Source organism: Rhinolophus ferrumequinum, chromosome 22, assembly GCF_004115265.2.
Source record: "Rhinolophus ferrumequinum isolate MPI-CBG mRhiFer1 chromosome 22, mRhiFer1_v1.p, whole genome shotgun sequence".
In the NCBI taxonomy this organism is placed as follows: domain Eukaryota; kingdom Metazoa; phylum Chordata; class Mammalia; order Chiroptera; family Rhinolophidae; genus Rhinolophus; species Rhinolophus ferrumequinum.
In genome coordinates this window covers 23873028-24017206 of record NC_046305.1, presented here as the reverse complement: position 1 = coordinate 24017206, position 144179 = coordinate 23873028, and the positions used below count along the sequence as shown (strand labels likewise).

The window sequence follows — 144179 nt, the reverse complement described above, 5'->3', positions numbered from 1 at the left end:
AAATCTAGCTATATAACATAACCATACTAAAGAATGGGTGGATAATTAGTCTAAGGGACTTTTGAACAGATCAATGTTATTTTTATGTTCTCAGGCTAAAAACAAAACAAAAACTTTAAAAACTAGTAGTTTTGCTTTTCACTATGGGATGGAAATAGCAATTCCAAAACTTTTTTCTGTGTAATCCAGGATTAAGCAAAAAAGTTAATATCTTGTGGCTAATGAGAACTATGTATCTCACTGATGAAGAAATGAGTTACAAATATGACAAGAGGGAAGTTTGTGTCATCTATTGAATTGGACTGGAATGTGAGGAATTGACATGAAATTCATGACATACACATATATAAATATAGATAGAAATAAATTAAAATAGATATAGGAGTAGGCATATATACATATATTTCCTACGACTGCCTTTTAAAAGGGTGTAGAACCAATAATACCCCAATAGTAATGAACACACGTAGCATCCAGATCTTGGTTTTCAAATACCATTCTGTGCGAAAAGGAACCATCATTCTTTGGAGAAATGGTAAGTTCCAGTGCTGGGTGTGGAAAAATGCAAGGTGAGCTTGGGATATCTTGTCTTGTCAGAAAGGAAGAGCTCAAAGAATTCAGAGGAACTGGTCAATAGAACACAGAAGATAATTTAAGGGCTCCCATTGGCCAAACCAGAGGCAATCTGAGCAACAGAATAAATAATGATAGTAATAAATTGCAACCCATTGAATAAATGAAGTCTATAGATATTGAGCCATGTTGATATAAGTAAATAAAGAAACAAATAAATGGGAGAGAAAGGAAAGCTTTCTTTTACAGTAGAATGCCAATTAATGAATATAGAAATTATGATTAAATGAGAAAAAAAAATCACCATTTGGCTGCCATCATAGTAAACATTGATTCAGGCAACTGTTACCTAAAACACTAAATACTAAAATCAGTGGGTGAAAATTGGATGAAAAATGAGACATTTACATAGTTTTAAATTATCTCCTCACAAAAATGCTTATTAATTACAAAGGAAAAATAGTTACTTTACTCTAGAAAAACTTAGCAGACCATCTTAAATAAGTGATCAAAATTAACACAGTCAGCAACAGGATAAATAGACTACATATGCCTCCTGATATAATGTACTGAAAAGCACACAACATCCCTTCTGTGGTGTTTCTGCCAAAAAGGCATGACGTAAATCTAATCGTGAAGAAACATCAGACAAAACCAAATTGAGGCATGTGGCAGCCAACTTCCAAGATGTCCTCGGGCTATCCCCGCCTCCTGGTATTCACATTCTTGTATAGTGCCCCCTCACAATAAAAAGGGCTGCTCTGTGCATATTTATTACTCAAAGGTCTCTAGAGAAACAGGATTAATATGACCTATATTATATCTATCTATCTATAGATAGGTATCTACAGAGGATGCCAAAAAATGTATACACATTTTAAGAAAGGAAAAAAACTATTAAAATTGTAATACTCAATATATACCAATAACAAAAGATGAATACAAGTCACGTTTCACTTCTGCAATTACAAGAGGTGCTCAAAGTGGTTACCATCAGCATCCAGACACCTCTGATTATGGCGAATTACTGCTTGAGCAAGGTTGACAAAAGTGTCCACTTGTATACATTTTTTGGCACCCCTAGTATATCTATCTATATACCTATAGATATATATCTACATCTCTATCTTTCTATCTCTCTATCTATATCTATCTACATAGCTATATAACATATATATATATGAGAGAGAATTTTATTATAAGGAGTTAGCACATACAATTATGGAGGTTGACAAGTCCCAAGATCTGTAAGGTAAGCTGGCAAGCTGGAGACTTAAAAGAGCCAATGTGCAGTTCTTGTTTGAAGGCCAGCAGGCTTGAGACCCAGGAAGAGCTTACATATCAGTTAGAGTCTAAAAGTAAGAAAAAAAGTCCTTGTTTAAGGGCAGTCAGACAGGAAGAATTTTAGCCCACTCAGGTAATTATGAGCCTTTTCTTCTATTCAGGCTTTCAACTGATTGGATGAGGCCCTCCCACATTAGGCAGTGCAATCTTCTTTACTCATTCTACAGATTTAAATGTTAATCTCACAGGTACTAGTCCAATATGGTGACATAGGAGGCTCCTGAACTCACCTCCTCCCATAGACTGGCTGAATCTAAGCTACACATGGAACAATTCCCTTTGAAAGAAATCCAGAAACTAGCTGAATGACTCCTACACACTGGGGAAATAAGAAAAAACCCTCATAAAAATGAGTAGAAAAGGTTAAGACATAATCTTTCCATAAACCTCACCCCCAGCACAGACACATACAATTAGGAGTCAACTCAATTGCCAGCTTCTTCCTAAAGAGTGAAGGGTTTGGACCCAATATCTAGCACCCCAACTTTTAAGACTTGCACCTGAGGGATGGGTCCCCAAAACATCCAACTCTGAAAGCTTACATCCATGAGACCCACAAGGCTACAGTGAACTAAGAGGCAGTTCTTAGAATGCTCACATGGACTTTGGCTAGCCTCCCAGGGCTCAGCTGAGAAGCAGCAGACAGGAATGCCCACCTCCCTATATTTCCATGAAAGAAGCTGATTTGCGTATCTTAAAAGTAGTAACCAGAAAATCAAGCTTCTATTTTAATACTCATGTAGAGGTGGACTGCAATCCTCTCTGTAGACCAAGGAGACCTACAGGTGCATTTCCCCATTCTCCTTCTGGCCAGCTGCATGTCACTAGTGTCACCTTGGAAAGAGCTGTGTACACATCTAACACCCAGGCTTTTGCAGCTACCACCCAGGGGACAAACCCCTTGATCACTTGGCTCTGGTGGTCACTGCTGCTTGAGTTCCAGATCCCAAAAGACTGTAGCAAACAAAGAAATGGTTCTTAACCAGCTATCTCTCCAGGGCTCAACACAGAGAAAGCATACAGAAATGCACAGATCCATTCTTCCCGGAAAAAGGTCTACATGCATACTTTAAAAGCTGCTTCCTGAGGGTCTAGCTTCCAATTAACATGCATCTAGGTGCTCATTGAGGTCCTCTCTTTTGGGGCACTAAAAGATTTTGGCATACCCTCAACTCTTGGGACCCACTAAGAACAAAGAAGGTGGCTTGGGCAATCTCAAAGATTTGAGAGACAACCAAGAGCTAGGGCTGAGATGAATGATAAAGTTCATCTCCTACATAAGACCACTCTGTGAAGACTAGAAGAGGTGGCTGTTTTGTCTAATGCACCAATAGAGAATCAAGGGAAATGAAGAAACAGAAATATATTATATATAAAAGAATAAGATAAAATTCCAGAAATAGAACTTAATGAAATGAAGGCAAGTGACTTACCTGATAAAGAGTTCAAAATAATGGTCATAAAGATTCTCACTGAGATCAGGAGAACAATTCATGAACAAGGTGAGAATTTAAACAAAGATATAGAAAATATAAAAATTATAGAGCTGAAGAATACAATAACTAAACTAAAAAACTACCAATAGAGGGGTTCTATATCAGACTAAGTCAAGTAGAAGAAAGGATCAGTAAACTGATAAACAAGACAGTGAACTTAATCCAATAAAAGGAGGAAAAGGAGAAAAGGAATAAAAATGTCGAAGACAAATTAGGGGCTTGTGAGATACCATCAACTGGATCAATATTCACATTAGAGGGGATTATTATAGAAGGAAAAGCGAGAGAGAGGGACAAAAAAGCTTATTCAAGAAAATAATAGCTGAAAAGTTCCCTAACTTGGGGAAAGAAACAGACATCAGATCCAGGAATACCAGAGTTCCAATAAGTTTAATCCAAAGAGACCCACACCAGGATATATTATAATTAAATTGTCAAAAGTTAAAGACAAGGAGGTACTCTTTTTCTTTTCAAGTTTATTGGGGTGACAATTGTTAGTAAAGTTACATAGATTTCAGGTGTACAATTCATCTATATATTACATTGTGTGTTTACCAACCATAGTCAGTTCTCCTTCCATCACCATATGTTTGACCCCCTTTACCCTCTTCCACCATCTCCCTACCCCTCTTACCCTCTGGTAACCACTAAACTATTGTCTGTGTCTATGAGTTTTTGTTTCCTTCTTTGTTCTTTTGTTGCTTTCAGTTTTATATCCCACATATCAGTGAAGTCATATTGTTCTTTACTTTTTGTGTCTGACTTATTCCACTTAGCATAGTAATCTCAAGATCCATCCATGTGGTCACAAATGGCAGTATTTTATCTTATGGCAGAGTAGTATTCTATTGTGTATATATACTACATCTTCTTTATCCAGTCATCTATTGAAGGACACTTTCGTTGTTTCCATGTCTTGGCTACTGTAAATAAAACTGCAGTGAACATTTGAGAACATACATCTTTATGGACAAATGTTTTCAGCAATCCCAGGAGAGGGATTGCTGGGTCATATGGTAATTTTGTTCTTAATTTTTTGAGGAAAGGGAGGTATTCTTAAAAGCATCACATGAAAAACAACACATTACATACAAGGAACCCCCCCATAAGACTTTAGCAGATTTTTAAGTAGAAACTTATGGCCAGAAGGAATGTCATGATATATTCAAGTGCTGAAAAAACACACACAAAAAAACACCTGCCAACCAAGAATACTCCACCCAACAAAGCTGGGTGTTGAAAGGGAGTTTTCCAGACATGCACAAGCTGAAGTAATTCATAACCAGAAGACCAGTCTTACAAGAAATGTTAAAGGGACTTCTTTAAGCTGAAATAAAAAGATGCAAATTAGTAACAGAAAACGTGAAAGTATAAATCTCACTGGTAAAGGTAAATATATAGTTAAATTCAGAATACTCTAATGTTGTAATGGTGGTGGGTAAATCACTTATAAATTTAGTACGAAGGTTAAAAGACAAAAGTAGTAAAAATAACGATAACTACAATAATTTATTAATGGGTACATAGGTAAAAATGTAAATTGTGATATCAAAAACAAAACATTGGTGAGGAAGAATAAAAGTATAGAACTTTAGTATGAAAAAGAACTTTAGAAATTTAGTAAGGGTAAAAGTATAGAAATTAAAGTGGGGTGCTATAAACATAAGATGTTTTACATAAGCCTCATGGTAACCACAGAGCAAAAACCTATAATAGATACACAAAAAATAAAGAGAAAGGATTCTAAGCATACTACTACAGAAAATCATCAAACCACAAAGGAAGAGATAAAAAGAAAGAAAAACAGGAATTACAAAACAGCAGAAAACAAGGAAATGGCAATAGTAAGTCCATACCTATCAATAATTACTTTAAATGTAAATGGACTAAATTCTCTGATCAAAAGATAAGAGTGACTAAATGGATTAAAAAAATAAAGATCCAATCTCTATGCTGTCTACTAGAGACTTGCTTTAGCTTTAAGGACACACACACTGAAAGTGAAGGGATGGGGAAAAAATTCATACAAATGAAAACCAAAATAAACAGGAGTAGCTATACTTATAACAGACAAAATATATTTTTAAAAAAAGACTGTGAAAAGAGACAAATATGGTCATTACATAATTATGAAGGAGTCAACCCAAGAAAAGAATATAACATTTGTAAATATTTATGTACCCAACATAGGAATATGTAAATATATAAAGCAAATATTAACAGACTTGAAAGAGAAATAGACAGCAATATAATAATAATAGGGGACTTCAATACCCCACTTTTAGCAATGGATATATCATCCAGACAGAAATCAATAAACATTAGATTTAAACTACATGTTAGGCAAGATAGAAGAACATTGCATCTAACAGCAGCAGAATACACTTTCTTCTCAAGTGCACATAAAATGTCCTCCAGCATATGTTAAGCCACAAGCAAGTATTAACAAATTTAAGAAGATAAAAACCATATCAAACATCTTTTCTGACCACAATGTTATGAACTAGGATTCAATTACAAGAATAAAACCTGAAATTTTTATAGATATGTGGAGATTAAAGAACATGCCACTGAACAACCAATGGTTCAAAGAAAATCAAACAAGAAGTTAAAAAAAAATCTTGAGACAAATGAAAATGGAAATATCACATACCAAAACTTACAGGATACAGCAAAGGCAATTCTGAGAGGGAAGTTCATAGTGATAAATGCCTACATCAAGGAAAAAAAAAAAACTCAAATAAACAACCTAACTTCACTCCTCAAGAAACTTGAAAGAGAAGAACAAAGCCAAAGTTAGCATAAGAAAGGAAATAAAGATTAGAGTAGAAATAAAAGATAGAGACTAAAAATACAATAGAAAATAATCAACAAAACTAAAAGCTGGTTTGTTTAAAAGATAAACAAAATTGACAAAGCTTAGCTAGATTTACCAAGAAAAAAAGAACTCAAATAAAATTAGAAATAAAAGAGGGTACATTACTGATACCACATAAATACAAAAGATCATAAGAGACTACTATGAACAATTACATACCCCAAAATTTGGACAATCTCAAAGAAATGGATAAATTCCTAGAAATGTACAACCTTCCAAGATTGAATGACAAAGAAAAGAAAATCTAAACAGACCAATTACTAGTAAGGATATTGAACCAGTAATAAAAAAACTCCCAACCTAGAAAAGTCCAGGACCACATGGCTTCCTTGGTGAATTCTACCAATCATTTAAAGAAGAACTAATACAAATCCTTTTCAAACTCTTCCAAAAATAGAAAAGAAGGGAATACTTCCAAACTCATTTAACAAGGCCAGCATTACTCTCATAGTAAAACCAGAGGACACTAAAAGAAAAGAACATTACAGGCCATCATCTCTCATCAACATAGATGCAAAAATCCTTAACAAAATTTAGCAAATCAAATTTAACACATTGAAAGGATCATATACCATGAATAAGTGAGATTTATTTTAGGGATGCAAGAACGGTTCAGCATCCAAAAGTCAGTCAATGTGATACAGCACATTAACAAAATGATGGATAAAAACCATATGATCATCTCAATAGATGTAGAAACAGCATGTGACAAAATTCAACATCAATTCATGATAAAAACTCAACAAACTGGGTAGAGAGGAAATGTACCTCAATATAATAAAAGCCATATATGACAAACACACAGGTAACATCATACTCAATCATGAAAAGCTGAAAGCTTTACCTTTAAGATCAGGAACAAGACAAGGATGACCACTTTTACCACTTTATTCAAAATAGTACTGGAAGTCCAAGCCAGAGTGATTAGTCAAAAACATAAAAATTAAAAAACAAAAAAATAAGTGGCATTCAAATCAGTCAAGAAAAGAAGATAAGAGGCATTTAAATGAGAAAGGAAAAGTAAAACTGTCTCTATTTAAAGATGACATGCTATCATATAGACTCCACCAAAAATTGTTAGAACTAATCAATTCAGTAAAGTTTTAGGATACAAGATCAATATACAAAAAGAAAGAAATTGCATTTCTTTTTTTTAAATTAAAGTTTATTGGGGTGACAATTGTTAGTAAAGTTACATAGATTTCAGGTATACAATTCTGCATTACATCATCTATAAATCCCATTGTGTGTTCACAACCCAGAGTCAGATCTCCTTCCATCACCATGTATTTGATCCCCTTTACCTTGATCTACCACCCCCTCACCCTCTGGTAATCAACAAGACAAACAGTAACAAGTGTTGGAGAGGCTGTGGAGAAAAGGGAACCCTCATACACTGTTGGTGGGAATGCAGACTGGTGCAGCCACTATGGAAGGCAGTGTGGAGTTTCCTCAAAAGATTACGAATAGAATTACCATATGACCCAGCAATCCCTCTCCTGGGTATCTATCCAAAAAGTCTGAAAACATTTATCCATAAAGACAAGTGTGCTCCAATGTTCATTGCAGCTTTATTTACGGTGGCCAAGATATGGAAACAACCAAAATGTCCTTCGATAGATGATTGGATAAAGAAGTTGTGGTATATATACACAATGGAATACTATTCGGCGGTAAGAAAAGACAAAATATGAGCATTTGTGACAACATGGATGGACCTTGAGATTATAATGCTAAGCGAAATAAGTCAGACAGAAAAAGCAGAGAACCATATGATTTCACTGATATGTGGTATATGAACCAAAAACAACAAAAGAACAAGACAAACAAATGAGAAACAAAAGCTCATAGACACAGAAATAGTTTACAACAAAATATCAAAAGGAGAAATTAAGAAAACAATACTATTTAAAATTGCATAAAAAAGAATAAAATACCTAGGAAATGCTTTAACCAGAAAGTAAAAGATCTATACACTAAAAACTATAAGACACTCATGAAATTGAAGAAGACATAAATAAATGGAAAGATATTCTGTGCTCATGGCTTGGAAGAATTAGTATTGCTATAACATGCAGAGTACTCAAAGCAATCTACAGATCCAATGCAATCCCTATCAAAATTCTAATGAGATTTTTTCACATATATAGAAAAAACATCCTAAAATTTGTATGGAACCACAAAAGACTCCAAGTAGCCAAAGCAATCTTGAGAAAGAATAAAGTCATCATATTTTCTGATTTCAAACTATATTATAAAGCTATAAAAATCAAAACAGTATGTTATTGGCATAAAAACAGATACATAGATCAATCCAGAAATACACCCACACATATATGGTCAATTAATTTATGACAAAGGAGCCAAGAATGTACAATGAGATTATGAAGATAGTCTTTTCAAAGTGTTGGTTAAACTTGACAGCCACATGCAAAAGAATGAAACTGTACTTCTATCTTACACCATACAAAAAAAATCAACCGACAGTGGATTAAAGACTTGAATATAAGACCTGAAACCATAAAATTCCTAAAAGAAAACAGCGGGTAAGCTCCTTGACATTGGTCTCGGCAATTATATTTTGGATTTCACACCAAAAGCAAAGGCAACATAAGCAAAAATAAACAATTGTGACTACATCAAACTAAACCACGTCTGCACAGTAAACACGAAAAGGTGTTCAACATCACTTATCATCAGGGAAATGCAAATCAAAACCACAGTGAGACACTTCACACTTGTTAGAATGGCTATCATCAAAAAGACAAGTAACAAGTGTTGGAGAGGATGTGGATAAAAGTGAACCCTTGTAGTCTGCTGTTGGGAATGTAAATTGGAGCAGCCACTATGGAAATCAGTATGGCAATTCCTCAAACAAATTAAAAATAGAAAAAAAAGAAATAAAAATTGAAGACATAAATCCAAATACATGAAACATAACAATAAATGTTTACCAGATTAAACAGTCCAAACAAAATACACATGTTTTCTGAATGTACGAAAAACAAGAACTATATTCTGTCTGCAGGAGACATACATTCTCTTCAATATAGAGATAAAATATGGAAAGTTTTTAAAAATCGAAAAATGTTAGCATGCAAACATCAACCACACAAAAAAAAGAATTAAAAATAGAGCTATCATTGTGCACTGTTGGTGGGATTGCAGACTGGTGCAGCCGCTATGGAAAACAGTATGGAGGTATCTCAAAATTCTGAAAATGGAACTACCTTATGATCCAGTAATTCCACTCCTAGGTATCTATCCGGAGAAATCCAGAACTTCAATTCAAAAATCTCTATGCACTCCTATGTTTATTGCAGCACTATACACAATAGCTAAGACATGGAAACAACCAAAATGCCCATCGGTAGATGACTGGATTAAGAAACTGTGGTACATTTATACAATGGAGTATTATGCAGCCATAAAGAAGAAAGAAATCTTACCATTTGCAACAACATGGATGGATCTAGAGAACATTATGTTAAGTGAAATAAGTCAGACAGAGAAAGATAAGTACCATATGATCTCACTTATTTGCGGATTCTAAAGAAAAGAATAAGTGAATGAACTAATCAGAAACAGTTTGGGAGACAATGAGGAAAAACTGAGGGTTGCTAGATGGGCGGGGGGGGGTGGGGGGTGGGGGGGAGGGTGAGGGGATTGGAGGGCAGTCGGTGACCACAGGATGGCCACGGGGTTTGAAAATTAATCTGGGGAACGTAATTTGGTGGTTACCAGAGCGTAAGGGGGTTGGGGGGTGGGGGATGAGGGTGAGGGGGATCAAATGTATGGTGATGGAAGGGGAGCTGACTCTGGGTGGTGAACACACAGTGTGATTTATGGATGATGTGATACAGAATTGCACAACTGAAATCTATGTAATTCTACTAACAATTGTCACCCCAATAAATTAAAAGTAAATTAAAAAAATAAATAAATAAATAAAAAATAAAAAAAAATAAAAAAAAAATAGAGCTATCATATAGTCCAGCAATTCCACTTCTGGGTGTATGTCCGAAGGAAAAGAAATCACTATCTCAAAGAGATGGATAAATGCATAAAGAAATTGTGATACACATACACATACACACACACACACACACACACACACAATGGAATATTATTCAGCCATTAAAAAGAATAAAATCTTGCCATTTGTGACAACATAGACAGACACTGAGAGCGTTATGCTAAGTGAAACAAGTCAGACTGTGAAACACTGTATGATCTCACTTATATATGGAATCTAACAAAACCAAACTCATAGAAATAGAGAGCAGGTTGGTGGATGCCAGAGGTGGAGGGCAGGGAGTGGAGAAAATGGTGAAGGTGGTCGAAAAGCAAAACTTCCTGTTACAAGGTAAGTAAGTTTTGGAGCTGTAATATATAGCATGGTGACTATAGTTAACAATACTATACTGTACATTTGAAAGTTACTAAGAGAATAGATCCTAAGAAAAAAATTATCACTATGTAGGTGATGATAGTTAACTAACCTTACTACAATGATCATTTCACAATGTATACATACCTCAAATCAATATGTTGCATAAACTAATACAATATTATATGTCAATTATATCTCAACAAAACTGGGAAAAAACAAAATGGAAAGAATAAAAATAAATATATCAGTTACCACTATAAAAAATGTTAATCTCATCCATAAACATCCTTATTGAAAGACTCAGAATAATGTCTGACTATATATCTGAGCACCTATAGCCCAGTCACATTGACACATAAAATTAACCATCGTAGTATCCAATAGGATAATGTAGGAATTACACAGTGTGACTTCTGAGGATAGATTATAAAAGACATCATGGCTTCTGCCTTTCTCTCTTGCTCTGGGAGAAGAACCAGAACCAAGCTACAATGTCACAAGGACACTCAAATAGTCCTATGATGAGGTCCACATGGTGAGGATATGATGCCTCTAGCTAACAGGCAGGTGAGTGAGTCATCTTAGACATGGACCCTCCAGTCCCAGCCAAGCCTTAGAGTGACTGCAGTTCTGGCTGATTTCTTGACTGCGACCTCATGAGAGATCTCAAGCCAGAACCACCTAGCTAAGCTGCTCTTGAAATCCTGACACAGAAACTGTGAGGTAATAAATGTTTATCTTGCTTTAAATCAGTAAGTTTAGAATAATGTGTTCTATGCAATAGATAACTAATTTAAACGTCATTGTACCAAAATAATTGCTGTGTTCTCTTCAAACGTATTAAGATCATGAGAGACCAAAACAAACAAACAACAACAAAAAAACCCCTGAATACCTTTTTCAGATTAACGGAGAAAAAAAGACACATCAAATGCAATACGTGATCTTAGAATCATCCTGGACTAGGCAAAAAAAAAAGTGTGTGTGTGTGTATTTGCTATAATGAAGATTACTGAGATGATTGGAGAAATTTGAGTACAGTTTGTCATTTAGATAATAGTATTGTATTGATATTAAGTTCCTGTTTTTGCTCACTGCACTGTAGTTATGGAAGACAATGTTCTTGTTTTTAGAAAATACCCACGAAATAATTAAACAGTTCTAAAGTAACAATTATATAATTACATAATTATATGTATGTATCATATATATATTCACCCAAAGTGAGAGAGACAGAATGATAAAACAGTGAAATGTTAACATTTGAAGATTATATATATATATATATAATTTTATATATAAATTATTTGTACTATTTTTGCCACTTTTCCATAGAAATTATTTCAAAATATAAAGGATATAATAACAGAAGTTGTTGCTGTTCATAAGTTTCCTTTCTAAGTAAACTGTTCTTTCAAGCTGAGGGTTGAAATCATTAATAGCTTTTGAAATGAATTTAGTGGATCCAAGGAAGAGGACAGGAGAGGGGAGGGGAGGAGAGGGGAGGAGAGGACGGACTAGTTCCCTGTAGATCAGTAAGGGTGATTACTGTTTTGTGAAACTTGTTTCAGTTCTCTAGAGAGGCACAAATGGATGCACCGAGTTGCACGGTCAAAAAGTTGGAAAGCCACTGCACGGAGGGCTGGCGTTTGAGCCAATGACTGGATCAGAGTTTTCTCTGCTTACCCCACCTTCGCCGCCTGGGCCGTCCTTACACGCGTGGGCGTCCCGCCCCCAGACAGCCTGAAGGTGTGCGCTCAAAGCTAGCACGTGGTGCCAGACACTATTTAAGGGCCCACCTTCCCGTGCTTGCCGCCGCCTCTTACTCCAGCCCTGCCCTACCTGAGCTGCCGGAGGCTCCGGGTCTCGGAACTCGTACCGCCGTTGGGGCTGCCGCTGTGGCATGGGTACCGCCAGCCTGCTCTGGGTTTTCTTGGCTATCGTCACGCCAGGGGTCCTCGGTGAGCTAGGAGGGGGAGCACGGCGGTAGGGACGCGTTTGGGGCAGGGATGGCCTCTGTGCCGCCATACAAAGCACAGTCAAAAGCGAGAAGGTGGGGGCAGTGTCGGATGCTTGCCTTCCTCCCGCTTGCTTTGGGGGAAAACCCAAATCTCTCGGTCTTGAATGCCCTCACTTGCGCCTCCCCGGGCTGGGACCACCAAGAACTGGAGGCTGTACCACAGAGGGGCACTGTATGATCTACCCGGTGTGGCAGGTGGCGTGCTAGGTCTGTCCTTTCTGGGCTCTCCGCGCCTGGGTCTCACCAGGTGCTCCTCGCTCTCGCCCCCAGAGGTCTGCCAGCGCTAATGATGGCCACGTAACCAAAACCTACTCATGTGCAGAAAGTCTGCGGCAAGTTCCACTAGGCGCGGGAGTTTCTGCATCCTCTGAAGTCGTTCCTGGCCAGTAAGAGCAGCAGATCCTCCCGCTGTCTTCCCCGCTTAAGAATAATGTCTGGCTCCCAGGCGTGAGATTTATATATCTCATGGAAAAGAGATCCTAAATGACCAACTTCTGGAGTTACTTAGAAAAGTTAAGAAGTGAATTAAAATTACAGATGTTATTTACCATCTGTAATGGTGAGGGCTTCAGAAGGTCTCATTCGATGTTTATTATAACTCATTTTCCTCAAAATTGGGGTAATTTTAAAGAAATATTGTAATTTGCTATGATTAGCGTCTCCTGGTATTAAGATGTGCGTAACTTTCTAATTACTTCCAGGGTACAGTGAATCCCTAGTTCATTAAGAAGTTGCTGTATGCAGACCTCAATAACTGGGTGACTTTTGGCAAGTCATTTGTGAAATGAAGCTAGTGATAAACTTCCCTATCACCCTACTGAGCTGCCCTGAATGGCAGATGTAATTGGCAAACGAGAGTTAGCTGTTAGTTGTTAGTACTACATGTCAATAATAAGACCAACTGAAGGGGCTTGATTTTATGGAGCCAGCATTTAAGCTCAACCACCCCCAGCTGGTTAAGGGAAACTGCACACATTGGTTCTATTACAACTTATTTTGTCTGCTTCCTGACATTGAACTTTCTCCTGATCCTTAATCAGACATTTCTCTAAACCATTACCTTCATCTTTCTCTCTCTCCTATGTGTTAACTCCTTTTGAACAAACGCACATTCGCAGCTTTCTCTAACACCTCTGCATCACATAATTCCAGACCTGACTTCTCATAGGCCTTGAATTCCTATTTCTAAATTTCAGAGAGGCTATCATCAGTTGAAAATCAAATTCTTCACCAGCCCTGCCAATTCATCATCCCCTCCAAGTATGCCAGAGCATCCCCTCCTGGTACCAGAGCAGCGCCAGCCTCTAGGTCACTTAACTATAGACACATGAAAGACCATGTCTACCTATTTGCCAACTGTTATAGCTAATGTGCTTCTGTTTGTATTCTCATTCTCACACCAATATTTTACACCTAAGCGTTATGATTACCTGTGTAACAGCCTCCTCTCCTACAGGTCATTCTGATACCAGTCTTTATCCTTTCTAATGGTGAAAAACAAACTTTTAAAACTGTTTTTTTTTCATTACTTCACTCCCTTGCTCAAAAAAATTCAAAGGGTACTACTGCCTGTGGGATTTTTTTTTTTTTAAATCAAATGTCTTCAGCTTTTCGAGCCCTTTGTAATCAGATCTCACCTAAGCATGGCCCTCAGATTCCCCATTGCTTCCTGTCATGAATGTACTGTCCATCATCTCTCCTGACTGTCATTCCATGGTTCTTTGCTCATATTTTGCCCATGACCCCATCCTGAATTTTGCTCCTACTGTATACCCTCCCCAGACTGTCCCATGGCTCTTGGCTAGTACCTGCCCTTGAGTATGCTTAAGAAACTCTTCAGGTGCCTTTTTAAGTACAGGTTCCCACCTCACCCTCCAGAGATTCACAGGTTTGGGCTGTGGCCCAGGAAGCTGAAGTTTGACAAGCATTCTGGAAGATTCTGAAGCATGTGTCTATAGGCCATACTGCTATGAGCATAGTCATATGGGAAGCAAATTTCCAACTTAGAGTATTTCCCCAATATTTGTATAGAATATTTCCCCAGTATTTCCCTTCTTTTGTCTATTTGTATAAAGTGATTCAAATTTCCTGCACTGTTAAATTCTGCTCTTGCCAAAATCATCAAATAGGAATTTTCTTGTTTTCTAATCATCTACCTCCACCTAAGATCAGATCCTTTCTGTCTCCAGCTTAAAATGTGCTAAGGGTTTCCCATCACATTGAGACAAAAACAAAATCCGTGCCCCTTATCCTTGACTACAGGCCTCTGCCTCTCTGAAATTCTCTGTCTTACTCACCCTCATTCCCTCTGCTGCAGCCCCACTGGCTTTCTTGCCATTGAACACGCTCACATTTGTTTAGTCTTTGCACTAGGTGTTCCCTCTGTTGAAATGCTCTTCCTACAGATCATCCGTTGCCTGTCTTCTTTTGGAAATTCAGGTCTCGACTCTAATTTGGCTCTTCTCTCTTATCTGAAGCAGTTGGACCCGAGGTCACTCTCTATCACATAACCATGTTCTATTTTCCGAAGAGCACCTATCACCATATGAAACCTTCTTGTTTATTTACTTGTTTGTGTTTGATTCCTCCCTGGAATATAAGTTCCAGGGGAGCAAGACTTTTATCTGTCTCATTGCCTAATGAATCCTAGCATAAGCATATAACTAGGAGTTCAATAAGAATGTTCTTTTCCTCCTTTAACAATGGAAAAAGTATCCTTTCTGATGACAAAATTCAACTCCTCTTTTTGTATTCTTGATCACATTCCATCCCCTCTTGCATTTGCAAGGACTTTACTTCTGGAGATATACCATCTTGCATCACTGCATTTATATCACTTGTTAGATCAACCCCATAAAATATGCCCCAGAACATCCTTTATTAGGGAAAGAGGACTTCTCATGACCCAATGGAACTGCATTTTTCTGTCCTCCTTTTCATCCTCTTCTCAGCAAAACTTCTCATCAACTACTTGGTCACATTTCTTTATCTTCTTAACTCACTCCTGACAGGCTGCTTTCCTCACTATTCTCACTACTGACCTTCATGCTGGCAAACGCAATGATCATTTTTCTGTCTTTATCTTTCTCAGTCTTTCAGCAAAAGCTGACTACTTCCACCTTCTTGAAACAGTTTTTCTCATTTTCCAAGACAGGACACTCTCATTATCTATTTTTTTTCTGTACCTGTCTGTTTGCTCTAAGTCCCTTTTGCCCTGTCTCTAAATATTAAAGGTTTTGGGGCCTCAACACTGAGCCTATTCTGCTTTTCTGAATGCCTCCTTCCTAAGAGATCTCACCCAGTCTCATGGCTTTAAATACTTGTATTACTTATATGTATTACTCATATTTATTATCTATAGTCCATTAAATATTTATTACTCATTTTTATTATCTATAGTCCTGACATATCTCCTGAGTGGCAAATTTGTACATCCAACTGCTTTACCTGGCATCTCCATCTGGAGGCCCAGTAAGTGTGTTAAATATACCAAGTCTAAAGTGGAACGAATCCTGTTCCTACAACACCATACAACACACACACCCCCCAAAACAAAAAACTGTTCCTTTCCCAGGTTTTCTCTTCTTAGCACTTGGTATTCCCATCAACCAAATCGCTCAAGTCAAAAGCCTAGACGCTATTACTGAATCCTCCCATCTCCTTAGCCCCACATCTAATATAACAAAAAGCCATTTGTACTTCTAAAATATATTCCAAATTCATCCACTTCTCACTGTCTTGCTGTGGTGGCCCAAGCCTCATTTTTTTTGTGTGTCTGAACTACTACAGTAGCCTCTAGACTGCATTCTCTGCTTCTGAAACTAAAAATCCAGTCCATTCTCCACCCAGTTGCCAGACTATTCTTTTTAAAAAGTAAGTCAGCTGTGTGATTCTCCTGCTTGAACCTTCCAATGACTTCCACTCAGGATAATATGCAGCTACCGTACTGTTGAGCTGTCTTAACTTGATGTCATACCACTCTGTTTTGACCACTGCATTCCAATCACACTTGCCTTCTATCGAAATTTCCTTAAAGCATAGCAAAAGCGTCTCTGATGTTAGGCCTCTGCCTAAAATGCTTTTGTCCAGTGCTTTGACTGGCTGGCTCCTTCTTACCCTTCCATCAAAATTCAATGTCTCCTCTTCAGAGGTCTTCCTTACCCATCATAAGGAAGTGGTATGCCATCCTGTCCCCTCTTCCTTCCGGTGCATTACATTTGACACATCACTATTTATGTCCTTTACGTACCATCTATTTATTTATTGGTATTTATTTATGATGTATCTCCCTCTCTTGAAAGATAAATTTCATGAGAGTGGGAACCTTGTCTCTAATGCTCACTGATGCATCTTCTGTGCTTAAGACAGTAACTTGGTTAATACGCATGACCGTCATTCAAAAATGATCACATGACCAGGAATCACAGTGTTAAGGCATTTGATTATAACAATTCTCATTCTTAATAATAATTTCTCCTCCTAACTGCTTTCTGACCTAACTTTCAGTTTTATTTTTATTATACTATATATTTGTTCTTCATTCATTCAAGGTAAATCTAAATGAAGAGCTAAATGTAACTCTGTTCTCTAAAAGCTACTTGGCCCAGTTAGTTTCTAACAGGGTTTGGGCAATCTATATGTAAATATCTTGCCACTATCTTCTATTTTAGGCCTAGTCATGATCTACTCTGGATTTTTATTCCTGATTTTAGAAAGATGTGAAGAGGGTGCAGTAACCCTTAAAAAATTTCATGTTATTTAATTATTCATTCATTAACCTTCCCTTTTTTGATATGGAAGAGAACACGATTGCTGGAAATTCTATCTTGTGATTTGGGATTTTAGCAATTTGAATCCTAATTAGAGCTAGTATCCTTCAAAGAAGAGAGAGGCCCTAAGTCTCCTTATTAGGGATTAGAATTTCCCATTATTTCTCATCCCAAAAATGTGATTTTCACTTCCTTTCAGCTCAGGTCATATTATAAAGTACCTTCCTGCTTTTGCTGCGTCAAGATCTTGGTTCCATCTTAGTCCACTGCTGCTGATTAATTCTTGAGTATTTAAAGTGGTTTTCCAGCTTCTGGAGAATCATTTAGTATTGTCTTTATTTACACTGGATATTTGCAGGTTAAATCACTTGTTTAAGGTGAATTGGCACAAGGAATATCAGTGTCATGAATTGGTCTTCATTGAAGTCAAACCCTGACTCTCCCTATACAGTCTTGCTGTTCTGAACAGGTAGGCACTTGGAGACATTTCTAGGTATTAATGGAGGAAATCAAAGGAGTTTAGGTAAGAAATAGGGTATCTATAATGAGATCTGGGTCCCAAACAATGACGGCTATTCTTAGATCCAGTCTATATGACTTCTCCAACAGATGTGTTGGGTGACAGAAAGGCTGTATCTGGCTACAACCTTGGGAGCTCTGTATTTACCTGTGTCAGTTAGACCATGTGAGTTCTTTGGCTTTCACCTGTTCCTGTTTCATACTTATGTGAAAATAAGATTTATAAATTTGATATTCAAATATATTGCCATTCTGGAGTTAAAACTTGAGCTCTCTTTCATACCTAGAAAAATGACTTTTCTAGGTATATCTTCAAGTATCTGGGTGTTGTAGTTTCTTATCCATCTCCTGGGATAAGATTTGTTTCATTATTAATAAGAATAATATTATTATTATTTGAAGTCACTGGGAACTGTCTTTAAATAACTAGTTCCTTTTATCTAGTACCCATCAGAACGTATTTACTAAGTTCTCTTAGGAGGCATATTACACTACTAGGTTAATGGAATACAATAATGAAGAATAATAAATAAGCATATTTTCTTATTGCTATAGTCTAAAACTTTAATGACTAAGATAGTAATGTTAATTCATTAAAGTAATTTTAGGAGATCATACACATGCTGAGCTTATAAGGTCCCTGATGTACTTTAGTTTCCTGTGCCATCCAGAAAAGTTTTTATAAGGTTTTAGTTTTTATTTATGAGGTTGTAAGAAGATGGAACAACTCCAGGGTCTTTATGGACTTTGATGAAAAATGATTTTTTTCCAGCTCTTCCTCTGAAATCTATCCTAAAACGTCTGAACTTCTGAGCTTATTTCTCTGTATATGCACCCATACTGCAAGTTATATGGTAATTGATGGCAAAACAGAAGCAGAGTAGAAGTTTTAGCCTCTCTTACTTTTGATATTCCTGTGGTCTTTGTCTCTAGGTCAGTGTAAGTTCCTGCCAGTGTATGACTTTGCTAAGCCTAAAATTCAGAGTGATCAGTCTGAGTTTGCTGTTGGGACATCTTGGGAATATGAATGCCTTCCTGGGTATAGCAAGAAGTCATTCTTTACCACGTGCCTAGAGACCTCCAAGTGGTCAGATGCTAAGAAATACTGTAAACGTGAGTAATCTGTAGTAAAGGCATCTTTGGGTCTATTAGTGTATCTCTATGGGCTAACCTGTTATTTTTCAAGATAAAAGACCAGCGAATTAGTAACTCATCTCAAATTAAGGTGGGGCGGGGGAGGATTTCCTGGGTTCTCCATGTTTTCTTTTACTCCTAAGGGCATTGGATATTGAGGTTAAATCATCAGAGGTTAAATCATCACGGCTGGCCAGCCCTGGTTTTCTATAATCTCTATGACCTTGCTCTATGCTCTCTGTACTGTGTTAGAGTGAGGTTAGAAGTTAGTATACAAGGAATATTAGTTTAACTTTATTTCTACCCTATTTAATTCAAGAGATATTTTTGAGTAACTACTAGGTATGAAGCTTTAGGCTAAATGATGGGGCTGGGAAGAACCATAAAAACCTGCTAGTCCCTTCCTTTGAGGAACTCCTATATTAATTGTAAAGACTAACTTTTACACAAATACTGTACTATGATATACTTTCATTTATTCATAGCAATAAAGTTCTATGAGGTAATAGAGAAGTAAATAATAAATGCTATCCAGGAGAATTAGGGAAATCGAGGCATTACAGGCAAAGGAAACAGCATAGGCACAAGCATAGAGGTATGAAAGAACATGATGTCTTTGGAAAAAGAAAAATTCAGTGTGGTTGGAGGATAAGGTACATGATGAGGAATAGTAGTTGATTTAGTGGTTTGAAGCTTAATTGTGACAGGCCATGCATTTATTTCCCCAATCAACAATGGGAAGTCATATGTTTTTAAATGTGGGGAGTTGCACGTCCACATTTGTGCTTCTGAAAGATAATGTGTGCAGTGCAGTGGTAGATGTGCACAGAAGATGTACAGGGTGAATGGAGACCAGAGTTAGAAAGGTGAGTTTTGTTAACGATCCAATAAGAGATTACAGCAGTGGTAAAGTAGTTGGTCTGGAGAGAGATTTCTGGAATTCAGTCACTGAAATTTGGTGACTAATTGAATGAAAGTCAGGGGGTAAGGAGTGAGTTGTAGAACGGAAATGATGGCAGTGACTTTGTTTTTTTAAGCCACTTTATAGATGATGTCATCAAATGACAAAATATAAAAAGGGGAAATAGAGATTATAAATTATGGATGACCACCAATATTTGCATGCACACTCAGAAATATAGACTATAAACTTTAAACAAATACTGTTATGGAGTTGACTGATCCTTTGGAAGATAGAAGTTTTGTAAATGTCAAAAAATTTTTTGAATAAACATAAATAGGATAGTCAACAAGTCCAGTTAAATTGGGATTTAATATAAAACACAAAAGTTACCCCCAAATCCCAATCCCAAATCCTGTTTTGTTTTGTTTTTCCTTGTAGGTAAATCATGTGTGAGTCCTAGAGAACTCCTCCATGGCTCTGTCCTCATACCCATGGGTATCGTGTTTGGGTCAACAATTACATATTCTTGTGATGAAGGGTGAGTTGGCAGGAGACATCTCCAGTGTACATGGGTATTAGAATAGTAGTTTCAACAAGAAACTACCAGTCTTCCAAAAGAGATCTGAGTAATTCCCACTTATCCTTAAAAATAGATAAGCAAAAAGAGAATCACCTTCCTGAATTGCTCTAGAGATTACAAACTAGAGAGGATTCCTAGAAGAGAAAGAAGCTTGGGCTACTCTTCTTCCAATTTTATATCTCCAGGAGATCAAATTTAATTTGGGTTTAGATTGTTGAATTTTTCATATGATTCTTTAGTCTATCACCATTACTTATAATACATGATATTCCATTCTTTGCCATTCTTTCAGTGGACAAAAAACTAAGAATTCCTATAATGTACATCTAGCTGGGAGATGATCACTCATCTCTTTGTCTTTAGATACCGACTCATTGGTGACTCATCTGCTACATGTATTATCTCAGACAATACTGTAATCTGGGATAAGGACATGCCTTTTTGTGAATGTGAGTAAAATGATCCCTTTATTGCACCCTATGTAATTCCTTTTATCCACTTCTAATTCACCTTTCTAACTCTGGTCTCCACTGGCCCAGCACATCTTCTATACACATCTCCTACTGCACAAATTATCTTTCAGAAGCACAAATGTGGACATGCAACTCCCCACATCTACACATCAAAATGAGTAACTCAGGAAGGTTACACTTGGTTTGGGAAGTTCTGGGCACAGAGCTGTGGTTTGTATATCTTCTTCTAATCCACTCCCCTCCCCGCAATCCCACAACACTTTCCTTTGATTACTCTCCTTTGATGATAAGTTATTTCATAGCGAATAGTGCTTAAATCTGAAATATGCCATGAGATTGCACATTACCAACTTTATTCCATGCAAAATAGGCCACCCTAGGTGCCTCCTACAACAGTTTATTTATATTCTGGGGATGGGAACTAGTAACCAGATCATAATTTTTTGAGTTTTCATCAGAGAAGTTTCATGTACCTTTCCATCTTGCTACTTCCTATTTAGAGCCATCTTAGAGATAAAGATACACAATTTCAACAATATGGGTTAATGGTAGACTGAATTAGAGTTTGGTTTGCAAGACTGAAGACAAAATTCCCAGAAGTTATAACATTTAAATGTCTTCTCTCTTTTCCTGCCTAACCCTCAAAAAGCTATTCCTTGTGAGTCACCCCCACCCATCTTCAATGGGTACTTTCGCAGCAGCAGTAGCGAGTTTTACTATGGAATGGTGGTGACTTATCAGTGCCACATTGGACCCAATGGGAAAAAGCTGTTTGACCTCGTGGGTGAGAAGTCAATATACTGCACCAGCAAAGACAATCGAGTTGGCATCTGGAGCAGCCCTCCCCCTCAGTGCATTAATCTAGTCAAATGCCCAATTCCAGAAGTTGAAAATGGAATTATGGAATCTGGATTTAAACATTCTTTTTCTTTAAATGACACTGTGATGTTCAAGTGTAAGCCTGGCTTTACCATGAAAGGAAGCAATATAGTATGGTGCCAACCAAACAATACATGGAATCCTTCACTGCCAAAGTGCTTCAAGGGTGAGTTGGGCTGAAAATTTGGGGACCTAGAAATAAAATGAGACTTTTGGAGGAAGAGATACATGATGGCTATGAGAAGAGGAGGAGAAAGATCGTATATGTGGTTGGGTGTCCTGGTTAAAGACTTTGAAAGTAAACTTTAAAAGTAATATCTAAATGTTGAAGAGGTAGGAGATTTCCCATATTCTGGGACAGTGCTAGATCTACATTAATGTAGGAAAATGAGAAGACAGACGCTACAAAAAATAAAAAATAAAAGGATAGTATCAGAGCCAGTGATCAGAGATTTTTCCAAAACATATATCTGATTAGGTTTTAGTTAAATGAGAACAATATAAATTCTCAATCCTATTGCCCATGCCAATGGAGGAAATTGGCTGAAGGCAGAATTTGATTCAAAATACTATAAGCATTATACACTCTCATACTGAAAAATGTAGACTTTATGGAATAAGGTGAATTAAGGTTGAGGCTCTTCCCCTTGTCTCCCTCTCTCCCCTACTCTTATTGAGAAATTTCTGACTTACAAAAACCTGGCAACATTGGGAGCCCATTCCCCAAGGCTCAGTATCTTCATTAACCTGAGTTGGGAAGCAGGAAAAAGACATAGATTTTTGATGGTGAAAAATGTATTACAAAAGTTTGGTTCCCTTGGCTACAATATTATAGAGGACATCTGAGATCATTTAGTTAAATGAAGTAGAAAATGATGAATGGATGTAATGTTTCCTGGCATAGATCAAGATAGGGAAAGCAGATAGTTGCATGGTTTATCACGTCTAAAAAAAGTAATGCACATTAGCCCCACTCCACCTCATCAAAGGACTCTCTGCTTTACACTTAGGAGAGATGATGTGATCACCTTCATCCCACACCTGCCAACACCATGTTGGCTTAGGTTGTACAGTAGAAAGTTCTTATTTTGGAAATAAAAGACCTCTGGTCCTGCTCTTTTCTTAGGGTGTCTCCCACCTCCACATATCCACCATGGTAATTATAACAAAATGGATAAAGAATTCTTTCCAACTGGACAGGAAGTGTCCTACAGCTGTGAGCCTGGCTACACTCTCATTGGAGCTGACTCTATGCAGTGTACATCCTTGGGAACCTGGAGCCATAGAGCCCCCAAATGTGAAGGTGCCTAAAACTTTATTCCATCTTAAGGAAACTCAACCTGTTTCCTGACTCTTCACAGGCTAGCTTTGTCTCTTTTTTCCTAGTGAAATCATGTGATGCCATTCCAAACGAACTTCTCAACGGCCATGTGGTGGCTCCTCCTAGTCTCCAGCTTGGGGCAGAGGTTTCATTTATTTGTGATGAGGGGTGAGTGTGAGGTGACAGGCCCAGAATTTAGACCTGTGGTTTATAGCTAAGCATTGCAAAATGTGATCTCTAAAGATAGTGAATTTGTTTCCTCTCTCTGATTTCCCCCCCTTTTTTCCTTTACCTTTATTACTAAGAATTCTCTGATTAAGCAAATCCTATTGGTTTTATCCAAGTCTATGTATGGTGCATGGCCAGCCAAAGCTGGGAATTGTCCATTCATCATTTGGAAAAACAAAGTTTGGTGTCAGAAGTTAAGGCTCCTATTATGGCAAATGAGTAGATGATGGGGCTTCAGTAAGATGGGCTCTTTGCAGGGAGCTTAGGGAACTGTGTCTTTGATATTTCTTCATTAGGAACTGAGCTTGTTCCTTCTAAATGGTCAAGAGAATCTTGACATTTGGATGCCAAAGAGACAAAGGAGAATTTTTTTAAAAGAATATAATCATTAGGATTTTCTTTTCACTGTGCTTTTACCTGGTCTGAAGTCATCACATAACTGAGATAATTCATATTCTTGGAGTTTGTTCTTAAGCCAGAAATGTTTAAAAATAGAGCTCATTAATGCCGTATACTTGAAAGAAGTGATTAATTCCATGCAAGTGAGAATTGGTTTGTTCTGGTGACATTTGCTACCCCTTATTATTTAAGGTACCGGTTAAATGGCAAATCTTCTAGTCAATGTGTCGCAGAGGGAATGAGAGTACTCTGGAATAATAAGTTTCCTGTCTGTGAATGTGAGTAGAAAGCAAAAATAATTAAGTATGGATCATGCCTCTTGATTTTTGGTGTGCTTTCTTGCATTTATCGATTATAACATCTTATCCATATGTGTACTCTTCTGTATGTTCTAGAATGCAGACTCAAACTAATTTCATTCAGTTGACTCCATGTTGTATTGTATTGTATTGTATTGTACTGTATTTGTATTAAGATAAAGTTACCCCTATTGAAACTGAGTAGCACTGATGTGCTGAAACGGTTTGGCCATGCCTTCCTTATTCCATTTCCTCTACTGATGAGCCCTCTTGGAGCTAAGTGGAAATCAACCAGAAGTTCTGGAGGTTGGCAATTTTCCCTTTACTCTGAGACTCATTCAGGAAAGATTTGCATATACCAACACAGCTATAAACAATTAATATCCTTCACGCACATGAGATCAAGTAAATAAAGATGTGAGGTTGTTATTCCAAACCTCTAATCACTTCCTGTGGCTTTTTCAAAGGGGTCCAGCATAAAAGGATGACAAATGACTATAGTGAGACTGCAGTATCTTTAGCAGCAAGACAGAAGTACTTTCACCACTTGTAGCCCCAGATGTGTGTTTCAAACAGGTATTGAATAATTTGTATGTTCCAGGTTTTGTACTTGCCCCTTTCAGGTAGTTTTCTCTCATTGGATTCTCATTACAGCCTTATGAAGTAGCTCGATCTATACAACAACCTAGGAACCTGAGGCTTAGGGAGGGTAAGACTTGCCTAAAGTCACACAGCTATTGAATGACAGTGAGGATTTGAAACTAGGTCTACTGAATCCTATTTCACTAGTCTACGTTACCTCCCCACATTTGATTAGCTTGTCATTAACAATTATTTTCATGTGCTGTTTGCTTTTTGTTTCATTATTAAAATTGATTAGATTCAAAACTATTCAATAAATTGTTTCATTGTCACTATTGAGTCAAGATGGTGCTTATAAATCCTATATTGATTTGTTTGCTGAAGATCAAGAAAAAGGTAAGAATTTAGGAGCTTGGGAATAAACAGGGACTATGAGTAAGAAATAAATTATAAAAATTTTAGTCTGTTTCTGAAAACTTGACGTGACTTGTATTTGGATGCTTAATCTAAATTTGAATATTTTTGTTGTTATAATCAGCATGACCATATATTTCTTTTTCTACTTTTCAGCGATTTCTTGTGACCCTCCTCCTCCTATCAAAAATGGCAGGAATAGTTATGCTTCTGGCCTCATACCTCTTAATAGTGTGGTAAGGTACACCTGTTCATATGGCTTCCGCCTAATTGGACACAGAAATCTTTTTTGTACAAGTAATGGCCAAGTGAAAGGAATCTGGGACAAAGCTGCTCCTATATGTGAATATTACAACAAAAATTCCATTTGTGTTGAGCCCATAGTACCAGGGGGATACAAAGATAAAAAATCTAAGCCACTATACAGACATGGTGATTCTGTGACATTTGCCTGTTATACCAACTTCACCATGAAAGGAAACAAGTCCGTTTGGTGCCAAGCAAACAAAACGTGGGGGCCGACACCACTACCAACCTGTGAGAGTGGTGAGTAAGAACCAAGATAAAGCTGAGTTGGGAGGTTGGAGCCTTGCATTTCTGTGCAGATCAAGTTCTGTATCATTCTGAAGGAAGAAAAGTGTGGATTTGTGAATGGTGAGGGCAAGGGAGGAATCAAGGGAAAGTGTGAAAATTATGATTTCCCGTTTTTTTTCAGTCATGGGGGATATAAATGCTCATTTAACAAACATCATTAGAGCAAAGCATTTCAAAGTATAGTGGGAATAGGAAACTGAACATACCTAATAGCTGAATGGGTAAACCTCACAAGGATGGGGGCCAGAGTTGGTTGGGGCTATGCAAATTGGGTGGTTTTAAACTGTGTATCAGGGTTAATGTTAAAATTAGAAGAAATGTGAAATCTATTAGCAAAAATATACCCAGTGGATTTAAAACTCTTCTATAAGTAGCTGTTAATACAGTCTGATAGAAATGATACCCTGTTGTCCGTGGTGTCTGTGAACACTTTCTGAAGAAATCCACTATTTTCCCAAGTCATCTCCTAAGCATAACATTTCTGATCAAATGACTTTAAAAGTAGGGACTACTGTAAGTTCTTCATTTCCTTTTTATTTGGTTTGTTTATGTTGCTGCTGAAATCTAAATCTGAATTTCAATCACATAATTACAGGGACTGGCATATTTGACAAAAATTATGCCATCAAAATTAGCTCTTAATTTTCTTAGTAAAGAACAATATTGATCGATTCTAAATTGATTAATGAGTTGAAAATCTATTATTAGAAAAATATGATTCTATCTATTTATAGATAGATATATAATCTTGGATGTAAGGACTATCTGAAGAGAGTCACAAAATTAGGTGATTATAGAAAATAATTAAGCCTTTATAAAGATTTAGGTAGAACTATATGTATTGACCCAGAAAGATATCATAGATTATTCAGCAAAAAAAGGAAGGCATAGAGTAAGATGTATTTAGTACACATTTACACACCCTTTATCTGTGTGTCTGTGTGTATGTGTGTGTGTGTGTGTGTGTGTGTGTGTGTATCACATATAGGATCCCATAAAACTATGTCACTAATATCTAGCAAGATGACTCCCTAAATGATAACATGGTACTTTTGGATGGACAATAGATTTAAGGGTAGGATGAGAGGGTAGAATAGACATTTTTTGAGTAACTGAAATTTTTCACAGGCAAATCATAAAGTGTAACAAAAATGGAAAATAATGTGCTACTTCTGATATAAAATGTATATAAATAAACCATAACTGATCTTTAAAAGACTAAGTTGGAAATTAATGATGACTGGTTCCATAGATCATGTGACATTTATTTGGATCCATTTACTAAGTCAAAATCTAGATTGTGTAAGATGTATCATCTGATCGCCTTTTTTCTAACGTGTAAAGATTTCCCTCTGGATTGTCCACCACTTCCCATGATCCCCAATGGACATCACACAGGAAAGAATGTTGGCCCTTTTGTCCCTGGATTTTCTGTGACTTACAGCTGTGAACCTGGCTACTTGCTTGTTGGAGAAAAGACCATTAGCTGTTTGTCGTCAGGAGACTGGAGTGCCGTCATTCCCACATGTAAAGGTAACCAAAATTTAAAATCAATTTTCAGTAATTGGACTATTTGGTTATTGCAATGCTTTGCACATCTTTGGCTTGTTTCCTTAGAGGCACGGTGTAAACCTCCAGCACCACTTCTCAATGGGCAGATGAAGGGGCCTCCAAGTCTTCGGGTTGGCGAAACTGTGGACTTTTCCTGTAACGAAGGGTGAGTGTCTAAAGGATCTATGTGATTTACTTCATTTGGATTATATATGCATGGTGTGACCTCTGAAAGCTCCTCAGTGAGGATCTATGGACACCCTGGGGTGAGGCTGAGAGATAATGCTAATAAAAGTAGTTGTTGCACATGAATTAAGTGAATTTGTCATGGACTTTAAATAGAGGTTAATGTTCCCCAAGACCAACTGCCTGATAGTTCTGAATGACCACCCTCTACCTCCAGGTATCGATTACAAGGCCAGCCTTCCAGTAGGTGTGTAATTGCTGGACAGGAAGCTTTATGGACCAAGATGCCTGTTTGTGAAGGTAGGTTAGACAACTTGTGGTTTGCAACGAGTTCTTTGTCAGAGGCTCAACAGGACACTGTGTTCTCAGCTTAACTAAGAGCTTTTGGTCCAGTCATTACTATACAGAGGCTTATAGAGCAAACATCTCTCCTAGACATCTTTAAGGGATATATTCTTCACTGAAGATCCTTCAGTTACCACTTTATTCTCTGCTTACTCAATGAAAACAGTGTTCCTGGGCTTTTCTTCCTCTGAAATCTAAATAGACTTGCCAGCCAGGCCATGTACATAAAGGAGAATGTATATTCAGTAAAACAAAAGCAAGGATTAAACTTCAAATCATACTGTTGGAATTCTAATGCTATACCTGCCTTAACTGATTCATGACAGATTCAAATGTCACTGTCCCTCAACCCAGGAGGTGAGAGTGGTATCAGGCAATGACTGAGGCATTCTTTGTTTACAGCACAGCAAAAATCTTGTCATTTCTCTCTGTAATTTCTCTAGAAATTCTTTGCCTGCCACCTTCTCCCATTCTCAATGGAAGACATACAGGCCACCCTTCAATGAACGTCCCGTATGGAAGCACAGTCACTTACATTTGTGACCCGGACCCCGAGAAGGGTGTGACCTTCATCTTGGTTGGAGAGAACACCATCCGTTGTACCGCTGATGGTCAGAAGACTGGGATATGGAGTGGCCCTGCCCCACGCTGCGAACTTTCTCTTCCTGAGATTGAGTGTCAACCTCCCCAGATCCTAAGAGGCCAAATATCATCTGGGCAGAAAGATCAGTATTCCTATAATGACACTGTGGTATTTGCTTGCTTGCATGGCTTCACCTTGAAGGGCAGCAAGGGAATACGATGTAATGCCCAAGGCACGTGGGAGCCATCCGCACCAGTCTGTGAGAAGGGTGGGTATTCCAATACTCAGAAAGAATGCTACTGGTTCATCTTTTCGAAGAGTGAGAGGAAGAGGTGATGGACTTGAGCAGGGTCTTTCCCAGGTTCTAGTTCCCTCAATTCTACTAACATGCATAGTGAATATAAATTATATAGAAGGCTTTCTTGACACTGCCCCCAGCATTGTGTCATTTTGTGGGAGTATCCGTGGGGGGGGGGCGGAAATACTAAAGACCACTAAGTTGCCCACTTCTTTAGGGAGAAAAAAATGCCTATTTGTGCTAAATGAGATTTCTTAAAAGGGAAGTCAGCAAAGCCCCCACTGCATGGCTATATCAGAATCTCCCATTAAAAGCATACTAGGCGATTCCTTAAGAAAGGAAGCGACATGTGAAGAGTTAGAGCACCAAGTGGGAATTGAATAAAATCGCAGCAGTCAAAGTGATGAATAGAGAAAAAGATGGAGAACCACTGCTTTAAACTACCCTAAGCTGGGCTGCAAGATACTTTCTGTACCATTATAACTGCCACCAGAGTGAAATTGTAGCTTTAACAACAATTTCTTTGGCCTGTTTCTTCCTTTTGATGTTCTATAAGAAAAATTGTCTCCCTTTCTTTTAGAGTGCCAAGCTCCTCCTAAAATCCTCAATGGGCAAAAGGAAGATAGACACAGGATCCGCTTTGACCCTGGAACATCCGTAAAATATAGCTGTGACGTTGGCTATGTGCTAGTGGGAGAAGAATCTTTACGTTGTACCTCCGAGGGGGTGTGGACACCCACTGCCCCCAAATGCAAAGGTGCCAGGCTTTGAATGTAGGTGTTTTGTGGTTTTGAGATTGCCTTGAGTTGATTTCTCATCCTACTCTCTTTTCTTAGTGGCAGAATGTGAACCCATAGGAAAACATCTGTATGAAAAACCCCGGGATCAATTTATTAGACTGGATGTTAACTCTTCTTGCGATGAAGGGTGAGTGTTGGCTACGCCTGAACTAGGTCTGTCTTTTCAGTGCACACTGCAGGCTCTGTGTAAGAGTTTATTTCAAAGACCCTTCCCTGTCACGTGTTCACGGAAGTGTTGATCGTGCTATTTTTCCATGCATGGAAACTATGCCTATGCAATAGATGGATGGTGCTGATGCTGGCTACATTTTTGTTCCTATTGCTTCTTGTCCTGAAAGCGGTGAGTCTGCTTTTGAGCCACTAGCTCTTGCTTAGCTTAGTCATCCCCAGCTGTCAAAATGACTTGACTCTGTCTGTAGGTACCGATTAGGTGAGAGTGTTTATCAGCCTTGTCAAGGTGCGATTCCTTGGTTTATGGAGATTCGTCTTTGTAAAGGTGAGTAGCAAACATAACAGAGAACCTGAAATAATGTGAGAGCTATGCTTTTATTGGGAGATTTCTATTTTAGGCCATGTTATTGGAATGAGAATATTATATTTTATTAACTTTGTCAACAGTTAAGGTTGCACAGTTTTGCTGTCTTTCTACTGTCACCTCTTTCTACTTCCAAACATAACAATCACTTAATTTAAATGTGTTTAATGACTGGTTCTCTTTTGTGATTTAGAAATATAAGATCGATGAAAGTGGTGAGTATGTAATCTACCATGCTCAGTTTGGGTATACTGTAGTTTAGTGGAGAAAAAGGAGATTTGTGTGGGATATTATCTCATATTCTGTATCTATTGCTTAATACGATCTTGGGCAATTTATGTAACTTCTCTGAACCTCTAGTCCTTCATCTGTAAAGTCAGCATAAGAATGCAGACTTCAAAGCTGTTATAATTAAATGGTACTATCCCTGCTTTGTATGTGAGAAAATCGCCTGTCAAAAAGTAGATGCTCGATCAACAATAAACATTCTTGGCCAAAGTATCATATCATCCTAGGACAAAGATGGTACTCAGAAAAGCTTAATTCTATTTCACTGTGCCTTTTATTCACCTATTGGTTATTAAAAAGAGATTATTTTTCAATTAATAATTTACTACTGGATTTTACTGCCTCACAATATGATATTGATGTACATGTTCACTTCTGACAAAGATTTCCATTATGAAACCTGTTTGAGTTGAATTTTACATATATCATGAAATAACTTGTATCGTCAAAACTTGACCATATCGTCCATGAAATGTGATAACCACAGGTTCATTACTAGCTTCATTTCTCTAATTTGGTGTCAATACTGAAACAGAATTCTACAGTAACTTCTCATCTCTCCAGAAATCACCTGCCCACCGCCCCCTGTTATCATCAATGGGACACACACAGGGAGTTCCTCAGAAGACATTCTGTATGGAACCACAGTCACTTACACATGTAACCCCGGGCCAGAGAGCGGAGTAACATTCAACCTCATTGGGGAGAGCACCATCCGTTGTATAAGCAACAATCAGGAGAGGGGCATCTGGAGTGGCCCTGCTCCTCTCTGTAAACTATCCCTCCCTGCTGTTCAGTGCTCACGTGTCCACGTCGCAAATGGATACCAGATATCTGACAAAGAAGCCCCATATTTCTACAATGACAGCGTGATATTCAAATGTAATAATGGATTTACTTTGAAGGGCAGCAGTCAGATTCGTTGCAAAGCCAATAACACCTGGGATCCTGAAATACCAGTCTGTGAAAAAGGTAAAAACCCAATGGGGGAAAAATGAAGTATTTACTTGTTTCTCCTTATCTCCCACCCCAAACTAGAGTCATGCAAGAAGTCAAGAGGGCACAGGTCACTGTCCTATTTCTTTCATTCTGTAGTAGAACATTCTATGTGTGATGTATATGTTCTTTGTGTTAATGCCTCTTGTATCTGGAATATACTCAGCATAGATAATGAAAGGACCCGTTTAGAGATGCCTAGTTCCTTCTAAAGAGCAGAAAGCCTTCAGGGATAAATTAGAGCTTTATGATCTTTGGCTTAAAATTTTAGGATTGTCTGTTGTCAAATTGTGTATACTTAATATTCCTGAGTATGAATTCCTCTTTTGTTGGTATTTATGTGGGGAGTTTTCTCTTCAGGCTGCCAGCCACCCTCTGGGCTCCACCATGGTCGGCATACAGGTGGAAATAGGGTCTTCTTTGTCTCTGGGATGACTGTAGACTACACCTGTGACCCTGGCTACTTGCTTGTGGGAAACAAATCCATTCACTGTATGCCTTCAGGAAATTGGAGTCCTTCTGCCCCTCGGTGTGAAGGTACTTTTAGTACAAGAGTTGTCTTTCTCTTTGATGTCAGACGTGTATAAGTAATTGCAACTTTGCTCCTCTAGAAGCACCATGCCAACCTGTGGGAAAAGATATTCAAGAGCCTCCGGCTGGTTCGCATGTGATACTGGTTAATACTTCCTGTCAAGATGGGTGAGTGTGAGATGATCCATTCTGAGAAAGGGTCTCCATTTTGTTCTGTGCATTAATTCTACCCTTAGCTTGCCTTGGTGACACCTTTTAGAGGTTCCTCATTGTCACACTCACACACAATGTGAGGCTCCAAAGTCTAAGTAGAATCTCTGACTTTTCAGTTCTTTCTTGACATGGCAATGGCTTTGCTGTGAGCAAGTCTAGGTCTAAAGTAGTTTTCTTACTTGGAGACCAAGGGTTTTAACTCATCTCTGCCAGAGTTCTTAAGTCCTCTGTATTTGTGGCTTGAGGAGGCTAGGTTGCAGAGACGTGGTAATGGGAAGAGGAAATGCATCATAATCTCTCTCTAGGTACCTGTTGACTAGACATGCTTATCGGAAGTGTCAGGACACTGAGAATGGTGTTTGGTTCCAAAGGATTCCACTCTGTGAAGGTAAGATAGAAATTGAAGTTGTCACTGGGGTAGTAGGGGTTAGAGAAGACAGGCCACTGATGAACTAGTCTATAGCTACCTTTACAGTCTATGTGTTCTAGCTCAGTGTACATAAGACAAGAAAAATCTTTCAGTGTTTGGTCAGCACTGTCATTGGGAAACAAAGTTGTCTAGTAGGAACCATGGATTTGCCATATATTTGCTGAAGATTAAAAAAGACAAATATAGCCTATATCTCTAGTTCATGATAATATAGTTGCATTTCTTTCTTATTACTTTACTGTATTTTTAAATATTTTGGAATGAATATGTACTACTCATAATCAGAAATACTAATAAAGCTGTTTTAAAGAAAAGATAATTCATAATGGTTACGCTGTACATCTGAAATGAATATAAAATAATACTGAGTGTCAACTATAACTGAAAAAATAAATAACTGAAAAAAAGAATAAGGAATGGAATAAGCTTGCAGATGGGAAAAAAATTACAGTAAAAAACAGGAATAATTCAGTTTGTAAATCTAAATAATTTTATAGTTATGTGCAACACATACGTTGCATAGTGTCATTTATTCCTGAATGAAGTCTGTCTACTTTGGTGTAGTAACTGAAGTAGAATTTCCTTACTCTCTTCTACAGTTATTCACTGTCAACCCCCAACAATGATTCACAATGGGAGGCACACAGGTGTGATGGCTGAACACTTTCCATATGGAACTGAAGTATCTTATGAATGTGACCAAGGATTCTCTCTTCAGGGACAGAAAAATATACGATGCATAAGTGATTCTAAAGGACGCGGATCTTGGAGTGGACTGCCTCCACAGTGCTTAAAACCTCCTCCTGTGACCCACTGCCCTAACCCAGAAGTCAAAAATGGACACAAGTTAAATAAAACTCATTCTTCATATTCCCACAATGACATAGTGTATGTTGTCTGCAACCCGGGCTTCATCATGAATGGCAGTCACTCGATTAGGTGCCATACCAATAACCAATGGGTGCCAGGTATACCAACTTGTATTAAAAAAGGTAAGATATTGTAAGGAGTAAGCCATGGGGTGTTGCTTAGAAGAAAGAGAAAGGTTTTTGAAACTGCGCTTGCCAGTCTGCCTAAGGCAAAGCATGTAAAAGCTAAGGCAATTACATTGTTTTATAAAATACCTGCCTTATCTTCTTACCTGATTTTCTTATTCCCTTTCCTTTTAAGTGTGTTGAAAAAAAGAACATGAAAGAATGTTTCACTTCCAAATTGATGGTGTCTCCAAAATTTATTATTTTTATTAATTTAGAATAAGAAAAATACACCTACCTTTTTGGGCAGGGGCAAATGTTGGCAGTAACATTGCCTAATGAGTGATATTAAGGCTTAATATCAGGAGAAAGAGAACTTTGGGGGTCCCAAAGAGTGAAGTTGGCCTTCAAACCCACTGAATCGTCCTTGTCATTTTAGTTACCATTTGGCAGTTTTATTCCTATTTCTGACCATCTACAACAGAGGCTGCCAGTTGGTGACTCAGTAACTGAATTTAGCTCATCAGAACTGCTTTTCTTTGGCCAGCACAGTAGTCTCATTTTAAGTGAAACCCCTTTTGCACAACCCAAGATAAATGGTGAACCTGTGATTCAGTTAGGGCCCCTTTGCTTTCCTGCAAGGCTTGAATTGGGCTGTGGCTGTCATTTTTAGAAGAGCGCTCTCATTTGTCCGATCTCATGACTTCATTTCCTGAGTCCTCTAGGCATTTGAGGGTGTGACCCTTAGACTACTGCCTTTCTGCTATTCAAAGGGAAAAGAAAAGAATACCATTGGTGATCAATTACAATTGTGAGCTGTAACCATTGATGTGTCATTATATTACTTTTGACATTTTTCTTCAGCTCATATACAATATATGTAGGCAATGCCAATCTCTGTCCAGTGCTGCTTGGTTTGAGTGCAATGAACATTTCTAGATACCAATTAATTGGCTTGTTCCTGCCTTCTTTCTGTATCGCTATCACCCATAGATACTGTTGGCTATATGTTGCTCTGTGCTAAATTAAAAAACAAAAATTTTTTTTCTTGGTATCTAAGCTTTCTTAGGATGTCAACCTCCATTTAAGATCCCCAATGGAAATCATACTGGTGGAGATGTAGCTCGATTTTCTCCTGGAATGTCAATCCTGTACAGCTGTGACCAAGGCTACCTGATGGTAGGAAATGCACTCCTTCTTTGCACACATGAGGGAACCTGGAGCCAACCTGCCCCTTATTGTAAAGGTGCATTATCTATTTTTTTATTTTTAAATTAAATTTGTCCCAATTAGATATATTTGGTTAGGTACTTTCCATTTAAAATTGCCAAATAAATGCATTAATTAGATCATTTAATTAAATGAATTTAATTGGATTAATGCATTAATTAATCTAAATACCACAAAATGAGAAACAAATGATGTGGAGTATAGTCTCTCTGATGGGTGATCACTTATTTAGTCACTTAAATATAGAAAGTTGAAATGCTTATGTAAATTAAACAACCAAAGTGCAGACTGAATGTACACTATGACTGCAGTTATGATAAGTGTGCATTTGACAAAATACAAATAAGAAAAGCACAATCATCTTTTCAGTGTATTTTCTCTGAGTAATTATGGGGTTATGGATATATTTTTTGTAAAAGTTTAGAATGTCATTTTCATTAGGCCTGTGAAATATGAGTAGTAAGTTAACATCTAATATTTGTTGAGCACTACTTGCTATCCCCCAGATCCTGTGCACAGCATTTTGCATACCTTGTCATTTAATCTTTATGAGAGCCATATGAAGTTCATGCCATTTATTATTCCTATATTATAGAGAAAGTCTCAATAGAATGGAGAGATTTGTAACATTAGGAAGTCCTAGAGTCAGGATTCAAATCCAAAATCTCACACTATTGACCTCTACACTGAAAAATGAAAGAAAAAAAAATGAGGAAGCATGTAGATGTATGAAGAATTGGAGACTAAGAGCAGCAACTGATAAAGCAGTAATTCAGAATACTTAATATTGCCCATTCAGCCCTCACCATTTCTCTAACAAATCATTAAAATTATCCAACACTATTAGTTTAGAAACTAAAGCACAACGAAGGAAAATAATCTGGCTTAAATTACCTAAAGGTTATTGAGAAAGATGGCTGACACTGAAACACTCTGCCTAGGATATCATTTTGTGTTATTTCAGTGAGGCTTTATTTACTGAGAATGAACTAAGTTGGTTTCATAAACCTTTCCGTTAAGAATAGTATCTACTACATTGGTAAATTAGATTCCTTTGATTTCAGAGGTAAACTGTAGCTTCCCAGAATATATGAATGGAATCCAGAAAGGGCTGGAGTCTGGGAAAAAGTATCAGTATGGAGCTATCGTCACTTTGGAGTGTGAAGACGGGTATACCCTGGAAGGCAGTCCCCAGAGCCAGTGCCAGGAGGATCACCGATGGAACCCTCCCCTGGCTGTTTGCAAATCACAAGGTAAGTCCAAGGGGCTTTGCTGCCTCTGGTACTTGTCTCATTGGAGAGAAGGGAGTGAGGAATACCCCTCCATATTAGGGACTCCTGAGTTTTCAGTTGACGTAGGTCTGTAACCAGTGGTACAGTAATAGACAGATTTGAAGTTGGTCGTCTATATTAGAAAAAGCAAAATTTCCTGAGGATGAGGGAAGAAAAGAAAATAGAGGAGCATTAACTTAAAGGAGTAAAACTAGAAACCTTACATTTTATAATGCCCTTATTGCTGAAACTTGATTCATAAGTGCTTACCAATCTGACAGGGACCTCCCAAAATATGTTAACCCACCTGTTACAACAGTTAATACTTGCATTCTAATGTGAGAAATCCCTCATTATACTGAGTATCTTGTTTTTTTCAATTGATGAACTCTCCCAACTTAGTTAAGTGAAATTTTTTTTTTAAGTCCAGTGAGTTGTTACATAAGAAACAAAGGAAGAGTGGGTAGAATCCAGGGCAGAATACATCTTTTAAGTAGACATGGAGGGAAGGGAACTGAGTGTTAACTCTAGGACATTACCGTGGGACTTTGGACTGCATTGAATCGTGCAACAAGACTAATATGTTCATGATTTTGTATTCTCCTTAGGCTCATTTCCTCTTCTTGTTGGTGGTAAGTTTTCTTACATACTTGAAGAAAAGTTCTAATAATGTTTTATACAAACATATAAAATTTGAGGCCCTGAAGTGCCCTTCACTTTAACTCATAGGAAATTAACTGTTTTGGTGGTTTCAGGAACTTTTAACGTGCACTTCACATTACAAATTGTCACTTTTAGATAGAGTTGAATAAATAATTTAAACAACAAGCTCTTCCCAGTTTTTAAATTGAAAGTTTAGTTTACATTAACTCTTGGTCTTTGGCATGATTTGACACTATTAAAATATGTTGGATTGTTCTGCAATAGAAAAATATATTTCACAACTGAGAGTAAAATGTTTTTATGCAAAGTCATGGATCCTGGTGTTCTGAGCTCCTAATTTTACCCCAGTGATGAGAATATTACTAATAAAACTGAAAGGAACAGAAAAGCCCAACAGAACTTGACCGAATCCTGTGGTCAAATGTTTGGTGCCTTAGATTAAATGTGGACTAGATTGAATCAGAAAAACCTTAAGCCCAAGTGTGATTATTTAGGAAATCTATATTTGTGTAGCTCAGAAAGGCTAAGTATAAAAGTAACATAACGTATTTCCCCACCACTAGGAATAGGCCCCACAATCACTTCAAAACAATATAGGTCACATTTTTCTGGCATTTGATACTTGCTGTTTTGTTTTCTAGGGTTTTCTGCAGGCTTAGTAGTTCTTATCTTCTTGGTTATTGTCACCTTATGCATGATATTAAAATACAGAAATCGGTAAGTTCAATGCACATTTGACCAAAATGCACAAAAGGTTTTGGTTTCTTCCCTGAAACTAAACACAAGTTACATGAAATGAGTATAGCAATGTGATAACTGGAATGTGATATTTTGTGGTATGTAGAAGGAAGCCCTATCTGTAAGAACTTAAAAGATATCAAACAGTCTTTACTGAATTATTCAGATGATACATTATTTTAAAAATCTAAAAAATAGAAAGAAAAAAATCCCAGTGATAAGGACTACAGATATTTTGGTATATTCCTACGTGATCTTTTTCTTATGTTCTTTTTCTTTTTCTCTTTATACACTAAAATTTTGGCATCATAGTCTCCTGCCTTAATTTTTTTTCATTTAGCCTATTGTACATACAAAAGTTCGGACAATTAATTTCACAAACTTTTCCACTGTGTGATTATTTTTTGTGTTTTTAAGTCATGTTTCTTTTTTAGTTACTAAATAACGTACTGTTCTATTATATGTATTTCTGTATTGTGGAAATTTTAGGTTGCTTCCACATTTATTTGATAACAAATGATAATATGAGGGACACCTTCCTATTGAATTTATTGAGGTGACATTGGTTAATAAAATTATATAGGTCTCAATTGTGGAATTCTGTAATATATAATCTATACATTGCATTGTGCAGTTCTATAATACGTCATCTATATATTTGCACCACCCAAAGTCAAATCTCCTTCTGTCACCATATATTTGAACCCCTTTCCCTCTTCTACTACCTCTCCTCCCCCCTTATTCTCTGGTAACCACTAAACTATTGTCTGTTTCCATGAGTTTTTGTTTGTTTGTGTTGTTCATTTGTTCCTGAGGGACACCTTTTAATAAACCTTTTGCACATCTACTTATAGCCTTAATATAGATTTCTAGACTTACTAGGGATAAATGTGTGAACATTTAAGGTGCTTAATAAATATTGCCAAGTGACTTTTCATAAAATTTTTCTAACTGATTATATATCAAATAATTAATATATCTGGGTATGTTGTGTTTCTGGACTCCTTTTTCTGCTTTATTGATCTGCCTATTCTTCCAACACAGACCACTTTGTTTTTAATTAGTATGGCTTTCTACTGTTATAATATTTGGTGGGAATCCCCTCGCTATAATTTTTCAGGATTTTCCTATTCTTTTCTGTTTTTGTATGTTGTAATTGCATTTAAGGCTATAGATTAATTTGTGATAAATTGTAATGTCTTCCCATTCAGAATCATACTCTTTCAAGTTCAAGTAATCTTTCTCTCACTCAGTTGTTGTTTCAAGACTACTGAAGTGTATTACTAAGTTTCTATGCTTTGTTATACTCAGAAATTATTGTGTTAATACCCAGAAATTAGACATATTTTTACATTTTATTTTGAATTAATTAATTTTTTCTACATTTGTATCTATAAAGTAATGTTGCCCTAGTGTGTTATGTGATTTTGGGTGAGGACACAAAGCAAATAACCAGTACTTGAGAATTTTGATCAAAATTCCACAGTGAAAGACACGCATGCTTCACGTGAGCCTGGAGAGAGTATAGACAAGAAGGAAAAGGTATTCCAGGTAGAAGGAACAGTTTGAATAAAGACCCAGAGGCTCATCATTCCATTACATATTGTGAGAACTCCAAAATCAATCTGAAATGATTGGGAAATAGTGTGTGTAGAATGTGTTTGAATGTGAATAGAATGTGTTTGAAGGTGAAGGTGGCATAGGTGGTTTTTAGGTGGAGACAATGGCATAAAAAATCCCTCTGACACAAAAATCTTGTGGAAATTACAGAATATTCTGATATGTGCAAAAGATACATTTTAAGCAAATGGCATCATTGTATATCAGCCTGGGAATATTCTGTGTGCATAAGTTATTGAGTCTCTGTACATGCCAGAGTTAGGGAGGATAATCAGATGAAGTCTTACCAAGCTCAAATTCCAGTGGGGGTGGACCAAGTGATGTCACACTAAACATGTCACTCACAAACTCTAACAAAGTTTTCTTAATATACCAAGTCACCTGGATCCTTTATTTAGCATGCCATCTGATGACATTGTTCACAGTTGTATAATGTCTACGTAATTGGGCATAAAGGGAATACATTGAAACTATGCAATGATGGCATCTATGAACCTGAGTAGTTTGTTCTGCTCCTGGGAGGGCCTGAACATGGCACGTCTGGCAAGGGTCTGCAGCTGGGAGGTACTTTAGACTGCAGTGCTTACCAGAAGTTACGCCACATAACCCTGTTGTTGTGAATGACTTCTGGGAAAAGGGCATTCTATGACCAAATAAGATGGGGAAATATTGCACACTATATTTTTCTCATGAAGATTCACAATCACCATGAGAACATTTAAAGTCCTATAATAAAGTACTCTGTTTAATTTTTTTTTTTGTAATCAATTTCCCAAACTAATTGGGTTACACAACTCTTTTTTCTCACCGAATACTTTTAACATCCCTTGGAAATTTAACAGACATTGTCTGTTCTATTTAACAGACATTGGTGAAATCTAGAAAGGTGGTCAGGAACTAGATCATCAAAGACCTGCCGGCCATGACAAGGAATTGGAGTGTATCTTAAACAAGTAGGATCTGAAGCAAGGGAAAAATATGTGCAGATTTGTATTGTCAAAACAAGGGGAAGGATGGGGCTGTCAGCCGAAGCAGCAGTGGCAGGGGTGGATCAAGAGGATGGGACAGATGTAAGGTAGCTTCACTTTTAACAAGATGGGATTTCCACGGCTGAGTGTCTTGCTGCATGTAGGGGCAAGGGAGTATACAGAATGAGCTAAGTGGAGGTCAGTGAGTCATCCCAGTGTTTCACCAAAAGAGAAGAGAAACGTGTTTGTGGGGAAACATGATGAGTTCAGTTCTGACCTGCCCCTTTGTGGCACCTGTGATGTAGGACTCAAGAGAGAGGGACCTGGAGTAAGGTAGGTGACATTAAATTATAGTTGTAGCCTTGGAACCAAAAAGAACATGAAAAATAAAAATAGGGATGAGATCTGATTGCAGGACAGTAATGCTTGAAAGGCAGGAGGGTAAGAAACAGTCAGAGGTAAGAGGAAAGCTGGAGAGAGTAGTTTCACAGAATTCAAGAGAGAAAAACTTCTCAAGAAAAAAAAATAGGGATATAATTCATATGGCTTTCCTCACAGGAAGTTAGAAGACAATTTTAGCCAACAGTAATTACAAATTTAAATAAATAGAAAATGTGGTCTCTATCTCTTTCCTTCATGCTCTTTCTTAGTTTGCTATCAGGACATGGCATGTGTAGGAAAATTCGCAACCTTAGGAAATGTCCATAAGCTCTAACAATTCATAATGTTCCAGCCTGACTATCATTAAGTTTATTAACATGGTTATACCACATACCATTACTTAAATGCTTCAATTGATATGAACCAAAAAATATGTTAAACTAAATTCCTAAGCATCACTTTCTTACTTTATTTCCATTTTCTAACTGACTCCAATATGTTTTCTGATAGTTGATATAGGCATTTGAACTACCTTAAATACTTTTTAAATGAGATCACTAATCATTAAAAATGAACGTCCTGTATGAAATGTAGTATTTATAAAAGCCGTCTAAACATTTGAAGAAGTAACTATGCTATTCTTTTCTAACCCTCTAAGGTATTTTAAAATTGAAATCTGACATTGACCTAAAAATTACATTTTATAGTTTTCTTAATGTATCTTCCTAAAAGCTGAACTTAAATATGGTAGTGAGTGAGATGCTCTAAGTACCCTTAGCAGAAATCTTTCTTCACCATCAGTTTTTTAACACTTTATTTCAGACTTCTCCATGATAGCATCAACACATTTATTTGTCCTTTGCTAATTTGGCAAAGTGGTTTTAGAAGCACAGTAAAGTGTATGTGCTTTCAAAGAGTAAAAGTAAAAACGTCCTTTTAAAACTCATTTAAAGCTTTTAGTGCTGTATGACCATGTAAAGGTTTTGAATTAAACGTCAAATACAAACATTTTCTTTTAAGTTAAATTGGAAGATTGTGTCTCAAATAGGTAAATTTATGATCATATCCTAACATAAAAGCTTTTTATATATATATTTGATACTTTGATATGACACTGGGATCATAGTTGTTAGTTATTAAGAATCCTGGATCTGAGGTAAAACTGCCTAATGTCAAATTCTGACTTCAACAGATAGAAGCCTAGCAAGTTACTCATTTTTATGGGCCTTTCCAAACAATGGGGATTATAATGATTACTTCATAGGCTACTTAGGACAATGAAATGGAATCATCCATGAAAAGTACTTGCCATGTATTGGGAACTATGAAAAACAAACAACTGTTATATCTTTATAGTAATCGTGATCAATGAGTAAAGGTTTTGCATTCTTCTTCTTTCTTCCATTTAGCAATTATTATACAACTAAAAGCCCTACAGAAGAACTGCATTTAGAAACACGAGAAGTATATTCTATTGATCCATACAACCCAGCAAGCTAATCAGAAGACAAAATGGTATCTAATGAAACTGAAATATTTTATTAATTTCTATGTCAAAATTTCCTTCAATTTCTATTTATTAATAAGAATAGTACTAAGTATGTGTGGTTCTATTGCACAATTCTTTTGTAACAATGCGTACAAGTTGTTAACTTACCTACTTAATATTGCCAATTAATGTCTCTGTTTTTTTTAGTTCATTCATCCATTCAACAAATACTTAAATAATTAGCAAAAAAATTAAGAATAAAAGAAATAAGAAAATGATAAGTATTATGAAGAGAAATAAAGCAGGAAAGGCTGATAGAGAGTGCAGGGTAGTTGAACGGAAGTCCTTACTAGGAAAATGGCATTTGAGCAAAAACTAGAGTGAAGTAAAGTGCCAGCTCTGCAGCCCTGTAGGGAAGAACATTCCAGGAAGAAAGAACAGTAAGTGCAAAGACCATAAGGTGTTGTGTGTCTGCTGTGCTGGAAGCACAGCATTGCTTGGAAAGAAACCATTCCAGGAGCAAGTGTATGTGTGGCCTAATACAAGCTCATATGGGCTGAGCAAGAAGGAAGTGGTGGTGAGGAAATCCGAGGTGGAAGGGGAGGAGGGTGAGGATGATGGATCATAAGAGGATGCCAGGTCATTGTAATGAAAGTGATGTTTATTCCGAGATGGGACTCACTGGAGGGTTTTAAGTGGAGGAACAAACAATCAGCTTAACTGCTTTGTTAAGAACAGAGTGTAGGACACCAAGGGCAGAAGATGGGGACTCAATGAAGACTCTATTCCCATAATCCAGGAAGCAGGCCGGGAGTGGCTACCAGCAACTGTTGAGAGGAGGTCAGGTTCTGCACGCATTTTTAGGATAGTGGCAGTAGGCTTTGCTGACAGTTTGTATCAAAATATGAGAAAAAGGGAGGAGTCAACGACGATGCCAGAGATTTCTGGCCTGAGCAACTGGAAGGATAGAATTGCTCTCAGTTAAGACAAGTGAGAATGTGAAAAGCAGGATCGGGGGTGGGGCGGAATAACAACTTTAGAGATATTAAGTGTGATGTATCAAATAGACATTCAAGTAGAATTGTCAAGAAGGCAACAGGAAGTACAAAATAGATCCAGGCTCAAAATATAAATTTGAGCCTTGTCAGTGTATGGGCATGCATAATAAGAATATCGAATAAGATCACCTAGCTGGTGAAAGAAGCTAGGAAAGAGAAAAGGTCCACGTGCTGAACGTTGGATCCTCCAACATTAGGATTCATGGACAGAGAAGGAACCAACAAAGGAACAAAGAATTAGCCTGATACAGGAGAAAACCCCCAGAGTGTGGTGTTCTAGAGGTCATGTGAAGAAAGAATTATAAGGAGGGAGTGATCAACTCTGTCAAATGCTGCTGATAGACCAAGAAATGTAAGTAGCAAAAACTGCCTGTTGTATCTAGCAGCACAAAACCTGTCGGTGAACTTGACAAGAACAGTGTTGGTGGAGAGGAGGGAAGCAAGTCCTTGATTGAAGTGAGCTTAAGAGAGAATGAAAAGAGACAAATTGGAGACATCAACTACAGAGAACTCCTTCAAGGAGTTTTTCTATAAAGAGGAGCAGATAAGTAAAGTGATGGCAAAAGTAAGTAAATTAGAGAAATATTTTTAAGAATGGAGAAATAGCAGCTATGATTCTATTCCTACATGCTGATGAGAATAATCTAGTAGAAGAGGGGGAAATGATGTCAGGAGAGAAAAGGAAGAATTACTGGAGCAATGTCTGGGTAGCCTGAAGGAACAGGATCTAGTGCTCAGGTCGGGTCTGCAGACCTCACATAAGAGCGTGGCCTTAATAACAAGAGAGACGGCAGAACACATGGGTACAGATGAAGGCAGGCAGGGAAATGTGATGGTGAAAGCAGGTGAGGAAGTTCCCTTCAGATAATTCTGTTTCCTCAATGAGAAGAAAGTAAAACGATCAGCTGAGAGGAAGTTTGGGAAAGGAGATAATAGGGATTTAAGATGAAAGGTGAAGGCATTAAATAGCCACGATGATTGTTGAAAACTGAATGATAGGGAGGATAAAAAGGTAGACAGGCAACAGGAAGTGTCCCCCCTACCCCGAGGTTCCCAGGAGAAAATGAGGGTGAACAGTTGAAAGGTTTTTATGCCCAGGCACTATGCTGAGGGTCTTTCATGCCTTATCCCATTTACCCCGACTACAACACAGAAAGGTGAGTATGATCACAAGATAATGCCAGGTGAGCATATCATATCCAAGGTGAGAAAACCAATGCTAAAAATTTCTCGTGGCCAAGGTCTCAGGGCCAGCAATTGGCAAAGGTAGAATTCAAGCTCAAATCTGACTTCAAACTGCCTTCTCCTACAAAATCTATAAAATAAAAGATACCATCTCTGCTCTCTTAGAATGTATTTTAGGAAAAAAAAACAATAACCCATACAGATCATAGAATAAGAATACATACCATAAACAAGATACAGAAAACATGCTCTGGCAGTGGAGAAAGAAAAGGTTACTTGTTGCTGGTGAGTCAGAGGAAAGGGTTGAGAACAGGAGAGGCCATGGATCTGTAAATCCAAACCAGTGGGGGTCCAAAGTAAAGCTATTACATAAGTATTTGTTGAATGAACATATGATTAAATGAGAATACTGAGATTAAATGAGAATACTGCTTCAGTCTCTCCCTTTTTTAATTCATATTTATCACTATAAAATTTAATTATTATTTGCTCCAGATCATGTTATCTGAAGAAGGACCTCTTAATAGAATATTTTCTAAAAGGTTGATGCTTTATTAGTTATAGCACTTATAATCGGTATATACAGAGAACGTTAACGCTCTTTTTATTTAAGTTTGATTTGCACCACTGCTATTCATGCTGCCTCCTAAACGGAAATGATCTGTTTCAGTGTGCCTTCTGCTTGGAATCAAACTGAACATGGGTTGGAAAGAAACCGTTTGAATACCAGCAAGTCTATTTGTATGCTCTCAATATCAGAGAAAAGATCTCATAAGCTATAACTTCCTACGTGCACTTATTCTCAAGAAGAACAGAGAAAGTTTGATTGATGATAAAGATGGGAGCCCAGTTTCACTGCCATGTGCTCTTCAAGGACTTTTCAAAGCCTCACCTGTGATGTGCCTGAAGCCAGGCTATGGCTATGAGCAATTACATAGCTCTGAAAGTGTCACTTTTTAAAGGAAGACACTAAAAAGAGCTGTCCTTGTAGTCAGCATAACTTACTGTTACCATATACTTTTGGCTGTAGTGTGGTTTTGATTTTTCAGCAAAGTGTGAAACATTTCCTGTGATTATCATGAGTTTTGTTGGGAAATCTGATTTTAATAATAGCATCTTTCTCAGATATGGCTAAACATTTCACTTTTATTTCTACTTGAGTTAAGTTTTTCTCACAATATATTGCCTGTGGTCATTGGTTTATTGGCTATAATTTATTGGTTATTGGTTTATTTGTTGCCTTTCCATAATTAGTAATTCTAATTTGCACATTTTTTTAAAGTTATGGTGTCAAATTTTAATTCTTAACTTTTGGTGAGCAATTCAAGGTTTGGGTGTTTCCATGGCAGTTTTGTCAGAAGCTCTAGTTGCTTGTAAAATGTCATTTAATAATATGTACATTAGTTATTCAAATATATTTTATCTTTAAAAAAAACACTTGCCTTTTATGATTTTTTTTCTAGAGTCAATGAACTCTTGAATACAGACATAGTCAGGGTTTATGGCGTCCCTGATTTAATATTTATGCATTCTGGATCCCACCAGTTTGTCTTTCGGGCCAAAGCCTTAACCTACAAACTCTGTTCCCTCATCCTCAAGACTTTCTCTTACATTTGTTCAGCCAACACCTTCCCCAGCTCATCACCATACTCTTCCCTCTGATCACGCTCTAAATCCAGCTGTCAATTGTCTGATATAGCATTTAAATTATTGACTAAATAAAACCTTGCTCAATGGCTACCACAAATTTACTCTCCCCATCATTTCCTAGATTAAGTGTGCTGTTAGCATCTTCTCTGTATTTTAATAGTGGTAAAAAGCATGTAACGTAAAATGTACCATCTGAACCATTTTTAAGTGTACAGTTTCAGAAGTGTTGAGTATATTCGCATCATTGTACAACACATTTCCAGAACTTTTTTTTCCCCAGAACTTTTTAATCTACAAAAATGACATGCTATCCCCATTAAACAGTAACTCTGCATTCCCCTTTTCCTCTAATCTCTGGTAACCACCATTCTACTTTCTGTTTCTATGAATTTTGCTACTTTAGATACTTCATATAGGTGGAACCGTACAGTATTTGGCTTTTTTATGACAGGTTTATTTCACGTAGCATAATGTCCTCAAGGTTCATCCATGTTGTAGCACGTGCCAGAATTTTCTTCCTTTTTCAGGCTCAATAATATTTCATTGCACACATATACAACATTTTGTTTATCCATTCATTCGTTGATGGACTTTTGGCTTGTTTTCACCTCATGGCTATTGTGAATAATATCCTTTGAACACATGTGTGCAAATATCTCTTCAATGCATTACTTTTAATTCTTTTGGATATTTACACAGAAGTGGGGTATTGTTCAGCATCTTTTATTCATTCACAGTCAGTCCCATTTTCATTTCTATAGCTTATCTGTTCATGCAGCTCAAACCATCTAGTCTATTCTACGTTTATCTGTAATCTATTCTACATCCTTTTAGCAGATGATGCAAACATTACAGGGTAACACTCAACTTCCTCTCCCTCCATCTCCAAGCTTATCTGCGTATATCCACTCATCTTTATCGCCATTTCTTCTTACCACTTTTCACAGACTATACTGTTCTCTCTCATCCCTTTCTGTCCTTTCCAGAACATTGCTTCATTAGGTTTACCCTCTCTCATCACTGGCTCCTTTCCACCTGCAAACCTGCTCAAGCCAGTACTCATTAATCTGCAAGTGACAGAAATCCATCTCACACTGGCTTAGACCAAAGAGGGATTTTGTTATACAACAAGAAAAGGTCAAGGGAATAGCTAGCTGGCTTTACCTCAACACAGTAATTAAATATTCAGAGTATATCCTCAGGAAACTGTTCTATCCCCTGGTTCTGCTGTTCCTTGCTGGCCTCATTCTCTGGTACACAATCCCTAAAAACTGGCAAATATTTGCTAACAATGCCAATCATACACTTTGTCAGTTTAGCATTCCAGCACAAAGAGCTTTTCTTGTCCAGTAACTCCTTCAAAGTCCCTGCGCTAACTCTAGTTTGTCTACAAAGGGTCACATGTCCCCAGCTGAAATACTTACTAAGGCCAGGGCAGTGAAATAGCAGAGGAGAAGGCCTGAGCTGCCTGCCCAGGCTTGGAGCTGGGGTAGGTTGATTTACTTCAGTCGTTCTCAGGTGGGGTGATCACACTCCCTCAGAGGACACTGGCAATATCTCCAGACATTTTTGGTTACAGCTGGAGGAGGGGCATGTTTGGAATCTAGTGGACAGAGGCCAGAGATGCTGTTAAAAATCCCACAAAGCACATGACAAATACCCCCCCCAAAAGAAAAATTTATCTGGTTCAACATGTCAATAGTGTCACAACGGAGAAACCATGTCTATGTGAACCACATGGAACGACGTGAGTGAGGGAATTTCCCAAAGGAAAAAGCAGGCGGCCAATTCCACAAGAAGGGGCCCAGGTAAAGCAACAAATATCTAACATACCCTCCATCTGGAAAGAAATGTTCCCCTAACCACCCGTGTTACTCTTTTAAACCATCTCTCTTCTCTTTACCATCATATTTTTTTAAAAAGTGGTTGACTTTAGCTACCTTGATTATTTCACTCATTCATTCAACACATAATTATGTAAATCCTCCTATGTGCCAACCAATGTTTTAGGTTGTGAGGTATAAGAGTGAGAAAATGGCAGTCATCATGTAGCTTTAATCTAGTGAGCTTTTATTCTATTCATTTTATCGTGTGATATTCCAGACAAGAAATAGATTGCCAGATTGTAGTAACATGAAAAGTACAATTTTAAAATTATATAAAGCAGGGAAAGAGGAAAGCAAGTTCTGAATGAATGTGCAGTTGTTAATAGTGGGCAAGGAAAGCTTCATCGAGGGGTCACATTTGAGCAAACGCACTGGAGATGAGGGAGGTAGCCATGCAGATAGAAATCTGGTCAGAAAGTGGTCTAAGCAAAAGGAACACTGGAAGGGGGCAAAAGGGACTATGCCTGCTGTATTTTGAAAAATAATACATTTGCCTGCTTATAGTAAAATCCAATAGAAAAGGGGAAATGATGATGCTGGAGAGAGTGAGAAGAATTCCTGGAGTGATGGCCTTGAGCAAGTGAGAGCAGATAGAATCTAGGCAATGATGGAGAGGTTAGCCTTAGACAAGGGTGTGAACGATATACCCACACTATGAGGAGCTACAGACGCTATACAGGCCAGATACAGGTCTTTGGGTCAAGTATATGGAAATTCTCTTCGATTGCTTCTATTTTCTCTGGAGAAAAAAAAGCAAAACTATAAACAAAGATTAAGAATGATGGAGATGTCCAAGTGTAATATCTAAATAAAACATATGAAATAGTCACTTAGGAGAATGAGAGAGTAAATGGACTAGGCAAATGTAGCAGGAATACCTGGCAGCATTACAATGGTGCATTGAAATCAGTCGTCACTAAAATAAGACTAGTCATCATGAATATATATTTTTCTCCAGCCACATTCAGTTTCATGGGCACAGGGTCAAAATTATGGAGAATTAACTCTAACCAGAATTGTTGTTTGTCTAATGAATATACTAAAGTGAGAGAAGGGCAATGGAACTGAGGTTGTATGCAAGATAGTGATTATAATAATGGACCATGGAATTTAACCTCATAAAGATGAAAATTAGGACAGTAAGGATGTTTGAGACTCAAAAAGGTGGTGGTGAGATCAATGGCTATAGGTACTGAGAAATACAAAGATTGTTGGAATCAGTGCAGACTAGAAAGACAGGATTGGTGATTGGAGAGTGGGATGGTCAAAATTCTGGAGGGATTGCAGTTATTAATGAGGACACAATCTAGGGTATGGTCACGGGCATAAGTCGCATAGTCGAGTGAAGGATAAGATCACTGGCAGAGGAGATCATGGTGCTGAAAATCCAGGCATTTGAAAATGTCATCATTGTGAATGTCAAATCACTGAGAACTCGGACAAGATTAACAGTACAGAAAGTTGCTGTGAGCTAGGAAATAAAACCTTCAAGGAATGAGGGCAGAAAGCATATGCTAGGAGATCAGTGCAAAAGAAGTTCTGATGAGTGGCATATTCTAATAGCATGTGATGTAAGGCTGGGGAATTGAATTGTCTGTTCCCTTTTCCTCAGCCTACTACGATAGGGCTTCTTCTTCCATTGCTCTATGTGAATAACTTGAAAGGATGATATTAGATCCTTGAAAGAATGGTATTGGGTTTGTTAAAAAGGAGATTTGATACATGGTATGATCAAAGTAGGTATTTCTTGCAGCAGAGTCTTGGAAGAGAGCCTAATGAAAACTAATGGAAAATAAGAAACATACCTGGCATTTGGAACACTGTCGTTTCTCAACTAGTGAGAATAGGAGCTGAGACTTGAGTAAGAGGGACAAGTGAAGTAAGGCAGTATTCTGGAATCTTTGTGTGAGCTGAGGCTATACATGCTGAGTGACATAGGTTTGCTAGACGGTAGGTCTCCATTCGTGAGCTGCACAGAGTAGAGTTTGCACTTTGAGTGTCTTTACTTCCCCATGAGTCATAACTATGCATGGAGGAGAAGAGAGCTAACACATTTACTGTAATATCTGCTACAGTATCTTCACAAGCCTCTTCCTACTCCCCTCTCTACAGCATTTAATATTTGGAATTCCATACAACTCATTCCAACTCTTGCTTTAGAAACAACTGAACTCTTATTTCTACTAATTTTTAAATCTGGGGTTCTTGTCTCAGGAGCCATCGACCTCCAAAGGATCATGGCTAGAATTGACTTTCAGTATAACTGGTTTCCTTTGTAATCAATCCCATGTGCTTTATTTTATGCATTTCCAAATAATTCTGAGAAGGAATCTATAGGCTTGACCAACAGACAAAGACACAAATAGATGCAAAAATATTAAAAACCTCTGCATGGATGTGGTTTATATGTTTCAATCCTAATCTTCCTATTGCTTATTCTAGATGTTCTCTTTTAACTGTTCCACCAGTTCCTGAGATTTTAACGTATCTAGTTCCCTTTCAAAATGCCTCTTGTTGGGCCTTTCTGGAAGTCCAGCTTCATAATCAATCTACCAAATTCCCAAACTTTTCCTAGAACATTCTCACACCTGCTGGACCTCACTAAATTCCATCTGTCCCATACTCAACTCTTCTTTAGATAAAAAAAAATCCAAAGGAACTTTGACATTCTCCCTTGATCAAGCAACCCTCTCTCCCCCATATTAGTTTCCTGTTGCTGCTGAAACAAATTACCTTATAGATTAAAATGACGCAGATTTATTCTTTTACAGTTCTGGAAGTCAGAAGTCAAAATGAGCCTCACAGGACTAAAACCAAGGTGTTAACAGGACTGAAATTTCCAAGGGAGAATTTCTGACTTGCCTATTCTAGATTCTAGAGGTGGCTATCATTTCTTGGTTTATTTCTGCTTCAGTCATTGCCTTCTCTCACTCTGACCTACTTAACGCCTTCCTCTAACAAGGACCCTGTCCTTACATGGCCAATCCAGTGTAATCTTCCCCGTCTTGAGATCCTCAATTTAATCACATCTGCAAAACCACACAGGCTCTGGGGATTAAGACATGGACATCTTTGGGAGCCATTATTCAGCCAGTCACACACCCTCAATTCTCTCATCCTTGAATTCTTAGTTCCCTTCTCCAAACTTGTCCCAAACATATTTTTTATTTCAATAGAGGGTAAAACCATTCATTTAGAATCCTGGGACTAATTATTGATTCCCTTCTTTTTCTCACCACTAACTTTAAAAATGGATGTAACCAAAATCCAACGAACAAGCAAATTTTGTTTAGTCCATCTCCCACATCTTTTTAAATTGCCCACTTTATCCCCATTCAAAGCCACCATCAAATCTCCCTTGGATGATGGTATAGCCTCCTTTCTGGTCTCCCTATCCACTATTGCTTTACTCCAATCCAGTCTCCATATTACAGATAGAATTATTTTTTTTTAATGCAAATCTGATCAAGTCACTCTTTAAAAATCTTTCAATAGCTTGGTATACACAATTCAATATAAAGAAATTTGTTCTTCATAGTCCCTGAACTGTACACTGCATATTTGTCTGTAACTGTCTCTTAAATGCAGACAGCTGGCATTTCGTTAGCTGACCTACCCATGTGGATTCTTGCAAAGGGCAAAGGTCAGGCAGAAGTGTATGGAAGTTGAGCTGCGAGAATCCACCACCTTTGTCTGGAATGCCCATCCACACACGCGGAACACATCAAGGAGCTGAAGCATTGCCGGATTTTGTTCCTGTATACGAGTCCCGGAGGTGCACTTTCGGGGGGACACTTGCTAGAAACAAAGAAAACTGCGAGTAAACAAGACCTCTCCCATTAAGAGGAAGCTGTGGTCAAAACCTTTTTTTCCTCCGGAACCCCAGCAGCGCTCCCCAGAACCCTGCCCACTGAGCCCGGCGTGTGGTCTCTTCGTTGAGGGTTCCCATGACTTCGATTTTCTTCCAGATCGTATCGGGTTATTAGAGGTGCTTGGGGAAGATGGGAGCCTCTTCTCCGAGGAGCCCGGAGCCTCTCCGGCCGCTGGGGCCCCCTCTCTCCTGCTCCGGAGGAGTTCTGCTAGCGGTTCTGGTGCTGCTCGAGCTGCCGGCAGCCTGGGGTGAGACGCGGGCGAGCGCGGGGAGCGGCTCCAGGGAGCAAGGCAGCCAGAGCACAACGGACTCGCGATGCGCTGGGCTCTTGGGTCCTGGGGTGTGGCTTTCAGTGGGCTAAGCGCGCGAGAGGTGAGGGCAGGGGGGGCTCTGGGGTCCCCTCTGGGTACCTGGACCCTCGTTGCCTCTGGGTAAAGCTTGAGGTCGCCCTCTGAAGGGGCTTATGTCTCCCCCAGAGTAGAGGAGGGGGCATATGCTAAATGGGTGCTGCGCGAAATTCCTTGCCTTTGTATGTTAATAAAGGTTGGCTATAGCAGAACATGGCCCTTATCCTTGTGAAAGAAAGGGGTTTGGAAATGCAACAAGCCTGGCCTCAAATCCTAGCAACTTCTAAACTGTGAGGAAAGTGACTACCCTGTCTGAGTCTCTTTGCTCACCTGTGAAGTGGGAACACTGATATCTTTACCTCATGGTATTGCTACCTAAATGGCATAAAGCGTGTCAAGGGTCTAACACAGTGCCCGTCTCTTAATCAATTTCTATCCCCCAACCATTAGCGCTGCACTTTGTTCACAAGGGTGTTTGGACAAGTAGTCCTGAGTGGTGCAATTTTCACCTGAAAAAAATGCCCTACCTCAGGCTATATTCACCAGCACCACCATCGTTAACGTGCACTTACTGAGCACCTAAGGTAAGACATCCCATACAGGGCGTGAAGCTCCAGAACCCTCAGTTTAGCTAGTTAGAAGGTAGAAGGGACTGTAGAGATGTTTATTTATTGTCCCATTTTAGTCATGAGTTTAGTACAAAACAAAGCTTATTAGAACTATTATGCAGATTTTGAGGCTGGATCTTTGCTTCTTTCCCTTTAACTTCAAATAGGTAAACAACTTCAATGAGAACCTTCCTCTTCTTATTTTTGGCTTTCCCACCAGACTTCTTAGTTGCTTAGACTCATTGGCAATGTCTCAGTTGACGTGGCAGCAGCCTCTTTTGACAACTGAGTTTGCTCTTCCCTGTCACTAAACATTTTGCTTTCATTGTGGAATGGTGCTTTCTCTTCTAAGAGAGTAAGGAGAGAAAAAAGTTCCCCATAAGTTATTAATACCCATAAGGTATTAATACTTTATCGCTTTAGACATCAGAAAGTAACCTGTCAAGTGAGGAAATGTGACAAAACCTGAAGTTTTATTTTCAGAAGAGAGGCATCCCAAGTAAGTTAAGCAATCAGTTGTCAGTGCTTAGAAATTGTTGTGGTCATTGTAAGTATCTGGCTCCCTTCTTACTGGAATGTAGTTATAAATTGCCCGTGTTTATTAAGTTACTATTCTAGAACAGTCCCAGACCCTATTAACTGCAAAAAGCATATATATACGTTTATATATATATATACATATATATATATGTATATATATATATGTGTATATAGATGTATATATATATATATATATATATATATATTTAGTAGGTCATCACAATAACCTCCTAATGTGAAACAACCTAAACTAAACTGTCTAGTAACTGATTTGCCAAAGTAGTTTAGATAAAGAAAATGCTGACAGTAAAGCTAAAGTGTCTAGTAACTTATTTGCCAAAGTAATTTAGATCAAGAAAATGTTGACAGTGCCACGGCACTTTGGAGTTGAAAAGAAGTATGAGAGCTATATCTCCTAGGTAGAAATAGGGTGGCCGGGTTTTATGAAATCTCCTTAATTAGGAGACCAAGGTTCTGGTTTTTCCAGCGTTTGCTATTTACCAAATGGGGGTCCAGCAAGTCAATTAACATCTGTGTCTTTCAGTGTCCATGAGTATAAAATGAACATAATTGATATCTGTTATCTGAACATTGCACGAAGTAATAATGTATGTGACTATGTTTCGTAATCTGAAAAACCCCATGCAGATTTAAGAAACCATGATTAGGAAGTCACATAGAGAGCATTACAGGACACCAGATGACTAAAACAGAGACATCTCAGCTCCAGTGATCAGAAAAATCTGAGTTGAAGGAGCGTGGCTTTAGCAGCCCTTAAGGGATGAATTTTTTTTAAGTTTTTTATTATAATATAGCTAACATACAATATTATGTTTCAGGCGTACATCATAGTTATTCAACAATACCCACCTGGAACTATACATAGTTATTACCACATTATTGATTATATTCCCTATGCTAAAGAAGTGATTGCCATTGTAAGTCCAGCAACAATCTGACACTGTACCACATTATCACAATATTATTGACTATATTTCCTATGCTGTATATTATATCACCAAGACCTGGAACTTTGAACGTCTTATTCTCCTTCAACTCCCCCCGCCCCCGCTTTTTTAATTTTTCAATTACAGTTGCCATTCAATATTATTTTTATATTAGTTTCAGGTATACAGCATAGTGGTTAGACATTTATATAATTTGCAAAGTGATCTCCCTAACTAGTACCCACCTGGCACTATACATAGTTATTACCATATTATTGATTATATTCCCTGTACTTTACACCCACATGACTATTTTATAACTACCAATTTGTATTTCTTAATCCCTTCACCTTTTTCACCTTGCCTCCAACCCCCCTCCCATCTATCACCCCAATAGATCTAGTACCCATCTGACATCATATATAGTTATTACAATATTATGGACTATATTCCTTATGTTATACCCTTCATCCCCATGACTACTGTGTAACAATCGACTTGTACTTCTTAATCCCTTCCTCTTTTTCACCTACTCCCAACCCGAGTCAAAATCGTTTTCTGTATCTATGAGTTTGTTTCTGTTTCATTTATTGTTTATTTTGTTCTTTAGTGTAATGATGAGCGGGGGGAGAGGGGGAAGAGAGAGGAGGACATGCTAGAGAGGGATTAATCAATTTATTTAGCAATATACAATAACAAAAGACAATTAATAGAAGGGTCTAATGACAAAGTAAAGGTGGTTAAGACTGAACTATATACATTGATAACAATGTCATGTCAAAGGAGTACACATACATACAGGTTGAAGAGATCCCAACATATGTTTACTATTGATCAAAAATCTCCTGGCTAAATACACAAATAACATTAATAAGGAATATCTTAAAGCAGTAATAAGTTGTATAGGATAGTAACTATTACAGCAGATGCCAAAAACTCACCAAACTATTGGGAAACAACAGTGTAAAAGGTCAGGAATCAAAACCTTGCCAGGTCTGCAGCTGAGAAAGCTCGGGCATCTCCTGATGCTGCAAGTTGCAAGCTGCATACAAGCTTTCAAAATGCTAACAAGTTCTCAAGAATGTTGCTGCTATTGTTGTTGCTGTTGTTGTTGTTGTTGCCGTTGCTGTTGCTGTTGTTATTGCTGGAAGTTAGGGTGTCTCCTGATGCTACAAGCTGCAAGCTGCATACAAGTTTCTAAAATGCCAACAAGTTCTTAAGAAGACTAACAGTGGGACACAACACTGGAGACGTCAGGAACCAGCCGACCTCACCAGGTCCGCGGCTAGAAGTCAGGGTCTCTCCTGGTGTTGTAAGCTGCATGTTGCTGGCAGTTTCCAAAATGTTAGAATGATGAAGAATCACTAATGACAAATGACGAAATTACACTGCCAACTGAGGTCTATGAGTTATGTCTTACATATTTTGTCAGATGTACCATAGAGCCAAGCTCCTTGTTCCTGCCTCCCCCTCAGGAAATGGCTAGTTCTGGGAGGGTTCAGCAGTTACTGTGATAAAAATATTGCTTATCCAGGTGAAGGGTCAATTTATTCAGACAAATAATACTTGCTGATCTCACTTGGGACCATCGGCCCAAGGCCTTCCAAAGCCTGGCAACATGCCTGTCTTGTCATTCTGATATAATTCAGTTACTTTTCCACCTCATCTGCTGATGCGAGCAAAACAGACAGAAAGCAACATCATCCTGTATCTCTCCTGCTGGGAATGAGATAAGGGAGAAATTCTTTTAACCCTAAGCTAACCATTACCCAGCATGCAGTCTCTCATGTGGGGAACAAAGTAACGAAAAGCTAACAGACAAAAGCTTACCATCACCTCACATGCAGTCTTTCATGTAAGGAAACCAAAAGCCAACTGAGAGTTAAACAGAAAGCCAACTTCCAACCTCATGTGAGGGAACAATCTCACAGGCAGTCTTTCATGTTAGGAAACCAAAAGCCAACCTTAATCTGACCAACCACCTCACATGGGGGAGACTAACATCGTCCCACATGACGGAAATAGACAAACAGAAAAAAAAACCTAACATCAGCCAATGAAAGTGAATTTTCTTAACATCTTCCCTACATTTAGAGTCCACTTATGAGTGAAATCATATGACGTTTGTCTTTCACTGTCTGACTTACTACACTCAGCATACTACCCTCTAAATCCATTCATATTGTCGCAGATGGCAAGATTTCATTCTTATTTTAAGGCTGAGTAATATTCCATTGTATATATGTACCACCTCTTCTTTATCCATTCATCCATTCAAGGCCACCCAGGTTGCCTTTATATCTTAGCTATTGTAAATAAGGCTGCAATTAACATTTGGATGAGCATGTCCTCTTGAAGTAGCATTTTGGGTTTCTTCAGACAACTACCCAGAAGTGTGATTACTAGGTTCTTCTTTGTCTCTTGTTGTAGACTTTGTTTTAAAATCTATTTTACCTAATATAAGTATTGCTACCCCAGCTTTTTTCGGTTGTTTCCGTTTTCATGAAATATATTTTTTTATCCCTTTACTTTCAGTCTGTGTGTCTTTCAATTTGAAGTCTCTTCTAGGTAGCATATGTAAGGATCTTATTTTCTTATCCACTCAGCCCCCCATCTTTGATTTGAGCATTTAATCAATTTACATTGAAAGTAATTATTGATAAGTATGTTGTTATTGCCATTTTATCATTCGTATTTTTTATTTTAGTTTTTGCATCTTAAAGAAGTCCCTCTAAGATTCCTTGGAATGCTGGTTTGGTAGTGATGAATTCCTTTAGCTTTTTCTTGATTGGAAGCTCTTTATCTGTCCTTTGATTCTAAATGATAGCTTTGCTGAGTAATCTTGGTTGTAGGTCCTTGCTTTTCATCACGTTGAATATTTTGTGCCAATCCCTTCTGGCCTGCAAAGTTTCTGTTGAGAAATCAGCTGATAGTTTTATGGGAGCGCCTTAGTATGTAACTAACTGCTTTTCGCTTGCTGCTTTTAAGGTTCTCTCTTTGTCTTTAACCTTTGGCATTTTAATTATGATGTATCTTAGTGTTGGCCTCTTTGGGTTCATCTTGTTTGGAACTCTCTGTGCTTCCTGGGCTTGTATGTCTATTTCCTTCACCAGGATAGGGAAGCTTTCTGTCATTATTTTTTCAAATACGTTTTCAATTCCTTCCTCTCTCTCTTCTCCTTCTGGTGCCCCTATAATGCAAATGTTGGTATGCTTGATGTTTTCCCAGAGACCCCTTAAACTCTCTTCATTTTTTTGGATTCTTTTTTCTTTTTGCTGTTCTGATTGGGTGTTTTCTCCTATTTATCTTCTAAGTCGCTGATTCAATCCTCTGGTTCATCTAATCTCCTGTTGATTCCCTGTAATGTATTCTTCATTTCAGTTGTTGTATCTTTATTTCTGATTGTTTTTTTCCATGTTTCCTATCTCCATTTCTATGCTTCCTGTCTCTTTGTTGAAGTTCTCCCCGAGATCATTGAGCATCCTTATGACCAGTATTTGGAACTCTGTGTCTGGTAGATTGCTTGTCTCCATTTTGTTTAGTTCTTTTTCTGGAGCTTTGTTGTTCTTTTACTTTAGACATGTTTCTTTGTCTCCCCATTTTGGTTGCCTCCCTGTGTTTGTTTCTATGTATTAGGTAGGGCTGCTGTGTCTCCCAGTCTTAGTAGGGTGGCCTTATCTAGTAGGTGTGCTGTGGGGCTCAGTGGTGCAGTCTTCCTGGTCATCTGAGCCACACATTCCAGGTATCTCCCTTGTGTGGGTTGTGTGTACCTTCCTCTTGTTGTTGAGCCTTGGTTGCTATTTGCACATCAATAGGAGGGATTGACCCTTGGGATCATTGGTTGTGTGGACTGGCTGTGACTATAGTGGAGGAGTTGTGGTGCAGGGGCTGACCCTACAGAGCAGGATCTGCCTAAGCAGGACTCTAGTGTCTGCCCAATCTGCCCTTTGGGTGTGTCATCCTTGGAGGTGGCTGGGTGATGTTCCAGATCATTTCAAAACTGGCCATTGGGCATGCCAGTCCCAGGGTTACCTGAGAGGAGACCTGCTGCAAGTCAAGTTCAGCCGAAGCCTGTGCTCCATCCAGGGCCACCCAGCAGGAGCTGCAAAGTAATCCACAGATGGCTGCTGCTAGTGCCTGGCTTAGGGCTGCTCAGCCAGAGGTACGGAACACACTTGGCCAGATGCTGCTTGTCTGGGTTCTGCAAACCTTTGAGAGACCTTAGGAAAGTCTGCAGCATGAGCCAAGGCAGGCGGTTTATATGAAAAAGCCACTGGAAGCAGCTTGGGTGTGCTGGAATGTTGGACAGGGCAAAATCAACAGCATTTGCCAGCTTGATGGAGACTCAGATCTGATGGCCACCTGTGTCTGCATGCTGGGAAGGGGGAGGGTCAACAAAGAAACAATGGCCTCTGTCGGCTCCTCCGTCTGGGAGAAAGCTGCCCCTCCAACCTCCGTCCTGAAGTCAGACAACACAGTTCCCCACCATATGTTCCTGCCACCTTTCCAGCTGCTGCCCCAGCACTGGAACTCAGAGCCAGTGATTCCGTCAGTGAGGAAGTCTGGTGTGGTCCCTTCAAGAGAAACACCTGGGACTCCAGCCGCCCTCCTTCTCACTCAGCCACAATCTTTGCTGGTTTTCCAACCAGAAATTATGGGGACTTCTCTCCTGGGCACTGGAACTCTGGGCTGTGGAGGGGGTGGGACCCCTCACTCCTGGGGTGGGGGGGAGAACCTCCACAACCAAGGTATCCCTCCCAATTTTTAATGGTCACATGCAGGTGTAGAACCAGTCTGTTCATCGTCTCTGCCCTTCCTACAAGTCTCAAGGTGGCTTCTTCTAGGGATGAATTTTTTTTAAAAGGTTGTACAGGGTGATTCACAGGGATGTATATTTTATATAAAAATTAGTGCATTAATTATGAATTACTAGGACAGTGTTTAATATAGAGCAGTCTCTGGCGCCCTCACCTGGTCCTCTGTTCAGATCTCACTTTGTTACCCTGCTGTGGAGAGATTCAGGGTTGAAAGGAGGAGTGTTCCTGTTTGCTTTCTGTGTTTTGTGACATATTTCAATTTACATATGCTCAGATTGAAGATGTATGGTTTATATTACCTAGTTTTATCTATTATAATTTTCACAATTGGATAAGTAACTTCAAAATTTACCTGCATAGAAACACTGAGTGAAATAATTCTAGTACGTTCAACTCAAACAAACAAGAAAATGGCATAGCTATCACCACCACCCCGCCACACACACACACAGACACACAGTCACACAAACACACACCTAGACACACAGACACACACATATACAAGCTCTTTGTTAGAGACATTAAGAGGAAGAAACACTGTCAGTCAAATATAGCTTCATATGCACCATTATTAACAGAGAAACTCACTCTGACTGTCTTTTGTCCCTTTAGATGTTAGTTAATGATCATATTAAGTCATCATGATTAGGAAAGCATTTAAAATGTTTATTTTATCTGTATCCTATTTCTTTAAATTTATATTTTTATGTAATATACAATATTAGTATATGTATGTAATTTATAAATATACAATTATCAAATATAAATATTTAAATAAACTTAATATTTTAATATCTTTAATATGTAGCATATAATTAAATTATATTTCTATTTTATGACATTTTTATATATAAATTATATTATATTTATAATCTAGAACACATGTAACATTGTTATATTTTTGTTTTTGTATAATATATGTAATTAGATTATATCTTATACAATTATATATAATAGCTTTATTAAGCTATATAATGTATAATATATTAAGTGTAGTTTGTATATATAGTTTATATATAATATATAATATATATGACAGTACATAATATTAATATATTTAATATATAATATATACATCATATATAATATTATATATTATAAATTAATACATTATATAATATGCCATATTATATTTCATATTACATAACATAAATATTATATAATATACCAAATGTAATATACAAGTTCTGACAATTAACTTGGTGAACTTGTTGCAACAACGTTGCTAACCTTTTTCAGATATCAGAGGGATTATTCATTATGAATTTGTACCAACTGGACAAACAGTTCACCAAGTTTACTATTTAAAAGTGCTGAAAAGTGTGTGTGAAAAAGTTAGACAACCTGAACTTTTTGTCAACAATTCATGGCTCTTATATCATGACAATGCACCAGCTCACACGGCACTGTCTGTGAGGGAGTTTTTAGCCAGTAAACAAATAATTGTATTGGAACACCCACCCTACTCACCTGACCTGGCCCCCAATGACTTCTTTGTTTACCTGAAGATAAAGGCAGTATTGAAAGGAAGACATTTTGATGACATTCAGGACATCAAGGGTAATATGACAAAGCTCTGATGGCCATTCCAGAAAAAGAATTCCAAAATTGCTTTGAAAGGTGGACTAAGTGCTGGCATCGGTGCATAGCTTCCTGAGGGGAATACTTGGAAGGTGACTGTAGTGATATTCAGCAATGAGTTAGTTATTGTGGGGACAGAGTCCCGGAGAGCAGTTTCCAGGCTCTCGGCCTCATGTGGAAGGGTGCTGGTTCGGGTAATAGATGGCCATCTACTGTGGCTGGGTGGCCATCAGCTGTTACCGGTTAGCCATTAGCCACTAATATAACTGCCATGGCTACGCTAGGAGGTTGGTTGTTGCTTGGCAGAGAAGCGTGGATTGCAGCTAGCAAGTGGGGTTGGTGGTTGGATGGCAAACAAGCAGACGGTGGATTGCAGATCGGGTGCAGCCTGCCTCCTCTATCTCCAATCCAGGCACCAGCGAGACTATAGTGGTATGAACCTCCCATCCATAGCTCCGTTGGTGTTCCTTTTTGGCCTCGCCATATCCTGCGTTCTTAAGTGGGGAGCGGGACCAGAGACCCTGCATGACAGTTTCATATATTCCTTTTAATTTGGGCTATTATACAAATTTGGATTTTTATTATTGCATATACTATTCCTAGAACTCAGGTAAAAATTTTAGGTAATTAAAGAAAAGGGATGCTATTTCAAGAACAGTTCGTTCCATTTGCTTTGTTGCTTTAGATCTCTTTCTATACTTTCCCCGTGAGCTTTGCTGTGACAGCCTCTCCTAGTAAAACTTTTGGCACCAGGAGTTCCAATTGGAGTCTCTTCCTTTGTCCAGCATTAATGGATGCAGCAAATTTCAAAATTACATTCATCCCACACATGAGTCAGAGAAAAAGTGAAGGTAAACTATTTGAAATCACAGAAATTGTCATTTACTTGGTAAATTTTTACTGTTTACTACAGTGGTTCTCAAAATGCTGTTATTTATCCAAATCACCTGTGAAACATTTTAAACATACAGGTTCCTGGCCTGTAACTCAGACCCACTGAATCAGAGATTTTGGGGATGTAGCCTGGACTCCTGATTTTTTTTGAGTTTTGTAGGCAATTTCATCATTCACTTCTTTTTTTTTTCTTTTTCTTTTCTGATTAGTTCATTCATTTATTCTTTTCTTTAGATTCCACATATAAGTGAGATAATATCATATTTGTCTTTCTCTGTCTGACTTATTTCACTTAACATAATGTTCTCTAGGTCCATCCATATTGTTGCAAATGGTAAGATTTCCTTCTTCTTTATGGCTGTGTAATACTCCATTGTATAAATGTACCATAGTTTCTTAATCCAGCCATCTATCAATGGGCATTTCGGTTGTTTCCATGTCTTGGCTATTGTGTATAGTGCTGCAATAAACATAGGAGTGCATAAAGATTTTTTAATTAGAGTTTTGGATTTCTCCAGATAGATACCTAGGAGTGAAATTGCTGGATCATAAAGTAGTTCCATTTTCAGCTTTTTGAGATACCTCCATACTGTTTTCCATAGTGGCTGCACCAATCTGCAATCCCACCAATAGTGCACAAGGGTTCCCTTTTCTCCACATCCTCGCCAGCACTTGTTGTTTGTTGATTTATTGATGATAGCCATTTTGACTGGGGTGAGGTGGTATCTCATTGTGGTTTTTATTTGCATTTCTCTGATGGTTAGTGAGGTTGAGGGTTTTTTCATATGTCTGTTTGCCACCTGTAGGTCCTTTTTAGAAAAATGTCTCTTCATGTCTTCTGCCCATTTTTTAATTGGGTTGTTTGTTTTTTTGGAGTTGAGTTGAGTGAATTTTTTATAAATTTGGGATATTAACCCCTATCGGATACAGCATAGGCAAATATCTTCTCCTATTCAGTAGGATCCCTTTTTGTTTTATTAATAGTTTCCTTTGTTGTGAAAAAACTTTTTAGTTTGATGTATTCCCACATGTTTATTTTTTCTCTTACTTCCCTTGCCCGAGGGGATATATCAGTAAAAATCTTACTCTGGATAATGTCTGTGAAGTGTCTTCCTATATTTTCTTCTAAGAATTTTGTGGTTTCAGATCTTACATTTAAGTCTTTAAGCCATTTTGAATTTATTCTTGTATATGGTGTAAGGAGGTGGTCCAGCTTCATTGTTTTGCATGTGTCTGTCCAGGTTTCCCAGCACTATGTATTGAATAGACTATCTTTACTGCACCATAGATTCTTGCTTCCATTGTCGTAGATTAAGTGACCATATAGGGATGGATTTATTTCTGGGTTCTCTATTCTCTTCCATTGATCTGCCATCATTCACTTGTGCATTGCCTCAAATATGCACTGAGTGCTAAGCACCTGGCTAAAATATTCATTTAGAAGAACAAAAATCATGGAGTTTCTTGCCTTCGTATTATGCATGTCTAATATCTATTGAGAGAAATAGATATTTTTAAAGCACACGAATCTAAAAAGCACAACTTGTAATAACTGATGGAAATGGAAATGGAAAGGGTCTGATTAGAAATTATGATGGGGTGGGGTTGAGGGAAGTAGTTTAGATTTGAAATCCCTGCAAGGGTCAGAGAAGGCTTCAACACGGAAGTGGCATTTTAGCAGAGACCTAAAAGAAGAGTGGAAGTTAGAGTGAAGAAAAAAGCAGAAAGAATATCACAGGAGAAAAAACATAGGTCTTAAACTTAAAGAAAGGGAAAGGTCTACAGCTCCGATGACAAAGTGGTACAAGATGAGGCAAAAAACATAAGCCAAGGCACTCTTACTTAACAACTGCTGGTTCCCTGAAGAGAATGTGTAGTGATAGATATAAGGCTGTCTACTATTAGAGAAAAATAGGTAAGAAATATGAGCTTTCTTGGACCACCATTCTTTGCTTAAGTAGAGTATACAGAGTAAGTCCCCTAATTCTGATGAAAGCCACTAAACAGGAAAAAGACAACTTAGTAACCATTCAGGCCTAACAGCTACTTGGATCTACTTTCCTTAGGAATTCTCGCATCTGTCAGTGGTCCGGTGGGAATCATGATAGAGCTCATGAGTTAGGGATTAAATCCCAGGCTGAATCTGGGACACACTCATTCAGGAGAGCCTCTGAGATTACTGGTCACTGAAGCCCTCCAGTGCTTTCCCAACACATACACAGGAAATAAACTCTTGCAAGCAAAGGGAGCATGCCCATTTTTGCAGAATATTAGAATTTATGTGTTAGCGTTTTTCTTTTCTATGAATAATAACTGTACTACAATTTATCAAGTATATATAGTGTAACAAAATGCTTTGCATTTTGACCCTACCAGCAAACCTATCCGGTAAATATTATCATTACCTTTATGAAGATGAAACTGGGGCTCAGTGAGATGAAGCAGCTGGTCTAAGACCTCAGAGCTAGTAAGGAGAAGACACTGGATTCAAGTCCAGGTCTCTACGAGTTCAAAGTTTTTAATACTATATGCCACTATCTTTTGTATTCATTTTTTATTCCTGTTATAACAAATTACCACAAACTTAATGGCTTAAAACAATAGAAATTTATTCTCTTAATAAACTTTTTTATTAAGTTCTGAAGGTGAATCTAAAATGGGTCTATAGGGCTGTGCTCCTTCTGGAGGCTCCAGGACTAAATAGGTTTCCTTGCTCTTTTGTCTTCCAGAGTCTGCCTACATTCTTTGGGCTCATGGCCCCTTTCTCTACCTTCAGAACTATTAATAGCAATGCAGCATCTTTAAATCTCCTGTCTCCTTTGATCCTTTGCCTCCTTCTTATAAAGACCTTTGTGATTACATTTAGGACCCAGACAGATAATCCAGGGTAATCTTCCAATCTCAAGATTCTTAATCACGTTTGCAGAGCCTTATTACCATAGTAGGTGACATTCAGAGGCCCCAGGGATGAGGGTATGGATGTCTTTGGGAGCTCATTATTTAGCCTACAACACAGTTCTACGTAGATTTTCAAAATCTTAGTTGAGCCTACTGAGGAAATCCATTACTATTCCCTAATAGTAGCAAATGCTTATAGCCCAACACACAACCTGCAGTGTGTACATTGAATATGACTAGTGAGAGTTTAAATACATGTAGAATTTAAATACATGATAATGATAGAACAAAAGACAGGAAGGAAGTACATGGAGTTAGCATTTTCAATGGTTCTTGCAATGTTGGGGAAATAATTGTTTATTACATGTTGATATGTTAAGGATCATGCTTTTTTTTAAAAGGAACAGTAAAAGAATGTATAACTAATAATCTAATACAAATAACAATAAACTATTAACAATAACTATAATCGATAATCACAAAGAAGGCAAAATAGAAGAAAATAGAAAATAGGTCAAATAAAAATCAAATAGTAAGATGATAGATCTAAACCCAAATAATACATCAACAATCATATTAAATATAAACAGACAATTGTACTTTAAAGACATAGATTGTCAAACTGCTGCCTTACGCAAACTGGGATGAGGTGCTCTGGGAGCCTCCATGAACTCACAGGAGACCTGTGGGATATTTTAAAATTTTCAGGGGAAACACAGCAATACTTAATGTCCCTCAGATGGTGTATAAACTGCTAGCTCAGAGTAGCTCCTGCTTACATTACAGTACAATAAGTTCCTCTTGATTATATCAAATCTTTGCAAAGTTGGTTTTCAACAGTGGTTATAAAAAAGTACTAAATAAAAATTATTTTGAATAGGAAATGAGGTGGTGGTTTACAATCTGATCCCAAGGTTTGAGAATTTGAGCAGTGCTCAACATCTCATTGTTAAGAATTGTGGTGGACATAAGACTTATTAAGTTGTTTGTACCTAATTATTTAATAAATGGAACTGTTAAGTGTTTCTTTTTTTGGCTAAGACTGACATGAAAATATTACTGGGGCCCTAACAGTGCTGTGAACTGAGTAAGTTTGGGAAGCTCTATCACAATAAATCAAAAATAAAAACTGCATGGTGCATACAAAAGAAACAATACACATGCTTAGAAACAGAATAGATGAATATTAAAGGATGGAAAACATATCATGCAAAAACAAACCAAAATAGAAGCTGATTTGGCAAATGTGGCACTATGACAATCTTTGTCTTTAAATTGTCATTGTATGTTTATATTTAAAATATATATTGATATATTGAGTATTAAAGCCACAATCTTATATTTGTTTTCTATTTGTCCTACAAATAAAGTAGACAAGGTAGAATTTGACATAAAATTTATTGTTAGACATAATCTACCACAAAATATAATAAAAATAAAATTAAAAATGGACAGAATTAGAAAAATAAATAAGACAATGTACAATAAGATGGAATATTTTAACACAACTTCTTTTTATCTGATAGAATAAGCAGACCCCAGCCCCCAAATCAGTAATTATCTAGAAGATTTGAAAAAATATGTTTGATTAATTGTTGATTGGGCCTCACTGACATAACCGAAACACCACACACTATCACTGACACATCATTTTAAAAAATGCATATGACACAGTTACCTCATTTGACCATATGCAAAGCCATAAAACAAGTGTCAATTAATTTCAAAGCTCAATGATAAATACACAGCTAAAACAATTCCTCAAATGCTTATAAATTGTGTAAAACACTTCTTAGTAAGCCATGGGTCAATAAGGAAATTACAATGGCCATTATCAAATACTTTGAATTGAAAATATGGTACACCAAAACTTTTGGAATGCAACTAAATCTATACTTAGAATAAAAACAATAATCTGACAGCTTATTTAGAAACAATGAAAGCTAAAAATAAAAAATTAAGTTATCTCAAGAAATTTAGTTTTTTTAAAAGCATAGCAAATAAACACAAGAAAATTTCAGTGAAGATAAAATAAAGTTCAGAGCAAACCAATAAATCCAAACATTGGTTCTTTGAAGCCTAATAAAATTGAAGAATTTATTTCTCACTCTGAATTTATCTTCCATTATTTGAATTAACTAGTAGGGGTTGTGAGGAAGAATAGAAGATTAACCAAAACAGAAGATAAGATATTTCCAAAACTAATGTAAAATGATATTTTTCCAAAAGATACTTCTTGATTACATATTGTTTTACTCTAAATGGTATTTTTATTACTTTAACTTAAACCTTTTAGGCCTTAAGGGGAAGTAACTGAGTCTAATATTTAATTCAATATATGCATTTTTAAATATATGCTCTCATAAAGCAAAATATAGCTTCAGTTTTTGAGCTTTGTCTACAAGGCAGGTGGTGAATTTCTTTGTGCTGAAGTAATTGATTTGGCAACATCTTTTAACAGTAATGACTGCTACTGAAGGCCAGAGAAGAGGCTTACAGTCTTGGGTGGTCCTCTAAAGTAAAGATGTATGGTGAAATGCATGAGTGCATCTATCACACAAGAGAATGATAAATGAGGAGGGGACAGATGAAGCCAGAGCACAGGACTTCCTGACTAACTAAAATTTGAAGACATGAATTAGTTTTCCCTTCAGTGAAAGAATAGACAGGTATAGATGATATAGATATGTCGATAGAGATAGAGATAGATGATGTAGATATAGATATATCTTACTTGCCTACAAAATAGGAAATTTCCAAATGGGTACATGATGATTTAAAAACTCATTTCTAGTGTTGCTGTTGAAATCAATCATTTTACCATTATTACAGTGTTCTTTTTCTTCTTTGATCACATCTCAGAAGCATATTGGAGAAAAAGAGGAGGTAGAATAAATGTTCTCCATTGACTTTGATGTTGCTGTGGTCTTGGTCTCTAGGTCAGTGCAAAGCCCCGGAGCATTTTCTGTTTGCCAAGCTTACAAGCCAGACTGACAAGGATGAGTTTCCCATTGGAACAACTTTGAACTATGAATGCCGCCCTGGTTACCACAGAAAAAAATTCCATATCACCTGCCTAAGAAACTCAGTCTGGTCAAGTCCTATAACCTGTTTACGTAAGTAACTCTGGACTGAGAACTCCTCTGTATCCATTAAACATCTGTAAGATCTGATGCAATTGTTTAAATTTTGGATCTCTTTAGACACATATGACTTAGTAAGTTTGCCTAAGGTACAGTTGATGTGAGAGTTATTTTTGTAGGTCATATCTTCCTACCACTTTGAGTTCCTGGCACCTTCATTACAACTTCATTTCATGAGAAAATGACAATTACAAGGCATGATTGAGGGGAAATCTCCATTCACTAGGGGTCTCCCATTTTCACAACTGAAACTAAGTACCAAATGACTGAAAAAAGGAAAGAAAAGTGCAGATGGGGAGAAAAGCCCAGACTTTGAGACCTTTACTTTACACGTGTTGACTCACACAGTAAACACTTTGGTAACAAATAAAGTTTACATTTTTCTGGGAGGCACAATATGGGGATGATACAGAGCTGGAGGGGAAGTCTTTTTGAAAGTAGTGCTTAGTAACTGGTTGATTTTTAAGCAATCTTGTGAGATTCCTCAAGTGCAAAATCTGTGGAACTGAAAATGCTCTTCAGTAAGCTACAGCCAGATTGGGACCTTATGTGCTAAGAGAAGTCAGAAGTATTCTACACCCAATTCCCAAATTCTGCTTCTTTTCCATAGGTAGATCGTGTGCAACTCCTCCAGAACCCATAAATGGCAAAATGGACATAAACGAAAACACCCAGTTAGGATCAACTGTTCATTATTCTTGTAATGAAGGGTGAGTTTGCAGTAGCATTGTTTGATATGACAGTTCTAGAATTGTAAAACCAATCTCTAAACAATAGTATTAGATAGAATTAAATCACCTGTCCATTAAAAACATAGCAATAGGATTTCTTAATGGAGGTGTTGGCTTGAATTCAGGCATTTAACTACCCTTGAAATGACTAAATAAATATTTCAAAAATAAGAAAAACTTGTATCTGTGATAGAAAATTGGGGTGGGTGCCTATTGCACACCAAATTAATGCATTTAAAACCAGATGAAGCCTTCATTAGATGAGGAGGACCAGCTCTCTAAAGAAGCAAATAGAACAAACACTAGTTAACTTGCACATGTATTCTTAGCTCAAAGCAACAAGAGCTGGATGGATATGGTGGATTCATGGAAAAGTGGAAAAGAGTGATTTGTTTGGGATAATGGAGCAGATGTGGGGGATGGGCAGATTTTAATTGTTATAGCCTCTTCAGAAGTGCAGGCATCTTACTGTGAGCATATTCTTGGCTTATCCTTGGGGGAGACAACCAATTTAGGAAAGAAGTAGGTTAACTGCTTCACCTTATATTTTAACTTTTGTTTCTATTACTTATGGCTTCCTTACAATACATACAAAATAACATAAGTGAAAAATTAAAATAGCAATAAAAAGAATTTCAGTTTACACACTACTTACCTTAAGAAACATGGAGTCTAGATGTCAGCGTAGGTAAATGCTATATTTGCCTCCTCCCATGACCACATTTAAATTACAACTAAATCATAGAACAATCAACCTGGAGAACCATTTGAAGACTAGCTGAACAGAAATCCAATAACTTAGGATATAAACAAGAAGCCACATACAAGTAGAGACTGGTAGGAGGGGCAGAGACATGAAACGGGCTGGCCCCACACCCATGTGTGGCAGTGGGAATTAGGAGGGATATATCAACTGCAGAGGTCCTCCCTGAGGACCAAGGGGTTCCAGCCCCACACTGGGTTCCTGAACCCAGAGCACCAATGCCAGAAAAATGAGCTTCCACAACATCTGGCTGTGAAAATCAGCAGGGATTCCATACGTCTGAGTGAGACCGAAGGCTGCTAGAAACCTAGACATCCTCTTAAAGGGCCCATGAACAGACTCTGGCTCCCAGGCACTCACCCCAGACTCTGGCAAAGGGACTGCAGCTCAGGATACACCACCAGCATACAGGGAAAGACTGAGTTGTGTGAACCTCAGGGCGAGGGCTGGAGGGACAGCTGCTATTGCCCCTGTGTTGAGCCCATCTCCCATGCATCTGGCGAACAGGTGCCACCTTCCCTGTGTTGACCTCTCCCCCCATAGGGCCAAATCTGAATCTACATTGGCCTGGTGAACTCCACTTGCTCCACCCTGGTGACTCCCTGGGACTCTGCCCCACCCAAATCGTACACCACCTGAGGCTCTTTTGGCGGGGGGTGGTCAGCCTTGGCTCAGCTGCAGACTTTCTTGGACAACTCTCAAGGGTTCAGGGGCCCCAGGCGTGCAATGGCTGACCTCAGTGTGCTCAGTACCTTTGCTGAATATAGCCCCAGGCTGAGCAGTGGCACCAAATCGGAATCTTCATTAACCTGGAGAACACCACTCACTTCACCCTGGTGACTCCCTGAGACCCCACTTCACCCAACTCTCCTAGTGTCAGAGGGTCCTTCAACGACTAAGCATTACCGGCAGCTAACTGGACGTAGCAGGCTTAGGGGTGCCATGGGCCTTTTGCTGAGCTGCCCCAGGCCTGGTACTGGTGGCAGCCAGCCTACGTTCACAGTGTGGCCTCTCTCACATGCCTCCAGATCAAGCACAGGCAGCAACAAATCTTGGATCATTTTGTAACTCCTACTAGGTAGCCCTAGGAACACCTGAACTTAACATACACAGGAGTCCCTCCCAAGAGGTTGCAGAATGAAAAAACCTGGAAGCCAGCTTCGGACCACAGCAGAGCACCACCTGATTATCCCCACAAGCAGCATACAAAAAGGGTGTTCCTGGCAAGCACCAGAGGCCACTTGGGTGAATCCCATTCCGTGGGATCTATCCCGCACAGCAGCTTGTACACTGTGGGCATGGCCAGTTCTCACAGTCAGCCTGAGAGTCAATCCCACCAACTGATTTGCCAATAGCAATCAAGGCTCAACTGTAACAGGAAGGCACATGCAATCCACACAAGGGATACTCCTGGATAACCCAGTGCACGTGACAAGGGAGATTGGGCCTCACAGGAAACCTTCTACATTAGGTTACCAGGCCAAGACTGGGAGTCATTACAGATCTACGTAACACATAGACACAAACACAGAGATGCAGCCAAAATGAAGAAACAAAAAAACATGTCCCGGATGAAAGAAAAGGAGAAAACTCCAGAAAAAGAAATTTAAAAATGGAGGCAAGAAATCTACCAGACACAGAGTCCAATCACCAGTTATAAGGATGCTCAAAGAACTTAGTGAGAACCTCAACAAAGAGATAGCACAAAACGACATCTGATCTTTATTATTTCCTTCCTTTTACTTACTTTGGTCTTTGTTGCTGTTTTTGTTTTTTTTTTCTAGTTCCTTTAAGTGTAAGGTTAGATTGTTTATTTGATATTTTTCTTGTTTCTTGACATAGGCCTGTATTGCTATGAATTTCCCTCTTAGGACTGCTTTCAGTGTATCTCATAGATTTTGGGTGATTGTGTTTTCATTTTCATTTGTCTCAAGTTATCTTTTGATTTCTTCCTTCATCTCAGTTTTGGTTCATTCATTATTTAGTAGCATGTTATTTGGCCTCCATGTGTTTGTGTGTTTTTCAGTTTTTCTTATTGTAATTGATTTCTAGTTACATACCACTGTGGACAGAAAAGACACTTGGCATGATTTCAGTTTTCTTCAATTTATTGAGACTTGTTTTGTGGCCTAACACGTGGTCTATCTTGGAAAATGTTTCATGTGCACTTGAAAAGAATCTGTATTCTGCTGCTTTGGCATAAAATGCTCTAAAAATGTCACTTAAAACCATCTTGTTTAGTTTGTCATTTAAGGTCACTGTTTCCTTGTTGATTTTCTATCTGAAACATCTGTCCATTGGTGTCAATGGGATAGTAAAGTCCCCTACTATATTTGTATTACTGTATATCTCTCCATTCATGTTTGTCAATGTTTGCTTTATATATTTAGGTGTTCCTATGTTGGGTGCTCAAATGTTTACAAGGGTTATATTCTCTTGTTGGATTGATCCCTTTACCATTGTGTAATGTCCCTCTTTGTCTATTACTATACCTTTGTTTTAAAGTCTATTTAGTCTGATATAAATATTGCTATCCAGCTTTTTTTTCATTTCCATTCACATGAAACATATTTTTCTATTCCTTTACTTTCAGTCTGAAGTGGGTCTCTTGTAGACAGCATATGCATAGGTCTTGTTTTCTTATCCATTCAGCTACCCTATATCTTTTTTTTTCTTACACCAGAATAATAGCTGAAGCTGAATAATAATGAATATCAATTACAATTATATATATTGTAGTTCTTCTTCTTCTTGTATATATACAAGAAGCGGAGTATAGCGTTAGGAATAGAGACAGTGGATTTGTAATGGCTGTGTGCGATGTCAGAGGGGTAGTGGATGGGGGCAGAGGGGTTGTCACTGTGTGAGGGATATAAATGATAAATGATAAATGTCTAACTATTATATCATTTTGTGCATCTGAAACTAATAAAAAAAGTTTAAAAAAATACCCTATATATTTTGATTGGAGCATTTAATCCATTTACATTTAAAGTGTTTATTGATACATGCATAGTTATGGCCATTTTATTATTCATATTTATGTTCTTTCCTCCCTCCCCCACCCTCCCCATCTTCTTCTTAAAGAAGTACCTTTAACATTTCTTGTGTACTAGTTTGGTGGTGATGAACTCCTTTACCTTTTTATTGTCTGGGAAGCTCTTTATCTCTCCTTCAATTTTAAATGATAGCCTTGCTGGGTAGAGTAATCTTGATTGTAAGTCCTTGCTTTTTACCACTTTGAATATTTCATGCCAATCCCTTCTAGTCTGTAAAGTTTCTATTTAGAAGACAGCTGGCAATCTTATAGGAGCTCCTTAAGTAAGTTAGTTGCCTTGCTCTTGTTGATTTTAGGATTTTCCCTTTGTCTTTCACCTTTGCCGTTTTAACTATAATGTGTCTGGTGTGTGGGCCTATTTGGATTCATCTTGTTTGTGACTCTCTGCACTTCCTGGACTTATATGTCTATTTCCTTCACCACGTTAGGAGAGTTTTTAGTCATTATTTCTTCAAATAATTTCAATTCCTTGCTCTCTCTCTTCTTCTGATATCCCTATGATGCAAATGTTGATAAGGTTGATGTTGTCCCTCAAGCCCTTTAAACTATCCTCATTTTTTTTTTATTCTTGTGTGTGTGTGTGTGCGCGCGCGCGCGCGCGCGTGTTCACGCTATTCCAGTTAGGTGTTTTCTTCCAAATTGCTGATTCTATCCTCTGCTTTATTTTATCTACCGGTGATTCATTCTGGTGCATTTTTCTTTTCACTTATTGTATTTTTCATTTCTGACTGGTTTTTTTTTTATGGTTTCTATGTCCTCTTTTATGTTTACTATCTCTTTGTTAAAGTTCTCACTAGTTTCATCTCTTCCTCTATGTAGAGCATCACCATTGTTTGGAACTCTGTATTTGCTAGGATGCTTGCCACCATTTCATTTAGTTTTTTTGCTGGACTTTCCTATTCTTTCATTTTGGACATATATCTTTGTTTCCTCATTTTGGCTGCCTCTCTGTGTTTATTTCTATGTATTATGTAGATCTGCTATGTCTCCAAGTCTTGGCCAGGTTGTCTTATGTAGTAGGTGCCCTGTGGGGTCCAGTGGGGCAATCTGTCTGGTCATCAGTGCCAGGTGGTTCAGGAGTGTCTTTTGTGTGGGGTGTGTGTGCCCTTCTGTTATAGTTGATTGCTACTGGCACATCAGTGGGTGGCATTGACCTTCAGGCTGACTGGCTGTGGGGTTAGGCCACATCCACAGCTTACAGGATCCTGTGCACATGGGCTTATTCTGTGGAGCAAAATTTGCCCCAGCGGGTTCTGGTGCCTGCTAAGCCTCCCCCTACCCCCTTTGGGTGTGCTGCTTGTCAAGCTAATTGGATAGTGCTGTGCTGTGGTCTGAGGTGATCTACAGATATGTTGGTTCTGGGGCCTCTTGAAAGGGACTTCAGTGCAGGCCCAGGTCAGCCACTACCTGTTTACCTGTGACCAGAAAAGGAGTGTGTGGTAGGAGCTACAAAGCAACCTGGGGTTGGTCGCTCCTTGTGCTGGACCTGGAGGCACATGGGAGAGTCCACAATGTGAACTGAGGATGGCTGCCAAAAGTCTTGGGCCTGGGGTAGTTCCACAAAAAGCTCAGGACACCCCGAGGCCTGCTATTGCCTGCTGGCTCCCGTGAGGTTCAGTCACTGATAGAGCTTTCTGCAGAATGCCAGTTGGGTAAGACAGGATCTCAGGGATTTACCAGGGTAGGCTGAGTGGTGTTCAGCAGGTTAATGTATATTCTGGTTTGGTGCCAGTGCAGAACCTAGAGCTACTCAGCAAAAGTCTCAGAGTACACTGAGGCCAGCCAGTGCCCAACTTGGACCTGCAAAGCCCCAACAGTTGTCCAAGAAAAAGTGCAACACTGGCAGAGCTGGCTGGTGCCAGAAAAAGAGCCAGTGTTTTATGAGTTGGGTAGGGTGAAACTGAGGGAGTCACCGAGGTGGAGCGAGCAAAGTGCACAAGGCTAATACAAATTCAGGTTTGGCCATGTGGGTGGAAGGCTCAAAACAGGAAAGATGGCACCCACCTGCTGGCTGCACAGGAGAAGGATTTTAAACAGGGAAAATGGTAATTGTCCTCCGGTCCTTGGCCTGAAGCCACACAACTCAATCTCTCCCTCTATTTTTCTGACTCCTCTTGAGTTACCATACGTCCACCGGAGCCCAGGGTGAGTGCCTGTGAGCAAGTGAGTCGGTGCACGGGCCTTTTAAGATGACATCTGGTTTTCCTGCAGCCTTCTGTCTCACTGGGAGGGTCAGAATCCCTACTGTTTTTCACAGCCAGATGTTGCAGGAGCTCCTCTTCTCAGCATGGATATACTGGACTGGAGAGCCTGGTGTGGTGTTGGGGTACATTTCTCCTCCAGGGAGGGGAGAGACCTCCATGCCTGAAATATCCCTCCATATCTCAACCACCACACACAGGTGTAGGGCTGACCTGTTTCGCTTCTCTGTCCCTCCTGCCAGTCTTGAAGTGGATTCTTCCTTATATCTCTATTTATAAGATTTTATTCACCTAGTCTTCAGATGGTTCTCTAGGTTGACTGTTCTGTAATTTCATTGTAATTTTAATGTGGTCATGGGAGGAGGCATACACAATGTTTATCTACTGCATCATCTTGGCTCCTCTCTGAAAAGGGGCATTCCTGACAGGAAGGACAAAGCTTTATTGGAAAAATGTTTTTTCAAGCTATGAAGATTCAGTAAGGAAGCCAGTGTGACTATAACAAGGTGAATGAAGAAAAGAATGATAGGAAAAATGATCTGAAGAATAGCCATAGCCAGATTTTGAAGGACTATGTAGACCACAATATGGACTTTGGACTTTAATCTGCATTTAACAGGAGGCCATTGGAAGGTTTTCAAGCAAGAGTGACATGATCTGATTTAGGATTTTAAAGACACACTTTAGTTGTCATATGAAGAATCTGTTGTTGGAGGGCAATTGAAACAGAGAGACCAGTTAAGGACCATTGTTTTGTGCAGGCGAAAGATGACCTTTTTTAGTACTGAAACAGTGGTTCCCAATTTGGCATTTTTGTTTGTCACAACAGAAAGGGTGGTACTGGCATGCAGTAGTTAAGAGTACAAGGAAGCCACTAAACATGTTACAATGCAAAGGACATCGTCTTCACTTGAGAGAATTATTGGTTCAAAATATCAATAGTGTCTGGGTAGAAAAATCTTGGACTAGAGTGAGGGTTATGATAAATGATTGCATTCAAAATCTGTTATGAAGGTAGAGATTACAAAATTTCTGAATGGACCAGATATTGAGTCAGAAATAAAAAGATGAGTATTGATAACTCCAGGATTTTTTATTTGATATGAAAGCAGGAAAGAAGGAAATACCAGGAATGGAATAGAAGTATTTTTTCCTGATACTTTATACTAAATGGCAGTGTTTTGAGTGTGCTTTAAAAATTATTCTATAACAGTCAAGCTATTATTCATATGTAAGAGTAACAAGAAACATTTTTTTCTAAAACTTTAAAGATTTTTATTAAAATATAGCTAATATACAATATTATATTGGTTTCAGGTGTACACCATAGTTATTCAACATTTATATACTAAAAAAGTGATAGCCACGATAAGTCCAGCAACCATCTGACACCATACCACACTATCACAATATTATTGACTATATTCCCTATACTGTATAATATATCCCCATGACTTATTTATTTTATACCTGGAAACTTGAATTTCTTATTCCCTTTCACCTTCTCCTCCTCCCTTTTTAAATTTTTCAATTACAGTTGACATTCAATGTTATTTTATATTAATTTCATGAGTATAGCATAGTGATTAGACATTTATATAATTTAAGAACTGATTCCTCGACTAGTCTAGTACCCACCTGGCATTATACATAGTTATAACCATATTATTGACAATATTCCCTATGCTTTACTTTATATCTCCATGACTATTTTGTTACCACTAATTTGTGATTCTTAATCCCTTCACCTTTTTTACTCTGCTTCCCACCCCCTCCCATCTATCACACCAATAAATCTAGTACCTGTTTGACATCATACATAGTTATTACAATATTTATTAATATATTTCTTATGCTATACCCTACATCCCCATGACTACTTTTTAACAACCAATTTTTAACTTCTTAATCTCTTCCCCTTTTATTTACCCTGCCCCCATAACCACCCTCCCATCTGGCAACCCTCAAAATGTTCTCTGTATATATGAGTTTGTTTCCATTTTGTTTGTTCATTTACTTTGTTCTTTAGATTCCACATACAAGCAAAATCACATGGCATCTGTCTTTCTCTGACACATTACACTCAGCACAATAACCTCCACGTTCATCCATGCCTCTGTGGATGGCAAGAACCCATTCCCTTCCATGGCTGAGCAATATTCCATTGTACACATGTCCCACCTCTTCTTTATCCATTCATCCATCAACAAGCACCCAGGCTTCCTCCACATCTTGGCCATTGTAAATAATGTGTGGGTTGTGTGTGCCCTCCTCTTGTAGTTGAGCTTTGGTTGCTCTTTGCATGTCAATGGGAGGGATTGACCCTCAGGCTGATTGGTTATGAGGACTGGCCTTAAATACAGTTGATGTGCTGTTTGCCGGGGCGACCTACGAAGCAGGATTAGCTTTAGCAGGGCTGTGGTGCTTGCCCAGTCTGTTCTTTGAGTGCTTCATCTGGGAGACAGCCAGGCAGTCTGGCTTGGTCTGAAGCCAGCCACGCAGAGTGGCACCCTGGGACCACCAGGCATGAACCACAGCTTAATCCACAGATGGCCATTACACGTGTTTGGCTTGAAATTGCCTCAGGTGACCAAGCTGAGAACTGATGCCAGCTGCTACTAGTGCTGGGCTTGGGGCTGTTCAGCAAGAGGTATGGGGCATATTCATGTCAGATGCTGCTTGTTTGTATTTTGTGAACCTTTGAGAGATTTTAGGAAAGTCCACAGCATGAGCTAAGATAGGCTGTTTGTATGGAAAAGCCACTGTAAGTGGCTTGGATGTGTCTGAAATTTGGGTGGGCCATGGTCTCAGGGAACCCCCAAGGTGGGGCAGAATAAAGCTGTTTTCTAGGTTGGTGGAGATTCAGATATAGTGGCTGCCTGTTTCTGCACACCAGGAGGAGGGAGGGCTTAACAAGAAATAATGGATTCTGCCAGCACTTCTGTCTGGAAGAAAGCTTCCCCTCCAGACCTTGTCCTGAAGCCAGACAATCCAGTTCCTCCTTGCATGTCCCTGGTACCTTTGGAGTTGCTGCCACAGCACTGGAGTTCAGAGCGACTGAATTGGCCAGCAAGTAATTCCTTATGTGGTCCCTTTAAGAGGAATGTTTGGGACTCTAACCCCCTTCTGTCTCACCCAGCTACAAGCTATGCTGGTTTTCACATCCAAAATTTATGGGGACTTCTTTCCCTGGCACTGGAAATCTGGGCTGGGTAGGCTGGTGTGGGGCTGGGACCCTTCAGTCCTTCAGGGGGCTTCTTCTGTATGTCCTTAGTTGTAGGACTTTGGTTCAACTAGACCTCAGGCAAACCTCAATGGTGGTTGTGCTGTAGTTTAGTTGTAATTTTAATGTGGTCATGAGAGGACGCCAGCACAGCGTTTACCTTCTGCCATCTTGACTGGAAATCACTAAAAATTTTAAAACGGTAGATTTATAGTATATGTCTCATTCTTGACCTCAAAAATGGAGAAAACAAATTCATATGTATTTAATGGATAGTACCCAGTAGGGTAAAATGTTTTCAATATAATTTCCACCTGAAATTGCTAGTCTCATATGTGTGTATACACACACACACACACACACACACATATACATACAGATATGTAGTACATAAATACATATGTACATAACAATATGGACAAATTTTATTAACCTGAATATTCCCTTAGGATAGTCATTATATTTTTAAAAGTTGAGACCCTGAAGGAGCTGTTCTGTACAAGGCAACGGAGAAAAGTTTGCTTGTTATTGTAGAAAAGGAGTAGAAAGACAAGTGAGGGTTAGAGTAAAATGCCTAATAGTATCCAATCTCCCGTGTAACGCCTCCCTAAAATTTCCCCAAAATTAAACAACAACAGCAAAAAAAAACTGCTTTGAGCAAGCAGATTTGGAGGGGAACCCTAGGAAAAGACTGGGCTTTCCTGTTGGATAAAAGGAGTGCAGAACCCAAACACAGCAAGGATGGACTCCGGAACATGGATGCAGAGAGAAGTGAGAGGAAGTAAGCCCAGGGCGCACAGAAATTTTGGGGGTGGAAGACTCTCACATGTCTCTGAATTATAGGTCCTGGTCCAGTTTAACCACACCTACTGACAGTTGATATTCATGTTACATGAGTAGCTCTTTATAGAAAAGCTCTTGCCACAGATCAGCAAAGCCAGTATCTTCTCAGAGCTTGTTAGAAATGCAGAATCTTCATACCCACTGAATGAGAATATATTTCCACAAGATCCCCAGGTGATTGCCATGTAAATAAAACTTTGAGAAACACTGCTGTAAACCATTAAGTATGCACATTTCTATAAGATGGAGTTTGGGTAATTTTTTTCCATTACTGGAATTTTCTATACCTTTCCGTCTTTTTTCTTCATTAACAGGAATTAAGTTTAATAATCAGCTATTAAAAAGTTATTACTAAACTTCCAGTTCCAGGACAAGACGGGCAGACTCACTTTTCCCTGCTTCTCTCTTTACATATAACTAAATACCCTAGAAGTAGTTTAACGTACAACCACAAAAGAAACACAAAAGCTGAAAAGAAGGTGGACTGGCTAGGGACCACAGAACTTAAAGAAAGACACTTGTAAATTCCCTGGGTTTTCTTTTTACTTCTCAGACTGTGTGCTGGAGAGAACTACAAATTGGAACAGGAGAGAGAGAGACAGAGAGAGAGAGAGAGAGACAGAGAGAGAGAGAGAGAGAGAGAGAGAGAGAGAGAGAGAGAGAATGGGAGGAGAGAAGAATCTGCTCTATGGTAATAGGATTGGGAAAGAAAACGTCAAGCAGGGACATAGTGGGGGGATCCATACTTAGTGGCAATGGTGGCTCAATCTGCCCACATTAGCAGCATAAACAGAAATTGGGGATGGGGATAGGCTGTAGGTTATCATTCCCATGTCCCACACCCACGGGAAGTGGCAATCCCTCCTCTACCAGCAGCTGTGTCAACAGCAGATTTTGGGTGGGCAAACACATCTCATGCCCTACAGCATCCCGCAGTAGTGGGTCGTATTCTGCCTGCAGTGGCAGCATCAGCAGAGTCTGGTTAGTGAGACATAGACTTCAAGACAGCAGCAAGAGGCCCCATCCATTCTTACCAGGGATGTCAGAAAGCCCAGGATCCCCTACACAGCATCAGAGAGCAGCTCAGATCCAGTGTCTCTTGAGTACACCCAAGGTAGAGAGCCACCAAGCCAGCATCAGCAGGTGAACCAAAGTCAGGGCTTCTTCATCTTCTATCTGGTAGAAGAAAGCCTCCTAGACCCATGTCTCCTGGTCCTCCACCCAGCAGCAAAAGACAGCCTAGATAGGTGCCTCATTCCCCTGTTGGTACCAACATAGATGAAGTGAGAAGCCCACCTTCACCAGGTAGCCAGAGAACAGGCCAGAAAGCTTCCTCTCCATCCCAAGAGTTAAACATCCCCCATGTCCTACCTAGTGACAGCAAGCAGCCCAGGGAAGCACCTTCACTCTCACAGGGAGCTTCAGTAGGACCCGTTGAGAACTTAAGTGGAGCCAGAAGAATGGAGAAGACCAGAATGGCATTGCAAGGTTCAGAAAATTAAATTGTCATTAGATCTAAAGCCCACGAAAGTAGACCAGAATCTGCACGACATCTCCACAGCTGTCACACTTTTCATTTGATCTCCATTTGGTCTGTTTTGCCATTTGAATAGACTTTGTGCTGCCATATTTTCTTATATATTCATGAGGCAATGTTCTAGCTATACCAAATAATACTTGACTGTTATTTGATATCTGTTGTGCGGGGCGTCCGGTGGGGTCTCTGGTCCCACTCCCCACATAAGAACGCAGGACATGATGAGGCCAAAAAGGAACACCCACGGAGCCATAGGTAGGGGAGTCATACCACTATACTCTCACTGGCGGCTGGGTTGGAGACACAGGAACCAGGAGCAACACAATTCTCAACCCTCACTGTGCCGCTTGCAGACTCAGCCACCATCTTCTTGCTAGCTCCCCCTTTTTTTGCTAGCCCAGCCACGGCAGTTATATTCATGGCTAATGGCTCACTGGTTACAGCTGACGGCCAACTAGCCACAGCTGATGGCCATTTGATCATAGTTGATGGCCATTTACTATCTGAGCCAGCACCTTTCTATGTGAGGCCGAGAGCCTGGAAACTGCTTTTTGGGGCTCTGTCCCCACACTCCACCCCTACAGGGTCTCACCTCACAATCTACGCAACAAGCGTCTTCCACGAGGGGCCCTGTGCGAGGAGCCTGGAGGTGAATGCTATTTCCTGGACACAGCCAAGCTCTCTGGTCACAGCCAGGGTTTCTCAGGGCACCACGAGTACTTCTGGCACAGCCAGACTTCCTGGACTTCTTAGGGTACCACTAGTCTCCCCGGGCACAGCCAGGGTTTCTAAGGGCACCACCAGTACTTCTGGGCACAGCCAGACTTCCTGGACTTCTTAGAGTACCACTAGTCTCCCCGGGCACAGCCAGGGTTTCTCAGGGTACCACCAGTACTTCTGGGCACAGCCATACTTCCTGGACTCAGCCAGGGCTCTCAGGGCACTGCCACTCTCTCTGGGCCTCTCAGGGTACCGTGCTGGAACAATAGCAACTCACAGTCAAGGTGCTTACATATTCTCAATGGTGGCCGGTCAAGACACAAAAGCAAACATCCACCAGTTCCACTACATTGTGGTATGTTCCCAAACAGTCAAGTTGTCCATTAAATTAGGGATGGAAGGCAATTCCCCATAGTCCATAGTCATTCGCCAGGGCTGTCCTGGGGGTGAGGGATGACCTTGACCTCATCCTCAGCTCCCACGGAGGACTCAGCAAGCCTTTCCTCCTGGGACTACAAGTCCTGCATCCGGGCTGCCTCAGCAAGCACTTCCCAGCTCACAGGGCTACAAGGACCCTCGCTTTCTCCGGCCTCTGCTGGTTGGGGGAACCGTCCATGTCTTTCCACCCCTCCACGGTGTCCAGCTCTCAGGCAGCTGCTCCTCCTGGTCTTCCTGAGACTGAGTGTTCATACACACAAACTGCTCCACCGCCCTTCGGAGAGCTTTGGCCAGCACCGTACCCTGCTCACTGCACCATGTGTAGTGCAGGGAATCCTGCCGACTATGCCAAGTGTCGTGCGGGTGTCAGGCGGGGTCTCTGGTCCCACTCCCCACATAAGAACGCAGGACATGGTGAGGCCAAAAAGGAACACCCACAGAGCCATAGGTAGGGGAGTCATACCACTGTACTCTCACTGGCGGCTGGGTTGGAGACACAGGAACCAGGAGCAACACAATTCTCAACCCTCACTGTGCCGCTTGCAGACTCAGCCACCATCTTCTTGCTAGCTCCCCCTTTTTTTGCTAGCCCAGTCACGGCAGTTATATTCATGGCTAATGGCTCACTGGTTACAACTGACGGCCAACTAGCCACAGCTGATGGCCATTTGATCACAGTCAATGGCCATTTACTACCTGAGCCAGCACCTTTCTATGTGAGGCCGAGAGCCTGGAAACTGCTTTTTGGGGCTCTGTCCCCACAATATCATTTGCCTTCATTTGTAATAATATCAAGTTTGGCCCTACTTTACACCAATTCTCATGAATGGTTCGTGCCAGCATTCCATCATTGTAGAGAGTCTCTGTTGAAGTAAATGTAAATGTCACTAATTTTGCCAAATTTTGTGGCACACTATAAACAGTTTGTGGCATACTAATTGGGAATATCTGCCTTTAACATTTAAAATATAAAGTTAGTGTTCAAGTCTTTTTGTTCGGCTTGGGTTTCCTTTGGTTATAGTTTGATGAAACTATTTACCTTAGATTTATAAAAAATGTACCTTAAGGTAATAAAGAGAGATCTCATCCAGTTTAGAAGGTATAAAGAAGAACATTTAAAGGCCCAAATGCAGACATAAAATTTAAGAAACTGATAAAACAATGACAAATGGAAATTGTCTTTCTGAATTCTCCAAGATTGTAGTGTCTTATAAGTAGCAATTTAAGCAGGGAGACTACCTATATATTTAGAATATAACATTCATTATTCTTCGCTTCTAGATATCAACTCGTTGGTGAACCCTCTATCTCATGCATCATCTCAGGCAATGGTGTCTCCTGGGATAATGAAGCACCAGTTTGTGAGAGTGAGTTGAAATATTCCTTTCTGTTACATTTACTGATAGATTCTAAGTTTCCTCCTGGAGTTATAAAAATATGAATCGAATTCCATTTGTTCATTCTGTCCTTCAGATAGTTGAAGACAGCTGTACTGTTCTCAAAACTACCTGTAGGTCTCCTGGCAAATGTTTCCTTAAGTTCATCCTTATCCTGGGATGTGCCTTTTCTGAATCTGGGAATTCAAATGCATAAAAGCCTCCAAACCGTATTTTTACTTCAGTTAATTTGGAATCTTGTGGGTTCTGCCATCCTCAGTGTAATAATTATTCTACCTGGCTAATAAGTAAAGATTTTAAAAGTGATACTGTCTTAAAAGGAATCAACACTCTCATGTGCTGAGTGTTCACCAAACCCACTCAAAAGTCACCATGCACTGTAGCCTCAAAAGTGGGCATATATTTTGACCCACTTTCTAGAATTCATACGTAAGAAAGAAGCATAGATTTTTACAAGGAGGTCACTGTAAACTTTTCACTGTAACATTCTTTACAATAGCAAAATTGTTAAAATATCCTAAGTGCACTACATGTTTCAAATATGGTTTAGAAATAATCTACTAGAAGGAATGGTGAGTTCAAAGCTTTAAATTCCTGCTCAAGGTCTGAATCTGAAAGCTTTCATTTCTGACAATCCTCAAAATGGTCTCAGTATCTCTGAGTTTGTTTCTGTTTTTGTTATTGTTTTTGTTGTTCTTTAGATTCCACGTATAAGTGAAATCATATGGCATTTCTCTTTCTCTGTCTGACTTACTCCATTCAGCATAATACCCTCTAGGTCCATCCATGTTGTTGCAGATGGCAAGATTTCATTCTTCTTTATGACTGAGTAATATTCCATTTTATACACACACACACACACACACACACACACACACACACACACAACATTTCCTTTATCCATTCACTTATCAATGGACACTTAGGTTGCTTCCATATCTTAGCTATTGTAAATAATACTGTAATGAACATACGGTTGTACATATCTTTTCAAATTAGTATTTTAGGTTTCTTTAGGTAAATACCCACAAGTAGAATTGCTGGGTCCTTCTTTGTCTCTTGTTATAGCCTTTGTTTTAAAATCTATTTTGTCTGATGTAAGTATTGCTATCCCAGCTTTTTGTTTGTTTCCATTTTCATGAAATATCTTTTCCCATCCCTTTACTTTCAGTTTGTGCATGTCTTTTGATTTGAAGTGGGTCTCCTGTGGGCAGTATATGTAAGGGTCTTGTTTTCTTATCCATTCAGACACCCTATCTTTGTATTGGAAATTTAATCCATTTATATTTAAAGTAATTGTTGAGAGGTATGTAGTTATTGCCATTTTATTATCCATATATTTGGTTTTTTTGTTTGTTTGTTTGTTTTCCTTTTTCTTCTTAAAGAAGTCCCTTTAACATTTCTTGTTATCCTACTTTTGTGTTGATGAATTCCTTTAGCTTTTTCTTGTCTGGGAAGCTCTTTATCTGTGCTTTGATTCTAAACCATAGCTTTGCTGCGTAGTGTAATCTTGATTGTAGTTCCTCGCTGTTCATCACCTTGACTATTTCTTGCCAATCCTTTCTGGCCTTCAAAGTTTCTGTTTAGAGTCTTATGGGAGCTCCCTTGTAGATAACTAACTGCTTTTTTTCTTGCTGCTGTTAAGAATCTTTCTCATTTTAATTATGATGTGTTTTGGTGTGGGCTTCTTTGGGTTCATTTTGTTTGGGACTCTCTGCACTTCTTGGGCTTGTATGTCTAATTCCTTCACCAGGTTAAGGAAGTTTTCCATCATTATTTCTTCAAAAACCTTTTTCAATTACTTGCTTTCTCTCTTCTCTTTCTGGTACTCCAATGATGTGAATGTTGGTATACTTGATGATGCCCCAGAGGCCCCTTAAACTATCTTCATTTTTTGGATTAATTTTTCTTTTTGCAGTTTGTTTGGGTGTTTTTGGCTACCTTATTTTCTAAATCACTTATTCAATCTTCTGCTTCATCTAATCTACTGTCAATTCCGACTAATCTATTCTTCCCTTCAGTTATTGTATTCTATTTCTGACTAGTTCTTTTTTTATGCTTTCTATCTCTATTTTTATGTTTCCTATCTCTTTGTTGAAGTTGTCTCAGATCACTGAGCATCCTTGCAACCAGTGTTTCAAATTCTGTGTCTGATAGAATCCTTAGTACGTTTTCTGGAGATTGGTTCTGTTCTTTTAATTGGATCATGTTTCTTTGTCTCCCCATTTTGGCAGCTTCCTGTGTTTGTTTCTACATATTAGGTAGGGCTGCTATGTCTCCCAGTCTTAGTACAGTGGTCTTATATAGTAGGTGTCTGTGTGGCCCAGTGACGCAGTCTTCCTGGTCACCTGAGCCGAGTGCTGCAGGTGTGTATAACTTGTGTGTATTTCTTGTGTCCTCCTGTTGTAGTTGAGCTTTGGTTGCTGTTTGCATGTCAGTGGAAGGGATTGACCCTCAGGCTGATTGGTTGTGAGGACGGGCTGTGACTACAGTGGAGGGATTGTTGTGCAGGAGCTGACTCTATGGAACAGGATTCACTTTAGCAGGGCTGTGGTGCCTTCCCAGTCTGCTCTTTGGGTGTGTTATACTAGAGACAGCCAGATGGTGCTCCAGCTCTGTCCAAAGCTGGCTGCCCAGTTTGTAACCCTGGGGCCACCTGTCATCAGCCACATAGCAATTAGCAGATGGTTGACAGTGGCACTAGGCTTGGAGGTGCCTAGGAGAGGCTACGCTGGGAACCAAGGCCACCTGTCTCGTGTGCCAGGTTTGGGGCTGCTTAGCAAGGGGTGTGGACCATGCTAAGGCCAGATGCTTCTTTTGGGGGCATCTGAATCTTTGAGAAAATATTGGAAAGTCCAAATCATGGGCCAAGACAGGCTGTTTGGGTGGAAAAAAATAATTGGAATCAGTTTGGGTGGGCCTGCAAGTTGAGTGGGATGGGGGTCTCAGGAAATCACAAGGGCAGGGTGAATGTTGTTAGCCAGGTTGATAGACACTCAGACATGGCATCGCTCTGTGTCTACATACTGGGTGTGGGGAGGGCTCAACAGAGAAACAATTGCTTCTGCTAGCACTTCTGTCTGGGAGAAAGTTGTCTATCCTGCCCTGCAGCCAGATAATTCATTTCCTTCCTGTATGTCACTGGTGCCTCAGGAGCTGCTGCCCCAGGACTGGAGCTCAGAGTGAGTGAGTCAATCCATGTGTGGGCCCTGTAAGAGGAACACCTGCAACTCTAACCATCTTCTATCTCACCTAGCCACAATTTCCGCTGGTTTTCACAGCCACAAATTAGGGGGATGTCTCTCCCAGTCACTGGAACCCTAGGCTGGGTGGTGTGGAGCTGGGACCCCTAATTCCTTCAAGGAGGAGCTCCACAGCCAAATTTCCCTCCTAATTTTTAATCACCACATGCAGGTATGGATCCAGCCTATTCTGTGTCTCTGCCCCTTCTTCCAGTCTTGATGTAGTTTCTTCTGTATTTTCTTAGTTACAGGACTACTGTCCAGCTTTACTTCAGGCAATTCTCAATGACGGTTGTTCTGTAGTTTAGTTGTAATTTTGTTGTGGTCATAAGAAGACCCAAGTACAAAGTTTACCTATTGCACCATCTTATCTCACTAGTTATTTTAATTCATTATTATTTAAATTGCTTTTCCTTTCCCAGGTATTCTTTGTGAGCCACCACCAGCCATCGCCAATGGAGATTTCGTTAGCACCAACAGAGAGTATTTTCAATATGGAACGGTGGTGACCTATCACTGCAAACATGAAAAGAGAGGGAGAAAGCAGTATGACCTCATCGGCGAGGCCTCCATATATTGCACCAGCAAAGGCGATCAAATCGGCGTCTGGAGTGGCCCTCCCCCTCAGTGCATAACACCTAATAAATGCACGCCTCCAGTTGTTGAAAATGGAATAAGGGAGTCTGAAAACAGAAGCTTGTTTTCCTTAAATGAAATTGTGAGGTTTAGGTGTCAGCCTGGCTTTGTCATGAAAGGATCCTCCAGTGTGCGGTGCCGGGCCCAGAACCAATGGGAGCCAGAGTTGCCCAGCTGTTCCAGGGGTGAGTCTAACTGGGGCCTTGAAGAGGCCTGTGGATGATATGAGTTGTGGGAAGATCAGAAGATTAGTGTTTCTTCTGGTAGAAAAATGTGTGGTGAGCAGTGTCATTGAATCCATGTTTTTGGGAGGGAATGTGATATAAAGAAAGTATGTGTAAGTGTATGTGTGTGTGTTAAAATTGATAAGCAAAGATGAATCTGGTCAAAGAATGTGAAGTTTCCTTGGGATTCTTATAAACAGAAGTTATCAGCATGCATCACTACGTCCATTCTTCGTTGTCTGTCAGTTAGTCTTGAGTATAATGATTGCTAATATCTAATGAATGATTTCTCTGGTCAGGTACCACAATACAGGCTGTATGTGCACTGAATCGTGAAATCAAAGGTTACTACAATTGTTTGCATATTTAACAGTGAAAATGAGTGTTATAGAGGTTAGATAACTTTCCAACAGTAAACAGATATTAACTTTCAGACAGATGACTAAAGCCCAAGTCTGCCTGACTGCAGAGCCATAGAAAATAAAAACCAGTCTAGATATCTCAAGGAGTACAGACAATAGGATATAAGGATGTTGGAAGGGCAGGAGGAGCAAAAGGAGGAAGGCATTGTTACCAGACAGCACGAAGCCGCCATTCCTCCTGGAGTAGACATAGGCACGTGCGCTCACTACTGAAAGTGTCAATTGGCAGTCTGTCCTCCAATGCTGCTAATGGTGCAGGAGGCACCACTGCTCCCAGGATATGGCTGAGGTTGCTGGAGCCAAAGTCATGCATTGCTAGAAGTAAAATTGCTGCTGCTAAGCAAGAGCCATCAACACTGCCACTTCCCGAGCCTCCTTTAGAACAATGGCTTCTATCTCGTCCCTGCCTTTTTTTTCCCCCTAGCCCTTGATTCATTTTCCTTATGCCAGGTTTAATATTACATGAAAACTTGCCCTAATGTCTAGTTTTATATAAGCTTACTGTTCCAAAGATAATGATTAATGACAATAATAATTTCTTGTAGGTTAGAATATTTAATGCTTAAAAGTCTTTCCATATGCGTAGGCTATAGATTAAAAAAATAGTATTTGGCCCCTAAATTGTAATCATCCCTCAACTCAGCATGCCCTGCAATTATTAGGTTGGTGCAGAAGCAACTGTGGCTGAAAAGGTTTAAAATAATTGTAAAATCCGCAATTGCTTTTGGCCCCACCTAATAGCATTGCTTCTCACGGGCTCCTCCTCCAGCATTTCTCAGTCTCAGTGTTCAAAGGCTTTTTTGGGTTTTTTTTCATTTCCCTTAGCAGAAGCACAAATACAGTCTGTTTTCCTGTATAAAAACTGTTCTTTTAATCTTTACCGCTCTCTACTATCGCTGTAGTCGAGTCAATCTCTCTCTCTCTCTCTTCTCTTCCCTCTCTTGAACACAAAAAGAAATGGTAAAATATAAAATGCATTTATTTATTTTATACGTCCTAACCAGTTACTTTTATTCTGCTTTAGTATTTTTTGGACCATAATTTTTTGCTTCTGTGTTAACTTTTATGATTAATCTGAGCAATTTCAAAAATACAACCCATTATATTTGATACCTTTTAAAAATGTCTAGCACGTACATAGAAAGTTAGCTTTTGTGTGGTGAGCTATATTTTTCTTTTGACATTTTAAAACATAGCGTTGTCAGGTAAAATACAAAATGCCCAGTTAAATTTGAATTTCAGACCATCAGTAAACAATTGTTTCATATAAGTGTGTCTCAAATATTGCATGGGGTATACTTATACAAAAAAACCACTTGTTAGTTATCTGAAACTCAAATCCAACTGTTGCACTATATTTTTTCGTTGTATTTTGCTTTACTTTGTTTTTGCTAAATCTGACAACCCTTTATATTATTGAAATGCAAATAATTACTCGTTTTCATTGAGATATGTTTTAGGTCTAAGCAGCTGAGCTCACTGAGACATTCACATAAGAAATACTACAGGTATTTGGCAGAACTCCACCAGTTGGAAAGAGCACATGGAAATACTTTTTCAAACAGCTTAGCTAATGTAGACAGTTCTTGATGTGACTTAACAATTAAGGAATTGTAGTCTTTGATAAAATAAACCAAATCCTACTAAATAACAGTAAATATTTCTGGACATAAAATACAAAAAAGGTTGGCAATCCTATTCCACTTACTGAAATTCTTTTAAAAATTTTTCTATTTTTCCCTAAACACTGGGAGGCAGTGATTCAAATATTTCATTGCTTTTTTAAGTAGCTCAGAACTGAAACTGTAGTCGTGTATTTTGTAGCTTGTAGAAGGACCATAGAAATGGCAGTATGGTAGTTTTTATCAATATAACTTTATCTTAGCTTATCCAATTACTCCCAAGATAAGTTGATCTAAATTTTCTATTGAGAAAGAATTTATAATACTGTATATACTGAATGGATCATCGCCAATATAATATATATTACAAAAATTATTATAAAAGATAATGTCGATTGTCTTCTACTTTTGGAAAGATCAGTTAGATAGACTTTTCCCTGAGTAAAACTAAAAACCCTGGAAAGAATATATATATATATATATATATATATATATATATATATATATATATATATATACCAAACATAAGGAGATTCTGAAAACTGAAAAGGCACACTGGCCAAGGAACGTAAGACCACTGTGAGTTCCCCAAGTTTTGTTTCTGCTTCATGTCTCCCAGACTTAGAGCTGAAGAAAGTGATAGCCAGGAAATCCCAATAGGTGCAGACACAAAAAGCCCCAACCAAAGCCTGCTCTCCAACCAAAGGACAGAACAGGGGCAATCTAGCAAAACAGAAAACTTTTAGACAATATTGTGGTATAGCCTCTACTCACACAGCAAAGGCTATGTGGGGAGCCTAAAATTTCACCGTTTTTAGGCTGTAATGAGTCTCTTCAAATCCCTCTTTCAAATCCCTCAAATCCCTCAGGGGTCGAAGGCTGAGTGGAGAGCTGAAACTTTCATCCCCCACCAAGAAGTAATGAGCCCTGCCACCACCTCCCCACCTGCCCTCTACCCTTGCCCATGATGTCAGCAGAGACCACCTGGAAAGGCTGAACGTAAACCTTACCTTGCTGTCATGAGGTACCAATCTCCTTTCCAGCTAGGATAGTCTCGTCCCTGCCTTTTAATTTGCTATATATGTCACCAATTGACAGAGCTTAACCAGAATCCAGCTCGCAAGGAAGATAAGCAATTGTAGTTTGCAGGCTTTCCAGCCTCAATGGTCAAAGGAGAATGCAGAGGTGTTGGCTGTGAGTCAACAAAAATTTAACCAACACAGCACTTAAATATCACATAACTTTGTAGTTCTTAATCAGGGGAGGCGGAGGGTAATGAGCCCTGAAAATGGGTTTTATACCATTAAGGACATTTATGAAGTCCTTAAGCAGGTCATTTATTCTCCTCCAATCCCCCATTTTATACTTGAGAAAGCTGAAGTCCAGACAGGGGAACAGATCTGTTGTAAGCCAAGACTAAATTATTTTTAATATAACTACAGTTTTATATAATTTAGTTGAGACTTAAGTGCGTTCTGATTCTGAATGCAAACCGTTTAAAGAGAGAGTCAGAGACTCAGTTACAATATGCTCTGTGCAATATGCACTCTCATGAGGACTGTAGCTTTTTCTTCTTTAAGAAGATTTCATTCAATGGTTGCCCACCTTCTCATTGGAATAAAATAAATGTTTAAGCAGCACCTGGGTATACAGAGTATAGAGAGGAAACTCATAGTTCTCTTCCAACCCATGTCTGGTGGCCACTGAGAGAGGAGTGAAAGGGAATGGGAAGAGCTCTGAATTCTTCTGGGTGCCTTAGAGTGTGACTGGTGATTGGCAAATCGGTGAGATGAGACTTGGGTAGAAACTTTCCTTATTGCCTAAAATGTGGACTACAAATTGGTGATACCTTTCTAGAAAGGTAGCATGAAGATATAAAAATGCTTCCATCTTAACAATTGTGTACTGGATGACCAGCAATAGGAAACATTCTAAAAGGGAACTGTCTGTGGTGTAATCTTAGGTCAGTTCTTCAGATGAAAAATTATTGAATCAAGGATATTTCAGTTCTAGTCACAGTTCTGCAGTGCATCAATTTCATGGCTTTTTGGCAAGTCTCTCTCTCTCTCTCTCTCTCTCTCTCTCTCTCTCTCTGTCTCTCTGTCTGTCTCTCTGTGTCTGTCTGTCTGTCTGTCTGTCTGTCTTTCTCTCTCTCATTTTGTCATTAATAAAACGATGGTTTTCATCTACCAGATTTTTTACAACATACATACTTATAGTTATGACTTTGTTGGCCGTTACCCCTCAGGGAGAGTTATTTTCACACAATTAACAGCACTTGATTCTCTTTCCCCAGTATGTCAGCCACCTCCAGAAATCTTGCATGGGAAGCACACCCTCAGCAACAACAAGGAGAACTTTTCCCCTGGACAGGAAGTGTACTACAGCTGTGAGCCTAGCTATGATCTCAGAGGGGCTGCCTCTCTGAGCTGTACATCCCAGGGAGAATGGAGCCCAGCACCCCCCAGATGTGCAGGTGCCTACACTCTCGTCTGGTTTGACACTTTAAATTTGTGCCGTTATTCTCCATGTGCCAGTGTTATTTCTGTTTGTTTTTCTTTTTCTCCAGTGAAATCATGTGCTGACTTCCTGGACCAACTCCCTAATGGTCGTGTGCTCTTTCCACTTAATCTCCAGCTTGGGGCAAAAGTGTCCTTCGTTTGTAATGAAGGGTAAGTGTGAGTTTGCCTGGCTTTCTGAACACTGAAATTGGAGTTAGAAGTTACTTCAAAAAGGGAAGATTTGGCTAAAAAACATCAAGGAGATTAAATTTGGGGAATATATATGGGAAGGAAGAGTAAAAAAATAGATGGCAGTAATAACATATAATATGAAGGAAAAACTGGGACATATATTGAATGGGAGATTCAAAGATAAAGACAAACACTTGTTAAGAATACACATAAGTGACACATTCAGTGAAAAAAATCATATTTTTCAAGCAGAGAAGGATAAGTAACTTGGAGAGTCCTGGGAAAAGTTTGCTATGTAACAATAAGCTTATTAAAAATAACTAAGATAATTTCAGAATTATTTGAGGGAATTTTCTAAACGTATTTTTTACTTCTTTCCATTTTTTTTCAGGTACAGTTGACATTCAATATTATTTTATATTAGTTGCAAGTGTACAGCATAGTGGTTAGACATTTATATAATTTATGCAGCGATCCCTCAGGAAATGTTTTAACCATCTGTAATGATGAGCGGAGAAAAGAAAAGGGAGCACACACTAGAATGGGAGTAATTGATTTATTTAGCAATAGCTAATCAATTTATTTAGCAGTATGCAACAGCAAAAGACAAAGCAATTATTGGACTGTGCTAACGACCGAAGTAAAGGTGGTTAAGACTAAACTATATGTGTTGATTACAATGTCATGTCAAAGGAGTATACACACATGTAAGTTCAAGAGATCTCAACATATGTTTACTATTGATCAAAAATCACTTGGCTAAATACACAAACAACATCAATAAGGAGTATCCAAAAGCAGCAATAAATTTTATAGGATGGCAACTATTACAGTATGTGCCAAAAGCTGACCAAACTGTGGGGAAACAATAGTGGAAAGGTCAGGAATCAAAACCTTGCCAGATCCATGTCTAGAAAACTAAGGCTTCTCCTGATGCTGCAACTGCAAACTGCATATAAGTTTCTAAAATGTTAACAAGTTTTTAAGAACGTTGCTGCTGTTGTTGATGCCGTTGCCATTGCTGTTGTTGTTGCTGGAAGTTAGGGCGTCTCCTGAGGTTACAAGCTGCAAGCTGCATACAAGTTTCTAAAATGCTAACAAGTTCTTGAGAAGGCTAACCATGGGGAACAACACTGGAGAGATGGGGAACCAGCCAGACCTCACCAGTTCCGCGGCTTGAAGTCAGGGCATCTCCTGGTGTTAAAAGCTGCATGTTGCATGCAAGTTTCCAAAATGTGAAAATGATGAACAATCACCAACGACAAAAGATGAAATTACACTGCCAACTGAGGTCTGTCTTATAAATTTTTTCAGATGTACCTTAGAGCCAAGCTCCTTGTCCTGGCCTCCCCTCAGGGAATGGCCAGTTCCAGGATGGTTCAGCAGTTATGTGATAAAATATTGCTTATAACATCAATAAGGAGTATCCAAAAGCATCAACAAATTTTATAGGATAGCAACTATTACCATAGATCCCAAAAGTTCACCAAACTGTGGCAAAACAACAGTGGAAAGGTCAGGAATCAAAACCTTGCCAGGTCTGTAGCTGGAAAACTGAGGTGTCTCCTGATGCTACAAGCTGCAAGTTTGCACTCCATCTGAAGGGCCAGTTCATTCAGACAAGCAATACTTACTGTTCTTGCCTGGGACCATCAGCCCAAGGCCTTCGAAAGCCTGGAAACATGCCTGTCATGTCACTCTGATATAACTGACTAGTTACTTCTCCATCTCATCTGCTGAAGAGGGCAAAACAGACACAGGGCAACATCATCCCATCTCTCCTGCTGGGAATGAGACGAGAGAAATTCTCTTAAGCCTAAACTAACTATCACTCCACATGCAGTCTCTCATGTGGGGGAACAAAGGAACAAACAGGTAATCCAAAACTAACCAGCTCTTCCCATGCAGTCTCTCCTGGGAGGGAACCCCTCATACAGTCTCTCATGTTGCAGGGGAGAACAAAGGAACAAAAAGCTAATCAGCTGACCAGCACCTCACATGCAGTCTCTCATGGAGGGAAGAAAAGCCAACCAAGAGTTAAACAGAAATCCAACCACCAACCTCACAGGACGGAAAATCTCACAGGCAGTCTTTCACGTGAAGAAACCAAAAGCCCACCAAGAGTTAAACAGAAAGCCAACCTCACCAAGGGAACAATCTCATAGGCAGTCTGTCATGTGAGGAAAGCAAAAGCCAACCTTAATCTGACCAACCACCTCACTTGGGGGAGACTAATATCACCCCAGGTGAGGAAAACAGACAAACAGACAAAAAAGCTACGTTACATCAGGCAATGAAGGCGCATTTTCTTAACATCTTCCCTACACCATCAAGAGTGAAATTTGTAGTAGGAGTGAAAGTATACAAATAAACATTATTTTATCCAGTTACATATCTTCTGGTTAGTAATGGGCTAAGGGCTCTGTACTGGGATGATGATGGCTGATGTTAATGTTTTAGATCAGATTATCAACTGGTTTACGGGAACCTAGTGCCCTTGACCATGTGAACGTCTCTCCATGGGAAGTGTCAAACATGTGCAACAACACACCTGATCTCAAGATGTTCCAAAGAATGTTGGCAGGCACCAAATACCAGTACCCAATACAACTTAGGAGCCATCATGGTCCTGTAGACATTGAGAATTCTGCTTGATTTCATGCAAAAGTCATTTCCAATCTCCTTTCTTTTTCCCTAGAGTATTCACACTTACACTTCAATAGCCTAACGTGCTCTTTCATGCCCTCTTCAAATCCATCACATCCATCATAACAATCTTTGTTACTTTTCTAGTTATTCTCTGTTTTTCCAATCCAAACTGGGAGCTGCTTTACTTGCTGTTCCAGTGTTAGCCTTAGGAGGATGTTGCATAGACTGGATTTCCCATAATGACAATGAGTAGATTTATCAGGTTCCTCATGGGGTGATCAGCTAGAGAGTCACTTCTCTGAGTCTGAGTCCAGGATCAAGAAGATGGCGGCTACAACTACCTTCTTCAATTCAGGCTGGGACAACATGTTATGTGACCAATTACTGTGCTTTACTGTTCTCCTTTAATAGAGGCTGTGATGTGTCCAGATTCCTCTGAACCTCTGCCACCTGTTTGTTTCCAGTCCTCAAAATATTGAGATCTATGGCAGAGCCCGAGATTGCAAACTAATGGCATTTTTGCTGAAACAGCTCACTTATTCAGTACCATTTTCTTTTTTAGATTCCAACTAAAAGGCAGTTCTGCCAGTCATTGTGTCTTGGTTGGAATGGAAAGCCTTTGGAATAGCAGTGTTCCCGCATGTGAGCGTGAGTAGAAGGAATAACAATTTAGACTAATCTCTCCCCTTAATCTGTTGACTATTTTGACCTGTGAGCTCCCTGTTGTGGTTCTTTCATTTACTTTCTAATCTAAATTATTGAGAGTTGCTATTTTAATAGTATTTATTTGTGATCAATTTGTTGTGATGCATTTTGCTGTGCACCATGTGTTTTTGGGAACCATTTTCTCAGTCTCTGTCGTCTTGAATTCTGTTCCATGTGATAAATCCTGTAGCAGTTTGCCTCTAACTCAGGAGAGATTCAATAATGTAAAGCTGTCTTCCTTCCTTCTTTCTTTCTTTCCTCCCTCCTTTCCTCCTGCCCTCCTTTCTTTTTCTTTTTTCCTCCTATCAAAGTACAATCTCTATAATTTTTTTATTTGCTAATGTATAAATGTGAAACATTCATTCAATCAATTATTTACTAAATTCATATGTGTGCTTGGTGATCTTCTAAGCACTGGTGTTACAGCAGTGAACAAGTCACTTAATTCCCCATCTCCATGTTACTTATACTCAAGCAGGGAGATGGTCAGGAAAAAAAAACCACAAATAAATGTTATGGAAGTGATAGATCAGAGCAATGAAGGAATGAGGGGAAAGTGGGGAACAGCATTACACAGGGTAAACAGCTTAAGACTCCTTAAATTACCAAAATATGTACCTAAATAAATGTAAAGATTCAGAAAAAATAAGCTGATTAAAAAATGAATCTCCAATATGCAGCATCACTACTGATTTCTCCTAGTCTACCCCTTTATATTTTCCCCAATGGAAGACTGGACTTTTCTTCATCTCTTGATCCTAAAGATTAGAAAAAATATATTTTTAAACCATCAAGTTTCACTATAATGTTTATGTTGCTAGAAATCTACTCAGACATCATAACGTGCTTTTCATAGTAAAGCTTATGAGAACATAACTTATACATAGATGCCTGCTCTCCAAGATAACCATTGTTCCTTCATGTAACATGACAGTGGCTGTGCTACTGGCATACATTAGAGCTCGGTTATTAGTTGGACTATCTTTCTTATTTTTTTATTACTCTTACTAGTTGATGTACCCTCTTCCTAACCCCATGCCTAGTTAGAAATGCCAAGTAGAAGTGAAGAGGAGAGTGTTTTAAACAGACAAGCACATACTAGAAAGAAGTAACAATTTGAAGCCTGACAGAAAGTAAAGAAGAGAAATAAATCATAAACAGATCCATGCACTTTCAAAAACAAAGCAGCCTGAATCATTAGAGTTTTTACAATGACCATCGATGTTTCAATTCATTGTGTCAGCACTACTGTTGTGATCGAGACTGATGACCAGTATCAGCAAGGGTTCATATCTTTAAGGTCACTTCATATCTTTAAGGTCATTAGTACACATGGAATACATGGTAGAAATATTTCCCAAGAAAGTAAGTTCCTTTGGAGGACAGTGACTTTACCAGTGGTCTTCACCATTATATCCTCAGTCCCTGATGAGTGGCTGACACAGAATAAGTGCTCCCTTAATATGTATGGAGTAAATGAATGAGTTACCCTCCAAATGGTTATTTTTCTTCTTTAAAATTTTGGTACTTAATTATAGGTGTTAAGTTTCTATTACCCAGAAAACTTAACTATCTGGAAGATTCAAGATAAGCAAATTTCTTTTCTACAGGTACCCCGTATAACACGGTTGTCAGGTTCCTAAAAAATGCCGTTATGCGAATCCACGTTATACGAAACACAGAACTAGTACAAAAAAGGAGGTTCGGTTCCAAAAATTAAAAAAAAAAAATACTATTATATTTTTATAATTAGGAGAAATATCTTATTAAAGCAATTTTCACCAAAAGTATACCATATTAATATGTATTAAATAATGTTTTCTTTGTCATCACTATTAAGCTTTTATTACATTCCGTGTTGTTCAGGGATTTCCCTAATTTCAAATGAGATATCTTTTGCTCTTAAAAGCTCTTATGACGTTCCATGTTGTTCGGAGATTTCTCTATTTCTCAAACCGTGTTAGAGTGAAACGTGTTCTAGGATGCTGTGTTGTACGAGGGTTTCCCCCAACTCTCGAACCGTGTTAGAGCAAAACCGTGTTATAGAAGTGCTGTGTTATATGGGTGTTACCTGTACTTTTTCCATAAAAAAAACGAAATTGAGATCTCATTTCATACAGTCCATGTCATCAAAGGCCTACACAAAAGGTGTACTGCCATAACTGTTTTCAGGTAACACCAACCATAGCTGTCCTCAATGAAACTTAGAGCTCTTGCCTTCTTTCCAGAAATCTTGTGCCCAAATCCTCCAGATATCCTTCATGGAAGACACACAGGAAACCCTCTGGAAGTCTTTCCTTTTGGAAAAGAAGTAACTTACACATGTGACCCCCACCCAGACAGAGGGATGACCTTCAGCCTCTTTGGGGAGAGCACCATCCGCTGTACAAGTGACAGTCAGGGGAACGGGCTTTGGAGCGGCCCTGCCCCTCGCTGTGGACTTCCAGGTTAGCGCATACCACCCCACATCCCAAATGGTTTCAGAATATCTCAACCAGATTTTCCAAAGTATTGCAGTTAGTTTCATGTTTATTTGTGCACTTCACAATTAATCGCCAAATCAGTAATAAGATTCTGATGACTTTTGCTGGTAGGGGGCTGGTAAAAAGAGAGGGATGTGGTGGGTGGCGGTTCTATTTCTCACGAGAATTGGAAGAAAATGATTTCAAACCATAGGAATTGAAAGCAAACACCTATGAACCTTCAGTTACATAAGTTATACCATCATCACAGGTTTTGGAGGGAAGCACAGGCCAGCAGAGAACAAAGTCAGGCAAAGTCACCTTTAATTACCCATTTGGGCTGAGATCCTGTGCATTCTCTAGGAAAGTTGAACTGCATTATAGATAAATCACACAGATTCCTTTGGCTAATTTGGGTGGCTAAGTTCTGAATTTAACTAAGGCTTACCTTTTCCTTAGCCCACACTAATTTTAGCCATTGAAGTCTTCCCACTTGGGTGGGGGAAAAAAAGCAAAGGAATATGAACTCAAGGGAAAATATAAACTAAAGAGAATGTGTATTTCCAAGCTCTGCAGAAGTTTTGTGAACCCACCGAATTCCCCTAAGACATCCACCATCAGGAAGTGAAGATGGGAAAGAGAAAGTAAATTGTAGAAGGGACCTTAGTCCTGACATAACATACTGACCACTGGGAAACTCTGAGAGAAAAGAACAATTCTAAAAGGAAAAGGACCAAGTGATAGGCAATTAGAAGTCATTTTCGCTCTCACTCTCCTCCTCCAACACGAGGGCTTCAACTTGGGGTACTCCTATGGACCTGTTCACCAGTGTAGAGACCTAGTCCAGATTTACCAAATCAATAGCAAGAGTCAATATTCCCTTAAAATCTGATTTTTTTTTTCATCGGAACCCTATCTGAGACAGCAACCCTAGTTTTATCAGCTAGATTTTAGAGACTGGAGACTTGCTAGGCCGTTCATGAGTTATTGGGCCTTAGATGCTAAAGTTTAGTCATAACTGGGGACTCCTTGACCTAGAAACCAGTAGAGCTAATAGTTAAGCTCTAAAATAAAAAGGAGATGGATAAATTTCCCTTGAAAATAAGCCAAATTTTTATATTGAGAAAAAATATTTAATTATGTTCAAGAGATAAGAAATTGGTTTGCAAATCTTCATACAGAGAATTCTTTGGGTGCAGGATTGGCTCTAGTGTAACCATTACTATTTGAATAAATAATTGGAAGCTAGGTGGAGGACAGTTGAAAGAGAAGTTAAAAGAGAAGGTATTGTCAAAAACAAGTGGAAATGATTTCTGTTTTTCTAAGCACGTGTACTTTTTTAGGTTCATGATATTTGAATCCAAAGTGAGGTTTTACTCCTAGAGCCTAGAGCTGATAGGCCATAGGGGCATGGAGCTACAGCTAAAATTTGATTCACCATACACTCCAACAATATTTCCTTATAACAGTAACCACAGTTTTGTTTGTTTGTTTTTATTTTAAGGAGATGTAATTTGTTTCCTTCTTGTGTTCAAATGGCTGGCTTAGGAATCAGACCTACAAAACTGGTGACTGCCTCCCAATGCCAAAAGTTATCTGGAGTTCTTCATTCATGCTTGTGAGCCCTCCATTGGGGTTATGATGCACTGAAGTACAAAAAAGTCAGACAGGAATTGTGGCACTTGGACAGGGGCACTCTTTCTGGCTCCCTAAAAGTGTGAAAAACTGAATGGGAGCTGTCTTTTACTGTAAATTATATGAGAAAAATGACAAGATGGCAGAATACCTTTCCATACAATGTATTTTCTAATGGGCATGTGCTAATGGAACTTTCCTTCCCAGGTTACAAGGAAATTATCTTTCCAGAGCTAAAATTTTATTTTGTTCTGACATTAAATCTAGTAAGAGAGAGAGAAAGAAGAAGGGCGGTGGGTATCTCTTTGTTAAATCTGATGTTCTTGACATCTTGATTTCTAGGTTACTGTCATGCCCCAGATAATTTTCAATTTGCTAAGTTGAAAAACCAAACCAATGAAACTAAGTTTCCCATTGGGACATCTTTAAAGTATGAATGCCACCCTGAGTACCACGGGAAGCCATTCTCGATCAAGTGCTTAGAAAACCTGACGTGGTCAAGTGTCAAAAATGTCTGTAAACGTGAGTAAGCCCTGTGTTGGAGCTTTCCCATGCCTGTCAAATTATCCTTCGGATATTGTTTAATGTTTTCAAGTTTTAGAGACAAGAAAATTTTGCTTACCAAGTGTTCACATAGGCAGATATAAAAGTTGGTTTTGTAGGTCATCCCTAATTATTGGTTGAAATACTTATTTCATGAGAATGTTTCAAGAAATATTTGCAGGAAAAACCCATTCCCTATGGGAAATACATAATGAATGACTCCAGACCAGGAAAAAAAATATGAGGAGACATAAACTGTTTGAATAGCTAGGTGGGAAGAAGAATTTTATACTGGTAGGATACAAGGCCATATGTAACCTTTATATTTTGATGAGAGATATGAGGTGGAGATAAGACAGATCTAAATGGGAGGTCTTTTGGAAAGTGGCGCTTAGTAGGTAGCTGATTGTGGGACAATTGGGTGAGGTTACTCAGGTGGCACAAATCTGTGGAACCATCTGAATTGCATATACTCCAGTAAGCTACAGTCAGGTTGGGACCTTGTGTACTAAAAAAAGTCCGAATACTCTACTTGGCTTCAGAACTGTTTCTTTCCCATAGGTAAAGTATGTAAAACTCCTCCAGATCCTGTGAATGGCGTGGTGCACATAGACACAGACTCCCAGTTTGGATCCAGGATTAATTATTCTTGTAATACGGGGTGAGTTGGCGGCAACATCTCTTGGTTCTAGATTCACATGGTAGCAATACTACCTTCTAGTCACATCTCAGAAAGGAGAACTAGAATATCACCGTCTGCTCTTTAAAAGCCTGCATGTAGGACTTCAACTCTTGATTGAAATGAACAAAGGTGTGATAAGGTTCAGGGGGAAATCTGTAATCTTGCTGGAAATCAGGGCAGTGCATACAGGAAAAGCAAGGTAGAAAGGAAGACAATGAGGGGAGGGCATAGTCAAACCCTAACTCAGAGCAGACATTGCTGGAAGACAGGTGAGGCCATGGAGCAACTGTGTGAGAAAACACACCTTAAAGGTAAATCGCACTATTAGTTTGCTAGGGTTGCCATAACAAAGTACAACAAATGGGGTGGCTTAGAACAACGACAGAAATTTGTTCTCTCACAGTTCTAAATGCCGGAAGTCCAAAATTAAGGTGTCGGTAGCACATGCTCCCTCCAAAGCCTCTGAGGGAGGATCCCTCCTTGCCTCTTCCAGCCTCTGGTAGCCTCAGGCCTTCCATGGCGTGGGGCAACATCACTCTCATTTCAGCCTCTGTCTTCTGTGTCTATGTCTTCACATGGCATTTCTCCTCTGTGTGTGTCTATGTCCAAAGTTCTCTCTTTTTGTAAGGACGCTGCTCATATTGAATTAGAACCCACCCACATGACCTCATCTTGACTTGACTACATCTGTAAAACCCCTATTTCCAAATAAGGTCACACTCATAGGGCTTGGGGATCAGGACTTCAACATACCTTTTTGAGGAACCCTATTCAACCCTTATCAGAGCCCACTGTGAAAATGTCAGGCATAACGTGTTTACTGGGCAGTGGTCCTGCCCTTGGTCCTTACGCTGGCTCAGCACACAGTGGAGTCTTGCCCACATCTCAGTATGAGCAGCTGAGGCTGTTAGAGAATCTGGGCTAAACTCGTGCTGCCATAGTAAGCACTGAAAAGCCATTGTGATCTCCAGTATATTTGCTGCCCTTGGCCTAACAACCAGAGTACCTATAACCTGACAAAGGAAAATTAGAGTGAAACTAAATACTTCTCTTTCCTGAGCATTTTTTAATACAGACTATAAATTCTCTGACTATATCCTCTTCCTTTTGCATTACTCAATGAGGGTGAACCTGTCTATGGTAGAAAACAGAAAATCATCCGGCTTATGATAAGTTACAGGACATAATGCAAAAGAGACCAATCTGAACAATCAGAAAGAATTTCCTCTTACAAAACAGAGTTACTTTCAAGATATAGAGAAAATGTTACAAAAATATCTTCTATATATTTTAAAACAAGGTTCAGTTGCATACCGCTTCTGTATAACTAGTTAGGAAATCGGGAATGTTTCCACGTGAATGAAAAGCACAATTGTGAAAGAAAAAACAACAACAACAAAAAGGATAAAGAAAAAGAGAAAAGAGAAGGTATGTGTAACGTAGTACTAGGATTCAAAGTGCATGTAACAAAAATTCAAGAAGGGAAAACAATATGCCCATACCTGGCTATCACTAAGGAAACTTCTGTATTTCAGGGATACTGGGGGCGGGGGGGAAACAAACAAACAAAAAACCGACTTGAAGAATACAGAAAGGAAAATTACTAAACTGTACTACGTGCAAAAGAAAATGATGTATATGGACATCACATTGATCCTTCACATCACTAAATTGCAAAAGATAATGTTGAGCCAAGGGAATATTCACATGTAAAGGCTCCAAATATACATGAAAGGAAAAGCAGGACCCCAAAATTACACCAATTAAATACACATTCTGGGAAGAGAAAAATAATTAATCCAGGCAATCCATAAATAATTTCTTTAAAAATGAAAATGATAAAGTAGAAAAGAATTATCAGTAGTGTAATAACTAGCAAAAACACAACAAAAAACAATTTTTAAAGGAAAGCACGGTCAAATATTATCAACAAAGTTGTGAAACTAGATACGAGAACTAATTGTTCAAAAGTGAAACGGCAATGTAATCATAATTTAATAACAACCTTTAAAGTCATAAAATATATCCATAAAACTAGAAAATGGGAAAAAGCAAGAAAAGATAAGCTAGACTTACATAACATAGGGTAGACTATACTACATATTTTGATACTAAAACTGAGAAAACAGGTTTAGATATATGTGTCGTGTATATGCACAATATACACACATGAAATGAAATCTGTAATGGAAAAGAAATTGGATATTTAACTTTCAAATTATTAGAACACCTAAGAGAGTTTCACCTATCTGGTTCATATAACAAATGACTGGGAGGAAAAAGGAATGGGAAGGCCTGTATCTGTCTCTTCTGCCAGAAATAAGCCCCTCATTTTGGGGGCAGATCTCTTATTCATTACTACACCCTCATCATTGGACATCATGAAAGAGGTCATCGAAAATAGAATCAAAAGCATCAAATTTTGTGGTAGTTGCAAGAAACATGCCTAAACTACAAGGACATAGCAGTGTTACATATATATATATATATATATATATATATATATATATATATATATGTAACACTGATATATATATATCAGGAAAATGCAAATTTTTCAAAATAGCAATGATAATCTGAGGGAAAAAGTAACAGAATTCAAGAAGGAAATCATCAAACAGGTCTTCAAAAGGATTGTTTTATGTTGGGATACAGTACGGTCCACAGTGAAGCCAAAAATTAAGAAGCAGAGAGTGCCATGAGGAATTACTGAGGGAATAGCCCTTTTAAATGAGAGGATAGGAAAAGAGAAATTAAAAAACCCTGGATAAGGTAGGTGGAGTTTAGGCTAGTCCTTAGACATCTCCCAGATTTTGTACTCTGTCTTGCCATGTACGCATGCTCTGGGGAAGTTGATGGGAAATAGCGTAATTAATTTTCACTTTTTGCCTTTAGGTATCAACTCGTTGGTCATTCATCTGCTAAATGTATCATCTCAGGCACTATTGCCATTTGGGAGACGGAGCCACCACTTTGTGAACGTGGGTTGAAATTTCTTTCCCCATTTATCCCACCAGTTAATCCTAGCATTGCACACCCCCTCCCCGAATTACAAAGAATCAATCTCATCTCTCTTGGCAATGATATGCCTCCAATATTTGAAGAAAACAATCATTTCCTGAAAATTGCTCACAATGTTCCAAGCTTCTAGTTCCTCCTGGCTTTTCCTTATCTTGGGGTATAATTTATTTTAAACAATGGTCTTGAACTTGTTTGAAACAGCCCCCAACTTCCTCTTTTGTTGGTTGAACACTTTTCAGTTTGAAGATCATTCTCTTCAGTGAAGTAAAGAAATGCAAAGTTAGTGAAAGTAGCCCTGCTTCCCCTCTACCAGCTCTTCACATCAGGTGGTATATTGAAAAGCTGTTGCTCTCCTTTCCTTTTTATTCTTTGTCAGAACAGTGACATGTCATCTTCCAATGATTTGTTGGAATACGAGCTTCCTACATTTTAGGTCACATAGAGGAATGAGCAGTTGCAAATTAACAAAGAATATAAAGAGGACATACCCCTGGTCTGGTGATAATGTGAAGAAATCAATACTCTCAAACCAACTGCTGGTAGGATAAGTGGGAACAAACGTTCTAAAAGGCCCGTATACAATAGGTATCAAAACCTTAACTGTATACATGCCTTTAATTCAGGAATTAAACATTTAATGATTTATTTTTTCAATCACCATGTTTTTTGCAAGGATATTGCTATATTAACCCACATTGCTATTTGTGATCGTGGAAAAGTCCGAATAAGCTAAATGTTGAGCATATTCCAATGTTTCAGAAATAGTTCAGAACTGAATTAACAGTAGTAAAATAACATAGAAGATCGCACTTAAAATGGGAAGCATATGGACTGGAAGGAAGAAGGTGTGTGTTCTGCAAGAAAAAGGAAAACAAATTAAATACGCCAGAATACTTTAGCGAAAAGAAGAAAAGCCAAATGCCTTCTAGATAGAGAGATCTGATTTAACAGTAGTGAAATAACATAGAAGATCGCACTTAAAATGAGAAGCATGTGCACTGTCATCACATATGGGCATATTTATTGAAATAGTGTTAACTGAAAACAGTAGAAGGCATAATATTGTGGTTACCTAATCTACAGTTGTGTAAGAACATGTCTGTAGATTATGAAAAAATAGACTAGAGCAGAAGTATTGTGTATATTCACATTTGTAATTTGGATTTTTAAAAAACTGGTTACCAAAATTTATAATAGAGTATAATTTTAAGAAATTGAGATTTTGTTTAACTTGCTGATCCTTTCCCAGGTATTCATTGCAGTCCACCACCAGCCATCGCCAATGGAGATTTCGTTAGCACCAACAGAGAGTATTTTCAATATGGAACGGTGGTGACCTATTACTGCAAACATGAAAAGAGAGGGAGAAAGCAGTATGACCTCATCGGCGAGGCCTCCATATATTGCACCAGCAAAGGCGATCAAATCGGCGTCTGGAGTGGCCCTCCCCCTCAGTGCATAACACCTAATAAATGCACGCCTCCAGTTGTTGAAAATGGAGTAAGGGAGTCTGAGAACAGAAGCTTGTTTTCCTTAAATGAAATTGTGAGGTTTAGGTGTCAGCCTGGCTTTGTCATGAAAGGACCCTCCAGTGTGCGGTGCCGGGCCCAGAACCAATGGGAGCCAGAGTTGCCCAGCTGTTCCAGGGGTGAGTCTAACTGGGGCCTTGAAGAGGCCTGTGGATGATATGAGTTGTGGGAAGATCAGAAGATTAGTGTTTCTTCTGGTAGAAAAATGTGTGGTGAGCAGTGTCATTGAGTCCATGTTTTTGGGAGGGAATGTGATATAAAGAAAGTATGTGTAAGTGTATGTGTGTGTGTTAAAATTGATAAGCAAAGCTGAATCTGGTCAAAGAATGTGAAGTTTCCTTGGGATTCTTATAAACAGAAGTTATCTGCATGCATCACTACGTCCATTCTTCGTTGTCTGTCAGTTAGTCTTGAGTATAATGATTGCTAATATCTAATGAATGATTTCTCTGGTCAGGTACCACAATACAGGCTGTATGTGCACTGAATCGTGAAATCAAAGGTTACTACAATTGTTTGCATATTTAACAGTGAAAATGAGTGTTATAGAGGTTAGATAACTTTCCAACAGTAAACAGATATTAACTTTCAGACAGATGACTAAAGCCCAAGTCTGCCTGACTGCAGAGCCATAGAAAATAAAAACCAGTCTAGATATCTCAAGGAGTACAGACAATAGGATATAAGGATGTTGGAAGGGCAGGAGGAGCAAAAGGAGGAAGGCATTGTTACCAGACAGCACGAAGCCGCCATTCCTCCTGGAGTAGACATAGGCACGTGCGCTCACTACTGAAAGTGTCAATTGGCAGTCTGTCCTCCAATGCTGCTAATGGTGCAGGAGGCACCACTGCTCCCAGGATATGGCTGAGGTTGCTGGAGCCAAAGTCATGCATTGCTAGAAGTAAAATTGCTGCTGCTAAGCAAGAGCCATCAACACTGCCACTTCCCGAGCCTCCTTTAGAACAATGGCTTCTATCTCGTCCCTGCCTTTTTTTTCCCCCTAGCCCTTGATTCATTTTCCTTATGCCAGGTTTAATATTACATGAAAACTTGCCCTAATGTCTAGTTTTATATAAGCTTACTGTTCCAAAGATAATGATTAATGACAATAATAATTTCTTGTAGGTTAGAATATTTAATGCTTAAAAGTCTTTCCATATGCGTAGGCTATAGATTAAAAAAATAGTATTTGGCCCCTAAATTGTAATCATCCCTCAACTCAGCATGCCCTGCAATTATTAGGTTGGTGCAGAAGCAACTGTGGCTGAAAAGGTTTAAAATAATTGTAAAATCCGCAATTGCTTTTGGCCCCACCTAATAGCATTGCTTCTCACTGAGCTCCTCCTCCAGCATTTCTCAGTCTCAGTGTTCAAAGGCTTTTTTGGGTTTTTTTTCATTTCCCTTAGCAGAAGCACAAATACAGTCTGTTTTCCTGTATAAAAACTGTTCTTTTAATCTTCACCACTCTCTACTATCGCTGTAGTCGAGTCAATCTCTCTCTCTCTCTTCTCTTCCCCTCTCTTGAACACAAAAAGAAATGGTAAAATATAAAATACATTTATTTATTTTATACTTCCTAACCTAGTTACTTTTATTCTGCTTTAGTATTTTTTGGACCATAATTTTTTGCTTCTGTGTTAACTTTTATGATTAATCTGAGCAATTTCAAAAATACAACCCATTATATTTGATACCTTTTAAAAATGTCTAACACGTACATAGAAAGTTAGTTTTTGTGTGGTGAGCTATATTTTTCTTTTGACACTTTAAAACATAGGGTTGTCAGGTAAAATACAAAATACCTAGTTAAATTTGAATTTCAGGCCATCAGCAAACAATTGTTTCATATAAGTGTGTCTCAAATATTGCATGGGGTATACTTATACAAAAAAACCACTTGTTAGTTATCTGAAACTCAAATCCAACTGTTGCACTATATTTTTTCGTTGTATTTTGCTTTACTTTGTTTTTGCTAAATCTGACAACCCTTTATATTATTGAAATGCAAATAATTACTCGTTTTCATTGAGATATGTTTTAGGTCTAAGCAGCTGAGCTCACTGAGACATTCACATAAGAAATACTACAGGTATTTGGCAGGACTCCCCCAGTTGGAAAGAGCACATGGAAATACTTTTTCAAACAGCTTAGCTAATGTAGACAGTTCTTGATGTGACTTAACAATTAAGGAATTGTAGTCTTCGATAAAATAAACCAAATCCTACTAAATAACAGTAAATATTTCTCGACATAAAATACAAAAAAGGTTGGCAATCCTATTCCACTTCCTGAAATTCTTTTAAAAATTTTTCTATTTTTCCCTAAACACTGGGAGCCAGTGATTCAAAATATTTCATTGCTTTTTTAAGTAGCTCAGAACAGAAACTGTAGTCGTGTATTTTCTAGCTTGTAGAAGGACCATAGAAATGGCAGTATGGTAGTTTTTATCAATATAACTTTATCTTAGCTTGTCCAATTACTCCCAAGATAAGTTGGTCTAAATTTTCTATTGAGAAAGAATTTATAATACTGTATATACTGAATGGATCATCGCCAATATAATATATATTACAAAAATTATTGTAAAAGATAATGTCGATTGTCTTCTACTTTTGGAAAGATCAGTTAGATAGACTTTTCCCTGAGTAAAACTAAAAACCCTGGAAAGAATATATATATATATATATATATATATATATATATATATATATATATATCCCAAACATAAGGAGATTCTGAAAACTGAAGAGAAAAGGCACACTGGCCAAGGAACGTAAGACCAGAGTGAGTTCCCCAAGTTTTGTTTCTGCTTCATGTCTCCCAGACTTAGAGCTGAAGAAAGTGATAGCCAGGAAATGCCAATAGGTGCAGACACAAAAAGCCCCAACCCAAGCCTGCTCTCCAACCAAAGGACAGAACAGGGGCAATCTAGCAAAACAGAAAACTTTTAGACAATAACTGCTTTACTTTAGTCCAAACACTGCAGAAAATATTGTGGTATAGCCTCTACTCACACAGCAAAGGCTATGTGGGGAGCCCTAAAATTTCACCGTTTTTAGGCTGTAATGAGTCTCTTCAAATCCCTCTTTGGGGTGGAAGGCTGAGTGGAGAGCTGAAACTTTCATCCCCCACCAAGAAGTAATGAGCCCTGCCACCACCTCCCCACCTGCCCTCTACCCTTGCCCATGATGTCAGCAGAGACCACGTGGAAAGGCTGAACTTAAACCTTACCTTGCTGTCATGAGGTACCAGTCTCCTTTCCAGCTAGGATAGTCTCGTCCCTGCCTTTTAATTTGCTATATATGTCACCAATTGACAGAGCTTAACCAGAATCCAGCTCGCAAGGAAGATAAGCAATTGTAGTTTGCAGGCTTTCCAGCCTCAATGGTCAAGGAGAATGCAGAGGTGTTGGCTGTGAGTCAACAAAAATTTAACCAACACAGCACTTAAATATCACATAACTTTGTAGTTCTTAATCAGGGGAGGCGGAGGGTAATGAGCCCTGAAAATGGGTTTTTATACCATTAAGGACATTTATGAAGTCCTTAAGCAGGTCATTTATTCTCCTCCAATCCCCCATTTTATACTTGAGAAAGCTGAAGTCCAGACAGGGGAACAGATCTGTTGTAAGCCAAACGAAATTATTTTTAATATAACTACAGTTTTATATAATTTAGTTGAGACTTAAGTGCGTTCTGATTCTGAATGCAAACCGTTTAAAGAGAGAGTCAGAGACTCAGTTACAATATGCTCTGTGCATGTGCTCTCTCATGAGGACTGTAGCTTTTTCTTCTTTTAGAAGATTTCGTTCAATGGTTGCCCACTTCTCATTGGAATAAAATAAATGTTTAAGCAGCACCTGGGTATACAGAGTATAGAGAGGAAACTCATAGTTCTCTTCCAACCCGTGTCTGGTGGCCACTGAGAGAGGAGTGAAAGGGAATGGGAAGAGCTCTGAATTCTTCTGGGTGCCTTAGAGTGTGACTGGTGATTGGCAAATCGGTGAGATGAGACTTGGGTAGAAACTTTCCTTATTGCCTAAAATGTGGACTACAAATTGGTGATACCTTTCTAGAAAGGTAGCATGAAGATATAAAAATGCTTCCATCTTAACAATTGTGTACTGGATGACCAGCAATAGGAAACATTCTAAAAGGGAATTGTCTGTGGTGTAATCTTAGGTCAGTGCTTCAGATGAAAAATTATTGAATCAAGGATATTTCAGTTCTAGTCACAGTTCTGCAGTGAATCAGTTCCATGGCTTTTTGGCAAGTCTCTCTCTCTCTCTCTCTCTCTCTCTCTCTCTCTCTCTCTCTGTCTGTCTCTGTCTCTGTCTCTCTGTCTCTCTCTCTCTCTCTCTCTCTGTCTGTCTCTGTCTCTGTCTCTCTGTCTCTGTCTCTCTCTCTGTCTCTGTCTCTCTCTCTCTGTCTCTCTCTCTCTCTCTCTCTCTCTCTCTCTGTCTCTCTCTGTCTCTCTCTCTCTCTCTCTGTCTCTCTGTCTGTCTGTCTGTCTGTCTCTCTCTCTCTCTCTCTCTCTCATTTTGTCATTAATAAAACGATGGTTTTCATCTACCAGATTTTTTACAACAGACATACTTACAGTTATGACTTTGTTGGCCGTTACCCTCAGGGAGAGTTATTTTCACACAATTAACAGCACTTGATTCTCTTTCCCAGTATGTCAGCCACCTCCAGAATCTTGCATGGCAAGCACACCCTCAGCAACAACAAGGAGAACTTTTCCCCTGGACAGGAAGTGTACTACAGCTGTGAGCCTAGGCTATGATCTCAGAGGGGCTGCCTCTCTGAGCTGTACACCCAGGGAGAATGGAGCCCAGCACCCCCCAGATGTGCAGGTGCCTACACTCTCGTCTGGTTTGACACTTTAAATTTGTGCCTTTATTCTCCATGTGCCAGTGTTATTTCTGTTTGTTTTTCTTTTTCTCCAGTGAAATCATGTGCTGACTTCCTGGACCAACTCCCTAATGGTCGTGTGCTCTTTCCACTTAATCTCCAGCTTGGGGCAAAAGTGTCCTTCGTTTGTAATGAAGGGTAAGTGTGAGTTTGCCTGGCTTTCTGAACACTGAAATTGGAGTTAGAAGTTACTTCAAAAGGGAAGATTTGGCTAAAAAACATCAAGGAGATTAAATTTTGGGAATATATATGGGAAGGAAGAGTAAAAAAATAGATGGCACTAATAACATGTAATATGAAGGAAAAACTGGGACATATATTGAATGGGAGATTCAAAGATAAATACAAACACTTGTTAAGAATACACATAAGTGACACATTCAGTGAAAAAAATCATATTTTTCAAGCAGAGAAGGATAAGTAACTTGGAGAGTCCTGGGAAAAGTTTGCTATGTAATAATACACTTATTAAAAATAACTAAGATAATTTCAGAATTATTTGAGGGAATTTTCTAAATGTATTTTTTACTTCTTTCCATTTTTTTTCAGGTACAGTTGACATTCAATATTATTTTATATTAGTTACAAGTGTACCGCATAGTGGTTAGACATTTATATAATTTATGCAGCGATCCCTCAGGAAAATTTTTAACCATCTGTAATGACGAGCGGAGAAAAGAAAAGGGAGCACACACTAGAATGTGACTAATTGATTTATTTAGCAATAGCTAATCAATTTATTTAGCAGTATGCAACAGCAAAAGACAAAGGCAATTATTGGACTGTGCTAACGACAGAAAGTAAAGGTGGTTAAGACTAAACTATATGTGTTGATTACAATGTCATGTCAAAGGAGTATACACACATGTAAGTTCAAGAGATCTCAACATATGTTTACTATTGATCAAAAATCACGTGGCTAAATACACAAACAACATCAATAAGGAATATCCAAAAGCAGCAATAAATTTTATAGGATGGCAACTATTACAGTAGATGCCAAAAGCTGACCAAACTGTGGGGAAACAATAGTGGAAAGGTCAGGAATCAAAACCTTGCCAGATCCATGGCTAGAAAACTGAGGCATCTCCTGATACTGCAACTGCAAACTGCATACAAGTTTCCAAAATGTTAACAAGTTTTTAAGAATGTTGCTGCTGTTGTTGTTGCCGTTGCCGTTGCTGTTGTTGTTGCTGGAAGTTAGGGTGTCTCCTGAGGTTACAAGCTGCAAGCTGCATACAAGTTTCTAAAATGCTAACAAGTTCTCGAGAAGGCTAACCATGGGGAACAACACTGGAGAGGTGGGGAACCAGCCAGACCTCACCAGTTCCGCGGCTTGAAGTCAGGGCATCTCCTGGTGTTAAAAGCTGCATGTTGCATGCAAGTCTCCAAAATGTGAAAATGATGAACAATCACCAATGACAAAAGATGAAATTACACTGCCAACTGAGGTCAGTCTTACAAATTTTTTCAGATGTACCTTAGAGCCAAGCTCCTTGTCCTGGCCTCCCCTCAGGGAATGGCCAGTTCCAGGAGGGTTCAGCAGTTATGTGATAAAATATTGCTTATAACATCAATAAGGAGTATCCAAAAGCAGCAATAAATTTATAGGATAGCAACTATTACCATAGATCCCAAAAGTTCACCAAACTGTGGCAAAACAACAGTGGAAAGGTCAGGAATCAAAACCTTGCCAGGTCTGCAGCTGGAAAACTGAGGTGTCTCCTGATGCTACAAGCTGCAAGTTTGCACTCCATCTGAAGGGCCAGTTCATTCAGACAAGCAATACTTACTGTTCTTGCCTGGGACCATCAGCCCAAGGCCTTCCAAAGCCTGGAAACATGCCTGTCATGTCACTCTGATATAACTGACTAGTTACTTCTCCATCTCATCTGCTGAAGAGGGCAAAACAGGCAAAGGGCAACATCATCCCATCTCTCCTGCTGGGAATGAGACGAGAGAAATTCTCTTAACCCTAAACTATCACTCCACATGCAGTCTCTCATGTGGGGGAACAAAAGAACAAACAGGTAATCCAAAACTAACCAGCTCTTCCCATGCAGTCTCTCCTGGGAGGGAACCCCTCATACAGTCTCTCATGTTGCAGGGGAGAACAAAGGAACAAAAAGCTAATCAGCTGACCAGCACCTCACATGCAGTCTCTCAGGTGAGGGAACCCCACATGCAGTCTCTCATGTGGGGAAACAAAGGAACAAAAAGCTAACAGACAAAGCTAACCATCACCTCACATGCAGTGTCTCATGGAGGGAAGAAAAGCCAACCAAGAGTTAAACAGAAATCCAACCACCAACCTCACACGACGGAACAATCTCATAGGCAGTCTTTCACGTGAAGAAACCAAAAGCCCACCAAGAGTTAAACAGAAAGCCAACCTCACCAAGGGAACAATCTCACAGGCAGTCTTTCACGTGAAGAAACCAAAGGCCAACCAAGAGTTAAACAGAAAGCCAACCTCACCAAGGGAACAATCTCACAGGCAGTCTTTCATGTGAGGAAACCAAAAGCCAACCTTAATCTGACCAACCACCTCACTTGGGGGAGACTAATATCACCCTAGGTGAGGGAAACAGACAAACAGACAAAAAGCTACGTTACATCAGGCGAATGAAGGCGAATTTCTTAACATCTTCCCTACACCATCAAAAGTGAAATTTGTGATAGGAGTGAAAGTATACAAATAAACATTATTTTATCCAGTTACATATCTTCTGGTTAGTAATGGGCTAAGGGCTCTGAACTGGGATGATGATGGCTGATGTTAATGTTTTAGATCAGATTATCAACTGGTTTACGTGAACCTAGTGTTCTTGACCATGTGAACGTCTCTCCATGGGAAGTGTCAAACATGTGCAACAACACACCTGATCTCAAGATGTTCCAAAGAATGTTGGCAGGCACCCAGTACCAGTACCCAATACAACTTAGGAGCCATCAGGGTCCCATAGACATTGAGAATTCTGCTTGATTTCATGCAAAAGTCATTTCCAATCTCCTTTCCTTTTCCCCTAGAGTATTCACACTTACACTTCAATAGCCTAACGTGCTCTTGCATGGCCTCTTCAAATCCATCACATCCATAATAACAATCTTTGTTACTTTTCTAGTTATTCTCTGTTTTTCCAATCCAAACTGGGAGCTGCTTTACTTGCTGTTCCAGTGTTAGCCTTAGGAGGATGTTGCATTAGAAGACTGGATTTCCCATAATGACAATGAGTAGATTTATCAGGTTCCTCACGGGGTGATCAGCTAGAGAGTCACTTCTCTGAGTCTGAGTCCAGGATCAAGAAGATGGCAGCTACAACTACCTTCTTCAATTCAGGCTGGGACAACATGTTATGTGACCAATTACTGTGCTTTACTGTTCTCCCTTAATAGAGGCTGTGATGTGTACAGATTCCTCTGAACCTCTGCCACCTGTTTGTTTCCAGTCCTCAAAATATTGAGATCTTTGGCAGAGCCTGAGATTGCAAAGTAATGGCATTTTTGCTGAAACAGCTCACTTATTCAGTACCATTTTCTTTTTTAGATTCCAACTAAAAGGCAGTTCTGCCAGTCATTGTGTCTTGGTTGGAATGGAAAGCCTTTGGAATAGCAGTGTTCCCGCATGTGAACGTGAGTAGAAGGAATAACAAGTTAGACTAATCTCTCCCCTTAATCTGTTGACTATTTTGACCTGTGAGCTCCCTGTTGTGGTTCTTTCATTTACTTTCTAATCTAAATTATTGAGAGTTGCTATTTTAATAGTATTTATTTGTGATCAATTTGTTGTGATGCATTTTGCTGTGCACCATGTGTTTTTGGGAACCATTTTCTCAGTCTCTGTCGTCTTGAATTCTGTTCCATGTGATAAATCCTGTAGCAGTTTGCCTCTAACTCAGGAGAGATTCAATAATGTAAAGCTGTCTTTCTTCCTTCTTTCTTTCCTTCCTCCCTCCTTTCTTCCTGCCCTCCTTTCTTTTTCTTTTTTTCCTCCTATCAAAGTACAATCTCTATAATTTTTCTATTTGCTAATGTATAAATGTGAAACATTCATTCAATCAATTATTTATTAAATTCATATGTGTGCTTGGTGATCTTCTAAGCACTGGTGTTACAGCAGTGAACAAGTCACTTAATTCCCCATCTCCATGTTACTTATACTCAAGTGGGTAGATGGTCAGGAAAAAAACAAACACAAATAAATGTTATGGAAGTGATAGATCAGAGCAATGAAGGAATGAGGGGAAAGTGGGGAACAGCATTACACAGGGTAAACAGCTTAAGACTCCTTAAATTATCAAAATATGTACCTAAATAAATGTAAAGATTCAGAAAAAATAAGCTGATTAAAAAATGAATCTCCAATATGCAGCATCACTACTGATTTCTCCTAGTCTACCCCTTTATATTTTCCCCAATGGAAGACTGGACTTTTCTTCATCTCTTGATCCTAAAGATTGGAAAAAATATATTTTTTAAACAATCAAGTTTCACTATAATGTTTATGTTGCTAGAAATCTACTCAGACATCATAACGTGCTTTTCATAGTAAAGCTTATGAGAACATAACTTATACATAGATGCCTGCTCTCCAAGATAACCACTGTTCCTTCATGTAACATGACAGTGGCTGTCCTACTGGCATACATTAGAGCTCAGTTATTAGTTGGACTATCTTTCTTATTTTTTTATTACTCTTACTAGTTGATGTACCCTCTTCCTAACCCCATGCCTAGTTAGAAATGCCAACTAGAAGTGGAGAGTGTTTTAAACAGACAAGCAGATACTAGAAAGAAGTAATAATTTGAAAGGTGACAGAAAGTAAAGAAGAGAAATAAATCATAAACAGATCCATGCATTTTCAAAAACAAAGCAGCCTGAATCATTAGAGTTTTTACAATGACCATCGATGTTTCAATTCATTGTGTCAGCACTACTGTTGTGATCGAGACTGATGACCAGTATCAGCAAGGGTTCATATCTTTAAGGTCATTTCATATCTTTAAGGTCATTAGTACACATGGAATACATGGTAGAAATATTTCCCAAGAAAGTAAGTTCCTTTGGAGGACAGTGACTTTATCAGTGGTCTTCACCATTATATCCTCAGTCCCTGATGAGTGGCTGACGCAGAATAAGTGCTCCCTTAATATGTATGGAGTAAATGAATGAGTTACCCTCCTAATGGTTATTTTTCTTCTTTAAAATTTTGGTAGTTAATTATAGGTGTTAAGTTTCTATTACCCAGAAAACTTAACTATCTGGAATATTCAAGATAAGCAAATTTCTTTTCTACAGGTACCCCGTATAACACAGTTGTCAGGTTCCTAAAAAATGCCGTTATGCGAATCCACGTTATATGAAACACAGAACTAGTACAAAAAAGGAGGTTCGGTTCCAAAAATTAAAAAAAAAAATACTATTATATTTTTATAATTAGGAGCAATATCTTATTAAAGAAATTTTCACCAAAAGTATACCATGTTAATATGTATTAAATAATATTTTCTTTGTCATCACTATTAAGCTTTTATTACGTTCTATGTTATTCAGGGATTTCCCTAATTTCAAATGAGATACCTTTTGCTCTTAAAAGCTCTTATGACGTTCCATGTTGTTCGGAGATTTCTCTATTTCTCAAACCGTGTTAGAGTGAAACGTGTTCTAAGATGCCGTGTTGTACGAGGGTTTCCCCCAACTCTTGAACCGTGTTAGAGCAAAACCGTGTTATAGAAGTGCTGTGTTATATGGGTGTTACCTGTACTTTTTCCATAAAAAAATGAAATTGAGATCTCATTTCATACAGTCCATGTCATCAAAGGCCTACACAAAAGGTGTACTGCCATAACTGTTTTCAGGTAACACCAACCATAGCTGTCCTCAATGAAACTTAGAGCTCTTGCCTTCTTTCCAGAAATCTTGTGCCCAAATCCTCCAGATATCCTTCATGGAAGACACACAGGAAACCCTCTGGAAGTCTTTCCTTTTGGAAAAGAAGTAACTTACACATGTGACCTCCACCCAGACAGAGGGATGACCTTCAGCCTCTTTGGGGAGAGCACCATCCGCTGTACAAGTGACAGTCAGGGGAACGGGCTTTGGAGCGGCCCTGCCCCTCGCTGTGGACTTCCAGGTTAGCGCATACCACCCCACATCCCAAATGGTTTCAGAATATCTCAACCAGATTTTCCAAAGTATTGCAGTTAGTTTCATGTTTATTTGTGCACTTCACACAATTAATCGCCAAATCAGTAATATGATTCTGATGACTTTTGCTGTAGGGGGCTGGTAAAAAAGGAGGGATGTGGTGGGTGGCAGTTCTATTTCTCACTAGAATTGGAAGAAAATTATTTCAAACCATAGGAATTGAAAGCAAACACCTATGAACCTTCAGTTACATAAGTTATACCATCATCACAGGTTTTGGAGGGAAGCACAGGCCAGCAGAGAACAAAGTCAGGCAAAGTCACCTTTAATTATCTATTTGGGCTGAGATCCTGTGCATTCTCTAGAAAAGTTGAACTGCATTATAGATAAATCACACAGATTCCTTTGGCTAATTTGGGCGGCTAAGTTCTGAATTTAACTAAGGCTTGCCTTCTCCTTAGCCCACACTAATTTTAGCCATTGAAGTCTTCCCACTTTGGTGGGGGAAAAAAGCAAAGGAATATGAACTCAGGGGAAAATGTAAACTAAAGAGAATGTGTATTTCCAAGCTCTGGAGAAGTTTTGTGAACACACCCAACTCCCCTGAGACATCCACAATCAGGAAGTGAAGATGGGAAAGAGAAAGTAAATTGTAGAAGGGACCTTAGTCCTGACATAACATACTGACCACTGGGAAACTCTGAGAGAAAAGAACAATTCTAAAAGGAAAAGGACCAAATGATAGGCAATCAGAAGTCATTTTCGCTCTTACTCTCCTCCTCCAACACCAGGGCTTCAACTTGGGGCACACCTATGAACCTGTTCACCAGTGTAGAGACCTAGTCCAGATTTACGAAATCAATAGCAAGAGTCAATATTCCCTTAAAATCTGATTTTTTTTTTCATCAGAACCCTATCTGAGACAGCAACCCTAGTTTTATCAGCTAGATTTTAGAGACTGGAGACTTGCTAGGCCGTTCATGAGTTATTGGGCCTTAGATGCTAAAGTTTAGTCATAACTGGGGACTCCTTGACCTAGAAACTAGTAGAGCTAATAGTTAAGCTCTAAAATAAAAAGGAGATGGATAAATTTCCCTTGAAAATAAGCCAAATTTTTATATTGAGAAAAAATATTTAATTATGTTCAAGAGATAAGAAATTGGTTTGCAAATCTTCATACAGAGAATTCTTTGGGTGCAGGATTGGCTCTAGTGTAACCATTACTATTTGAATAAATAATTGGAAGCTAGGTGGAGGACAGTTGAAAGAGAAGTTAAAAGAGAAGGTATTGTCAAAAACAAGTGGAAATGATTTCTGTTTTTCTAAGCACGTGTACTTTTTTAGGTTCATGATATTTGAATCCAAAGTGAGGTTTTACTCCTAGAGCCTAGAGCTAATAGGCCATAGGGGCATGGAGCTACAGCTAAAATTTGATTCAGCATACACTCCAACAATATTTTCTTATAACAGTAACCACAGTTTTGTTTGTTTTTATTTTAAGGAGATGTAATTTGTTTCCTTCTTGTGTTCAAATGGCTGGCTTAGGAATCAGACCTACAAAACTGGTGACTGCCTCCCCATGCCAAAAGTTATCTGGAGTTCTTCATTCATGCTTGTGAGCCCTCCATTGGGGTTTTGATGCACTGAAGTACAAAAAAGTCAGACAGGAATTGTGGCACTTGGACAGGGGCACTCTTTCTGGCTCCCTAAAAGTGTGAAAAACTGAATGGGAGCTGTCTTTTACCGTAAATTATATGAGAAAAATGACAAGATGGCAGAATACCTTTCCATACAATGTATTTTCTAATGGGCATGTGCTAATGGAACTTTCCTTCCCCAGGTTACAAGGAAATTATCTTTCCAGAGCTAAAAATTTATTTTGTTCTGACATTAAATCTAGTAAGAGAGAGAGAAAGAAGAAGGGGGGTGGGTATCTCTTTGTTAAATCTGATGTTCTTGACATCTTGGTTTCTAGGTTACTGTCATGCCCCAGATAATTTTCAATTTGCTAAGTTGAAAAACCAAACCAATGAAACTAAGTTTCCCATTGGGACATCTTTAAAGTATGAATGCCACCCTGAGTACCACGGGAAGCCATTCTCAATCAAGTGCTTAGAAAACCTGACGTGGTCAAGTGTCAAAAATGTCTGTAAACGTGAGTAAACCCTGTGTTGGAGCTTTCCCATGCCTGTCAAATTATCCTTCGGATATTGTTTAATGTTTTCAAGTTTTAGAGACAAGAAAATTTTGCTTACCAAGTGTTCACATAGGCAGATATAAAAGTTGGTTTTGTAGGTCATCCCTAATTATTGGTTGAAATACTTATTTCATGAGAATGTTTCAAGAAATATTTGCAGGAAAAACCCATTCCCTATGGGAAATACATAATGAATAACTCCAGACCAGAAAAAAAAAATGTGAGGAGACATAAACTGTTTGAATAGCCCGGGGGGAAGAAGAATTTTATACTGGTAGGATACAAGGCCATACGTAACCTTTATATTTTGATGAGAGATATGAGGTGGAGATAAGACAGATCTAGATGGGAGGTCTTTTGGAAAGTGGCGCTTAGTAGGTAGCTGATTGTGGGACAATTGGGTGAGGTTACTCAGGTGGCACAAATCTGTGGAACCATCTGAATTGCATATACTGCAGTAAGCTACAGTCAGGTTGGGACCTTGTGTACTAAAAAAAGTCCGAATACTCTACTTGGCTTCAGAACTGTTTCTTTCCCATAGGTAAAGTATGTAAAACTCCTCCAGATCCTGTGAATGGCGTGGTGCACATAGACACAGACTCCCAGTTTGGATCCAGGATTAATTATTCTTGTAATACGGGGTGAGTTGGCGGCAACATCTCTTGGTTCTAGATTCACATGCCTTCTAGTCACATCTCAGAAAGGAGAACTAGGATATTACCGTCTGCTCTTTAAAAGCCTGCATGTAGGACTTCAACTCTTGATTGAAATGAACAAAGGTGTGATAAGGTTCAGGGGGAAATCTGTAATCTTGCTGGAAATCAGGGCAGTGCATACAGGAAAAGCAAGGTAGAAAGGAAGAAAATGAGGGGAAGGCATAGTCAAACCCTAACTCAGAGCAGACATTGCTGGAAGACAGGTAAGGCCATGGAGCAACTGTGTGAGAAAACACATCTTAAAGGTAATCGCACTATTAGTTTGCTAGGGTTGCCATAACAAAGTACAACAAATGGGGTGGCTTAGAACAACGACAGAAATTTGTTCTCTTACAGTTCTAAATGCCGGAAGTCCAAAATTCAGGTGTCGGTAGCACATGCTCCCTCCAAAGCCTCTGAGGGAGGATCCCTCCTTGCCTCTTCCAGCCTCTGGTAGCCTCAGGCCTTCCATGGCGTGGGGCAACATCACTCTCATTTCAGCCTCTGTCTTCTGTGTCTATGTCTTCACATGGCATTTCTCCTCTGTGTGTGTGTCTATGTCCAAAGTTCTCTCTTTTTATAAGGACGCTGATCATATTGAATTAGAACCCACCCACATGACCTCACCTTGACTTGATTACATCTGTAAAACCCCTATTTCCAAATAAGGTCACACTCATAGGGCTTGGGGATCAGGACTTCAACATACCTTTTTGAGGAACCCTATTCAACCCTTATCAGAGCCCACTGTGAAAATGTCAGGCATAACGTGTTTACTGGGCAATGGTCCTGCCCTTGGTCCTTACGCTGGCTCAGCACACAGTGGAGTCTTGCCCACATCTCAGTATGAGTAGTTGAGGCTGTTAGAGAATCTGGGCTAAACTCGTGCTGCCATGATAAGCACTGAAAAGCTATTGTGATCTCCAGTATATTTGCTGCCCTTGGCCTAACAACCAGAGTACCTATAATCTGACAAAGGAAAATTAGAGTGAATCTAAATACTTCTCTTTCCTGAGCATTTTTTAATACAGACTATAAATTATCTGACTATATCCTCTTCCTTTTGCATTACTCAATGAGGGTGAACCTGTCTATGGTAGAAAACAGAAAATCATTCGGCTTTTGATAAGTTACAGGACATAATGCAAAAGAGACCAATCTGAACAATCAGAAAGAATTTCCTCTTACAAAACAGAGTTACTTTCAAGATATAGAGAAAATGTTACAAAAATATCTTCTATATATTTTTAAACAAGGTTCAGTTGCATACAGCTTCTGTATAACTAGTTAGGAAATCGGGAATGTTTGCACGTGAATGAAAAGAAAAATTGTGAAACAAAAAACAACAACAACAAAAAGGATAAAGAAAAGGAGAAAAGAGAAGGTATGTGTAACACGGTATTAGGATTCAAAGTGCATGTAACAAAAATTCAAGAAGGGAAAACAATATGCCCATACCTAGCTATCACTAAGGAAACTTCTGTATTTCAGGGATACTGGGGGGGGAAAAACAAACAAACAAAAAACCGACTTGAATAATGCAGAAGGGAAAATTACTAAACTGTACTACGTGCAAAAGAAAATGATGTGTATGGACATCACATTGATCCTTCACATCACTAAATTGCAAAAGATAATTTTGAGCCAAGGGAATATTCACATGTAAAGGCTCCAAATATACATGAAAGGAAAAGCAGGACCCCAAAATTACACCAATTAAATACACATTCTGGGAAGAGAAAAATAATCCAGGCAATCCATAAATAATTTCTTTAAAAATGAAAATGATAAAGTAGAAAAGAATTATCAGTGGTGTAATAACTAGCAAAAACACAACAAAAAATAATTTTTAAAGGAAAGCATGGTCAAATATTATCAACAAAGTTGTGAAACTAGATACGAGAACTAATTGTTCAAAAGTGAAATGGCAATGTAATCATAATTTAATAACAACCTATAAAGTTATAAAATATATCCATAAAACTAGAAAATGGGAAAAAGCAAGAAAAGATAAGCTAGACTTACATAACATAGGGTAGACTATACTACATATTTTGATACTAAAACTGAGAAAACAGGTTTAGATATATGTGTCGTGTATATGCACAATATACACACATGAAGTGAAATCTGTAATGGAAAAGAAATTGGATATTTAACTTTCAAATTATTAGAACACCTAAGAGAGGTTCACCTATCTGGTTCATATAACAAATGACCAGGAGGAAAAAGGAATAGGAAGGCCTGTATCTGTCTCTTCTGCCAGAAATAAGCCCCTCATTTTGGGGGCAGATCTTATTCATTACTACACCCTCATCATTGGACACCCTGAAAGAGGTCATCGAAAATAGGATCAAGAGCATCAAATTTTGTGGTAGTTACAAGAAACATGCCTAAACTACGAGGACATAGCAGTGTTAATTTTATATATATATATATATATATATATATATATATATATATATATATATATATCAGGAAAATGCAAATTTTTCAAAATAGCAATGATAATCTGAGGGAAAAAGTAACAGAATTCAAGAAGGAAATCATCAAACAGGTCTTCAAAAGGATTGTTTTATGTTGGGATACAGTACGGTCCACAGTGAAGCCAAAAATTAAGAAGCAGAGAGTGCCATGAGGAATTACTGAGGGAATAGCCCTTTTAAATGAGAGGATAGGAAAAGAGAAATTAAAAAACCCTGGATAAGGTAGGTGGAGTTTAGGCTAGTCCTTAGACATCTCCCAGATTTTGTACTCTGTCTTGCCATGTACGCATGCTCTGGGGAAGTTGATGGGAAATAGCGTAATTAATTTTCACTTTTTGCCTTTAGGTATCAACTCGTTGGTCATTCATCTGCTAAATGTATCATCTCAGGCACTATTGCCATTTGGGAGACGGAGCCACCACTTTGTGAACGTGGGTTGAAATTTCTTTCCCCATTTATCCCACCAGTTAATCCTAGCATTGCACACCCCCTCCCCGAATTACAAAGAATCAATCTCATCTCTCTTGGCAATGATATGCCTCCAATATTTGAAGAAAACAATCATTTCCTGAAAATTGCTCACAATGTTCCAAGCTTCTAGTTCCTCCTGGCTTTTCCTTATCTTGGGGTATAATTTATTTTAAACAATGGTCTTGAACTTGTTTGAAACAGCCCCCAACTTCCTCTTTTGTTGGTTGAACACTTTTCAGTTTGAAGATCATTCTCTTCAGTGAAGTAAAGAAATGCAAAGTTAGTGAAAGTAGCCCTGCTTCCCCTCTACCAGCTCTTCAGGTCAGGAGGTATATTGAAAAGGTGTTGCTCTCCTTTCCTTTTTATTCTTTGTCAGAACAGTGACATGTCATCTTCCAATGATTTGTTGGAATACGAGCTTCCTACACTTTAGGTCACATAAAGGAATGAGCAGTTGCAAATTAACAAAGAATATAAAGAGGACATAGGCCTGGTCTGGTGATAATGTGAAGAAATCAATACTCTCAAACCCAACTGCTGGTAGGATAAGTGGGAACAAACGTTCTAAAAGGCCTGTATACAATAGGTATCAAAACCTTAACTGTATACATGCCTTTAATTCAGGAATTAAACATTTTATGATTTATTTTTTCAATCACCATGTTTTCTGCAAGGATATTGCTATATTAACCCACATTACTATTTGTGATCGTGGAAAAGTCAGAATAAGCTAAATGTTGAGCATATTCCAATGTTTCAGAAATAGTTCAGAACTGAATTAACAGTAGTGAAATAACATATAAGATCTCACTTAAAATGGGAAGCATATGGACTGGAAGGAAGAAGGTGTGTGTTCTGCAAGAAAAAGGAAAACAAATTAAATATGCCAGAATACGTTAGCGAAAAGAGACAGCTCTTTCAGATGAAATCAGATAGTACATTCCTATACTGAGTATTATTAAGCCAATAAAGATATTGTAGAAAAAATATGGTGTGTGTGTGTGTGTGTGTGTGTGTGTGTGTGTGTGTATTAAAGATTGCACTTTGAACAGTTAACAGTGGTTCTTTTTAGATAAGGGATTTAAAGATAATTTTTACTTATATTTTATGAATTTTCTACAAGAAATATACATCTTGTTAAACATTTTCTTAAAAGTAATAATAAAGAAATACATAAATGCGTGCCTCCTTTAATGCCTGCCACAAATGATAGAAATATATTTTTTTTATGTTCCAGATGCTCTAAAGCACCTAGGATTTATCTGTTACTTGGATAGAAGATTAAATTTGTCTATACAATTATCTGTGCTTTCCATTTTTTGGAAATGGTGTTTGGATACATTTTTTTCCACTTCTATATTCTACCCTTTCCTGAAACGATATTGGCAAAATATATCTATATCCCCAATGTCCACATTGTCCAAATTATTAGCATAAAGTAGAACACATTCAGTTATTATTACTTGTGAATCTGACTATTGTGTTTTTCAGGTGTAATATCGTGTATTTGCATGTTATTACTTTTTTATTAGTGCCAGAGCTTTTTGTCTTTATTTATATTTGATAAAGAGGCTATACTGTATGCTATATCATATTACTAACCAATAGAAGAAAGCCAAATGCCTTCTAGATAGAGAGATCTGAATTAACAGTAGTGAAATAACATAGAAGATCGCACTTAAAATGAGAAGCATGTGGACTGTCATCACATATGGGCATATTTATTGAAATAGTGTTAACTGAAAACAGTAGAAGGCATAATATTGTGGTTACCTAATCTACAGTTGTGTAAAAACATGTCTGTACATTATGAAAAACTAGACTAGAGCAGAAGTATTGTGTATATTCACATTTGTAATTTGGATTTTTAAAAAACTGGTTACCAAAATTTATAATAGAGTATAATTTTAAGAAATTGAGATTTTGTTTAACTTGCTGATCCTTTCCCAGGTATTCATTGCAGTCCACCACCAGCCATAGCCAATGGAGATTTCGTTAGCACCAACAGAGAGTATTTTCAATATGGAACGGTGGTGACCTATCACTGCAAACATGAAAAGAGAGGGAGAAAGCAGTATGACCTCATCGGCGAGGCCTCCATATATTGCACCAGCAAAGGCGATCAAATCGGCGTCTGGAGTGGCCCTCCCCCTCAGTGCATAACACCTAATAAATGCACGCCTCCAGTTGTTGAAAATGGAGTAAGGGAGTCTGAGAACAGAAGCTTGTTTTCCTTAAATGAAATTGTGAGGTTTAGGTGTCAGCCTGGCTTTGTCATGAAAGGACCCTCCAGTGTGCGGTGCCGGGCCCAGAACCAATGGGAGCCAGAGTTGCCCAGCTGTTCCAGGGGTGAGTCTAACTGGGGCCTTGAAGAGGCCTGTGGATGATATGAGTTGTGGGAAGATCAGACGATTAGTGTTTGTTCTGGTAGAAAAATGTGTGGTGAGCAATGTGAGTGAATTTTGGTGGATGAAGCATGAAATGAGGAAGGTGTGTATGTGTGTGTGTGTGTGTGTGTGTGTGTGTGTGTGCATACGCACATGCCATGGGCCTTCATTTTGAGAAGCAAGAATTTAATTAATCAAGGAAGAAGACATTTGGGACTCTCATATTGAGCTATTCGCAGGGCAATATACCAGCTCTAATATCTCTCAATTAGATTGAAAAATGATGTGGACTTTCTGGTCAGCTGTGGAATAAGCACTCTATCTGCATTATCTCATCTACTGTTTGGCAATCTCCTTAGAATAGTGCTATTCTTATATCCATGTGACAGTGATGTTAGCTTGGTCTTTCAGAGGTTAAATAAATCATCCAAATCTCATGCTACTGAGTGGCATCCTCTGGAATAGAATGCATATGTGTCAGATCCCAGAGCTTGAATGCTGTGGTTCTTTCCATACTTCTATCAATATATTACAAAAAGAAACTGGCTTATGAACACAGACGTCATATGCAGAATAAATAGTCACTTTAGGGTTTGTCTGGCTGTTCTGGTCCCCCTCCTATATTTTATTGTTAGGAATCTGAGGTTGAAAGGAAGAGTAACTTGTTCAAAGCCAAACAGATTTTTCATTCATCTTTAATTAGATATAGATAAATCAGTTCTGATGCCTTGAGAACACACCAAAAGTGCTGTGAATGAAGGCAGCCAGACTTTGACTCAAATACTTTCTAACCAATATGCCCTTTCATTACAAGGACTGGCTTATTGAAAGGATTTTGGTCTCAGTGGCTAGTTTGGTCTTCTCATTCGTATGCCATAATAGCTGGCTTCGGAGTGGATTGGTAAATGTTGTAACTGACACATAGCAACAGAGAGGGAGCCCAACCCACTCAGCTTTTCCATCACTGGGAGAGCAGCTTGAAGGACGAACAGATAGAGATATAAATATTGATTACTATTACACTTTGATCATAATAGCGCAATAAAAGAGACAAAGGGAAATCTGTTAAATAGATTTAGGCTCAGGCAAAGTTCTCATTACCTGAAAGATGAGGCCTTAAATTGGATTGTCTTTCAATACATATGTGGATGGAGAAGCCCACCAATACTAATACCTCTATACTGAATAGCCAGCGCTACAAGACGGGACCCTATGCCTGGTAGACCTATGAATGTATTTTAGACTTTGTGCCAGAAGAAGTGTGTTCTAATTCTCTACCTCGTATCAGCTGTGAGGCCTTTGACTCTATCTCTCCTCTGTTCTTAACTTCCACATCAGTAAAATGAGGTTGGAGTACCATGTGACTTCCTTTGTGAACCCTTTAATTATGAGTCTGTCACTCCTCAGAAGGGCTAAGATTTAGCAAAAAGTATTTCCCCATAACTGACAGAAATTTTGACCAGTTCTTTCCCCAGTATGTCAGCCGCCTCCAGAAATCCTGCATGGTAAACCTACCCTAAGCAACAAGGAGAACCTTTCCCCTGGACAGGAAGTGTTCTACACCTGTGAGCCTGGCTATGATCTCAGAGGGGCTGCCTCTCTGCACTGTACAGCCCAGGGAGAATGGAGCCCAGCACCCCCCAGATGTGCAGGTGAAACCACACTGTCGTCTGGTTTGCAGACGAATCTCTTTGTACCTCACATGGCAGTCTTACTTCTGATTGTTTTTTCCTTAGTGAAATCATGTGCTGACTTCCTGGACCAACTCCCTAATGGCCGTGTGCTCTTTCCACATAATCTCCAGCTTGGGGCAAAAGTGTCCTTTGTTTGTGATGAGGGGTGAGTGTGACCTAGATAGGACTCTCTTGGGTTCAAGGGTTAATCCAAAAATGGGAGCTGACCTATGGAAAAGAAGAAGTACCCGGAGAGATTAACATCTGGGCAATTTTGAAATAAGTGGAAGGACTCAGTAGCAACACTATCAGGAAATAAGGAAATGGCACATGTAATTCAGTGTTAAGTACAAATATAAACACTGACCTGGAATTTATGGTTGAAACTTGAAGTAAATGGATAAATACTTGTTTGGAGGCAGGAAAAAAATATTTTTATGGAAAATTTGCTAGTAAAGTTTGTGTAAGACAAAAATTATTTGTAATGTGATAAGTCAGACCAGGGTTTTTTTCAGGAAACTTAAAATCAATCAATAATGGAATTTGTAAGTGTATGTGTACGTATGTTTTAATCCAGTAATGTATCTTTCCATCTGTAACACTGTTGACATTGGGCTCATAATGGCCAGTGTTACTGTTTCAGTTAGTATTATTAGTTGTCAGTGTGCATCTAGGACTCCAGGTAGTATGCACTGTCTGTGGGAGATAACTAGATTGGGTAATACAGCAGTTATTTTTAATATGTCCCTAGGAGTCTTGATCTCAGAAGGACAACAGGGTCCAGTAATAAGCTGGGCATTTCAGGTTGGCAAAGGCGCCTCCCCTCATTCATCTTTTTTTCCTAGAACATTTGGTCAATATGCTTCTGTGAGCCTCTTTCTGGCCCTTACAAATGTATTGGCAAGAACGATGCCAGTTCTCTGCAGATGTCCCCTGCTTTGCTCACCCAGATGGAGAGCTGTTCTTCCTTATGACCCACTGAAGAGAATAAATGGCATGTCACAGGGCTGTCAGTGTGCCCTAGAGATGGTTCTAGGGCATAGGGAGGAGTCCAGCTCTGTGTGCCGTGGCTTCTGCAGGTGACACTGGGCTATGATGTCGGTAGGACCACTAAGTGTATCAATTCTGGTGACTTTGCCCTTCACAGGATACCGTGATTCTTTAGAATAATTTGGTTTCTGAGTTTCTGCCAGCTACTGAATTCAGATCCCTAATGAACAGAGACGTTTAGCTGAGCCTCAACCTAAGAACCAAATGGTATTTAGACTGAAGAGAGGAAGCAGAGTTATCTATCAGTGATGAGAAAACGGAAGAGATGGGATTTGCTCACCCATTTGTTACCCCTTTTTCTTCTTTAGGTTTCGATTAAAAGGCAGCTCTGCTAGTCATTGTGTCTTGGTTGGAATGAAAAGCTTTTGGAACAGCAGTGTCCCTGTGTGTGAACGTGAGTAGAAAGACTAACTATGTAGCCTGGGTACCTCTCCTTTTTGTTTCCAGTGTGTTTGGCCTCATGGAATCTCTTGTCGTTGGAAAAATTTCAAAGTAGGTCATGTAGATCTTACACACCATGTGTTTATGTTACTAATCTGGAAGTCACTAGGTTAATGCCCATGTTGAATTTTGTGGGGAGAAACAAGAGGACACAAGGTCCACCAAAATTCATTTATCCATTTATTTTTTAGTTTTGCCACCGAGAACTAGTCTCTCTTAAATTTATGAGTCCTATTATTTCCTCACGTATCTAAACTATTTATTCATCCTGTTATTTAACCCAGAGTGTTTACTGAGGAGGGGCTTCCCACATGCCAGGACTTCACGTGGATAGAGTATTGAATAGGGAAGACATATTCCTGCTCTCATGAAGGTCATAGGGAGGCAGATCATGAACAAGAAAATAAATAAGTAAACATATGAAAAAAGGAACACATAAAATGGTATGTTAAAAGTGATGTGTTATAGATATAAGAAAGCAATTTTATGATAAATTAATACGGTACAGAGAGGTGAATCCATATTTAAAATGATGAGGTGAGGTGCCCTAAATTTGCAGACCACCCACTTTAAAAAAGCATCCAGATTCAGAAATGGATAAGTAGATAAAAGTGTTTTATACACCAAGATGTTACTGATTTATCCTACTTTGTTTATTAACACAAGCAATACTGTTTTTTAAAATTCCTTTTTCCTGATGTTTGGAAATGTTCATTTTACTTTGGATTTTGATAAAATGCCTTGCTAGAAATCTTTTGGCCATTTTGTGGGATTATGGTGGAACTTTATGAGAACATTCCATATTTATAAAACTCAGACATCCTGCAAACTCAACCTTCCTGACACACATAAAGCTGGAAATAAATTCATAAGTAAACTCTGGATAAACACAAACACAGTTAAGATCCAGGTATGAGAAGTCAATCATTGTTTGATGTAGTATGGTCCTCACTTTATTTACACATACAATTCTGACAAGTGTGGGTCTCTCTTCCTAAATTTATATAAGATTAGAAGTAACAAATTAGTTTTAGGGAGGGAACTACTAGAAACAGATACACTAACAGCAGGAAGAAAGGACAGCTGATACCTTGGAAGAAAAAAAAATGAAAGAAGCGGGTGAAGAAAGCTTCCTGTTGCCCTTTAATCTGCTGTAAAGAACCCTACAGGAGTCAGTGTAGTGTTCTGATGACACTATTGTGTGTTTGGTGTTGGGACTGAGGAGAAGGGTCATGGGGCATCAGGAAACATTTACATCTGCTGAAAAGGATAGTCCATGTTTAACAAACTGCACAAGGATTTCCCTGGAACTTCAGATCTTTGAAGGGCCAAAACTTTGTCTTCCACCCCACTATCAACCCAGGACTGTTGCAATGGCTCACATAAAGTAGGCAGTCAAATGGTGATGGGAAAAAAAACTAATCACCTTCCAAATTGATTAAAAACTTAACAGCTTTTTGGATTTTTGCAATAAGCTAATTTAAGTCTCACCTTTCTTAGTTCATTCTCAGAAAAAGCCTTACATAATAAATTCCACTTTAGTTATGTTCTCATAGAAAGAAAACTGTGTTTATAACACAGTCCCAGGTCACTAGTATTGTACAATCATTTTTGATTGAAACACTAATAGACCCTAAAGCTCTTGTTTTCCTTCTAGAAATTTTTTGTCCAAATCCTCCAGCCATCCTTAATGGGAACCACACAGGAACTTCCCTGGGAGACATTCCCCATGGGAAAGAAATTACTTACACGTGTGACTCCCACCCAGACAGAGGGATGACCTTCAACCTCATTGGGGAGAGCACCATCCGCTGCACAAGTGACAGTCAGGGGAACGGGCTTTGGAGTGGCCCTGCCCCTCGCTGTGAACTTTCTGGTCCTGCTGGTCAGTGCACATTTCTCTACTCCACAGATGGATTGATACATCTGGGCAAGAACCTCCATATTTCTCTAATGATGGTCGTTTATGCTTCTGAACATGGCTTTGTTATGAATATCTGATACAGAAATACCTGCCAGGCGAATAACAGATGGTTGTAAATGTGCTACACTGTGGCCTAATTGGTGGTATTTTCATGACCCTTCCTCCTGGGGTGAGGAGTATAGGACGGTGAAGAGAGGAGGGAGTACAGAGTGGAGAGAGTCAGTGAGGCACAGATTTTATAGAGGATATTTTCAAGTAATGAAAACAAATGCCAAAGAAAACATTCAGTTATGCCATCTCTATCACTAGTTGATTTTATGCTAGATAGGTGTCTGTGCAGAGCAAAATGTACATGTTGATGGCAGTAATTTACTTCAGAATGGGTAATGCTATAGAAATAATTCTGAAAGTCAGATGTAGACATTTATACTCCTTGTGTAACTTCTAAGTGTTCTGCTCAGACGGGGACTGCATTTTGTTATCCCTTCATCTCACCTTTAGCAAAGGGAACTCAGGATGCCCTGGGGAAGCGGAGTGTACGGTTGTGCTGTTGGACTCTGTACCTCATTCCTTTTGCATATTAGTCTGGCTTTACCTGACAGTGTCTGGCAATAGGAGGTTCCTTTGTGGCTGTGATTGTCCACACAAGCTCCAACCTCCAGGGAGGACGGACAGCAATGAATTGATAGTTTGTAGATTCCGGTGGTACTTCCATCGGGGGCAGTTTGCAGGCAGAGAATACAGATGATCCTGTTAAAGGCTGAGAGGTCTGGGTTTAGAGAATCAGTCTTCCCACTGATTTGCAAACATTTAGTGCCTTAGGACCTACCTACCTGGGTCTTCATGTGGCTCTAATAGTCAGACATATCATTATATATTGTGGCATGTTCATATTTCTCTGTTTAACTGAATGTCGTTTCTTGGGTTTTGGGGGGAACTTGCTGATAGCATGTCCACATCCACCCACAATCCGCAACGGGCATCACATTGGAAGAGATGCACCTCCATATCTTCCTGGGATGAGGGTCAGCTACACGTGTGACCCAGGCTACCTGTTGGTGGGAAAAGCCTTCATTTTCTGTACGCACAAGGGAACCTGGAGCCAATTTGATCATTATTGCAAAGGTATCTCTTTCTCTTGTTAGGGTTTTGTGGAAAATTAATGCATGAGGCTAGTAAGACAGAGATCCTTTCTGAGAAGATCATGAAATGAGTGTCATTAGGGGAGGAGAAACGCAGAACAAACAGTAGAAGGAAGGCGGCCCAAGGATCCTCAACTCTACCGAATCAGTAGGAAGAAGTGATGGAATTTCCAGTAGTATGATAGACATTGAACACATTTAAGATGGTTTACAGGTTAATAGAATACTTTAGCTCTAAAGGATCTCAGAGGATCGCAGGGGGTCCTCACAAATACCCTTAGAAAGTCAGTAAGAGACAAGAAGCACAGTTTGTTGTGAGGACATTTGAAGCCTGAAGTAAGGTTGAGCAATTAGTTCCTGGCATCACCGGATGCTGAGTCTTCTACAATCTCCAAGACCAATGGTGAGGTGTTAAGTTCATCTCTTTCCGAGAACAAGTCCCAGGGATTATTTCCGTTATTTCTGTCTATGTTTACAAAAATAACATCGGACTTAAAAATCCTCATTGACAATATTCTAAAAAGCTACAAAATGTGGGGGAAAAAATCATATTCTATGACTAGGCATGGTACTGAGATCTTTACAAAAGTGATTTGTGTTAGTCTCTAGAAGAATCTGATGAGGTGGGAGTATTAGTCCCTTTCCAGAGGAGGAAACTGAGGTCTAGAGAGATCCAGTAACCAGCCCATGAACCACAGCTCACCAGTGGTGGTGCTAGGATTGGACCCCTGCTCAGCCCGCCTTTGAACACTGAACTCTAGATTGTCTGCTTTTAAATGTGGCTCTTTCGACTTTGCAAAACGATAAGTTAAATGATTTTGCTTTGCTTGTTTCTCTTCTATTCTTTCATTTTAGAAATACTATGTAAGGACAGGGATGAGGTATAAGGGATTACAGATATCCCTGTGTTTCTAATATTAAAGGTTGGGTAGTTCAATGGCTGCTGTGGTTATAGGATCATAGCACCTTCCCTAACCTAAAAGTCTCAGAAATCCTTCTTGGCCTCCTAGCCCTTGATTTTAGAGATAGATAAAATGTGGCCCACCATGTGATGGTAAGTGACTCTGTTGTGGTTATTTGCAAGAATGGACAGCACTTACAGAGTCGCTGTGGCTCTGCATAAACCAGAAAGCTCACTCCTCCTTGTTTTACTTACATAAGACACATGAAGATTTGGGGAAGAGTTCAATGATTATTATTCAAATTAAGACTGGGATAGTTATCCTGAAAAATAAAAGAATAGTACTCTATTCTATTGGTAGCTGCTTTATTTTCACTTAGTGTAAAATTCATTTTGCCTTAATAACCATTCTCTTCAAACATGGTTTATTCTTTGTCCATATTTATTTTGCATTAGCAAAATCAGTCAGCAACCTTATTAAAAAAGACAGATTCTTAATCTGCATTCCTAAGAACTCTGTTTCTGACATTTTGGGTTGAGGTCCAGACATCTATTTTTAACAAACTCATCAGAATATTCTGGTGTAGGAAAACCACAGACCGTACTTTGAGAAATAGTGCTTTATCTTGTTGGTGTTTATCGATAAAAAAAGAATTTAGGCTAATTTTGAGATAGCCAACTGAAAAGCAGACTTTGCTTTAATTGAAGAAGGGTTTGACAGCTGGGCAGGAAACAAATGTTGAGCTACGTGAGATAATGTAAATTAAGTAGAAATTTGATGTTTAATTTCAGAATCATTATTTACTAACTTCTTTGTTCTATATATAAAAATGACCAGAAACATGCATAATGCAGAGGCAAAATAGCAGTATTTGTTGTGTTCGTAGAGAGAGTTAATGTGATATGATGTGTCCCAGTGGATCCAGGGCTAGCACATGGGTACCTAACTCCTAATCTTTCCACAACTTTCCAGTTGCAGAGTTGTCCATGATTGAAAGTGGATTACACTTCATTCCATATTCCCTTACTTTACCTCAGAAATTAAAGTCAGAGAGTTTTAAATCATAAGATGTGGGGGTGGTCAATAATTCTTGACTGATCTTTGCTGAAGGGAAAGTAGGTTTGGGGTCACAGATCTTTGTATTACTTATGGCAGTTATAACTAACAATTATCAATAAAACATCAATTTCCTTCTGATTTTTCTAATTCCAGAGGTAAAATGTAGCCTCCCACCGTTTATGAATGGAATCCAGAAGGACCTGGAAATGAGCAGAGTGTTTCAATATGGACATAATGTAACCTTGGAGTGTGAAGAAGGGTATACTCTGGAAGGCAGTCCCTGGAGCCAGTGCCAGGCGGATGACACATGGGACCCTCCTCTGGCCACATGTATATCTAGTAAGTGCAAGTACAAAGAATGCATGTCCTTTCCAGTCATTATACTGTTCATTCATTCATCCATACTGTCACTGAACGTGGTGTGATGCTTATGGCACATGGTAAGAGATGAGGAGTGCGATAGGAGCCCTCATTCATCTCCAAAAGCCCTTAACAATGAGAGTCAGAGGAGCCTTGCTCTCCTCACATTTCTCAACCCATCCATCTCTCCTGGGGGGACTCCCTCTGAACCTTTTTTGTCTGTATCACTCTATTGTTGCATGCATCCCAGAGTAATGATTTGTTTATGGCCTAGGAGCCTTAAAAGTCAAGAGCACATCAGAGATGGAGCAGGCCTTATTAACCAATGTCACCCCAATACATGTAATAAAATAATTTTTTAAAAAAATAATGCTTCCAATGTGAGTCAGGAAGACTTCCAAGTTGCAGAGGCCAGCTGCTAGGTCTGCCTCACCGGTGTAGCTACAGGCTTTTAAGGTGGCACAGAAGATTTAGAAATCATGTGTCATTGAGCTCTGTGGGAGAGTAGCCCTCTGCTGGCAACTAGAGGGTAATGCAAGATAGAAAATCCTAACACCTGAACTTGTACGCGTCAAGGAGGTGATGAACAAAACTAACAATGAATAACTTTCCTTAATCTAAGGAAGTGCTAGGCTGTCCGCCACCCATTCTTATGACTCATTTATAATATGTGGATACCAAGATTGTTCAAGATCCATTTTTTACAGTTAATCCCTTAAACGTGCTCGTTAATCTGATTTACAAATAATGTCTCCAAATTATAAACTTGACACTCCCTTAATATCAAATTATATCCACTTCTTTGGCAAAATACTGCCTAACTGACTGAATGCCTTTGGAGTATTTTGAAGATGAGGCTGTGAAAGACAAAAAATTCACATAATTGGGGGACCACCATACCAGATAGTAAAACAAAATATAAAGCCACAAGTCACTTTATACCACACAAAATAGACATATTTTTATAAATAAGTGGAACAAAACAGATATTAATAATATTTTATTTTTTATTTATTTTATTTATTTATTAATAAAATAAAGGTGATTGTATATAAAAATAAAAGTATCTTACAGATAAAATATAATAGATGAGACATCATCAATCCACGAGAAAGGAAAAGATGATCAAATAATATAGGTAGCATTGAAAAAATTTAGAACCTTTCTTTTTATCTTACCATAAATACCAGATAAAATAGAGTTAAAAGTTTTAATAGTCAACACAGAAAATTAACATAAAAATAATAAAAGAATATTTATCAAACCTCTAGAAGAAGGCCAACTCTTAACTTTTTGATATAATAGAGAAAATCATAAAAGGTCATCAAATTTGACTTACAACTTATGTACATACTTGGAAAGTAAGTAAGATGGCAGTAGACAGATGAGAAATACAATGAAGGGTTAATCGTTTTATCATGGAAGTAGCAGTAATGGTGGTTGTGGTGATAGCAATGGTTGTAAAAGTTAACATATATTGAGCGCTTAATTCCACTAAGCAAAGGTAAGGTAGATACAGAGATTCTATACATATGTAAAAACTCAGATGCATGAGAATATGTACCAGAAGGGAATGTACCACAGCATTCACGGTGGTAGGATTATGTGTGATATTTTTCTGATTTTGTTTTATAATTCTTTTGCTGTATTTATACTACTTTTATGATAAAATATGAAGTTAAAAAGAAATTAAACAGACCACTGAGTACACAAGATAAAATGAGCTTGTCTGAGTAAAACCATATATATATATATATATATATATATATATATATATATATATATATATATATATATGAAAAAAACATATATATATATATATATTAGAAAATAATTGGACTGTGTACTGATAAAAATCAGATACATTGTCACTGGCTGAGAGTTTCTGTTTAATCATATAAAGTGCTAAACTAATGCATTTGTGGCCTTTGTCTTCCTTTTAGGCCCACAAAAGGCTCTCATTGTTGGTAAGTTTTATAAACGGTTTGCTGAGGAACTCTAGCATCTTTAACAGTAAGTATTAACTTATAATGAATGAAATGTAAAAAGAGAGATTAAAATATCTTACATTGTGACCTCATTAGAAAGAAAATAGTGATAAACTCAGGCCATAGTGTGGCAAAACTGATATCCTCATAGGCATATAGAGTGAGTGTCTTTTATCAAAGTTTCTATGAAACCTTTGAACCATTACAAATGAGCAATCATTTATCTTATTTTATTATAGCTGGAGAATACAACCAGGAATATTCTTCAGGATGGTAGTGTGCCCACTTGCACAAACTGGAAGCTACAAAGACCAATTTTTCTAAGCCCACTTTTGTGATCTGCGTATGTAAGAGGAATAGTTGTACAATAGAGTTTGCTTCAAAGGGGATTGGCAGAGATTGTTGTATAGAATAGCTCTTGCCTTGTGCATTACACAACAGACACATGCAGGGCCGTGGACAGCTGGAGCCCAGGAGCTCCACTGTTGTTCTCACATACTTGTTGAAAGGCTGCCTTTGGAATAAAGGTTACAAAGCTGCTCTGCTCACCCCTTTTCTATAACCCTAAGGTAGTAACAATAATGCACTAGATTAAACAAGGAGCAGAGGGGAAATCTTAAAGGTAAGCCTGTACAGGGGTGTTTTTTACAGCAGAATTTATAGTAATAGTTTAAAGAATCATTGGCAACCTCTAGAGGGACTAGATATTAAGATAGCGTTTAAAACTTATGGGTTATATTTTCCATGCCTTTTTTTTTTTTAACGTGTTTTGTTAAGTGTCACAAGGGAAGACATGAAAAGCAAAGATAAAGGCTGAACTAGCCTTAACCATTTAAAAAACATATGCCATTGAGGCAGGTGATCATCTATTTACCAAACAGTATGTTCAAAAAGTAATCTGCCTGCTTGACTTTCACAAACATCTCAAAAGTAGCATATCCTAAATGGAACTCTTAATTGGCTTCTCCATACCTACCCCCTTTCTCGAGTTTCCCCCATATCCACAAATGGTGCTCCTTCCTGTCTACCCAACTATTCGTGCCAGAACTCTATGAATTGTTCCTGATATACCTCACATGCAATCTATACACAAGTCCTGCTGATTCTGAAATATCTTGAATTCATTCACTTTATACATAGACATTGCTGATGAATATTGTTTGAAAATCATTCTGATCTCTGGGTGAAAAATGAATGGGAGGACTAAAGAGTGGAAGAAAGGAGGCCAGTTAATACATTAATGAAATAGTACAGGTGAATGATAAGAGTATCTTAAACTAAGAAAATATGTTCTATGCTTTTAATTGCCTTGTTTTACTGCCTAGGCATGTCCTTTGGTGTGATCTTCTTTATTCTACCTATCCTTGTAGCCTGTTGGATGATTCTAAAGCGCAAAAAAGGGTAAGTACAGCCATATTCTCCTCGAAAATGTTTATTACTGTTCTTGCATCCTCTTGGAACCCAAAGAGAAATAAATGAGAAACTGAAAAAAGAAAAAAAAAAAACACTACTGTATAAACAGATGTAGAAATTCTTATAAAGAAGGCCTTTGATGCACATTATGCATAGAGAAATATTCATACTAAAAGAAATATATAGGATACTAAGAACATTTAAAAAAAAAAAAAACTTCGAATTTTACGAAGGAATTAGTTTTTACAAAAGAGAAAATAAGCAGAAGGAATTTTTCCAAAGGTGTTGATGGGCCAGTTGGTATCCCAGTTCTGCTGAGACGTTCCAGACTTCTACCTCTACACACAGACACTATCAGGGCACTAGAAGTTAGATAGTGTGCTGCACTGGTGCACATGTCACAGACTGCCAGTGTGGAAGAACTAAAGCTTAGCATTGGGTAATTTAAAAAAGTAAATCTTTTATAAACACCATTTACTTTTTAAACTTGTAAAAATGTTGCAAGGATTAAGATCTAAATAAAGAAATATTTTTGATTGGAAAGAGATCATACACAGCTTTTGTATTAGTCGGTTCCATTATAATAAAATCAGTGAGGTCAAAGTCAAAGAGATCAATGTTTTAATCTTGATTAGGAAATTCTATGCCAATTAGAAACAGTATATAAATTTAGGTGAACAATTTTCTAAACAAATATAGTCTCCTAAAGAAGCATTATAGAAATTGAAGTTCTAACATTTCACAAAGGATGCCAATATAAACTTCTTAAAAGCAAGAATTTCACAGCAGAGCTTCTTGCAAACCAAGTATTCATTTCCTCCCTCTCCCCCATTTTGAATTTCCCACATTCTATTAACTTATCTCTTATATTCTTGGTATCCACTACACTCCTCACTATCCCCTTCCCCAGACAGTGAGTTCCTTGTGAGCAGGGATCACCTAAGGCACTCAAAATAATTTTTATGTAATGAAATTGGACTTCTACTTATACAGTCGTCAACATTGATAATGAGAGTAGCAACAGCTAACATGTTTGTTTACATAATGCTTTACCATTTATTGTTTTCTTTGTTCCTCAAAGCAACTGTGAGGTAGGTTGCAATAACGTTAACATAATGCGATAATGATAACAATAATGTTATTCCAAAGCAGAGAAGACTGAGATTCAGAGAAATTCAGCGACTTGATTAAATCCTACCAGTAGGAAGTTGGTTACGAGTTAAGGCTTTCGTCCCAATTGTCTGACACAAAAATTTGAAACTGTTAACCTAAAAATAAAAGGCCTTTCAAAATGAGAGGCAACAGCATTTATTTGAGATCAAAGAATCACTATTCAGAACGCACTGATTCAGGCAGAAGCCCAAATACTGTTCTGATTAGGAGACAAAGACCAGGGGCATTTATGAGAAAAGGAAGGGGAACAGTTACATCAATAGAAGGAAGGCATTTCTATAGGGACAGATAACATAGTGATGTTTATTCTAAAGAATGTTTTTAATTTTCAGTCTGGCCCATTTCTGAATCTGTTTCTGTATCACTGAAATTCAGTATCCAGAACTGCATATAGTACAAAGCTGGAATATTTCCTTTTTGCTTTCATATTCCGCACCGCCCCCCCCCACCCCCCGCATCTATTATCTTGGATTTGTTTTAGTTGTTTGGGAATATTGAACCAGTATTCTTCTAGAGAACAGTATGCATTCTGTCCTCTTTTTCCATAGTCTAAGTTATTAGCCTAAAAGAATCACACTATTTCTAAAGGCCTCTGTCCATATTAAGGTTTAGTTAAAAGTTTCCTGTCATTTCACAAGGCTTGCTAGTTATTTCTGTGATTTAACCTCACTGCCTTGACATTTCACTAATGAAAAAAGATGCTATTATCTGCACATATGATAGTTCACTGGATATTTACTCCATCAGTAATTTGTGATAAATATCAAACAAGATAACTCATACACTGATATCTGAGGAATAATAGTTACTCCTCCATTCAGCGACCAATTATCCTTGCCTCTTATTTCTGTCTAATCCATATCCATTTCTCTACAAAAGAGACTTCTCGTTCACAGTCTGATAAAGCTTTAAAGTCTTCATTGCTGTGATGCTTGGAGTGACAAAACTATTAAGGCCACTCTCAGCAAAGGCTCTCTGCATTTTCCCATGTCCACAAAAACTGTGAGAAAAAAATTTCACTGTTTCCTCCTGTCTGTCTCCTTTACTATTCAAACAGAATACTTCACTTTTGACCCTTGTGGCCACTAAATGTATGAGACTTTTTCCCACACCAAGGAACTCTGTGATAACAGCTAGGTGTCCTACAACTTAATTTACTCAATTCCCACACAATCTACCTGGAGACAGCATCAGATCCCACAGGTTATGGGCTCAGTCCCACAAGACTGTTCTCACCCGACTTCAGATGCCAATCACAAGTCCAGGTTGTCGCCTGTGCTTCTGACCCAAGGGCTACAAATCTCAGGTTCCATGATGGCCTCCTTGAGTTTGATTAATTTGATAAAACAGCTCATGGAACTCAGGGAAACATTTACTTATATTTACCAGTCAATTAAAGGATATCATAAAGTATACAGATAAACAGCCAGATAAAGAGATACGTAGGGGGAGGTCGAGAAGGTCCTAAGCTTCTGTCCTCGTGGAGGTGAGGTGTATCACCCTCCCCTTATGTGGATGTGTTCACCCACTTGGTAGCTCTCTGGACCCCACACAGTTGGGATTTTTTGGAGGCTTCCTAGGGTTGGCATGATCAATTATTAATTCCGTCTTCAGCCCCTCTCTGTAAGAAGAGGAATGGGGCTGAAAATTCCAAGCTTCTAATCAGGGCTTGGTCTTTCATGTGACTCAGGAGCTATCCAGGAGCCTACCCAGAGTCACGCCTTTTGAACAAAAGATTTTCCTAGTATTTTTATCACTTAAAATTATACAAGGGTTTCAGGAGATCTGTGACAGGAACTGGGGGCAGAAACAATGTATATTGTCTATTCTCTCATAACCACCTTAACCAACCGGATAGCCATTCATTCAGCATATACTCACTAAGGTAGTATTCTCTCACACCCTATGCACCACTCATCATCTAAGACCACTTTCACGCCATTGCTCATCTAACCACATAGTCACTGCCCTTTGGAAGCCCATCCCACCTGAATGTACAACCCTTACTTCCTCATGCATGGATCTCAAGCTTTCCCTTCCTCATCCTGTGAAAACTTTGGCTCCTGACTCAGTCTTCTTTTTTGTCTGAGTGGAGCCCTCATTCTAATTTCCACAAGAGGGTAAAGAGTATTATGGAAGTAGAGAGAAGTGGTGGAGTGAGTTAACTCTTTGTGCTTCCATTCTTAAATTCCTAAAATCAATGCATACTTGACATCTAAGGTACTGGTACTATTTATCATTTCACTTATGTAAAATGAAACGTTTATTAAATAACCCCCAAAAAGGCAAAATAGCATACAAGGAAAGGCCATGGGCTTTGCGATCATTAAGACCTGTGTTCACACTCACTTACTAGCTTTGAGACTCTGAGCAAGATACCTACCGTCTCTAAACTTCATTTTCATTGTAAAACAGGAATAATAAGAGTTCCTACCTTGCTTAACACAAAGCCTCACTTGTGATGACTGTTAGAAAACGTTAGCTCTTGTTATTTACACATGACTATTGTTATTGACATTTAAAAGTGATAAATACTTCTTTTTAAAGTCAGTTCTCATACACTTTCATGACAATTACTGCTGCTCTCTTAACTATGGGTATTAATTGTACAAAATACAGAAGTGATATCTTCACTATAGGGGAAAAAGGAAGCCTTGTGTAAGATTTCAGTGCAAAGCCTTTGTGAAGCTTAAGTATCACAATCTTGTAACAATATTTACTAATTAGTATTACTTTGGAATATGGAAATGTATTGTTTTAAGGCATGAACACTTGTCTATTTAGAGTTCTGACATGACGTATAGGATGGTTTTAGTATTATTTCTTAATCTAACTTTTTACTTAATCTTAAAAAGTGGGACTTGGTTATGTTTTGTTTTGTTTTAGATATCTTACAAAGATTTCAGAAACCTGAGGTAAATTATGCCCTAAATTTCAAAATGAAACCTACTGACTAATTTCTTCCAAAACTGAGAAGTGTATAATTAAGTTATTTTTACCATCTTTGTCTCCCCTACCAATTAGCAATAATACAGATGATAAACCTAAAGAAGTGAATATCCATTTACATCCCCAAGAAGGCAACTGTGATCATGCTCAATCTCTCCAAGCAAATCAGGAAAATAGCAGGTACCTAATACACATACTGAATTCAAAATGTTTATCGAAAACGGAAACAGGATCTGAATATATTTCACTAGTTGGATCACTGATACCAAAGAAGTTAGAAAATACTTCAGGAGCTGGAAACACCTTTGTTGTTGTTATTCTTGCTTGAATTATCTTTGTTTCCAGTGATTTGGGGTGAAGACTATGTCAGTGCCGTGCACAAGCACTATTTTTCAGAGTATTCCTAGGTATAAGTTTGTGCATTGATGCTACAAAACTTTGAGAAGTAGTAAGCTTTTCTTTCTCTGTGGAACTCAACCATTTTCCACTTGGGTGTACCTCCAAGGCCTCCAGCTTCCCTTAAATGTGCAGGACCTCTTAAGGATCCTGTGGAGACTTTCACTTTACCTCTTCCCCTGCTGTCCGACTTTCACTGAATTCTGTCTCTCAGCTGATCTCCTATGACTGCTCTCTCGGCTCTGTCCTCTCCACTGGGCTTGTTACCACATCCTCTCCCTATATTCCACCTATTTAAAGTAGCCTTACCATAAACTGTTGTGTAGTAAATGTCTAATTATTTGCTAAGAGTTTGGCGTGAAATGGGAAATTATACTACAACCCAAAGTGGCACACAACATAGAATTATTAGAAATCACTGAACTAAAAAGTAACTGTTTTTGTCAATTAAATTTAATGAGAACACAGCTACACCCATTGGTTTACTTATTGTCTCTGGCTGCTTTCCTACTACAACAGCAGAGTTGAATACAGTCGTCCCCCCTTATCTGCGGCCATACATCCCAAGGCCTGAAGTGGATTACTGATACTGTGGATAGTACACTGTTTTTTTCCTATACATAGATGCTTATGGTAAAGTTTAACGACTTTTCCATCTTAACTATGCATTTATCACACACTGTGGCCATACTTTTGTAGTTTGAACTACGACAGCAAACATAACACAAATTTATTTTTCCTTCTTAATTTCATAGGTAGAAAATTCATTCTTACTGCAGACCTTAGCAACCTCAGAATATAAACTTTTTTCTTTTCTGAAGTCAAAAACTTTCACCTTTTCACTTAAAGGAAGCACTTTAAAGATTCTCTTTGACACATCAAATTGCCAGCATCACTACTCTTGCACTTTGGGGTCATTATTAAGTAAAATAATGGTAACTTAAACACAAGCACTACAATACTTCCACAGTCCATCTTATAACCCAAAGGGCTACTATGTGGCTACTGGGTGGGGAGTAAATAAACGTGAATACAATGGACAAAGTGCTGACTCATGTCCCAGGCAGCACGGCACAAGATTTCATGATGTTACTCAGAACACAATGCAATTTAAAGCTTATGAATTGTTTATTTCTGGTTTTCCGTTTAATATGTTTGGAACGATGTTGACCACGGTTAACTGAAACTGTTAAAAGCTAAACCGCAGATAAGGCGGTCAACTACAGATGCCACAGAGATCCAGGGACTGCGTGGCACACATAGCCAAAATATTTTCTATCTGGACCTTACGAGGGAAAGTTTATCTAAGCCTGAACTATATCGTACTATGATCATTTTTCATTGGTAGTCCACCTTTAAACTTTGGCTTTCTTTTTCCAGGCCTCTTTCACATTAGACAATTGTCCCTTTTGTTCAGATCTGTAATGCATTTTCAGGGTACCTCAATACAACTTTGGGTTTTCTTGTAAATTCAAAATTCGATTTTTCTTTATCATGCAAAGAAATTCATCCAGCCCTTGCTTACTCTGGCTATGCCCAGGAATCCAAAATTTCCTATTCATAAGGTTTCCAAAAAAAACAAACAAAAAAAGATTTCCAGGGCATTTTCAGAAACAAAAGCACCAAAAGCTGTAGAAAGGGATTAAACCAGTCCTATGAAAAGCAGAAGCAAGAATATCACATTTTTTGTAGTAAATTTCCTTTTTTTTCCCTGTCCTACCTGTTTCTCATATCAAAGTGCATTAATCTAAACCTGGCATTTTATATCTACACACATGCCAGAAATCCTAAATTTAATAGAAGACAGTGGAAGTGGCTACAGAGAAAGGAGGTGGGAAATACATTTTACAGTTAATCAAGATATAGGTAAATTTTCCTAAACAAAAATATACAGGGTATGGTCAGTATTCTCTTAAATAGAAATGAATATGCAAAGCCTTATTTATTATCTGACTTGTACTCATATTGTTTCTGTCGAATAACTTGTTTTCATGACTGTCTAGGGGAGCAAATTGAATGTAATGGCTACTTAATAATTCAGAATTGGTCATTTAATTTTTGAAGCTTTAATGATCATCTTGATCCTTCTCAAATGAGCATTTACATAGGCCTGGGGAATATGTGGCTAGTGTACCAAGAGGATCTAGAAGTTATGAATGGAAATGGCATGGCTTCCTAGAATATTTTTTCTGATGTTATTCCAATAGCTTAAAGGGAAAATATCATTATTTCTATATTAGCAGAAATACGTATATACAGGAGCAGAAGGAGAATAATGCAGGAGATTTCAAGATAAGACAGAAAATATTGTACTTTCAGAGATGCTTTAAGTTAGCCTCCAAGGCTCTTGGAGTGATGCATTTATTTTCCTCAATTATTTGGGTACTATGGTGGAAAAGGAATTATAGCCAGCCATGCTACCACCAAATATAAACATACAAAGTAACCAGAGTTAAGAGGTCAATTGTTGCTTTTATAGAAGTTAATTTAAAAATATTTGAGAAGACTGATTAAAATATCATTGGATTTCACCTCATTCCTGCCCAGGTTACCTGCTTAACATACGTTGCCACCTTTCTTCTAAGCCATGGGTGTCCAAACAGCGGCCCGCGGGCCAACTGCAGTCCGCAATCCATTTTTTATTGGCCCGCAGCAAATTCCAAAAATATATTTAGTTTACTTAAATAAACCAGGTGAGGCAATACGTACTTCACCTCGAGTGAGTGTCCCGGCTGTTTGTGTATTTTACTGCATATGGCGCTTGGTGAAAAACGCTGAAAAAAGTTTGGACACCCCTGTTCTAAGCTAAGTTGCATTAACCCAGCTCAGAATTCACCACCCAAGAAGCTCCCCCAAACAATGCCAGTCCAAAGTGACGTCTCTCTTTGGAACTCAGCACTTCCTGTCTATTCCATTTTTAAATAAATTATTTTCTTTTAAGGGTAATATGGGATCATTATTGAATACAGAAAAGAATGTAAACATTATTTGTAATACCCTCCATTCGGTGGTTATCATTGTTAAGCTTCTTTGCATAGTTTTTTATATTTGCAGGGTTATACCTTGAGATTTTATTGACCCGGTTTTATTTTAACCAAATGACAACAATTCTCTCCATTGTTAAAAACTGTATGTAAATATATCCCATAGTATTCAACATTTCATTTGTCGTTTTTTGCCTATTAACTCTATTGCATTCATTCACTTATTCATTGATTCATTAAACCTTGATCAGTTATATATGTGTGTGTATGCCATACACTGTGCTTTTGTGGCTTTTCTCCCATGCTAAATTAACTTATGAGTAAGGACCACATTTTAAAATTTCCCCAAATTTCTACATATAATCTTAATCACAGTGTTTGAGAATGAATTTAAATTTTACTTACCCTCAACTTTTTGGAAACATTCTTTTACACCAAGTTGCATCTCCAATTGTGTACACTGACTATTAACTACCTTTTAATAATGAAGTTGGAAGTCCTTAATGAATTTGTCTCAAATTTCTCTTTTAAGATGACAATTTTGACCACAGGTAAGTACAGGAACAATGTTAACCATTTGTGGCAACATCTGGTGGATAAGGAGTGAGTTAGCATCTGTACCAACCTGAAGACCTGTGCTCTTAGGCCAGATACAGGGCTAGAGGGAGACCCCCAATAGTCAGAGGCAGACTCCAAAGACACAGCTGTATGTGGAAGGACGTGAGACTGTTCAATGCTGATGCAGGTGACACATGATATTCGGAAGACTTGTGAGCTAGAAAGAGAACAATGATGAGAGATTCTGGGGTTGTCAGGTGAGCAGAAGGGCCCCGTCAGGCGATCCACCTGTTGGTGGGAGGACAGTGTTCTTGGCCTTAAGGAAGAGGACAGGCATCTGTATACCTTAGACCAGGGGTGTCCAAACTTTTTTCAGCGTTTTTCACCAAGGGCCATATGCGGTAAAATACACAAACAGCCGGGCCACTCACTCGAGGTGAAGTACGTATTGCCTCACCTGGTTTATTTAAGTAAACTAAATATATTTTTGAAATTTGCTGCGGGCCAATTAACAATGGATCAAGGGCGGCCCACGGGCCGCAGTTTGGACACCCCTGCCTTAGACTATACGATACCTTCTT

The 144179-nt window shown here is 38.6% G+C and overlaps 2 protein-coding genes across 5 annotated transcripts; both read left to right on the top strand.

The window, feature by feature from the left end:
* Nucleotides 1-12511: 12511 nt before the first annotated feature.
* CR2 (complement C3d receptor 2) lies at nucleotides 12512-45492 on the top strand. 4 transcript variants are annotated; one of them, XM_033093500.1, is made up of 27 exons: nucleotides 12512-12645; nucleotides 18926-19105; nucleotides 20469-20568; nucleotides 20974-21059; nucleotides 21733-22128; nucleotides 23089-23265; nucleotides 23349-23451; nucleotides 24103-24188; nucleotides 25362-25751; nucleotides 27144-27332; nucleotides 27417-27516; nucleotides 27754-27836; nucleotides 28325-28732; nucleotides 29343-29519; nucleotides 29599-29689; nucleotides 29982-30058; nucleotides 30950-31357; nucleotides 31742-31918; nucleotides 31993-32080; nucleotides 32431-32513; nucleotides 33155-33547; nucleotides 34590-34775; nucleotides 35824-36012; nucleotides 36639-36662; nucleotides 37335-37410; nucleotides 41810-41915; nucleotides 44803-45492. In XM_033093500.1, exons 1-26 carry the CDS (start codon nucleotides 12588-12590, stop codon nucleotides 41898-41900), a joined length of 4416 nt encoding a protein of 1471 aa, XP_032949391.1. In that variant the 5' UTR covers nucleotides 12512-12587; the 3' UTR covers nucleotides 41901-41915; nucleotides 44803-45492. The 4 variants fall into 4 exon arrangements, with proteins under 4 accessions (XP_032949391.1, XP_032949392.1, XP_032949394.1 ...); XM_033093501.1 differs by lacking the exon at nucleotides 21733-22128; XM_033093502.1 differs by lacking the exons at nucleotides 12512-12645; nucleotides 18926-19105; nucleotides 20469-20568; nucleotides 20974-21059 and adding an exon at nucleotides 21228-21293.
* Nucleotides 45493-51329: 5837 nt separating this feature from the next.
* On the top strand, nucleotides 51330-139988 carry CR1 (complement C3b/C4b receptor 1 (Knops blood group)). The gene is given in 33 exon segments (XM_033093429.1): nucleotides 51330-51787; nucleotides 67111-67287; nucleotides 67925-68024; nucleotides 82110-82195; nucleotides 85890-86288; nucleotides 90668-90847; nucleotides 90941-91043; nucleotides 94276-94361; nucleotides 96647-96865; nucleotides 98858-99037; nucleotides 99620-99719; nucleotides 102636-102721; nucleotides 104011-104409; nucleotides 108967-108984; nucleotides 108987-109066; nucleotides 109068-109107; nucleotides 109110-109145; nucleotides 109239-109341; nucleotides 112751-112836; nucleotides 115118-115336; nucleotides 117326-117505; nucleotides 118089-118188; nucleotides 121074-121159; nucleotides 123150-123548; nucleotides 125062-125238; nucleotides 125323-125425; nucleotides 126618-126703; nucleotides 128408-128635; nucleotides 129623-129799; nucleotides 131931-132116; nucleotides 134081-134104; nucleotides 135451-135526; nucleotides 139736-139988. Coding segments are annotated over 33 exon segments (4890 nt in total). The 5' UTR covers nucleotides 51330-51669.
* Nucleotides 139989-144179: the final 4191 nt, after the last annotated feature.

What these genes read in the sequence shown, in the direction of transcription:
- CR2 (XM_033093500.1), top strand. Translation starts at nt 12,588, where the DNA reads ATGGGTACCGCCAGCCTGCTCTGGGTTTTCTTGGCTATCGTCACGCCA. An exon ending in CGTCATTCCCACATGTAAAG is followed by an intron (nt 27,333 to 27,416) that starts GTAACCAAAATT and finishes TTGTTTCCTTAG; the next exon opens with AGGCACGGTGTAAACCTCCA. An exon ending in AATACTTCCTGTCAAGATGG is followed by an intron (nt 32,081 to 32,430) that starts GTGAGTGTGAGA and finishes ATCTCTCTCTAG; the next exon opens with GTACCTGTTGACTAGACATG.